General features: G+C 43.2%; 8 protein-coding genes across 20 annotated transcripts in view; 4 read left to right on the forward strand and 4 right to left on the reverse strand.

Moving 5' to 3' along the window:
• plcl1 (phospholipase C like 1) overlaps positions 1 to 5946 on the reverse strand; it is a 77760-nt gene extending 71814 nt beyond the window's left edge. The window contains exon 1 of the mRNA XM_030081020.1: positions 4979 to 5946. Within this exon, the coding sequence (XP_029936880.1) occupies positions 4979 to 5158 (180 nt within the window). The 5' untranslated portion in view covers positions 5159 to 5946. The remainder of the gene's footprint in view (positions 1 to 4978) is intronic.
• Positions 5947 to 15280: 9334 nt separating this feature from the next.
• Positions 15281 to 37795, forward strand: rftn2 (raftlin family member 2). The gene is made up of 10 exons (XM_030081244.1): positions 15281 to 15492; positions 16941 to 17380; positions 28049 to 28229; positions 29202 to 29310; positions 30796 to 30970; positions 31444 to 31662; positions 33657 to 33763; positions 34211 to 34314; positions 34485 to 34566; positions 35778 to 37795. The coding sequence occupies exons 2-10, from the start codon at positions 17242 to 17244 to the stop codon at positions 35979 to 35981; spliced, it is 1320 nt and encodes a 439-aa protein (XP_029937104.1). The 5' UTR covers positions 15281 to 15492; positions 16941 to 17241; the 3' UTR covers positions 35982 to 37795.
• Positions 37796 to 37963: 168 nt separating this feature from the next.
• On the reverse strand, positions 37964 to 50002 carry LOC115379983 (MOB-like protein phocein). 3 transcript variants are annotated; one of them, XM_030080984.1, is made up of 9 exons: positions 49686 to 50002; positions 46585 to 46740; positions 43342 to 43404; positions 42337 to 42437; positions 42171 to 42213; positions 41098 to 41184; positions 40688 to 40767; positions 40490 to 40601; positions 37964 to 39340 (listed from the first exon to the last, which is right to left on the reverse strand). In XM_030080984.1, the coding sequence occupies exons 1-9, from the start codon at positions 49686 to 49688 to the stop codon at positions 39206 to 39208; spliced, it is 780 nt and encodes a 259-aa protein (XP_029936844.1). In that variant the 5' UTR covers positions 49689 to 50002; the 3' UTR covers positions 37964 to 39205. The 3 variants fall into 3 exon arrangements, with proteins under 3 accessions (XP_029936844.1, XP_029936842.1, XP_029936843.1); XM_030080982.1 differs by lacking the exons at positions 46585 to 46740; positions 49686 to 50002 and adding an exon at positions 44161 to 44296; XM_030080983.1 differs by lacking the exons at positions 37964 to 39340; positions 40490 to 40601; positions 40688 to 40767; ... (2 more) ...; positions 42337 to 42437; positions 43342 to 43404 and adding exons at positions 45643 to 45874; positions 45982 to 46071 and having other exon boundaries at positions 49686 to 49972.
• An 804-nt stretch (positions 50003 to 50806) lies between these two features.
• Positions 50807 to 57728, forward strand: hspd1 (heat shock 60 protein 1). Its single transcript, XM_030080858.1, has 11 exons — positions 50807 to 50937; positions 52283 to 52458; positions 52554 to 52889; positions 53039 to 53134; positions 53569 to 53662; positions 53785 to 53953; positions 54242 to 54341; positions 54456 to 54701; positions 55485 to 55659; positions 55829 to 56007; positions 56817 to 57728. Exons 2-11 carry the CDS (start codon positions 52285 to 52287, stop codon positions 56979 to 56981), a joined length of 1734 nt encoding a protein of 577 aa, XP_029936718.1. The 5' UTR covers positions 50807 to 50937; positions 52283 to 52284; the 3' UTR covers positions 56982 to 57728.
• Positions 57729 to 59253: 1525 nt separating this feature from the next.
• Positions 59254 to 66187, reverse strand: coq10b (coenzyme Q10B). Its single transcript, XM_030080608.1, has 5 exons — positions 66038 to 66187; positions 63347 to 63502; positions 62429 to 62621; positions 61462 to 61563; positions 59254 to 61140 (listed from the first exon to the last, which is right to left on the reverse strand). Exons 1-5 carry the CDS (start codon positions 66133 to 66135, stop codon positions 60973 to 60975), a joined length of 717 nt encoding a protein of 238 aa, XP_029936468.1. The 5' UTR covers positions 66136 to 66187; the 3' UTR covers positions 59254 to 60972.
• Positions 66188 to 67366: 1179 nt separating this feature from the next.
• On the forward strand, positions 67367 to 82983 carry sf3b1 (splicing factor 3b, subunit 1). Of its 5 annotated transcripts, XM_030081684.1 has the most exons (24): positions 67410 to 67437; positions 68898 to 69070; positions 69501 to 69602; positions 69881 to 69995; positions 73597 to 73676; positions 73837 to 74028; positions 74284 to 74746; positions 74835 to 74956; positions 75077 to 75274; positions 75409 to 75510; positions 75981 to 76160; positions 76251 to 76337; positions 76654 to 76924; positions 77366 to 77511; positions 77857 to 78003; positions 78414 to 78539; positions 78976 to 79197; positions 79439 to 79621; positions 79717 to 79828; positions 80027 to 80147; positions 80507 to 80638; positions 80756 to 81028; positions 81147 to 81363; positions 82316 to 82983. In XM_030081684.1, exons 1-24 carry the CDS (start codon positions 67410 to 67412, stop codon positions 82472 to 82474), a joined length of 3951 nt encoding a protein of 1316 aa, XP_029937544.1. In that variant the 3' UTR covers positions 82475 to 82983. The 5 variants fall into 5 exon arrangements, 3 of the variants coding, with proteins under 3 accessions (XP_029937546.1, XP_029937544.1, XP_029937545.1); XM_030081685.1 differs by lacking the exons at positions 67410 to 67437; positions 68898 to 69070; positions 69501 to 69602; positions 69881 to 69995 and adding an exon at positions 70084 to 73247 and having other exon boundaries at positions 82316 to 82474; XR_003930316.1 differs by lacking the exons at positions 74284 to 74746; positions 74835 to 74956; positions 75077 to 75274; ... (13 more) ...; positions 81147 to 81363; positions 82316 to 82983 and having other exon boundaries at positions 67367 to 67437; positions 72404 to 73676; positions 73837 to 73906.
• A 3882-nt stretch (positions 82984 to 86865) lies between these two features.
• On the forward strand, positions 86866 to 119052 carry ankrd44 (ankyrin repeat domain 44). 3 transcript variants are annotated; one of them, XM_030081448.1, is made up of 28 exons: positions 86866 to 87443; positions 93426 to 93509; positions 95694 to 95772; positions 96167 to 96237; positions 97227 to 97427; positions 99410 to 99497; positions 99743 to 99885; positions 100192 to 100404; positions 101272 to 101350; positions 101438 to 101552; positions 101651 to 101733; positions 105076 to 105139; positions 105644 to 105712; positions 106341 to 106481; positions 107396 to 107461; positions 108717 to 108828; positions 109840 to 109911; positions 110552 to 110753; positions 111371 to 111458; positions 111549 to 111666; positions 112228 to 112450; positions 112870 to 112957; positions 113147 to 113230; positions 113842 to 113987; positions 114125 to 114207; positions 114298 to 114380; positions 114977 to 115068; positions 116117 to 116367. In XM_030081448.1, exons 1-28 carry the CDS (start codon positions 87417 to 87419, stop codon positions 116365 to 116367), a joined length of 3165 nt encoding a protein of 1054 aa, XP_029937308.1. In that variant the 5' UTR covers positions 86866 to 87416. The 3 variants fall into 3 exon arrangements, with proteins under 3 accessions (XP_029937308.1, XP_029937307.1, XP_029937309.1); XM_030081447.1 differs by having other exon boundaries at positions 86867 to 87443; positions 105031 to 105139; positions 116117 to 119052; XM_030081449.1 differs by having other exon boundaries at positions 86868 to 87443; positions 105031 to 105139; positions 116214 to 116378.
• A 147-nt stretch (positions 119053 to 119199) lies between these two features.
• Positions 119200 to 140000, reverse strand: part of pikfyve (phosphoinositide kinase, FYVE finger containing) — a 26252-nt gene continuing 5451 nt past the window's right edge. For 2 of the 5 annotated variants that reach the window (XM_030081444.1, XM_030081442.1), the window contains exons 4-44: positions 137663 to 137772; positions 137258 to 137429; positions 136464 to 136671; positions 135492 to 135518; positions 135213 to 135302; positions 134943 to 135099; positions 134317 to 134474; positions 133562 to 133673; positions 133185 to 133332; positions 132893 to 133057; positions 132469 to 132531; positions 132262 to 132391; positions 131313 to 131493; positions 131128 to 131202; positions 130059 to 130166; positions 129752 to 129892; positions 129518 to 129644; positions 128486 to 129387; positions 127963 to 128379; positions 127591 to 127677; positions 127397 to 127497; positions 127236 to 127307; positions 126958 to 127129; positions 126596 to 126774; positions 126362 to 126475; positions 125846 to 125954; positions 125606 to 125760; positions 124884 to 124980; positions 124219 to 124279; positions 123986 to 124114; positions 123763 to 123883; positions 123452 to 123547; positions 123260 to 123340; positions 122565 to 122659; positions 122377 to 122436; positions 122104 to 122280; positions 121805 to 121908; positions 121597 to 121725; positions 120882 to 121143; positions 120453 to 120527; positions 119200 to 120257 (exon numbers count right to left, since the gene is read on the reverse strand). In XM_030081444.1, coding sequence (XP_029937304.1) covers positions 120142 to 120257; positions 120453 to 120527; positions 120882 to 121143; positions 121597 to 121725; positions 121805 to 121908; positions 122104 to 122280; positions 122377 to 122436; positions 122565 to 122659; positions 123260 to 123340; positions 123452 to 123547; positions 123763 to 123883; positions 123986 to 124114; positions 124219 to 124279; positions 124884 to 124980; positions 125606 to 125760; positions 125846 to 125954; positions 126362 to 126475; positions 126596 to 126774; positions 126958 to 127129; positions 127236 to 127307; positions 127397 to 127497; positions 127591 to 127677; positions 127963 to 128379; positions 128486 to 129387; positions 129518 to 129644; positions 129752 to 129892; positions 130059 to 130166; positions 131128 to 131202; positions 131313 to 131493; positions 132262 to 132391; positions 132469 to 132531; positions 132893 to 133057; positions 133185 to 133332; positions 133562 to 133673; positions 134317 to 134474; positions 134943 to 135099; positions 135213 to 135302; positions 135492 to 135518; positions 136464 to 136671; positions 137258 to 137429; positions 137663 to 137772 — 6083 coding nt within the window. In that variant the 3' untranslated portion in view covers positions 119200 to 120141. The remainder of the gene's footprint in view (positions 120258 to 120452; positions 120528 to 120881; positions 121144 to 121596; positions 121726 to 121804; positions 121909 to 122103; positions 122281 to 122376; positions 122437 to 122564; positions 122660 to 123259; positions 123341 to 123451; positions 123548 to 123762; positions 123884 to 123985; positions 124115 to 124218; positions 124280 to 124883; positions 124981 to 125605; positions 125761 to 125845; positions 125955 to 126361; positions 126476 to 126595; positions 126775 to 126957; positions 127130 to 127235; positions 127308 to 127396; positions 127498 to 127590; positions 127678 to 127962; positions 128380 to 128485; positions 129388 to 129517; positions 129645 to 129751; positions 129893 to 130058; positions 130167 to 131127; positions 131203 to 131312; positions 131494 to 132261; positions 132392 to 132468; positions 132532 to 132892; positions 133058 to 133184; positions 133333 to 133561; positions 133674 to 134316; positions 134475 to 134942; positions 135100 to 135212; positions 135303 to 135491; positions 135519 to 136463; positions 136672 to 137257; positions 137430 to 137662; positions 137773 to 140000) is intronic. The other 3 variants (XM_030081443.1, XM_030081445.1, XM_030081446.1) reach the window with 3 other exon arrangements.

Below are 140000 nucleotides of genomic sequence, written 5' to 3' on the forward strand. Positions count from 1 at the left end.
TGGAAAAAAGTTTTCAGACACCCTTAAAATTTTACACAATCTCACAATCTCAAATATTGTCATGAAATATTTGTGGACAAATACAAATTGTATTTTTTTGTTTATTGTTTACAAGAAAAACTAACAAAACTAAATTTTTGGCAGTTTAATCTTTATCTTCAGGCGTTAGGTTCCTTGTTTTAGCCATTTTTGTGTCTGAAGAACTTTCAGATGTGCTGGCTTTGTATAGACACCAAGCTTGGCAACAAAAATTGTGTCTTTTAATAAAAAGAACGACCTTCATCACTGGTACCAAAATGACCCAATACTCAGATTTTCTTATGTATTTTTATGGAACCAATCCATTTTAAGTTTTTAATGGCTTTTTTAGGATTTGTTTAGTATTTTGGCTGTGACTGTGCTAAAAGAAATTGCACTTGTTAATGCAATATTTCACAAATGCATGGGGTGTCCGAAAACTTTTTTCCACCACTGTATGTGTGTTTATGAATGTGTGTGGATGCGTCCATCAGCTTGTGTGCGCCGCTTGAGCGTTAATCCCGCACCCATCACTGAGGCCTGGCTGGCACGGCGACCACCCAGCTCTGTGTTTGCCTTCTGGCCTGTTCCACAGTGATGCTATGAGCTAATTGCAGATGGTTTGTTTGATGGTCTGCTATATTCACACAACGGCCCGAGCCTAATGTATTTGACTTGATTGAGATTAACGTCCCTTTAACTCGCACTAATACACAGTAAAGCGGCGTGCTGGCGGCCACTCGAGCTCATCCACACACGGGCGATTATGATCTGAATAACAACGGAGACGTGGACGGAGATGAGACTGAACGTTGGGGAGAGGAATTTAAAAACAGTTTGAACTTTTTAAATTTGATTTTTTTTTTTTTTACGGCGTTCTCAGTGGACAGTTATTAAATCTAAAGATGATGAATGATCGTTTTCATTTTCTGGCTCACACAGGAACACGCGCATTACTCTATGACACACATACCGCAGGTTCACCCCAGTTTCACGACTTACTAATTTGTGTTTGCCATGGAGAAAAGGGAAGCGTTATGATAAGGAGGCTTCTGCATTTTAATGTGCACTTTCTGCTTTGCTCCGCTTATTGTATCGGTTAATGCTTCAACAGCAACAAAGGGCTTGCCTCTGATCCTAAAACCATAGACTTGTTTTCTCAGACGGAGCTCAGTTTGTCTCCTCTTTCCCGTCTCTAACACTTCACATCTGATTTACACACACACACGACAGCACATTGATGCAGCTGCTCCCTTTTTTGTGTGTGCATGTACGCGCCGCGCTCAAACACACCGACCACGTCTGAATCGATTCAACAGTCCCACCGCGAAAAAGTTCAACTCGTCACAAATTCCATTTTCAACAACAAAGTTTTTTTTTTTTTCTTCTCTTGCTGCTATTTCTACACACACACACACACACACACACACATACGTTGTCTTGAGCAATCTGTTCACAAGTGCCAGTGTGTAACGAGTGCAGGCATGCAGGTGTATCTTTGTGGTCGACCGGCGCGTTGCTGCTGCCGATGCTGATAACCATGATGATGATGATGATGATGATGATGATGTTGTGAACAGCTACGACTGAGCTAAACCATTAGCTACACACAAGCTCAAGAGGCAATTACCGCGTACACGCTGCAGTTCAAAGATCACAGAACAAACAAGCGCTGCTGTAATTGCCTGCATGTGAAGCAGTGGAAGAGTGTGTTTCTTTGTGTGTTTGTGTGTGTGTGTGTGTGTGTGTTGGGGGGTGAACACGGTCCGAGCGGGTGGACTGGACACATGCGTGAGTGGCGGGTGTTGCTGTGGTAATGCGAGTTGTGTGGAGCCCCCGTAAGCCGGCCGGCCGCGCCCTTTCCTCCATTTCCACCCATCGGCCTCGCCTAAACAACGAGGCCTGTTGAGAAGTGGGTTTCCTTCTGTTGTTTTAAGCCTGAGGGAGAGGGCGTGTGTGTGAGTGTGAGTGTGTGTTTTAGGGATGGACAGATGTGTGGGCAGACTATCAGAATCAGTCCGATGCCTGAGCTGGGCTTAGACCACCATGAGGTTAGCTTTACCTCACTGATGATGTATTGTTGCAATAGCAGTCTACTGAAATACTACTTTGACTTTTGATTTTTGGCTGGTTGTAAAAGTTTTTATTGGAATGTGTCACTTAAAGGAACTGTGCAGGATTGAGCGCCATCTAATGAGACTGTTTCTCAATCTGAGCCGACGTCGACACATGACAAACTCCTTTAATTTGCCATTTTACTACGTTATTTCATCTGCAAAACGTTTTATCATAACTTACACATAAGATAAGAACATTAGTATTTGTTGCCGCAATGTGACACCCTCACGTATCCTCATATCCATAATTACATCAAACTGTTTTTGAAGCACCTACATGTAAAATTAAACACTTTGGAGCTATTAAACGTTTTTTTTTTCTAACATAAATATGGGAAAAACATTTTTGCAGTAGCTGACATCCATGTAGCAAAAACATTTCAACAACTTTTCATGTCAGCATTTGGCAACACACTATTTCAAAGCATGTGTATGAGTGTCATAATTCCATTTCTGTGTTCAAATCAATTTAAATTATACACACTGCACCTTTAATACAGCCCTGAAATTAGCAAAAGAGTAAAATTAACATGGTCTTTTGTTAATTAAGACAGGCCTGTTTGAAAAGTTAAATTGTTCTGCACCTGCATTTGCATTATGATTCTTACAAAAATGCATATTGGTATTGACCTCTATGAGAGGGGAGATATCAGATATCGGTATTGGCTTAGCAATAAATAAATAAATAAATGTTATCGTTCCATCCCGAGTCCTCAAATTGACTTGGGACAAATTGAACTTTCCTCTCCAGCACGTCCCCCCTTCCCCTCCTCCTCCTCCTCCACAGTGTCACAGCTCACCCTGCCTGTCACTGACATCACTCCTGTCATCCTCTCCTCCTCTCCTCCTCTCCTCTCCTCCATCCTTTCATTTACTTCCTCCCAGCAGCAGTGAGAGGACTCTCTGTTCTGCTGGTTCTTTCACGTGGCTCTCGCTGGTCCGAATGATTAGAGCCTGGCCGGAATCACCGCGTCCCCTGTGACTGGGACTGAGCGACAATGGACAAACTCAAACATCACAATATTTCGGACCAAATACCTCAATATTGTGACGATAATGTGAGGGCTGATAATAGCGGTGCTTTCAAAAGATATTTACACACCAGATATTTTTGATAAACATCATTAGTAACATAGATATGATGTCCATGTCGATAGAAGCAAATAGAAAAACAGCAACAACAGTCAAATAAGTTCAGAAAATGACATCCCTTAACTATAAAGCTGTCTTTAAAAGCAGGAAAATACAACACTTGTGCTACATCACGATATTACAAGATCCAACATCTGAGACAATATCTAGTCTCATACCACAATATCAATATGTCATCCAGCCCTGCCTGTGACTGACAAATAAAATGGAGTGGATTTCAGCCCCAGATGTGAAACAGGCTGACTGTACTTGACTTCCTTTACCTTCACCTGTTCAGAAAACAGGATTTCCATTCGCCTGACGATGACATGAGATACACTAACCCGGGGGGAGAGGGGTTCCTGTACAGAGGACATGTTAGACATGACAGGGAATGATCCCCAAACATGATCCCTGCTCCCCTGCTCCTATACCTGCAACCCGATCACAGGTGACCTTGCAAAAGCATGATGTCAGTAAGATGTAGGTCAGCTACTATAGGCAAAGTCTATCCAGCTTTAGCAATCCACAGCCATTCAACAAGTCTACCCGTCAGGAAGACACAATCTGTGGTGAAGCCAGAATAGCAGGCAGGCAGTACAATGGAAAAGAACTGTTCATATTTGCAAGCAAAAAATCATAATATCATTTCTATTGTGTGTCTGTGAGGTTCAGTAGAGATTCATAGCAACCACATCATAGATTTTAATATTTTTGCCTCCAGTGGTATCACTATAATATCCCTATAAACATGAAGGATGTGCCTGTGGTAGTCCATGCTGAGTGCTGGCTTTGCTGCACTGTAAGGTATTGTTTACCTCCACCAGTATCACTGTAACATTCCTGGGAGATTTTATGTCCTTCCAAAATTTATTCAAGGATTAGTGTGGCTCGTTTTTTGTAAGGGTGAAAGAATGACTTCGCCTGTTCTTAACGTGTTGTTGATCGCAGATTGTTATTCAAATGTGACACTGCCATCACCAAAAGGCTTTCAGTGTCAGGACAGTCCCCGAGTCACTCCGTCACTGCAAAGGCATGGTCGAAAGGTTAGGTAGGCTGCGTGTTTTTGTGTGACGTGAGGGTTTTTCACCTTGCATAACTTATCTTATCATCGCAGAATGCGGTGTGGCTACTTTGAAAAACCGTCAAAAAGCAGAGAGACGGGGCTTACTGAAGCTGACACGCGAAACACGTGAGGCGCCAGGGGAACAGAGGAGCTCTGAGACGAGTTGCTGTCAAACGGGCGTCAAACCCATCTGGCCCTGACGCACAGAGCAAAGTGCATCCTGGTCTTTGCAATATGGTTAAAACTCAAATAATAACCCATCACTCGCCAGTGCTCATTCCTTTTCTTTGAGTTGTGGACAAACATCTTGTTTTTCTTAGAACAAGCGGACATTTCTGGCACTGGAGGGTGAATTTATCCTTCTTATGTGCAAATCAGTTTCCCTTTAGAAACATGACAATAGATAATGAAACAATGCATGATATGTCACATCGCTTCAGTGATGTCGTCTCACTCAGACTGGGATTGTTTTCTGAGGAAACAAATGTTTTAAGACTGAATGTGATGTATTTTGTTTTCAGTGTCTTGTTTATATCTAACCTATTACCTTTAGCAAAATGGGAATTTTGAGAAGTCGTGGATTAAAAATTGAACCCAAACGTCTAGCTGGAGCGAGAACACGGTGCTTTCAGGGTGGGATCTCTACCTTGATGATGCTGCTCCGTCGGGGCGCTGCCTTCACCGATTCCAGGAGGATGGTGTCGGTGTCCTGGCCGCCACCGGGGAGGATGACACCGCTCCGCCGGCCACGGGACACTCTGGGCGGGATGAAGTCCTGCGCGCCGTCGCTGCACAGCCCGTCTCCATATCCATCACGCTCAGACATGTCGGCAAGAAATGGGACGGACTGGAAACTCTGGGTCAGAAAAAAAAATTAACGAAGTCGTCGGATCTGGACTGGATAAAGTTTGACTTGGGTATGCATGGGTGCGCAGAAATGCGTTCGCACTTTCCTAAAGCATGAACTGTCCACTGGCGGTCTTCCCTCAAGCTGCGGGGAACTAATCACTCCAATTTCCTTAATTGTGGTCAGAGTCCATCACAGTGAATCTCATATTCACCGCTCACCGAATCGCTTTGACTTGGGGCTTTTGGGCTGAGCTGATCGTCTCTGATCAGCACTCCCCACTCCAGAGCGATGACTCTCTCCTCTCTGTTGAAACCATCAGACGCGCGCACAGCACCGACCGACTTGGTTGATGCCGGGCTTTAGACCCCACTGCGCCCCCCGGGGACGCGCAACAAGTCTTCACCTTTCCCCGTCTTGTTTGTCTTCGGCGGGATTAGGGTGCAGTTCTGTGCGTCCAAAAGATGCTCGGAGCTCAGCGCATGAACAGAAAAGGCGAAAGTAACGTGGTCTTGGTGAAGAAAATGCTAAGAAAACACTCCGACCCCTCCAGGCTACCCGAAACCTACTCCTTTCTCCCCCCAAAACATCGATGTCAAAGTGCAGAAGGGAGCGAACTTACACAGCGGGTTGCGCGGGTTGAGGAGAAGAGCCGCTCATCTGTCGCCGTTGCGCGCATCGCCTGGACTAAACCCTGCCACTACGGTCGTTTTGGTTGTAGTCTGAGCAACAACAGCCGACTTTTGACGAGAATGAGGAACACAGTTGACAGTCGGTCGCACCGCCTAGCCCTCCACCCCTCCCTTCATCTCTCCACCCTGCTCCTCCCATATGCTTCCAGAAATCATGATTGACGCGTGACGCGGCCAATACGCTCGTCTGATCGGAAACTTGGTGGCCGCGGAGAGGAGTCGGAGCCCCTCGGTGGGCGGAGTGTGGAGTCCAGAGGACCCTGGAAAGCCTCGCCGCTGTGGCCCAGTTCCAGCGGCGAGGCTAGGCATGAGAGCGCGGAGGGGATCAGGCAAGACCCGACGGGTTATTAAAACATGATCGCTGATTTGGTGTTGCGCAATGTAGCCAATACACCTTTGCCAAAGTAAATCCAAATTTGATCTTCTACTTTTTGTCTGTATAATGGTGCGTACAGCGTGAACCCAGTATTGCTAGAGATCAGTCTTTAAGACAAGTAAAGCCAACATCAGGTGGACACTTAGACCAAATTTCCATCTGAGCTATACGTCTTATATTTTCAGATTTATCATGTCATAATAATAATGTACCAGCCATCAGTACTTGCTGCACTCTGCCTCCAGAAGTTTAGCCACTATAATCAAGTTTTTGCAGGAAATTATACTAGATGCAAGGATTTCGGCTTACCTCAGGGCTTAGTGATCTGACTGCCCTGAGGGGAACAGACAGGTCCAGCAGGGCATTAAATGTTTCTTGGACTCTTGGCTTCAAGGCAGCAGAACAAAGTGAGACTCTGGATCAGCAGTAATCAAGCTAATTGGTTCCCTTTGTTTCCCTTTGTTGTGAGACTTACTGTATGTTCCCAGGACCCATGGGAATTTAGATGTCTGAGGTGCAGATCTGACCCCTGACCTCCCACTACTGGCCAGTTGGTGTTGAATCAGAGTCACGGGCAGCCTACCAAAGACAGGCAGGACTTACTTGTGCCCACCTCCGGGGCAGTTAGAGGTCAGGTTCGGCTATGAGCAACAAACCTGGTGCGAGTGTCTCTAACCTTTAGGCTTCCCTGCCACCTCAAAGGAGTTGTAGCTGTGTTGTAAAGCAAAGTTAAAATCATTATTAATGTGGAACCAGCCTGCATCATTGTGCGAAAGAGCTGTATTTGGGAGATGTGTAGGGCTACTGGTGTAAAATGATTCAGCAGGCAGTATTTAACAACCCTGTGAGGGCAATATGTCATTTTTCACCCTGCAAATATAAAGTGAAGTGGTAGAATGAAGCAAAGCCGCTGTTTGATTGACTGAATCGATGTTCTATACGCAGTCCTTCACATGAAATTCCTCTTGCTTGCCTCTACAGTTCACATAAAGCCCTTTTTTCAATGTGGTATAGTGGTATTTGATGAAGTAGGTGTGCTATTAAGTTGAGTGGTAGATCACAAAAGAGGAAGTGGGAATACTTTTCTATATACTGTATTTAAATGGCTTTTTGGCTGATAGGTGGGTGTAAGAGGTGGGTACACTACATATACCCGTGTTTACCCTCCACTGCACCACTGCTTTTCGATTTCCAAGGCTGAACCTGGAACTTTCTTTAACCTGGGACTTGCCATAACCCGTGAAGTTCGGGTTCCTTCCTTTTCTACGACGTGGAGAACCAACCATAAAGTGATGGGGTAGATCCACAAAATCAGGATCCAGGAACCTAACGTGGAACCATTTCACTGGCAGTGGAAGCACTTTCAGAACCTGTGAAATAATCCACACGGTGCAATGTGCCTTGATAAGTTCTTGCAGTCAAAAATGGGCAATATTGCACTGAAAACCACAAAAAAAAAAAAAAAAAAAAACAGAACCGCAGAAACAGCACACATGCACCTTCCTTTACCCATTTTCTTCAAATGAAAGGTCTCTTCAAATGAGACCTTTATACCACAAGGCATAAATGTCCATCACCCAAATGACACCTACACTCCAAATGAATTTTGAGCAATTGATAATAGGCCATTTAATTTGGATGAAGCACTTGTAAGGTAGTTGTGACTTCGCTTAATACCGCACTCACTCAATCTCTGTTGTTTTTTTAAGGTGTTCCTGACAGAGCAGCTATACGGGCTGTGTATGGTGTGTGTGTGTGTGTGTGTGCCGTGTGTGTTGGGACCCCTGAGCCAGCTGTGGAATGTGGTCAGCTGGTGAGGCCTATTAGCGCATGGAGCCCACCGCTCACACCTCGCTGTCGGTATTTTGTGGATTCAGTGCCCGCTCATTCGTGGTAAGGAAGAATTTGTCATGTTTGTCATTTCTCATAATGAGCCAGGATAGAATAGCCAAGAATAGAAAGTGATGGCTGCAGGTCAATGGGCCGTGATAACAGCTTTACAACCTGTTGCACAAAATATGTCGATGTGGACCGCAGTCCTGTTTAAAATGGGCCATAAAGCTGCGGATACAGCCTCAGGATGCAGCGGCATTTTTTAAGAGAATCCTTTCTTTATTATGAGGTTATCACTGATGTAGAAACTCCACTTACCTTGTCTTAGTTGCGAAATTACAAAACGCCTAAGAAAGACTGCGAGTGATTCAAGTCCAGGCAGGAAAATCAGCAAAGGCTGAGGGAGAAGTTCAACAACTGTGCAATTCTGCCTCTGCTGTGATGTGCTGAAACTCATGTCTTCATGCTATGCTTACACAGTGGTGTGAGAAAGAGAGACAGATCCAGTGGTTTGCGTGTGCCTCCTAATGTGTGTGTGTGTGTGTGTGTGTGTATGTGTCAATGTGGTCAGTAGACAGTTACATGTTGTTCCTCATTGGGTTTGTCTGCAAGCCCCCTTAGGACCTTGAAAAAAAAAAAGAAGAAAAAAACAAGTCGATGCCAAGGAACAGGTCATCCTATACAAACACTGCTACAAATTGACTCTTTTTTTCTTTTTTCTTTAGCTCTTACACAACCCCCCCGCCCCTCTCCCCACACACACACACACACACATATAAAGCCTCTATATGGAGAAAAACACTGACCTTCTGCATCATGTAAACATTTTCAAGCAATTTACTTACATTCTCTCTCTACGCTCGGGTTCTCTTTGTCACATTATAATGTGAAGTGTTTTCATGAGGCGGTTTAATTCACATTCCCTTTGTTTACCCCGCAATCACTCTTGTAATGAACATTAAACAGTGGATTTAGGCAAGACAGCCAGCAATAATCCACCTTCTGGGTGGCCAGTCAACTCTCATCCCCGCGTTTCCCATGCATTTACACTAGCTGACTTGGACATTCATTACGTTCACTAGCCATTGCATGGTTATAAATCAGCCTGCATGTCATGGTCACTGACATCTCTGTTACAGCACGATTTTGTTTCGGCAGAGTAAATGCTTGTGCCGGTTTCCATTAAGCTGAGAGCAGATGCTGAACCACATGGCGTATAAACAAACCCAGAGCTCTTTAAAATGATCAAGGACGACGCAAAAAAGTGACAGACTGATAACTCGTGTGGTATTTGGCTTTAAAAACACAGTAGTGAACGACGGTGTTGGTAGCAGCATTTCATATTCTGTAACAATTTGAAACATAAGCATGACAACATGTGTGTATGGAAATATTACAAGTAATCTATTACCTCGATGCTCATGTATTTTACCTAAGACACAGGAGAATGTTGCCTCTTTGATAGCGTACAGTTTTCACCATGGTAACATAAATTCCTTGTGTTTGTGTGTGTGCATGTGTGTGTCGCCAGGTGTGTGGGGGAGTATCTGTCTCAAAGTGTTCTGGATGCTCTGTATCTGCACATAAAGAATAGCAGATGTGGAGACAGAACACCACAGTCTCTTATCGCGGACAAAAGTTCACTTCACAAGACTGCAACGTTTCATTCCGCTTTTCTGTCGTCTCTCTCCTCTTGTCAGTTTTATACGTGTCGATTACTCATCTGCTGCCATGTGATTTCTCTCGCTTTCTCTTTCTCTCTCTCTCACACACACACACACACACACCATGCACACACACACTCTCCCTCTCTCTCTGCGCTGGGTCAGAGTGACAGCAGCATCTCACACCTGCTCTCCAAAGCACTGACTGTTCACTAAACTGGTCTTTCCACAGCGTACAGGATGAAACACAAACCTCTCATTGTTTTGTCCCGCTCTCCTGATAGACAATATTCTGCTTTTATTGTAATGTCAGGCTGACACCCGAGGTTTTACACCATAGATGTGCTCACTGCATTTTCCTCGGGCTTTCTTTGCAGGATTAAATTATAATAACAAACCTTATCAGCGTACAGAGGTTAGATTGCATAATGTCATGCATCAAGGAACTAACGAGCAAACTCATCTATTATGTCAAAGCCTTTGAGACAATATATTAATAAATAAATAACAATGACAGCAACAACAACAACAATAATAACAGTAATAACGATCATAATTGTAACAATAGCTGAGAAAAAGATGCATCCAGTGAATTTGTAATTTATTCTCTGAATCCTGCATTTTCAAACAGTTTGTCTAATATTGAAATGGTACATCTACATTTGTAAGAGTTTCAAAATTTGTGAGACAGCAGACAAAAAACCTACTGAATTGCATTGAAAAAGACTGTTCTCTGTTGAAAAGTTCCCTGATTTTTTTTTTTTTTTTTAATTCCTTCACTGTGTCAACAGTCAACACTAGATGGCGCCATCACCAAAACTTTCATCACGGTTGCTCTGTGCTGGGTTTCCATGCTCTCGCCCAGTGGATTCCTTCACAAGGGGAAATCACTGTCTGGGTTTTACGCTTTGTTTTCTTTTGTTCTCCCCACAGCTTCTGAAACTGACTTTAGTGTTATTTAGTTATCACCACTTTGTGGCTGTGATGGATCTCCACCAAGTCCCGTCATGTCAGTGATTTATGTCATCATAACAGCGATGTGACATTTTATCAGTCACAGTGAGAAAGTTGCATAAACAGCAGAAAAATAATGGAAGAAGTGATTGTGACGTCTCCTTTCTGGCCTAAAAGAAAGAAAGAAAGAAAGAAAGAAAGAAAGAAATGTATTTTTGAAGCAGAGGAGGGTGTAAAGCTCATCTGTGATTGGCTAGCCTTTTCACTTATTTTGCAGTTTTTGTGTTGACAACAAGTAAACTATAGATATTCAGGTTGCTTGGCAGCAGAATGATATAAATAAATACAGATGTGAGTAAAAGATGAAATTGCTACATGATCATAAAAAACTCAAATTAACTAAATTTTGATTACATGTAGCCTGATTAAAAATTCATTTCATAATAGAAATAGGCTATTATTTCTGAAGGGGCTTTCTGCAAAACGTTTTTACCTCATGGTGACACAGTTTTAAGTGGCAATTTTTCTGTGTCTTTTGCGTTTTCATTTCATAACTGTATGACTTCATCGTAACACTTTCCATCTGCTACTCGACACAGCTTGGGCGGGGTCAGCCGAGGTCATTAGGTTGCTCATGTTTTCAAACAGCACAGCAAATATCAGAGTCAGCGGTGTCTGTGTAAAGCCTGGACAGGTAACCAGACGGCTGAGGGGGGAACATCACCGAGCTCTCAGTCACTGCCGAAGATATCGAGGGAGTTTTAGGAGGAGAGACAGAAGAACTGATCCAGATCTGCCAACCAGTGAAAAATGTCTTGACCTTATATTTCTCCTTAAACAACTTAAGTAACTTCTCAAACTGATACACCAGAGAAACAACGCTGCATTCTGGGCAGAAAACTGTTTTTAGAGCCACACTGAAAAAAAATCTTTTGTGATGTGATGACGATGTTGTAAACACAAGCCGAGGGGAAGACATTGCATGCTCTGAGGTCATCATAAGTGTTTAATAAACTGTTGTATATACTGACGGTTCCTTCCCATGTTGCGGTCTGTGTTTAGCGTCGGAGGGCCCCGGGTTTCCTTCCCAGTGTGTCTTGGCCGGGTGGAGCTCCGGAGTGACAGTGGTTTCCTGCCCGAGGCTCGGTCAAGTCTCCAATTTTGTTTTTCTTTCTGGTTTTTTTGGGGCTATTTTTGAAGCATTCCCTCATCTGAAGCACAGAGTGCGAGACAGCACCATGTGTGAGTTATTACAGAGCATGTAAATGGAGCATGGCTGGTGTGTGTCTGCCAGGTTTATTATTTTTTTTGCATAACCAAGTCCTTTTCATGTTGCACAGTGGCTGTCTGGCTAAAGCAAAACTTTAAAATGTTTACTTTAAAATATTTACTCCACTTTGGCAGCACTTTATACTGTCTACACTGTATATTTGTCACTGTATACGACGTAGAGGAGCCCATAAATAATGCATACATTTATTATTATGTGTGGTTATGTTTGTATGATTGTGACTCGTAAAAGTCAGAATAGAACAGAACAGAACAGAGCTGCAGGTGTTTGTCCTGAACAGCTGGCCAGGAGGAAATCTACCTTATGCGACCCCAGACAAAGGAATAAATATACACAGTGATCATTTTTCAAGGATTTCTACTGCTTTCCTCCTTTCCTCTAATGCCCCCCCTCCTTCCCCCCATCCACCCAGCTGCTTCCTTCCTTCCTCTCCTTCCTTTAATTCATTCAGGCTTCAGACAAAATAATAGTTAAGGTGGCTGAAAATGGCCGGTGCACATCACAAAAGGCACGAGCGTGCATTGTGCCGTCCAGTAAGTAAGCGTGACTCAGATCAATCACAGCAGAGTTATTAGGAGGGTGACCGGTCCTTTATTAGCCAGAGCCTTCCGATGTTAACTTCATCATTTTCCACATCTGCGTTAATTAATGTCTCGCACACATAAATAAAATGTCGGCCATGTGCTTTGAAACAGTGAAAGAAACGGTTCAAGACCAATTATCCTCCTAGAGGCCCTTCTCACTGGGCCCAGATGCAGCAATTAGTGGAGAATTGAAACAGATCCAAGTGATGTATGGCAGAGAGACAGGTTATGTGTGTGTATGTGTGTGCTGTGTGCTGTGTGCGTGTGTGTGTGTTTGTGTGTGTGTGTGTGTGTGTGTGTGTGTGTGTGTGCGTGTGCGTGACAGGCAGCACCTGGCAGTGGTTTATGCATAAGGGTATGCAGCTGGCATTACTGGCTCGACCTCAGCTGCCGCTCCAATCGTTCAGTTACACTTCCTACCAAACACTGAGTGTGTAGATGTGTGTGTGTGTGTGTGTGTGTGTGTGTGTGTGTGTGTGTGTGTGTGTGTGCGTGCGTGCGTGTGTGAGTGTGTTTGTCCATTCCAGACACAGATAGTCTGGGAATTCAGTAAACAAGCCGTGGAAAGTCATAGAATTGTTTCAGACTCAATTCAAAAAATATGCATATTGACTATATTAAAAAAAAAGTTTCTTTTGCAACATGCTCACATTTTATTCACCTCCTTTGCTGGAATAAAAATGTCAAGGAAAAAAAGTCATCTTACGTTTATATAGGACATGGAAATTTAACATTTTAGTAATGGAAAAGTCGTAAAAGAAGTCACGGAGTTTCACATTTAGGCACAGAGTGGGAGCCCTGTAACACACACACACGCACACTCACACACTCACACGCACATATTCCCAGCCACTGGTGTGGTATGATGTCATATTTATGAGGCAGTGCAGTTTTATGTGTGTCTGTCCGTTGTTAATGAGGGAGTTGATGGGGAGTGTGTGCACGGCAGCCTGCTGAGCGTGGGTGTCTGGCTCCGTGCTCTTAATGGTCCCAAGCGGAAGTAAACATGGGGCAGAGTGACAGAGGTCAGAGGTCACAGGGGAGTGTGTGTTTGTGTGTGTGGGTTGGTGGGGGGGGTGCACATGTGCTCACACACACCACTTCACCTAGTCTCAAGACACGCAGCACCAACCGAGGCATTAGATAACACAATTAAGAGACAGCAGTCAGGGTTCGGCTTACAAAGGTCACAATTCAACAACCTGCTACAAAGCCATTCGGTCTGATGTAACTATATTGATTAATGGTTATTGATCGGATTACTTGCTGGTAATTATGTTAATGGTGGAGAAAGGAGGCAGATGGTTGGCAGCAATAAAGGGAAAGGAACATGTGTAAAACAAAAGGCGCATTCTGAGATTTCGGTGCATCACGAGTGCAGCCGCGGTGTGTGTTCAGCCCCTCCGGGTGTGTTCCCTGACAGTCGGCGTCCAGGCGACACACACCGAGGCTCGCTCCCCTGCAGTTTCAGGGGCCTGCAGAGCAGCCGCTGGAGTCGTGACTGGCAGGCTGTCGGTGTGGACTGTGGACTCCCAGCACTGACGTTGTGTTGTGTAATGGAACAAATCAGAGGTGATGAATACAACATTAACCTTGAGGGAATGAGTTAGAGAAGAAATGTATTAAAACTTAACCCCCCTCCTCCCTTCTCTTTGAGAAAATGATTACACAGAAACTGGTCTGAACTGCTTATTTGGATTCCGGGGCAAAAAAATTATCCCTCTTGCACATGCATTCAAAATGAAATGAGATTTCACTAACAGCTGGAGCAGTTTAATACTAAAAACCCAGCAGTTAATGAGAAGAATCAGGCTTTGCAAAGACAAACTAATTTGCAAAATATAAGAACCCCTAATTTCAGCTCAAGTTTAGGAGCAACCATAACACAATATCATTCTATTATACCCTTATAGGAAGTTATTGTGTGTTTGTGGCACTGTGGAAATTAGTTTATAGAAAATATATTTATTTATTTTTCCCTCTTCAATCGTGTGGCTGTGTTTAAGGTTTCACACACGCAACCACATCATTACATGTTCAGTTACTTTCATCACAGTTTGTATGGTTTAGAGTTTATTAGCACATTTGCCAATAACTTTTTTTCCCTAGATGAAGCATGCAGATTTAGTTTACATTCTTTTTTTCATATTGCTAGTTAGTTTAAGTTTTATGAAAGCATTTCTCAGTTTCTTTGTATTGATTTATTTTTTGTATTATCTATTTAGTTCTCCCTTGTGTGTGTTTATTGGTATGATCAGCCACTATATATGTCCCCCTTCATGTGTCATTATGATGGTCTGTTACTTCACATCTTATTTTGTTGGCTTTATTTTGTAGCAGTTATGTTTTGCTGACATCATTTAGGAGCTGTTAACTCCATTAATTCAGTTGCAGTTGGTTATTTGTTTTTATTGAACACAGTGTGTAAAGTCTTCCTGTAAAACTGTTGCATTCTGTATTGCATCATTATGAACGCATATAGGGTGTTATAAAAGTTATTTGTATCATATCAGTGAGAAACTCATGTTATGGTTATTTCTTCCCTCTTTCGCCTCAAGATAAAATCCAACATATAAAACCAAGGCACATGGATGTTTTCCCGGGAGACTTGAGCCTCTTCCGCCAGTCCACAGGAATATGGTTGCTGCTCCCCAAACCACCACCACCTCCACCCGGGTTCCTCCCCCTCTGTCCCGCTGCCAGCCACGCCACGCTCCCCGCCTCGTCCTCCCTGTCAGGGCACAGGCCCGCTCGGCATACACACACTCTGCACAAACTGATAAATAAATACACGTAAAGTCAAATATATCGTCGTCAGGCCGTAGCCGATGGATTCCGAGTTGGGTCAAGACGAGACGTGACTGCATCTCTGTTTGCCAGCTTCACTAACTTCATCTTTATTATTCATTTTCCCTGGCGGTAAGTTCGCACTGATTTGTCAATGAACCCCCGGACACCGCGCGCGCTGTTGCAACTTTTTTCCTCCCCATAAAACTTCAGCTGCATCAAGTGACACAGAGTTAGTAGAGATGAGAGCCGGAAGTTCTGCAACACCGACTTCAAAATAAAACCATTGAAATGGGAGGGGGGGGAAAAAACATAAGCTTAAGATTCATGGGCATCAAGGCAAGAGAAGACAAGACACATGATAAGACAGGTCTTTTGCAAGAGGAAATAAAAATAGAATACAAGTAAGAGTTTTTTTAAGGTTATATTAACTTAGATAAATCAATTTTAACGCCAAAGCATGCTCACCGATAGATAGATGTACTTTATTGATCCCAAATTGGGAAATTCTTGCAAGTTCAAGTCAAACAATCCTAAATAAATAGTATGATAATCAAGTGGCTCTAGAGCTTTATTATGTGCAGGAAGATTTTTTTTTTTATTTTTTATTTTTTTAAACTTGAGTAGATTTGAATTCCCTGCGTTTGAGCCAGCACCTGAAGAAAGCAAGGTGCCGTGGAGGAGACAATGCTTTTTGTAATGTTCACTAAAATGAATGCATGAGAAGTTTAAGGACAGACACAGCGTGCAGCATTAAGGAACTGTGCAAAATTAGCGGCAGGAGAAAAAAAATGAATGAAACAGATGCACAGTATCCCAAATATAAAATATGTGCAGCTTGAAATATGGATGAAATGGTAGAAATAATAAAAATCAAGAATGTAAAAACTGAGATATTATTATTATTATTATTAGTAGTAGTAGTAGTAGTAGTAGTAGTAGTAGTAGTGGTTGTAGTAGTAGTAGTAGTGGTAGTAGTAGTATTAGTAGTAGTAGTAGTATTTATTACTGGCTTAGTGGAAAGAAAAGGCCAATCCAAATTTATGAAAAATCTATTTGGTTGTATAACAGGAAAAAAGTCAAACAAAATGATAATACTACATTTAAATAAAAATTTGATGAGCATTATTAATGTTCCCACAAAACTAATATTTTGATGACCTATGTTTCATAACATATCCCATTAAGTAAATATAGTCTAACTTCATTAAGTCTTTTGATTACACGTTATTTATTATCATTTGTTAATATTGATGTTATTGTTGCTTATACTTTCTTTATATTATTCTTATTCCTATTCTTATATTTTAAACATACCGTAGTTTAGTTTATAGGTGTGATGCCTCTGAATTGAGTGCACATTATAGCAAAACGCATCCTCAAAAATAAACAAACAAACAAAATAAACAACCAAAAAACACGGACCCTCTGTAGCATTCTTTAATTGATCTGAACTGATTGAGTCACATTACCTCACTGAAACGTGTCATCAACAATAAGTGTTGTATTTTGAAAACCGTGACCGGAAGTGCAGTGTGTGACTCTTGCTGGCTTGACTTGTGCTGAAAACTTTTCTCCAGGGAGCGCTCCTCCTCCTCTCCACGCTACCTGCAGCCTCTCCGGCGGGAGCGCCGTGCCCAGACATCCGCCCCGTCAGAAAGCTGTCCCGAGCCGCGGCTCCGCTCACTCAGCACGCCGCCCTCCACTTTCCATCACTCGGCTTTAGCGCTGATTATCCGCGAGTGAGCGCTCCGAGGGATTAACAACAACGTGGTCGGCGGAGGATGGAGCGATCCCGCTGAGAGGTGAAAAGCACAAGGGAAGCTGTGTCTGTCGGCGGCACAGCGGCTCCTCCGGTGCTCTGTCCCCGCCTCAGAGGCCATGGGCTGCGGCTTGCGGAAACTGGAAGACCCGGAGGACAGCAGCCCCGGGAAGATTTACTCCACACTGAAGAGACCGCAAGTGGAGACCAAAACGGATACCGTGTACGAGTATGTGCTGCTCGACTTCAGCCTGGAAGGTAAGGCTGATGATGATGATGTTGGTGATGATGAGGATGAGGATCATTGTTGACTATAAGTTCTCCCTAATGAGAAATCACTGCATTATTCCCATACAGGATATTCCTACATTTTCATAAAGACTTAGAGTGTGTTAAGTGTGAGTTTTTTGTGTCCTCATGGCACTTTATGCTATCTTTCACCCTCTGTAATATCACTATTATATTCCTGCACTCTTTTCCTATAGGGACACGACGTTGCTGTGATATTTGTAAAGCAAAATAACATTTACTATGGAAATAACCTGGGTCTTTTTTGTGGGGTCAGTGACATATTTGTGGACCAGACAGGATGCAGTTAGTGTCCAAATCCTCTCTCTCTCTCTCTCTCTCTCTCTCTCTCTCTCTCTCTCTCTCTCTCTCTCTCTCTCTCTTTTCCTCTTTTTTTTTTTTTTTTTTAAAGAACTGAGCTATTTTTCCCCATTCAAAATGTTCCCACACGTGTGCACAGCATGTAGCACTGACTGGACTTCTCCTAGCAACAGGGCTGTTTTGTCAGCCTATCTAGAAATAGGTCAGAATAGCCCTTCTTCCCCTGACAGGCACACACGCACACACAGATACACACACACACACACACACAGACACACAGACACGCACACCCTTGCACTCCCATGAGGTAAGCATATGGAGCAAAACACCTAATGCCCTTCAAGAGTAGAAACACACCTGCTGTGATTGGGAATGTAATTTGAGTAAGTATGATCATCTCGGATGGCCCCGGCTGCCATTTTTTGAAGGATAATCCCTTCATTTGGGCCTCTGACTGGCTGTTTTGACTGTGACCTATTTGGAAGGAAATGGCGATTAAGTTCTGAATGGGAGCCTACCATGTAAACAGCAGGCCGAGATAATGATGCAGGAAAGTGCTGATTTAGAAATTAGAGGGTCAGAGAAGTAAATTGCAGATACTGCCTTCTAATGACTTGTTGGAGTGTGTCCAGCCGGCAGAATAAAGCCTGTCCCGGACAAAATGTCCCGCCATGTGGAATCACCTGAGAACAAGATAATGGATGGTATAAACGGGCTGGTTTGTGCCTCCTAGTTTGCTTGATGGTTAGCTCTCTCTCTGTCACTGCTTTCAGGGTCATTATCGTGTCTAACCTGACATGTCAATCTACGAATTTGGCTGAAATGTAGGAATCCTATGTGTAAGCAGTAAGACATCAAACAAACTTGATTAGAGCTGTGTCTAAATTGAGTGCAGGACAAAAAAAAAAACATCAAATGGGAACGCTTCTTGAAACTTAACAGTAGTCACAGTCTGACTGTCAAGGAAAAGAAAGACTAATGCTCTCGTTTGTTGGTGAAAAAGCATAAAATGCCTTGCCAGTGTATTAAAAGCACTTCATCCGTTTTCCCCAGAAGTTGGGATCCTGTTTTTTTTTTTTTTCCCTTCTTTTTTTGAGTGTTGCGCTCTAAACTGGGTGTGTTTAGTCTGGCTCCCTTGTTAGATACAGCAGGAGTATATGTGTCACCCACCAGTCCGGCAGCAGGCCTGTATGACCTCTGCAGTGAGTGACACTTCTCCGCGGCGGGCAGGAGGGAAGTTTCTGAAGCAGGGAGTCATGGGTTGCGCTCTCAGCCAGCCTCATATCATCACAGTGAATCACAGTCTCCGTCAGAGCCAAAGACAACCACAGCGATGCCCGTCTCTGCTGCAGTCATGTGCAGTCTGCTGATAGATTTGCTTTAGGGCCTTCTCCCAGAGGCATTTCCTTGGTTTAACAAGACCACAGGATGCTTGCGAGTAGACCTAAGTGCATCTTTTCATAGTATCAGTAATGGAACAAGATAAATAAATAAATAAATAAATAATAAAAAAAAATGCAGTGGTTGAGAAATTTTAATTGTAAGACATGTCAACACAGTCTTGTTTCCACTTAGTCTTTAAAGAGTTAAAAAAAAAAAAAAAAAAAAAAAAAAAATTAAAAATAGCTGGTTTTGAAACCTTGGTGGAAGAATGCCACCAAAATATCCAATCAGTTTCATCAACTTTGTGTTTCCATGACGATTTTCTCCTCTGTAGTCAGATTGTTTTCTCACTTCAAACGGCGCACGCCAGGGTTCACTTGGCGGCTTGAGACCGTCTTTCTCAGATGGACCGGGGAGAATATTTGATGTGCACCCAAGTTCCCTGGGGTTTATTCTCAGCTGCCCAAAGCAGCCCGGCCAAGGAGATAAAAGGCCCACAGTTTGATCTGCAGCACTGAGCAAGAGGAGTGTGAAAGTGCTGTGAAATTATTTGTTAATTTTAAAGGAAAAAGGAGCCTAGAACACTTAAATGCTGTTAATAATAGCTTGCGGCAATGTCTGTACGCCTTTCATTGCTGGGTACATTTTGGTTTTGCAATGGTGATTTGCTGGTGGCTTGGAAAAAAAGTGGCTTGCACGACTTAATCACAAAATAATTCTTGGACTGCATCAAGCATCTCAGATTGATGGTATATAGGCTAGTAGTGTAAGAGTATCCAAGGGTGGATTTTTCCTTTAAAACACCCATTAAACAGTGGAAAAGTCCAGATTTTACATGTCAGTCTAGAGACTCTCAAGTACAATTTAATCTGAGCACACCAAGAAAACTGTAGGAGTGGGAAAATTTGAGGCTAATTAATGCATATCCACACGTTAAAGCCCAAATCCTCAGTTGACCCAGTCTATATTCCATATAGTCAATGTAGCTGAGTCTACACGGTTCTCAGTTTCCAATGCAAACCATTTGGGCTCAACTTGTATTGAGGCTACAGAGAACAGGGATGGGAATCGAGAACCAGTTTCAAATTGTCCGATCCTTAGGAATCATTTGCCTCCGAGCTTTTCCGTATTTTCCCTTTCCCTTCCCCCTCATCCTCTCCAGGTGACCAACCAAAAGGGTGCTAGAGCGTAGTGGCCATGGTTTCAAACACCGGGAGAAGGGAGAATACGGAGGCTCTGTCTGGCCTGCATATTTTCCGTTGCATTGATGCTAAAATCCTGTGTAGGCCTATTTATTTCCATACAGAAAATAGATCAAGGATCTATAAGGGAACTGATAAAGAATCAGACTGGATCCATCCAGGATCCAGGATCCATGAGACGTTAACTGAGTAGGGTGTTCCCTGGTGTCCTGGCAAAATTCCCAACTTGGCTGTCTCCATCTGGCCACCTCCTCATCCCCCAGTGGAACTGGCTCAACTGGCTGCCGTGCTTCACCCAGGTGGGAGCTACACATTGGTGGTGGTTGAGGTCGGTTTCCCCCTTCACTGTGAAGTGCTTTGGGTATCAGGATAAAGCACTTTATGAAAGCAAAACATTATTATTATTATTATTATTATTATTATTAGTTGTTGTTGTTGTAGTTGTAGTAGTAGTAGTAGTTGTAGTCGTAGTAGTAATAGCAGTAGTTGTAGTAGTATGAGCAGAATTAATAATGGCATTGGTAACAATAAAATCAAATTAATTCCCAACACTAATAGAAAATCTGGACTATGTCATCTGAGACTCAACCATTTTGTGACTGCTGGGGCAAGGCACAAATTACATTTTGGGGCTTTTTTTTTAACTTTCATAATAATGCACATTTTCCCTTGATTTGATTCATTTTATCCTGCTCAACATACAACAGTCATTATTCGTTGAAACTGAAACTTATTTGTTGAAAAAATGCCCAGCTGCTGTAAACCACCATGGAGCCTCATACTCTACGGGCAAGGAAGAGCGAAGTGTCTGACTGACCCGAATTCGCCTCCTGGTGACTGCAGCGCCTTTGCGATTGCAGTGCGGCTGTATCAGAGACTGTTATTGCTTTTGTTTGCCCAAAGGCCAATTTCAGTTTGGTGAACTTGGGAGAACTTGCTTGTTGATGAAAAGCCAGTTTAAGGAGGAGTGAAGACCCGGTAGTATTTGGCTTCAGGGCATGTATGTTTAACAGTGTTAATTACGGCGTGTGTCAGTACGTTCCATTCCTGAGCAGCAGCTGGCCCACAGGTGTCTGACAGACGAGAACGGTCTATACATCTTCTTCTTGTACAATGTTTTGTACTGTATCTCCACTGGTTTGGATTAGGCGTGTTGCACCATGAATGCTGCATTGCCTTGTGATACACGTCTAGCTTCAGTACCAAGGCCTCAACAAATATTGCTGTACCTCTAAAGTCATCTAGATGTAGGTCACAGTGATGACATGGACCATCTCCAAGAAGCCCGGTGCTTTCAGAGGCAGAAGCTGGCTTTTGCGAGATATTATTGGGACCAAACAGCAATTTGCAAGCAGGTTTGTGGGTCAGTGGCCAAAACTCCATAGGCTTAGTTGATAATGAGGTGAGTTGTGGTGGTGCGAGGTGTTCATGAGGGAGAAGTCTTTCCTGGTTTGCTAATAAGCCACTCAGGTTATCGGAGGTAGGTAGCTTTGAAAGTGAAAAATAATAGCCCTTCTCAACTGTAAGAAGTTAACGAGGTGTGCTGCCCTGTGAAGTTTATTTTGCAGGTTCCTGAATTGTTTCCATTGCTGCGACACGGTTCCAAGATAATGTTCCCTCAGCCTAATTTTGGCTCCACTCTTGGTATGCATAGTAAAATCTGAGCACCAGAAACCGTCAGCAGCAGCATGCAATTCCGTCTATCTTGATTGTTCAAGCATTGACGTGACAGCACTTCTGCAAAAAAACTGCAAAAACAAAGATGTGTATGCCCTTATCAGTATTTGGAGAGACAGAAGTCTTCAGCAGGAGCTTCACTCAGCTCATGGAAATGAAAAAGTGAATAAAAAGTGCATTAATGACACACTTCATACCCTTCACGGTTGACTTAGTTGTTCATACAGCATAAATGGAAGCAAAAGCCATTCCCAGAACTTCACGGGTTCTGAAACATCCTGGATTATGGAAAGTTCTGGGTTACCTTTGGTAGTCGGAAAAGGGCTCAAAGAGAAATTGGTCTGACTTTGGAACGGCTCGGCTAAAATAGCCGGCTAATGCCTTTATTGTTTTCCACTTCCTCCCAATCACCTCCTTGTCGGTGTGAACGGATCTTTCAGGACTGAATTTCTCAACGCTTTGCAGACCCAGCAGCCAGCCGTGCGGCTGGATGGCACCACTGTGACTCAGGATCACGTTGATCACGGATAATACACCAGCAGTGAGTGAATGAGGCTTTGGTATCAGTCGATAATGACTGCTGGGCCTGCCGCGAGGTGATTAGCGCCGGTGTCAGCCCCTGCCTCTCTCCACTCGACTTTGCCCAGTGCCGGCCGCGCTTCTCCTTGAAATGATGAAGCGTTTCTGGGACACACAGTGATCGTCGCACGCTGAGCTCTCAGTGTCATGTCACTCACTCTCTCTCGCTCAGACCAGCCCTCATCTGTCTCCCAGCCCTGTGCCCAGTGGCAGCAGTCCTCCCAGTCCCTCCCTGGACTTCCCAGTCAGCCTGGCCCCATTACTCCTACTGAGACAGGAGACTTGTAGCCAGGGGCAGGCAGCACATCAAAGCACTTAATGGCTAATGCTTCCCCCCCAAGCTGATTACTGCTCGCTGGGCCCATAGCCCACTAGTGAGGTGTGTGTGTGTGTGTGAGAGAGAGAGAGAGAGAGAAAGAGGGAGGGAGTGAAGTCCTGAGACTTACAAGGGGGATTCATCCATTGCCATATCTTTCTGGGTATCATTCTACCCCTTAATACATTTTTTTTTAAAACTTGTTCAGCTGCCAGTAACTATTGTTGCTGTTGGCATTGGCATCTTTACACCTCCCATTCGCTTTTTCCCCAACCCTATTTATTCAGCAGCTGTGGCAGAAGGTTATTCAACTGTGATTTGACAAATATCGATTATTCGGTTTGCACACCAACATTCTCTTAAGAATATAGTACAACCCCGTTTCTTCGTCTGACAAACGACTTGGCGGTGAAGTGTGAATCTAGCCCCGGGCCTGAAGCCACTCTGACAGAAATGGCACTGGCCTGTATTTCAGCAGAAGTGAGCCGGCGCCTCGCGTGGACTCGAGAGACGGCAGGCCAGGAGGAGATGAATGAACGGGAGGATGCGCCGGGATTTGTGGATGGAGCGATGGCTTAACCTGAGGAGAAGTGTATTCATTAGTTGCCGGGTGGATGGCTGAAGGGATGGATGGATCAAATGAAGGATGAGGGGAACGAGGCGCCAATCACAGCCTCGCCCCGACTCCGCCGAGAGAAAGTGACCGATTCTGTGCCAGGGTTGTTGATGATGCCGCCTACCGAGGCCTTTGTGTCTTGTCCTGATTCCAACAAGGCGCCTGTTTGCCTGCCTGTGTTCTACCCATTTTTTTTTTCTTCATTCCAGGGGTGAGTGCTATAATCTCCCGTAATCTCTGTTTAATCTGGGAATCTAGTGGCCCACAGTGGATTATTTCAGATTAAAGTCAGTATTTTTGGGGGTTATTAAACGCAGAGGAGACTGCAAGGACAGCGCGAGGCAACACACACACACACACACACACACGCGCGGCACCTTAACCCGACACACTGTGGATAATCGATTTCCCCCCGACCTGATTCCCTTGTTGCCCGACTTCAAAGGAGTCTTGATTGGCATAATGCGCCTAATGTTGAGCTAATGTAACGTAATGATCTGCTCACAGGGATGGCCACATTAGTGGGTTAAGTGCCCCCTGTAATCATATTAGGATTAGCTTTTCCTCTGTCTGTCTGTTTGTCTTTCTCTCCGCTGTCATCATTTTTTTTTTGCGTAAGTGCACCACATTAAAAACAAGAGCATCGTTTCTTTTCTGCCACCTCGAGCTTCACTCTAGTTGTTTTTTTTCTTCCCTAATGGTGTTACTGTTCTTTCCTTTGCCCCAGTTGCCAGGCAGCTTTCTCCTTTTCACACCCTCACAAGCTCTCCCTTTCACACATGGGCTCTCTGGCTCATAAAATCTATCTTGTAACCCTTCTTACCCCCTTCCCCCCCTTCCTTGGTAACTCATTCCCCTCCCCTCTTCCCTCTCTCCATCCCGTTTTTCGGCTCAGTCGCCCCTCTGTTTGCCCACCGCTGTTGCTCAACTCCGCTCTTCCTCTTGTCCCCCTCCACCGCTGCCACTGCTTCCCACCTTTCGACCCCCCCCCCTTACTTCTCCTTCTCCTTCTCCTCCCTTCTCCTGTGCTCCTTTCTTCCTCTCCTCCTCCTCTCCCTCTTCCTCCTCTCTTTTTTCTCCCAACAGGACTGAACAGAGGCTTCAGTGTGTGGGGTTGATGGGGGCGAGTGGCAGCAGGAGGGGAGGGGTGTGTGTGTGTGTGTGTGTGTGTGTTTTAAAGGGGACTGAAAGCAGGGAAGGAGGAGAGCAAAAAGCTGCAACAAAAGCCCTGGTTAGAGGTTTGTGTGTGTGTGTGTGTGTGTGTGTGTGTGTGAAAATGAATGACATCATGGTCGTCCTGGGAGCCATTAGCTGCCAGTGTAGTTGTCTGTCTCGCCGTCCCGAGGTGTTATGCACCGAAACACACCAAGTTTCCAACACACACTTGACTTTTTTACTTTTTTTTAGGTTTTTTTTCCCTCTTTTTTACAACCCTCTGATTCATCATCCTAAGCTCCTCAATGAAGCAAACCTGAAAACTTCAGCTTTCCGGAAACCCCAAAAGTTTGCATTTCCTTCGTCAGCGTTGGTCATTTCAGTCCACCAGCTGCAGCACGTGGGCTCGGCTTAAATTCAGAAGCACCTCAAGGACCTGAAAGTGTTTTTCTGAGTGGTGTTTGGACCCAAGGAGACAAGATGGCACTGAACTTTTACTTTTTGTTTGCCCAGAGCCTCTGGTTTAGTGGCTTCATTGAGCCTCTGGTGTTCCTGCAGCCAGCCCATTCACAGGCTGCAGTGGTCTCAGCTGTGTGCTGGTCTCACTGGTCTCAGGGGTGTTGGTGTGTGAGAATGTGGGGGTTGCACTGAGGAATGCACTCTCTCTCTCTCTCACTCTCTCTTTCTCTTCTCTCTCTTAAGTCTTGCTCTTTTTAAAAAACCTCTGTTTTTGTCTGTTGAAATCTTGGAATGCATTAAGTATGTTTTATGCCGATTTCTTTTTTTTTCTCCTCCCTCACACTGTGTTTGCATGCATGTGTGTGTGTGTGTGTGTTTGTGTGTGTGTGTGTGTGTGTGGGGCATGCAGCCAGCCACTCTGTGAACAGCCCCTCTTTGTGGACACAGGAAGTACGGTGATGGTCACAGGGATTGCTAGTCGGAGCCGTGAGAAAAGCAACAACACTGAGCAAACAACACACCAGCCTCCGCCAGACACACACAAACAACTCCTCAACGCCGCACACCTCCAAGTGTCGAACAAATGGATAACTAGTAAACAAAAACAAGATCTGTGATACAAAACAATACAAAGAGGACCGAATGATAGAGTCTTGCAGCCTTTCATCAGCTCTTTAATAATGAATAGCCTGTTTTAGATTGATAAAGACACAGCCTATGCCCAGTGCAGCTAAACTGTGTGTGTGTGTGTGTGTGTGTGTGTGTGTGTGTGTGTGTGTGTGTGTGTGTGTGTGTGCGTGCTAGTCTCAGAACCACACCTTTCCCCTGGCACCAAAAACCAGCCCTACCACATCACACACCACAGCTGGAGCAGCAGCACCATAAAAAAAAATATAAATATATATATGCATGAGTGTATATGTGTGTGTGTGTGTGTGTGTGTGTGTGTGTGTGTGCACTGTATATAGTGGCGTTACATAAGCGCGTGGTGATGTGGTGTTCCCTCTGACATGCCTCGGTTAGCGGTTTCAAGATGGGTTTCTGGGAAGCGACAGACCCTCGGATCAGCCTGTGGATCCATCAGAGCCGGCGTCCCGGAGACAGCGACCGTCCCGGGACATTTAATACCTCAGACGGAGCAGAACATGTGTCTGTTTTTAAGTGTTTCACATGAGCAAGGTTTTCGCATTTGAACAATGTGTGTTTGAAGTGGTGCACTACACAAAAAGACATTTAGAGGCGGGGGGACTTGGACTGACAATATAGCACGTGCAAGAATTTGAATTAAAGGCAGACGTATATGGTTGTGTGTGCGTGAAAGATTAGTTCGCGGTGCGTTCCAACTTCAGCTGTGGTGATTATTGCTTCAGCGGATATTTTATTCATTAGCGATAAAGAGGTGGAGAGAGCTGGCAGTCTGTTAGATGTGTTAAAATGCTGTAAAATGCCTCCTGCCGCGGCCCTCCTGCTCTGTGCAGCGATGACATGTTGCTGAGAAGAGCATTTTCCCCGCTGTAATACATCAGCGCTCCATCATCATGTGCATTCCTATCTGACGGATCCTGTGTGTTTTGTGTGTGTGTGTGTGTGTGTGTGTGTGTGTGTGTGTGTGTCCCTTCCTCTCCCTGCTAGCGACAAGATACGGCTGGTAAAGTCATTATGCAGCCGAATCACGTTGTTACATAAACTTCCTCCGCTAGCCTCTGCTCCATCAACAAGTTACCAAATCTAAAAGAGGTTTTTGGCATGTTGTTGAAAATTTTTTTTTTTTTTTTTTTTTTTTGCCATCAGTTGGAGGATCTGGTCTTTCCAGTCTTGTTAAGATCTGCCCGTCTTGACTCTCTGTTATGAAACAACCTTCAGTTTAATTGGGTTTTCATGCAGCCGGAGGGCAACATAACATCTCACCTGTGTGATTGTCTCCCTTTATGTCTCCCTGTAGATCTGCTGTCACTAGTTATTTAAAAAAAAAAATGAAAAGAATTGAATAATAAATCACTAATAGCTTTTTTAGTAGATCCATATTGCACTGCACATCTGAAATGCTTGTAGTAATCTTTATGGCCCTGTTTGATTACTTTCAACTCACATCATTGTCACTGTGTCACTAATAAAATGCCATACATAATGCTGTACAAAATGATCATAAACCACTTAAAAACCACTTAAAGTTACAATTTCAGTTGCGTTAAATGATAAGAAAATGGGATTACCAATATATTTTGTTGTTCTCTATGTCTAGCCTTTTAGTGTAATCACTCAGTAGTCATATTATACACGCATATGTAAACAAAGGATTGATGATAACTCCTTGGTCAGCATTAGAGGACTTGTCTGTTTCCATGGAAGTCAGAGAAAAACTTGTCAGATTATTTGTCAAGCTGCTCACAGCTGCTTATTGTGCGCGAGGTTACTTCACAGTTTGGCAGCTCCAAATGGCGGCAAAAGGTAAATTAACTGAATGCTGAAGCCCTCGTAACCCGCAGTCTGTGAAGCCCTTTGAGACTGTAAGCAGTGATTAAGGCCTATAAATAAACTTGAACTGGAACTAGATCGTGTGATGTGATGTCAGTGAACTGCACCCTCCTCAGATATAAATGTCTTGTACTTTGTGGCCAGCGGGGTCGAGGTGGTGAAGCGGTTCAGCCATCGTGATGAAGGAGTCCAGCTTTCTCTGGAGGGAGACTTCCCCGGCATTAAACTTTGACTTGTCATTTCCTGTATGTGGAGAAGACTTCCTGCCCAGAATTTCCATTTAGGGAAATAAGGCACAAACTACTGCTTCCCTGTGGCCTGGAAGCTTGGATGTGCAATGTGTTTACATGAAAATCGTGCATTGGTGTAGGTTCAAATGCAACTTTCTGACATTTTTTGCACGTCTTTCCATCTTTCACCCCCCCCCTCTCTCTCCCGCTCCTTCGTCCCTGCAGGAAGCCGTCCCACGGTGCAGTATGTGGCCTCTCTGGTCGAGCTGCCCCAGGCCCTGCAGCCCTACTACACCCAGGGCTACACGCTGGCCGCCCTGCACCCCATCATCCTGTCAGTGGGGCGAACCCGCTCCCTGCCCTTCAGCCTGCTGTACCGCGCCATCCTCGCCCGACCCAGACCCAGGTACACACACACACTTTTGTATTTTTGCGCTTAATAATAATTTTAGTCCCAATTTATCCTAGAGTACCCTCACTTTGAACGATTTTCAGCATCTTTCTATCCTTACTAGGACACGTGTGTCAACATACAGTAACACACACACACAGTCTACCCGTTAGTCCCCTGTCTGTCACCCCCCCATACACACATGCCAGGCCACCGTGCACACCCATTCACTCACATACTCACTCTCTAGTAAAGAGATGAAAGATGGATGAAGTCAGCTGCATATTTAATGCAGAGCCCCAGTAGGAGGTCAGACTGGCGTGCCAGGAGAGGGGAGGTGGGACGAGGACGGGGCGTCGTCGTCCTCCTCTAGACGATGTTTTGGCTCGGTCCCCGTGCCAATAGGCAAACACCAGCATTGCCATTGGCTAGGAATTCACCCTGACAACAGCGCTCCCTCAGCAGCCAATGGAATCCAAGTGTCTGTCATGGAATGCTGGATGGGTTTGGGCAGTATAACAATGATGATAATTTTATAAGATGACTGTGGTGATTGTGGTGAATTGACAATGTGAATACTAGGAGTTTTGTTCAATCCATGTGAGGGTGGTGTTTCATTTTGCCAAAATCCACTCGTGCTTTCATACGAGAAATGCAGTGTGATGGATTTGTGTGACCTATTATAGTCCAAATTGTTGTTTGTCCTTTGTTTAATTGCTTAGAAGGTAGCTGGAAGTGGATCTCATGCCGAGCCAATTAATGATTCATGGGTTAGTGTCTGCAACTCCGGCAATTACAAGTGAACTATGAACTCTCCATCTGGACAAGCTCAATAGAGCCGGTGCTACTAATCCAGCAATTCCCCATTGATCTGAATGAACTAGAAACAATAAAAGTCACCGCAAACGACTGGTAATGCTTTAATGAACTTATTGTAGTTATTGGATACATTTTAAATGTTTTTTTGTTTGCGTTTGTGTCTTCCAGTAAGCAGACGGTGTCCATGTGCCACAGTGTGCCGGTGCTGAGGGTGGAGGAGTGGCCGTTACCTGGAGAGTCGCTGACGGGTGACACCGTCAGAGCCCTCATCGACAGGGTCAGTCACACATTTGTCTCTGCAGCTCAGAAAGCCTCAAGTTGGGAATACACGAGGGGCTTCATTCCAAAACGCTGCCTAAATCTGTCAACGGCACGATCATGATAACAGTGGGCCAGATGCAGAAACATTCTTTTACATTTCTCTTATTGTTTTGTTAAGAGAAAAAAAAAAACAAGAGAAGTCAGCTCCAAATGCACCAAACGTTCCTCACCATCCAAAGCTGCTCGTAGCCAGCAGTCCTCCTGAATGATGAATCCCACCTGTTCGTAAACTGGAGGCGTGCGTTTGAGCATTTATTAGCATAATGTGACGCCCGCCAAACACCATGTAAGGGCAGCTGTTGTGCCATGTGCTGTAAAACAAGGCTGTAGCACGAAAAAGAACTTCAGCAGCTGAAATCAGAGTTGATGGTGAAAGTTTCAAAATTTCCTTCTCGGGACAATAAAGGTCTGAATGAACTGCACCGATCAGTACCTCTGTTGCAGGAAAATCAAAAAGCCAATGATGGCAAAAAATCTGTGATGCTGCGAATGTCGTCTCGGCAGAGGGATGTACAGTTGCTGGAATAAAATGAAAATGGTTCAGTGTTAAAATGCAGACACGTTGCCTCCATGGTGACGACGGCAGGAGGACAGGACAGCTTCTGCGGCCGACAGAGATGCAGTTCTTCTGTTTAAACACTCTAAAATTAATTTACGCACATAACTGTTTTAATATCTGTTGTAGTCGAAAGGCTGTTTTGCTGTTATTTTAACAAACTCTCTAATGTCTGCATTCAAATATTCTTATTTTAATAATCTACTCCTTTAATCACTCTAGAACATAAAATAGTCTAAATTTGATTATGCATTGATATTCATGTAGTGCTTTTTTCTGTTCTTCAATTTTAAAATGTTTGTTTCCATGTGTTGAACAACCGATATGTGGACTGTGACCACGACAAACCTTTTTCTTAGTGCTGTTGACCATTTGTAAAATTTTCTCTTATCCAAGAGAGAAGCAAAAATAAGAAAACACCCAGAAATCAATTGGTACTACCATTAACAAAATAAGATCAAATTGTGGATACAAACAAAAATATGGAGAAATTTATTTTTATATTGCTTCCTGCATCTGGCCCAATGCTTTATGAACAGAAAAAGCACATTGTAGGAGTCAGGCCACAGTGTGAAAATTCAATTTTCACAGTGAGAGAACTTTCCCTTCTTTCAGTGAAATGCAGGCATGATTTGTGGAAGACTATTTCCTGCACATACTTGCAAGGGTTGATAGTGTGCAGGTTCAGAGCAGTGAAGCGCCTCTCTCACTGACCTGAATTTGCCTCGTGCCAGTGGAGCTTCATCATATTCAGCGTCAAGCTTGACTTCACCTTCTTATGGGTTTTCCAAGACATAATAAACACGAGCACCGCCGCCCGGCACAGCACTTCTGCATTGCTGTACGTACATGAGGCGCTTACACTGGGTGGCCTCTGTCCTGCAGGTGAACAGCAGCGCCCGGGGGGGTGTTCGATTCGTGGGTTCGGTCCTCCAGCAGGTGAGTGGGATCAGCAACGGCAGGGTGCACAGTCCGAAGAGGGGCTGTCGCTCCCCTCCACGCACCCCTCCTCGCACCCCGCCCGGAGACAAGGAGCTGGAGGAGAACACCTACAGCCCCGGTGAGATAGTCTCTCCTCTTCATCACAGTCAGCATTTCTTTGTTTTTCTTTTCTCCTGTCACCGTCTTTCTTATTTTGAATCATTTTCATCATATCAGTATGCAAGTATGCGACTCCCTTAAAGGTGATACTTGTAGCATTTTAAAATGAATAAATAATAATCACTTAAATTTTTAGACATTATTATAGTTACTGTAAATAAATCAGATGTCACTGAGAGGCCTGGCAGCTATTAGACTGCATTTTGACACCCAATGTGATCAATCCGATCCAATTTTGGGCACACAAATGAAGCTGAAACTGAATCAGAGTACCTCTTGGAAAGGAGAAAAATTAATTTTTGTAGTGCTGGGAGCAATGGTTTTTAATTTGATTTTACTATTGTACACTGTACAAGTGCAGGTTCTCTAGTGTTTGATTCAAATCTCCCCCTCTCTCTTTTATTCTCTCTCCACCTCTCCTCCTCCCTCCAGACCTGAGGCTGCTGGTTTTCTTCCACTCCTGGGCTCCAGGCTGTGCTCCCCTGGACTCGTTGGCCTGTCAGTACCACCAGGGGGCGCTCTCCATGCGCGTGTCCAGGAAGGGCCAGGTGGTCAGCGCCCTGGAGGCTGACTGGCTGGAGCTGACCGCCGCTTACTACCGCAAGGGCTGGTCGCTGGTGGACTCCTTCGTCTACTGGGACACACCTAAAGGTAGTTTTGATGTCTGGTCGACTGGTGCCACATATTTGTTATCACCCTCTCTGAACAGGTTTCTACCCACCAAAATCGCCAGAATACGGCTTGTATTTTTCCACCTGGAGAGCATGCACTGGTTTTTATTAGCAGTATAGACTATAAACACTTGGGGTGAAATAATTTTCCACCAAAACTGAAAGCCAGGATTCTTGCATGTGATGTTTTTAGAGCACAATGTGAAATCGCAGAGAACACGTTGTGTACACACTTTAAAAAAAAAAAAAAAAAAATTAATAATCACATTTGGCCTCGTAAATGACCTTTCCACAAGCTGCATACAAAGGCTGCCTGTTGCCGGGTTGCACAACGGTTCCGTGGCATTTACAAAAGCCTCAATCAGTTTTTGTGTTGAATCCCAAGTGCACGTTCAAATCAAAAAGAAAGGATTTGAAGGCCGCCGCGGTTCCGCTTTTATAAGTCGTGCAAACTGAACTTTGGCCTAGAAACTAACCGTACCGTGCAAGAAGATGAACTGCTGCTGAAACCCTGTGAGAGGATACACAGTGACAGTCCCCTGATGAACAGCTGGATTACTGTTGTTGATCCAATCCAGACTCTGCATCATACAGTACGCCCTATAGAAAGTCTGGCCTCCCCTGCAGGCTCAGAAAGTAATCAGCAGTGTGTGTGTGTGAGTGAGAGACGCAGTGTGAGGAGGTCACGGCTCAGTTTCACAGGGAACTGGTCTCCATCACACAGGCCAAGAGAGAAGAAACATCCCATGCCCCTCACAGAAAAAAAGACAGTGGGGTGGGATTAGAGAAAGAGAAGAGAGAGAGAGAGAGAGAGAGAGAGAGAGATGGGGATTAGGACTAGGAGCCCGCTCTTGACTCATCATATTCACAAATCCACATTTGCCTCCATCGCTTTAGAGCCACTACTGCTGTTTTTTCTCTCTCTCTCTCTCTCACTCTTTGCTTATTCTTCCATGTTTTGTGTCCTCGCACAAAATCTTTCCATCTTGGCTTGGACACCACATACGTACTCATAATCAGTCACTTCCTGTTTTGGCTGTGGCCCCTCCCCCCCCACCCCGTCTCTCCTCCTGCAGCTATATTTAGAGCTGTCTTCCTGACCTCAGTGACCTCACTTCCTGTCCCACCACAGATTGGCAGGCATCCACATCATCTGTAGACATCTGAGGCCTCAAATTATAAGACAGTATATACCACTGCTTCATTTATACACATGATACAACAGTAAACCCCCCCCTCCTGCACGCTGTGTGCTGCTTTTCCTCACTGCTCCTTTCACACATGCACGCGTGAAGGCACGGGAACACACACACACACGCACACAGCCTACCCTACTTCTTCTAACTAGTTCACTACCATCCATCCAATGACATTGCCTTGCCCTTAGCAGAATTTTTCCGCTCCCACTATGAAGACACACAACAGTGTGTGCTGGTCGTTTGCTGCCTGGCAGAATCATGAATTTGGTGAATGTTAGGGGTGTGAATATTAATTAATTGCATCGATGCATCAGTTATGAATTCTGCTCATGAAAATGCATCGCTCTGCTGAAAGAAATTAGAATGAATTGATATGACTTCAGCGTCAATCCATGTGAAATGCGTTTGAATCATTCAGTATCAGCCGATACTTAATGTAAATAAATGTTTAATTCTGTTTGATTTTTCTTATTTCACAAGAAAAAGCGATAATTTTACATTATTGCGCATTTCTTTCTTTCTTTCTTTTTTTTTTTTTTTTTTTTGCCCAAAAGCAGAGAATCAAATTTTTATCTTTCAGTCTTGCCCAAAACAGAAAAAATTCCTCCCTGAACTGAATCGCCAACTTGTAAACTGTGAATTTGCGCTTCACTGTGAAACTGAATGCTGAATAGTTGTTGTGTGTTCTAACAGAATCATCATCATGACCCCATGTTAGTTAGTTTGTAATGTGATATTCTGTGCGTGCTGTAGTGATGCTGTGTGTGTGTTTCAGGTGAGCCGGTGCCCCGCTCACTGGAGGGGCTGTTCGTCTACGAGGAGAGGAGCACCTCGCCTCCCGCTAACGACACTATTGTTGTGGAGCAGTGGACTGTCATCGAGGTCAGTGAGGGGTTCTGTGTTGCGTGCGTGTCTCGTAATGATGGTGCGCGACCCCGTTCGCATGAAAACAACCTGACGTGGGACTGAGGGAGCGCAGAGTTCAGGCAGTGAGATTTATTCAAAGGAGAATGGGTATTCCACTCTCCTTTTTTACTGTTGTATCCCTTCATTTAGACTGCAGGGAGGTAGGAAGGCAGACATGTGGTTCCAGAGGACTTAACCACTCTGTTATGTCAGAGCACAATAAATCCCTAATGGCTTGCAAAACAGGTACTCCGAACTTGTCCTAAAACTGAACCCCACGAGGGACGATTAACCATTCCACTCTACTTCATCAAGATATATAACTGTTGGCCTCTTGCCTTCTTTAGTAGCTGCTTTATCTATCACTGGCCCTAATTGTGTGTATGTGTGTGTGTGTGTATGTGTGTGTGTGCGTGCATCCAGGGCTCCAATGTGAAAACAGACTATGGGCCCCTCCTTCACACTCTGGCCGAGTTTGGATGGCTGCTCACATGCGTGCTCCCCACTCCCATCATTCGACATGACAGGTAACACACACACACACACCTCCACACCAAACACGTTCACACGGACACTCGCTGAAGGTGCCTTTAACATTTGGCAACATTCACCACATTTCATGCACGCACACAGTCTGACGTACTTTCCATTGGCTAACTGTGCGCACGTGTGTGTGTGTGTGTGTGTGTGTGTGTAGTGATGGCAACCTGGCCACCAAGCAGGTGGTGTTCCTGCAGAGGCCGGTGAGAAGCCACGCAGCGGGTCAACAAAGGAGCCAGGTGAGATGAAGATGGATGGTGAAATTTCCGTTTGTTTAGACTCTGTGGCTGGTTTTTGGTCTGAAACCGCTTCATATAAACAACTGTGCAGCTGCTCATCTTGGCCGGGACTCCCTTAAGAAAGAGATCATTAATCTCACTATCCTGGTAAAATAATGGCGAAATAAAATAAAACTAAATTTGAAGAAAGGGTTCAGTGTTGGATCAGCGGCAAACGCTATGAATGTGGCTACACTGCTCCCTGTGGGACAAAGTTGGAATTGCACTTCAGCGTCGTAGACATTGCTCAGACATTAGTTGCTGTTCAGTGGTCAGGTAAACAAATGAGAATGCAAAAGCAAACGGATAACATGTGAACCAGGAAAGCATGTGGACCAGAAGAAAAGAGGATGACGGTGTGCAAATTTAGGAACACATTGCAAACGCAGAAAAAAAGAAAGTAGGATCCTGCACACTGTGTAATGCTCTCAATAAATGCAAATGTTTAGATGTTGCTCAAATAAGAATAAATAGGTGATCAGCTCTTTTTAAGAAAGAGAAATCAAATAGAATGACTCACTCCTGCTGGCAATGGCAAACAAGAGGTCAGCAAGAGAGTATTTCACCATTAGTGACAGACTAGAAAACATACAATCATAGCAAAAATATAACAGCAAAACACATAACGGAGAAATATGACAGGTTTGCAACAAGTATTTTGTATAAAAGCATGCAGCAAATATGTGTTAGAGATTAAACATCACATTCAGTCATTCAGAAGTTATTCATAAAAGAGAGGAGCATCCACAGGAAGCCAAAATCAAACAATATCGCCTACATGCCGTCATCATACAGGCATAATTAAATATTCATCTTCTGTCCACAACGTAAGGCCTTACATGAAGCCTGAATGTTGCACACAGATAAACAGATATTCAAATATTCATGTTCAGTTATAAACAGAAGGGAGGAGCAAAAAAAAAAAAAAAAAAAAAAACAGAACAAAAAACAGCGATAATTATGGCTTTGTGGTTTAAAAAAACTGGTTTAAATCAAATTCCCTGATCAGACCTTTTCCAATGGTTAGTGAACATTTTTGCTCACAGGCAGCATAATATGTTTTCTCATGCATGTGGTCAACAAATATCATTATTACTCTGTCATTCTCATGAAAACTTTGCCATCCCTTGCCTGTTTCTCTGATCTGTCTGTATATCTGTGTTCTCTCCCAGGCCATGTCTGTACACAGTGACGTGTCCAGTCGCTCGGTGAGCCGCGGAGTCACCAGCCCCGTCCCCCCCGAGGAGCTGTCCCCCACCACCGGAGGCATCGGAGGCTTCCCGGTGTTCGGCGGGGGCTACCCCAGTGCCATGTCCCACCTGGAGGAGGGGGGCTTCGAGCAAGAGGAGGGAAAAGCAGAGGTTACCTGCATGTGAGAGGCAGGGAAACGGCTGGACACCTTTCTACCCTACACCTGTCCCCCCTCCACCTTCTCTCTCTCCTACAATTAACTGAACATTAAGGACTTGAACACTGGCAGATTCCCAGAGAGAGTGTCCAAGGAGAAGGATGGGAACTTGCAGTGGTGGGACGGGTGCTGTGGTAACCCCCTTTCCCCTGTTTTTTAATTTTTAAGAAGACAGACTTTCCATTGCCCTACAATTTTCTTAACCCTTTGTTTTAACAGAGACCGTTATGTAGAAAAAAAAAAAGAGAACTCAGCACTTTTTCATGCTTTTTTAATGAAGCCATAATGAGTATGATGTATTATTTAGAGGAGGATCTATATCCAGCCTGTTTTTTTTTTTTTTATATAAATGTATTTGGGGGAGGGAACGAGTCCACAGGAGACACTTTAAATGACACATTTTCACATTCACTTTTCAGGTGATTCTGTTTAATTTGAAGGAAATCATGTCGTAACACTTCAGGATTCTGGTCAGGTGATGATAGAAAGCACATACACTTACAGCAGATGCTAATGTAAAGCATCAGAAAACAGCCATCAGCACAACACACTGCTGACCGGGAGAACGAGGAAACACAACACACTGAGGGAGAAAGGCTTCACTTTTCTTGGGATCCGTCTCACCGATCTTGAAACTTACACTTGAGTTCCCGGTTTGTCTTCATTTGGGAGCTTCCCCTCTCCTCTCTCTCTCTTTGCCCTTTCGTGACCTTTCAAGACGTCCCGACGCCTCTTCATCTTCACCCTGCAACGCGTCCTCTGTGCCAAGGTGCTACCGGCCAGACAGACAGCGCTCCGTCCTCACAGCTCATCTCCTCGCACATAAGCACAGACAGGATGTGAATATTTATCAAGTAGGCATCCGCAAATGTGTGTGTGTGTGTGTTGGTACTGGGAAGGAGTGCGACAAGCAGCCACACTCTAAATGTTAGACCCTCTGGTCTCGGTGAAGGTGTTAGGTGCCTGGAAATGGCTTATTTGTACTGATTTGTCTGTATGGGATTTCACATGCAGTCCTGTGCATTTTGGATCGGTTTTAGGGCCGGCTGAGTTTGAGTCCAGGTCATTCAAAACACTGTAACAGACGCGCTTTTCATTATCAGTTGGAAACATTTTGCATTTCAGTGATTTTGTGAATGGGAACTAAGTTGACCACAAGCATCCTTCCTTCTTGTTTCGTTATTGGATTGGTGCTAATTTATCATTCTGGAGATGTTCATTGGTTTTTCATGCACGTTTGCAAGTATTATTTCGTCAAGGTGTCGGTGCACGTACAGTATTATTTGCCCAAGCATCACTACAAATAGCTGGTTATTGTGTCACAAGTCAACGGTACTGACAGTCCACCTCCTATGTTCTGCTCTGTAATAGTTTTTCAAGGACAAACTTACTGTTTTGAAGAAATGACTAAATATTTTGTAATGCCACAGGAGAAAACGTTGGATTTTATAAAGAGGACACCATGCTGCTGTATATATATCCTTGATGCTAACATTAGTATTAGACATGACAGACCTGGGTTTCAACTATTTGTGGAGTGCTTAAATTTTATTGTTTAAGATTTCACTTGTACAAGTATGTTTCAGATATTCCAGTGATGTGTTCACTGCCCAAGTTTGATTCATAAATCTTTTTGAACAGATGCTTTTGGTTCTGCAGAATCCCCATCAGGGCTCATTAAATGTTAGTATTAATATTTCAGCCTTTCCTTTGTGGGTTGTAGATTTTGCTTCCTTTATCATTTGTGGTTATTGAATTAAAATAGTTACTTCCCTTGATTCATGTGTCGTCCTCTCATTTTCTCTATTCATACTTATGATGTATATCTTTTATTCATTATCCAGTACGAGTCCACCCCTTCCCTTTGCCACGGACAAGTTTCACACTTCATGACTGCAACAGCAGCTGAAATTTAATGTTCTTTAATATGAAACATGCCAACACAACCAGCTGGGTAACAGATTATTTTTTTTTATTAACAGACATCATGAAAATGTCGACAGTAACAAAATTTTTAGTCCATTTAAAAAAATAAAAAGTGGGTCGGATAGACAAGACTCCTCCCACAAAATAACTTAATGAGGGGGAGGGTAAGAGGAAAAAGGAGGTTGTGCTCCAACACTGAAAATGTAGCCTATGTTCCACCCTTCCTTGCAGTATTTTCTTTTCTGAAACACTTTGAACCAGGAAAAACTGGCTTTGAGCAGTGCAGCTTTTGCCAATCAGGTCATGTTACATCAGTTAATATTACATCAAGGAAAAGGGAACATCAGAAACATTTTACATAGTATTAAAATGGGGGCATGTCACAAAGCAGGATCAGAGAGTTAGCCAACAAACCTTCCTAAATATTCTGAAATAACATTTCAGAGGCCATATAGAGAGAGAAATAGCATAACTTACTGCTAGTACACTTACAAAAGCTAGGTTTTAAGTTTCTTTGATCACTACTACACAAGCCACGTCTATGTTATGTGTTTTTTTTTATAGCATTTTGAAGTCAGCAGGCTAATTTAGTGATCCATTCCATGGGATACCCCCAAACCAGCTGGTAAGCAACACAAGCAGATAGAAAACAGAAGCAACAGGGAAGACAGAGAAACAGAAAAAGTGAAGCACCATCAGAAAACATGATAGTGAATTAAAAGACAGGGAGGTGGGGTTATATACAAGAGGGGGGGGCGGCTGTCAGTGTGTGCCTTTTGTCAACAACACAGATCACCATGATTACATAGGTTTGCAAATCCAGCTGCTCAAAAGATTAAAGCAAATATTTCCCTACAGGAGTAGTGTGAGAGCACGGCTGAATCCAGAGACGACTGCATCTGCCCTGTGGCGTAGACACGAGTGTGAATCTCAGTGGACAGAGAAGGCTGCAAAAGTGGAAAATCCCATCTCATCCCTTTGCAGGCATGGCTGGACTCTGAACCCAATAACCTAAAACCTTACGTCCTTTGAGACACACACAGGTGACTAAGGAGGAGGGACATAAACAGCGCTGCTGGACAGGAGCCATAATACACTGTAGTGTGTTTGAGTGTGTGTGCTGTATGTGGAGGTGTTTGAATGCCGGTAACTTGAATGAATCTCCTCTGTAGTGTGTGTAAAATTTCATTTCAATGTGAGTGTGTGCGTGTGCGTGTTGTTTGTGTGTGTGCGTGCACGTGTCTCCCTTATGGCAGCAGTTGTATCTTAGGCCTCGCTCTCCCCAGCCGATGAGGTGTTCTGCACTTCCTCTTCCAGAATGGGGACGATCAGGTTGTCCTTGGACATCAGGTTGTACTTCATTACGAAACGTGTGAACCGGTGACACAGGAACGTTTCATTCTGCACACACACAAACACACAGAGTGAATTAACAAACACTTTATCCTGTACTTTGGACATTCTCTGGTCCATTCTCTGGTCTAAAAGTAGTTTTAAGTAAACAGGGCTCAAACCTTGAATGATGCAAAGCCACTCATGTTCAGCGAGGCAGGTATAATTAGCAGAACTTTTAGTGAGAGACGTGAGCTGACACAAAACGTTGGCTTGATGTCTCCCAGACTTGAACCAAAACCAAACCAAAACTAACTAATGACATAATGCAAAACCAAGACCAAGAGATTGCTACAATTTCGTTGTATTTTGTATGTTATGGCAATAAAGGAATTCTATTCTATTAATGTAATACAGTACATCATCTATGGTTTGGGATATTGTTATACTGTGATATGGCAGAACTGCTCTCTTTTCCTGGTTTTAAAGGCTGTACTACAAGGATGCACTTTCTTCAACTTATTGTACTGTTGTCGCTGTTATTCGCCTCTACCTGCTTGGTCATCATATCCACATTACTTGTGATTGTTTGGTCAATAATCTCTTGTGTGTGTAAGCTTCTTCTGAAACAACGTCATCCTTGCAATATCTTCACAATTATTACCCTAAATGGTAAATGGACTACCTTTATAAAGTGCTTTTCTAGTTCTACCAACCACTCAAAGCACTTTGCAATGTATGACTCACGCCCCCCCTTTCACATACACATTCACAGACTGATGACAGAAGATGCCACCTCCTCATCAGAAGCAGTTACAGGTTCAGTCTTGCTCCATCAGCTAATCATGTAATTAATTGTGCAATGAATGTTGAAATAACTGTTGAAATAATTGCTGACAGCTGTACCTGTTCTTTTAAGATGAAAAATTTTCCAAAATGAGGATATTTTAAGTTTGGCTACTCTAATCTCATCTACTTATCCTGTTTACAAGCCTTCATTCCCATTCCCAAGTAATGTGAGACTACTGCAAGAAAATCATAGTTGACTACAAGCTCTCGTACCCTTGAGATTAAGCTTGGATTTTAGGGAATAATATGCAGATCTCAAGAGAGCTTTCTATTCATCAGTGGCACACCATGGGGGATAAAATAATGTATTTAGGATTTATAAGAACTGTCTTGGGACTTCATTTTAGCTCTCGGGCCAAGGAAACTCACCTCATACTTATCAAATATCTGACGGTGATGGAAGTAAGCGTGAGAGAATATCCTATAGATACGACGGCAGACAGAGCCTAGCTTGGCCACCGACGACTCCTTGATGCTAACCCTGGGGACACAAACAGCAGTTGCATGATCTTGGTTTTCTTCACAACAAGTCCAATTTAATTCCATATTATTCCCACGGTGACTGACCTGCTGGGGAAGTATTTGTTGCTGTTGAGAAGGCAGGCAGCTCCGTCCAGCGTGTGCCTGGTGTAGTCGATGGCAGGGCACTGAGGACATAGCAAGGGGAAAACAAACAAAACAAAACATAAAAAACAAAGACGGCTTACTGTACAAGTAGGAGAAAACATGAATTAGGAGTTGCCTCACATGAAACCAAACCCAAATAAATCATGCTCCAGAGAAGGGTGACATTTATGTTGTTGATAGTAGCCTTTTGAGGTGACAGGCAGTATCCTTAATCTCAAAAATACATAATGCTTGCAGTAAACAGAGTAACTTTAGAGTGAACCACAACCCTCTAACAGAAAACACATGAGAACATGATGATGACCCAGAATGGCCTTTAAGCAGCAGCTGAGCAGAGGGACAGGACTGACCTCTTTGGGCGTCTTGTGGGCAGCACATAGAAAGATCCACTGCTCTGTGGCTGTCATCTGGGTGCAGGTGTCTGGGTGGCACTCACTCTGAGGGCACAGAGGAAGAGAGACATTTTGTTAATCCTACTTTAAAGACATCTTCCTTAAAAACAAAGGAATAAATCCACTCTCATGTAGCTTTACAATCTTATATATCAACCTGTGACATGTATTGTATACCATGAGTTATTTTGTGATTCACTGTTGTGATTTACATTTTTGGTCTACAGTTGTTTTAACTTTGAGGGACTGACACCAAACCCCGACATTTCCCACTGATGTGGGAGATATTACTTTTTCTGCTATCAGATTCCATTGTAACCCCAATGCAATTGCACTGCTATCTGCAGAAACAATGGAAATTGGCCAGGAATGGTATAGGTATACATGGATTTGTTTTTTTTCCCCTTCAACAAATGTGTTACAGGTTCAGAGTATTGTCACCTTCAGCTATGTTGCTGATACAAGTTATCAGTTTTAGGACACTTGCCTGAGTAGAAGTGACAACATACATCAAAATAATTCATGTAGTCTGCCACAAGCACTAAACTACTAACCTCTATCGGCTAAATTTAATTAATCTTCCCTCAGGGCTCAGGGAGTGTGACATATTGCCTATGCACTGTGGAGGAGGCCAGTGAGTGATTACTCCATGGAAATAGCTGCTACACAAACTGTTGCTACAGGGTTTATTTTAAGTTAGTTGTACTGTATGTTTTAACCCATGAATAAATGTGCCGTAGAATATAAACAATAAAACTGAAAATGATACAAAACATTTCATTTTTGGAGTAATCGTCTTACTTTGGACAATAACAGGAGTAAAATACAGAGTTAACAGAGAGCACAGAGCAAACGATGAGCGGCACATGGATTGTTTTAGTTGACTGGTAGTGCTGCCTTCCTTTAAGACCTTAAATTTGAAGTTATCACCCAGTTCCTTACACTTAACACTCATTAAACTTTGAGACAGCAGGACCTAACTGCCCAGTGTCCTAAAATAAGAGACACTCTGGTGGGTGGAGCACACTTACTTGCAATTTAACTGCTAATCCATTGAGCTCCAGGCAGAACTGCCTACAGTTGAGACACACAGAGACAACAAGAGACAGAGCACAGAAAAAAAAGACAATATGAGCGTATGATTTAATAAAATGTGCACATAAGCTATCAAGATAGTAATGATGGTCGTCTCTGTACCTGAGGTGCTCGTACTTCCACACGCCCTCGTCCTGGCCCTCTGGAGGCTCCAGGATCTTGTCGATGTTGGAGCAGTCCGACCGAATGTTCTGCTGAATGTACTGTAACAAGAGACAGAAAGATCAAGACCAAAAAGCATCATCAGTAGGGGTGTAATCATACGTTTAGTTTATGAATTTCTCTGATACACTGTACAGGGCTCACAATATGACACTGTCACAATATTGGAAATTACAACAAAACACACTCGATGATGGATCAGCTCCAGTTCAGACTTCCCTCAAATGAAGTGTGAATCAGCAAAGAAAGATATGTCTCACTACTTAGACATGACACCGGCTACCGGGGGGAACACTGCTAGTTTTTTGCCTCACAATACACTGTCCCATGATATATTGCCACAGGCCTGATAACTACTAGAGGTGGGGGGAAAAAAATCATACAGTATAGTATTGCAATATTTTAAGTGGCAATATCAATACACGGATGCAAACTATCAATATTGTATCATGCTTGAAATGAGATGCACAGAATGAAAACTATATCTTTATTAAGTTTTTCCCTTGGCGACATAATTTGCATTTGAAAAAAAGGTTGATAAATGGCAATATAATCACAACTTGTTATCCCAATACTCAGCACATTGAAAAATGTTTAAAAACACAGTACAGTTATATGGTGACTTAAGTATTGTGATAACATCGTATTGTGGGGCCTCTGGTGAGTCCCACCGCTTATAGTTACCATGTCATATGATGTAGGGATGTGTGTACAGATTTATGGCAAGATATTTCCTTGCTATACAATAATAAATCTATTTCAAATAACCAACACTGAAGGGAAATGTTGCACAAATTTGTTTCAAGATTTTTCTATCATGCCTCTTGGCCCAAGGTAAAAAAAAAAAAAAAAAAGAGTAGAGGGGTGAGGACACACAGGCTGACCCCACCCCCTCTTCTCTGTCACACACACATACACATACACATATATATCATGCAAACACACCTGTTGGACAGCCAGGGTGCTGTCCATCTCCTCAAATGATTCATCCGGCCAGTTGTAGAAATCCTAAGAATGGAGGAAGGGCAAATTTAGTCGACACTCAGCTGACCCGGCCAGCGTAGTGACATGCCTGCCGCTAAATACCAGCTGACGTAAACCAACATTAATGTGAATGAGGCTGAATGTCTCTGTCACCGTGTAATATCTGAAGAAACACACGACTGGAGGAAAATATAAAGATAATTAACTCACGTTTGGAGACGAGCAAAAGCCTCACAATAGCTAGCAGCGTCAGCGAGTGAGTTTTGCTAAATAAGTGAAGTTTTAGTGTTACATGTTCAGCACAAAGCCTAAAGCTGAAGTCAGCAGAGTTTATCTGTTATTAGTTTATCTAGCTAGCTAGGTTGAGTTACATTGCTAACGGCTATAGAGGAGGGGGGAATAGCAAGTTAGCTGGGACGAGACCATTTCCTGTAACGTCAAATGAGACAAGAGGGGCTTCGTTTGGCCGCGGCTGTGTTTGGATACTAAGCATCAACTTTATAGACTAGAGGGCTTTTTAAAAATGATTCTGCAAAGCGGGTTTTATGTCTTAAAAGCGCGGCATAAACAATACACAAGTCAAGCGAGATAGCTGCTACGCTCCTGGAAATAGACGGAGCCCGAGTCAGCTGTCTATCTCCAGGCGAGGCCCTTCCTTTATGCTGTCTGTGAGCCGGGTGTCGATAAAAGACGAGGCGGTAATGAGAGCCAGACAGGTGGATGTGCTCGCCGGGTTGGTTCAGGGTGGTTTTCTGGTGTTTAGGAAGCGAGGGAGCGTACCTTTGCCTTGGTTCCAGGCCGATTCCTCCTGAGAACTGCAGTACCCTCCGCCATGACCATCTCGACAGAATACCCGGATGCTTCTGAGGCGCTGTGTTGTACCGGCGGAGAGCGAGACACGGATGTGATTGGAGCACGAGCACGAGCACGCACGCACTCTCTCTCTCTCTCTCTCTCTCTCTCTCTCTCTCACTCACACACACACACACACACACACACACACACACACACACACACACACACACACACACACACACACACACACAGATTTCACTCTCCTAGACGAACATTATATTCGGCTGCTGTGTTTGTAGTGATGATGCTGATGCTGATGCTGATGATGATGATGAACGCATTTTTTCTTAATTAATAGTTTAATTTTACAAATCCAAATTTACAAATGAAAAAATACTGTGTTCATGAAGGAAATGGACCAATGCATGTCCGCGATTTCTTCCTCAAAAAACAAACAAACAAACAAACAAACAAACAGACAAAAAAACATCAAAACAATTAATGTGGCAAGCAATAGGTTTTTTAAAAAATATATATATTTATTTATTTAGTTATTGTTAGGTATGTTTCTTTTTCTGTATTTTTCTTGGACTTTATCTTCTTTGTTTATGACTTGAAGACGTAAAGATTTACAAAAGTTATTATAATTAACTAAAACTTCACTAAAAGCTAAAACTAGGTGTGAAAAAAACATTTTAGTTAAATGACATAAAAACTAACTGAAAAGATGTTGTGCACTTACAAAATTAAAATAAAATGACCTGTAGGACTTGACAACAGTTCAACAGTGCAATATCCCTGTGCATATATGGTATATGTAAGTATACTTCATCTATATACATTTATATAATGCACATAGTTTTGTTACAAATTTCGAAAGTCACATATTTCTCATATATATATATATATATATTTTTTTTTTTTTTTAAACTTCTTCTCTTGAGAATTTGAATTTTGTAAGTAACCCAATTTCCCCTCAGGGATCAATGAAGTATTTCTGATTCTTATTTTTAAATTAAATTTAAATTTTAAAATAAAAACACACACACACACACATCACATTAACTTAGTACTTATACAAACAAAAAAACGTGATTTCAGCTAAAACGCAGTAAAAACAGAAGCTCCAGCTACAATCATTACCTGGAAAACCAACATAAAAATGAATTCAGAAAATTAAATTTCTTATAAACGCAGGCGGCCACTTTCCTCCAGTGACAGATTTAAATCAAACGAGGCTAAAAGTCTCTTTTCTTACATAACTTGGTATAATACTATCAACTGTTGTAAACTATGAATGTCCTATGATAGATTTATGCAAGGAAAAGATGTGGAGGCCCTCCAAGCCTAAAAAATGAAGGTTAAACTAGGATTATAAGGGTTTACCCTCTACTGTACCCCTGTACTTTATTATCCAACATCTTTCTTGTAATTTCCAGGAGCAGCACTGAATCATGAGGCAACAGGCGGCATTCAACAGTTCACTTTTATTATTGTAACAAAAACATGATTAGAATTATTTACAATTGAATGACATAGAAAAAAGAAAACAGACATGTGTATGAGGCGACCGTATCTCTTCTCTTCAGGGATGGATAGGAACTTTACATGTTCTACAGCAAAAAAAAAAAAAAAAAAAAAAAAAGACTTAATCTACATATTTTCCCAGGATATCTGCATCGCGGAACAGGAAATAGTCCTAGAGAGCAGAAGAGGAGAGGAGAAATTAAACCAAGAACACAACAAGAGTTCTGGGAATGCAAAAAAGTATGAGAGGATAAAAACTAAAAGTCAGCTGTACCGTACCTTGTTGTCCAGGATGACTTTAGTTCCACCGTACTCTGGGAGGAGGACCTTCTCTCCAACCTTAACGCTCATTGGCTGCAAGTTACCTTTCTGGTGAGAGTAAAAAACAAAACAAAACAAAAAAAAAAACAAATTAAAGAAAGTGTCCATTACACTCTTCATCCTTCATCTGACCAGTGGAGTTGGGACGATACACTTATATTTTTCGCAATTTGATACTATCATGATACTTGGGTGCTTTCTGGAGTATCCTCTAGTTTGTGTGTGTAAAGTTTCTTGAGGCTTTGATTATCCTAAAGGTCGCGGTATGTCATTTTATACAGTGACGTCAAGTTTGAAAAAATGGTCTCGCCACAGTGAAGATTTCTTAGTTCGTCTAGTTTCATGTGATACCATATCTTTACTTTAAAATTCATTCAAATCAGTAATCAATTTAAAAGATCATAAAAAAAAAGAATTGCAATATTTAAGTGAATTGATTTTTGCCTATACCAACTGACAAGAACAAATTGAAATATTTACATGTAGCAGGCAGACCAGTCAGACTTGTATTTGCCTAATGTATATGCACGCCTTAGTAACGAGGTGAGAAATAGTCACTACCTGATTGACTGAGCCGGGTCCTACTGCCACCACTGTGGCCTGCAGCACTTTGCCCTGCGACTTCTCTGGCAGCATGATGCCACCCTTCGTCACCGTCTCTGCCGCCAAGCGCTCCACAAGCACCCGGTCGAACATGGGCAGGAATTTTCTAAAGGCCTGTAAGCAATGAGAGAAGGACAGAGAGAGAGAAAGAGAGAGGGGGGATGAGGTTAAAACAGGCTGACTCATCCTGTTTAAGCAGGAACTACATAAAATTAAGAAAGTAAAATTGACTGGACTATTTTGTGGGGTCTTTAAAACAGACCATCAATGACTAAGAAACAATATTTTCTTCTTCATGACACCATTTGAAGAAAAAAAAAATCTGCTCATTTGCTGTAGTAACCAAATACGACCACTAGAGGGCTGTCATGAATCAACAGAGTAAAGCTGAAGCACCTTGTCACTCTTGTGCAACACACAGTCCAAAGTAAAAAGACCCCCATGAAGACAGGGTGGGTTTCGCAACATGCCACCACTCACAAATACCAAGGACCCCCCTCCTTCTCTTTACATATGATTTTTGTTCTTTTTTTTTCTTCTTCTTCTTACAGAGTAATTACAAAGCTAAAACATTTCCACATTCATCCATCTATTAAAAACACGTGACACAATCCGAGCTCAGGTTGTGGTTAATCAGTCATAAAGTATAAAACTTGTTGTTAAAATACAAGCCTGACTACTCAAGAGTTGTGGCTGCTCTGAACGAAGCAGAAAGAAGAAAAAGAAGGAAGAGAGGGAGGCTCGTTTTCAGATTTTAAGTCAGAACAGCATCTGCACAATTAGGGAGCAGCCACTGGACAGAGACAGCCTTTATACAGTCAATTACTGTAATAAACACATTTAAGAGGAACATTCCTTCATTAAGTCTTCATTACGCCATTAACTCTCCTATTATCTTTGGGCTCAAGTTGTAACCATTCAATATTTCTAAACACATGATTAACCCTTTTTTTTTCTTTTTGGCTTCATATTTCATATTAAATTTTCCTAATTTAATGAGGACATGGGTGCATATAAAATTAATGTGTTTTCAATGTCCTGTACACTTTGGTGTTTCTCTGGAGTCTATTTGACGCAAGGCCATTTTAGCAGTGTAAAACATAAGAAATAAATATTTTACACACATTTGTTTCAGCTGAGGAACCCAAGGAACCATAAAATGTCATTTATAATCTTCAAAAAAACATCCCTCTGCTTTAAGGGCCCTAACCAAACACAACCACACCTGTAGTCGCGCCAAAACCACTGAAAGTTAATGTAAGTTATATTTAAAACGGCTATTTAGGTCGTCAGCAAGGCACAAAAACGTTGGAAACAATCAGTATTATAATCATTGTCCAGAGGTTTCAATTGCTGGGGTCAAATTGACTCCAAATGATTTTAAAAAAGTAAATTTGAAGGTTAAATCTCAAAAGTGTGAAGTCTGTAAATACAACAACGAGGAACGGCAAGGGATTTGTAAGAGTAGCCAGCAGTGTGATAGCAGCAGATGTACACTTGACCTTGGATGAAGGTCGCTGGCAGAGAAAAAGTGTGTGTGGGGGTGGGCGGGTGGATGGGGAGAAGGAGGGGTCCCAACTGCAGTTAGTTGACTGGCCAGAGTCAGCAGATATTGAGAGCGGGTGGGTGGGGTTAAGGTCACTGGACTAACCCAGGTGAATGTTTAATCTGTTGACTCTCTAACCACTATCAGGAGCATCTTGGAAGTTTCTGGAAGTTGCCGCAGCGTGCAACTCCGACGAAGTGTCTATGATCTGTACACACTCTCAAAGCAGTATGTTGATAACCTTGCCCGGTGATGAAACATTCAAACGCCTCAAGGTTTCCAGCACGAGGAGATAACGCTCAAGGCTTGTTGATCTAGTTTATCTATGTTCTCATCCCAGGACTCTGCAGGATGTAACGAGGCAGTGATGATTAAACACGCCGGAGGAAAAAATATTCATCACGACGTGAAACTACTTAATAAAAAAAAAAGGGAATTGTCGGTTTACATCTGCAAACCCCATTGGTTATATTATCATTTATATCCTGCTCTACACTATTATTATTAATTTCTTCTAATGCAGCAGTCCAATTCAACTGGAATCATCCATTTTCCATTAAATTAAGTGAAATTAATTTAATTTCAGACAAAGGGAAATTAAGTTAAGAAAATCATTCAAAAGCCCAGCATGTGGTCATGTTTGACCTGACGTCGTGAGGTCAACGTGAACGTAAGCGGAAACCGGAAGTGTCTGAAGCCAGTAGCAAATTTTTTTCCCCCCTAGGATGGCGAAGTCATTCAAGTTTTCATTTTGGTTTACTGATGAAGGTTAGGGTTAGAATTAAAGGTTAAGGCTGAGGTTAGTGATAAATTGGTTATGGCTAGGATTAGGAAAATCAATGCAGGTCAGTTTGGTCATGACTTCGCCATACTAGGGGGGGGGAAAGGCATCGCAGCCAGTGGGCGATTACTTTTCCCCTCCAACGTGCAAGGACATGCACAGTGTAGTAAGTAATCACACCGACAGAAAACCACTGAAATAATACAGTGACTTCACATTGTCGGTATTTAGACAGAGCCATTTCATGAGGCTGCAATCACTCCATTCACTTCCATTCATTCTTCAGACTAGTAAGCTATATGACATCTGGAATGCTAGGTTAGGTATCCCAACACATGAGGCTGAACATTATTAACACGATCTAACCAACTGCATAATAATAACATAATAAAATTAAAGCCTTGGGAAACATTTGGTTAGATAATAAGAGTCGCTACACCTGTAAGTTTAGCATGAGGACACCGTGGAGCGCAGCGCAGGTTTACATAACGCATCATTTATATATACAAAAAAAGACATTTCTTAGTAAAAGCAATTAAATGTCACTTTTGATTCGTTCTCTTGCAGCTTGACCTTGTCGATGGAGCCACATTACCGGCAGACAACACAACATTAGCCTAGCTGCTAGCGCTAACTCAGGCATGACAGCTGGACAGAGCTAATTAGCGGACCGGGTGACTGTTTTAAAGCACACTGGAGTTTCACTTCGTAATTAATGAGAAATTATCTTACCATGTCTGCGTGTGTGTGTGAGAGAGAGAGAGAGGGAGACGGAGGTGTAGGGTCGGCGTGGAGCTGACACACTGAAGGAGAGACTCCCCACGTGAGGAAATATCCAGAACGGCTCCGCGCATGCGCACTGCGTCACCCTGAACTTGGTCGATGACCGTTCACCGCAGATTTTTATCTAGTTTTTGCTCTCACTTTCAGTCATAATAACCACTGAAACCCGTGCACTTGTAACGCGTGAACACGATATGTTTTTATTGGGCGAGATGATCATTTATGGTGATTTTTTTGGGGGGTGTTTTCACGCCATTGCAACTGGCAGCAGTGTTGCACAATGTCAACTTTGACCTCGATGTTTTTTTTCCTCCAATAGCGCTTACGAAAATTCTGGAACAGGCTGCCCCGGAACGAGCAATGACGCATAGTTTATACATTTTTTTTTTTTTTTTTTTTAAAGTGGCTTCACGATTAAACTCAAGGCCCAAACGCCCATATACATTGAGAGGTACGAGTCCCCCCCAATGTTCAGGCACTCCAAAAATGTCCCCCCCAAAAAATATTGCTGGAATATATTAGCAATTCAATGTTCAGGCATTCTCAAAATGTCTGTCCCCCCCAATGCTGAAATGGTGGTTTTGGCCCTGATTAAACTTATTATAATAATCAACAGATTTATTTTTTGTGATTGTGAAACTGTTGAACATGTGTGTGTTGGTTGCTTTCAAAGTACTTACTAACAGAATAATTTTCAAAAAAAAAAAAAAAAAATAGACAAAGACTGAAGACTAACAAGTACTTACAAATTACTCCTATTTTTTTTTTTTTTTTTTTCAAATTTTGCGAACAACTGTAAGAGTATTTTGACATTTCAAAGTTTCCTCCACTTAATTAACAGACCCTGATTTTTTTTTTTCATAGCATACATTCTGTTATTTGTTCATGGTAATTTATTGCTATATAATTTTTGCACTGACATATTTAAAAAAAAATAGAAACATGTATACTTCGTGGACTTGAATTTACTCAAATAAAGGGGAGAAATTAATTTAAAAAAAAAAAAAAAAATCCGTCTTTAATTTTGCTTTTATTCATGGTCCGGGGCGCGCACCGGTAAATTACCCGGATGTGATAGGCCATGTGCCGCCCCGTCTCGAAGAATCAGTCGCTCCACACCGCTGTCCTGTCCTCCACACGTTATATCATTCAGAGCGCCAGACGTGCAAATTGTACCACCTGCTAGCCTTCAAACTCACAAGTAAGTACGGACATTTCCTTTAAAACCACCTACAGCCTCCTGCTTTACTTGGTTTTAAATATCCGAGTCATTATCTACCGCCCGGTGAGGTTTAACGCAACACTTTGAAGGCATGGTAGCTTCGCTTGTTCGTAGCTAGCGGGCTAATTTTCTTATTCCTCAACGACAAGGGCACGTAAGTTATACGAGATAAATGTTGCTGCAGAAACTGTTTAGCCGGCTAGCTCGGTAGCTATCATTTTTATATGCGATTAACATTTAATTGAATTATGGCAGCGGGTTATGGGTGTCATGTCGTGTCTGCACTGAACGGACCTTTAAGTGATTTTCTGCGCAAAAAACTGTCTGTATTGTGTTGTCAACCTGGGTGACAATGGGGAATAGACATTTCAATCGCTTGCAGGTACCAGTGAGAGTACTTTTTAAAAATTATTATCATATTTTATTTATCATGATGCAAGAATAGCTGCCGCTTTCACAGAGCGGGGTTTGTAGAGGCAGTTCCGCACATGCTCTTACAATTTGACCTTGTGACGCACGACCTGGAGAGCACACGTGGGGGGAACCAGGAACCAGTTTGGGGTTACATCAAATAATCTGATAATCCAATAATGATCGAGATCAGATCAGCTGCAAATACCTCTTGATTCTTACTTATTGATCTACTAATTATACTGTCAGTCGATCCCAGGTATAAATACAGCAGTGTTTGAATTGGCACATCTTGGAAGCATAGATGTTTAAGGTTGACAGTTTGTCCTCAGGGCCTTGGGATGACAGCAAATGTCATGTAATACAAATACATAAAATTGACTCTATAATGTACTCCACGTAGATGATTATGCATTTTATTGCAGGTATTGCATGAGGGTTGAAGGTATTTTGCAAGTTTTAAATTAAAAGCGGCATTATTAACACTTTCATGACTGCGGAAGATGGTTTAACTCTTCACTGGAGTTATATCACTTTGTAAGTGTGTCTTGCATTTGGAGATTGCAGGGATGTTTCGCTATTCATAAGAGGATGTTCATTCATTCACTGGTTGAAGGTCCTGCAGTGAGTGCCATTGGTCACCACTAGGGGCAAAGTTAACCATTCTCACATGCTAACTTTGTCCTTGGTAACATCGGGGGGAGGGGAAGAGTGTAACTTGATGAATGGTTGAGTGCACATCAGAATATATCTACAATCACATGCATCTAATTTCAGTGGCTACCCCGATTCTTGACACATTTGTCCAGCCCCTCCTCTAATATGAAGATTTGACTCGCGCTGCCTTGGTTTAGGACGCGTGGCCTCAGACATATCTGATTAAATTTCCCTCTGTCTCTTTTCTTCACCTCAGAGATGTTTCGTTTACCGACAGTCATGAGGCAGGTGAGGCCAGTGTGCAGGGCTCTGGCCCCTCACCTCACACGAGCCTACGCTAAGGATGTAAAGTTTGGAGCTGATGCCCGCGCCCTCATGCTGCAGGGAGTGGATCTGTTGGCTGATGCTGTGGCTGTTACCATGGGCCCAAAGGTAAGGCAGGTGTCACCCACTCACCACCTTGAACCTGCTTTCCTCTCACTTAGCTATTTCTCTCATCCCAACGCCTCTTCTTGCGTCTCCTCCAGGGCCGCACAGTCATTATCGAGCAGAGCTGGGGCAGCCCAAAGGTCACCAAGGACGGTGTGACGGTGGCCAAGAGCATCGACCTGAAGGACAAGTACAAGAACATCGGTGCCAAGCTGGTGCAGGATGTGGCTAACAACACCAATGAGGAGGCTGGTGACGGCACTACCACCGCCACCGTCTTGGCACGTGCCATCGCCAAGGAGGGCTTTGACACCATCAGCAAAGGCGCCAACCCGGTGGAGATCCGCCGCGGTGTCATGTTGGCTGTGGAGACGGTCATCAGTGAGCTGAAGAAGCTCTCCAAGCCAGTCACAACCCCAGAGGAGATTGCACAAGTAAATATCAATAATGCTCCGGCGGATGATGAATTAATCCAATCAAAACTGTTAGAACATTATTATATATATTTAATATTCGGAAAGGGTGATGTATTTAATCCGAATGCAACACTGAAAGTAGAATTTATTATCTTACTGTCTTTCAGGTCGCTACCATCTCAGCCAATGGAGATGAAGAGATTGGCAACATCATTTCCAATGCCATGAAGAAAGTGGGCCGCAAGGGAGTCATCACTGTCAAGGTGAGCGTCAGCATTTCAGTTGCCGTCGAAAATAAGACTCTTACTGTCCAAAGATCACTGAATAGAATAGAATAGTGGAAAGCTGTTATTGTCATCGTACAAGTACAACGAAATTAGGAGTGCTCCCCCTGGTTAGAGCAATTAATAAGACAATTAAAGACAGATAGTAAGCACATATCCAATAAGTATGAAACTAAAATAAATACTATGAAAATATATATATTGTTCTTAAAACATTTTGTATTGCACTAAAATATTGCATTTAAAAATTAAAAGTGTCTCAGCAGACGACAGCATTTCTCTATAGTGTATGTGTTTTGCTGGAGTTAAGAGTTCAATAATTATAAGATCCATTTGAATACAGCTAGAGAACAGAATCTGCTGTCTTTGTTATTATGTGAGTTGATGTAATTAATGCGTGCTTTACATCTCAGGACGGGAAGACGTTGCACGATGAGCTGGAGATCATCGAGGGTCTGAAGTTCGATCGTGGTTACATCTCTCCCTACTTCATCAACACAGCCAAAGGTAAAGGTGCTCATGTTGGCCACCTGCACAACCTGTACTGTACACGCTGGAGAGTGGCTTTGAGATGTATCAGAAAATGTGTCAGGTACCATGTTTAACCTGCTCTTTCTTTGTCCCACCAGGTCAGAAGTGTGAGTTCCAAGATGCCTACCTGCTGCTGAGTGAGAAGAAGATCTCCAGTGTCCAGAGCATCGTACCTGCCCTGGAGATCGCAAACCAGCACCGCAAACCCCTGGTCATTGTGGCCGAGGATGTGGATGGAGAGGCCCTGAGTACCCTGGTTCTCAACAGGTACATTCAGTGTCTGCTTACGGGTCCTACTTAAAGAATTAGTGTTTGTTAGTAACATTTCCTGCTGAATTGATCATTTTAAGATGTACTAGAACACAATTACTTGGTAACAGATTTTAAAAGAGGGCGTAGCACTGCTGAATATGTTTTTGTTTAAAACACAAAACTATAATTGAGATAGTGTGCTGTCCAAAAAGCCCTTTAGGTCTTGTTTAAGGTAAACGCCGTTCATAGAAAGTCTGCATTGTTTGATGTGATGGAAGGCAAAATGAATGTCTTTATTTGCAGGCTGAAGGTTGGGCTCCAGGTGGTGGCAGTCAAGGCTCCAGGCTTTGGAGACAACAGGAAAAACCAGCTGACGGACATGGCCATTGCCACTGGAGGCACTGTAAGTCCACTCTTATCTCCTGACAAACTCGGAATTACCGGGCTATAGTATATAATTTTGATATAACTTAACAGAGCATGTGACAATAAAATCATTGTCCCTGCCTCTCTTCAGGTGTTTGGTGATGAGGCTCTTGGCCTGGCCCTGGAAGACATCCAACCTCATGACTTTGGCAAGGTTGGTGAGGTGCAGGTGACCAAGGATGACACCATGCTGCTTAAGGGAGGGGGCAGCTCGGCCGCCATCGAGAAGCGGGCAGCGGAGATCATTGAGCAGCTGGAGAACACCACCAGTGACTACGAGAAGGAGAAACTCAATGAGAGGCTGGCCAAGCTGTCTGACGGAGTCGCTGTTCTCAAGGTGAGGAGAGCAGGCTGTAAGAAGAAGAGATGGAACTGTTGATCATCAATATCTAGAGATGACAGGATTGCTACATGTCCCTCGGTTCAGTCCAGGGTTATTTTTATAGCACATTTTTATACAACTGAATGCAGTGCACTTCACAACACAAATTTGGAGGGGGATGAATATAGATAGCTACAGGGACCATAAAAGCTAAAAGCAGCCTCACCATAGGCTTTCATTCTGGGAACAAGTAAAAGGAGAGAGTCACAGGACCTTGGGGCTCTGGCACAGATATGTCTGACAGGGGTTGGCAAAACATAGAAGCAAGATGATGCAGAGCTTTAAAAACTCACAAAACAATCTAAAAATTGTTAGGGAAGCGATGAATGGATTTTATAACAGGAGTGGTTAAAACTCCAGTGGCAGCAGTCTGTAACTTATAACTGCCCAAGGTCTTTTTGGGCACTCCAGCAAGGACAGCTTCAATAGTCAGGCCTACTCATAATAAAATGAGTGCATTTTCTCTTTGTCATCTTGCATCTCTCTTTGTCATTGTTCTGACTTAGGAAATGTTTCTCAGGTGAAAAAGGCAGTTTTAGCGCCATTATGGATATGAGGCATAAAGTCCCTGTCAGTGACACCTAACTTATTATCCTGTGAGTTTCACCTGTTTCCTCATAAACTGAGGCAAACAGATCGCAGACATCAAGGAACTGATTTGAAGATGGCACTAATTCACGATCACTATTGTCTTATCGTGGAGGAGCAAAGTTAAGTGACGCCTGTAATCTATTATAGATTGGAGGAACAAGTGATGTGGAGGTGAATGAGAAGAAGGACCGTGTGACAGACGCTCTGAATGCCACGCGGGCGGCTGTAGAAGAGGGCATCGTACCCGGCGGAGGCTGTGCCTTGCTACGTTGCATCCCTGCCCTCGACGCCATCAAACCTGCCAACCAGGACCAGAAGATTGGTGAGTAGACCACCAAACGCATGCAAAAAAAAGTTGCAGAAAAAAACACAAAATCCTACTGATTTGCAGTTTACTCCTTTTTTTCCCCCCCCAACAGAATATATCTCGTACATTTGAGTAGAAGTAGGATTAGTCTGATTTCTTATCGTCTCTTCTTTGTTCCCATCAGGTGTGGAGATCATCAGGAAGGCTCTCCGTATCCCTGCCATGACCATCGCTAAAAATGCAGGTGTGGAGGGCTCATTAGTAGTGGAGAAGATCCTGCAGGGAGGAGCTGAGCTGGGCTACGATGCTCTGCAGGGAGAGTACGTCAACATGGTGGAGAAAGGCATCATTGACCCCACCAAGGTATGTGCAAAGACATTTTGGACACACAGTGAAAGCAACAGCGGACAACAACCAATAGAATTTGTGCAATGAGGAGACTGGTCACATCCTTAAAAATCTTTTTAAAAATCTCTCACTCTTTCTCCATGCTACCAATATCAGTCACCCCACTGCAGAATACACATGAGGTGGCAATATACACTGTGTGGAGCACATGTCAAGTCATCTAATATAAATGTTAAAATTAAACAAAACAATCACACAAAAACGCTAACACAAATAAAAATAATTTAAGAGCTTCATTTATTCAGAAGTATCTGTATGCTGTCTTATTATTCTGACTGTGTCACAATAGCAATGAACTCTGGCTATTCAGAGTGGCTGGCAATCAAACTGTTATGCCATCTTCATGAATTGTATAGATTTAAAATGCTCAAAATTGTTGTATGATAAATCTTTTTGATTATGATTGCTTTATTGCGTTATTAATGTGGTCTAACAAGACTGAAACGCTTGACAGTGCATTTTCTGATTTTCAGAAAGTCTATAAATTAAACAAATGAAACATCAGATCGTCACATTGAACAGGCAAATCTGGTTTGATTTGAAGTTCTGAGTTGGGAACAAGCCCGAACGTTGTAAGAGCGATAACTCGTCCCTACACATCCTGCTGGAAAAAAATAATTTAACACATGGCTTCTGTCTTTCAGGGAAGAATAGTGTTCACTCTCCCCACGTGGATTGCCCAAATTTAGACCTCTGCTGCCCCCCTGTGGTTCATTACAGAATTGTTGTAAAACTCACCCGACCTCTTTTGTCTCCCTCTACAGGTGGTGAGGACAGCACTACTAGATGCTGCAGGAGTCGCCTCCCTGCTTTCCACTGCTGAGGCTGTAGTAACAGAGATCCCCAAGGAGGAGAAGGAGATGCCGGGAGGCATGGGCGGCATGGGCGGGATGGGAGGCATGGGCGGCATGGGTGGCATGGGTTTCTAAGCCAGCCCTCCTGAAGTGCTGTACAGACTAATAGGCAGAGTGGTGCTGGAGGTGGCCGAGTGGCAAACGATCCTCCCCAGACTCCGCCACCCCTCCACCAAAACTCGCCCAAAACTGACTGGCCATGAGTTTGTTGGAGCTGCAAATGATTCATGAAACCCATTACTTCTCATGATTCTGCCTAGTCCCTCTCTCTACTGGTTTCTGGAAGAGCCAGCCTCGCCTGACCCGGCACTTCTCCGTCCCATTCCTCTCCCGGCCCACCCATACATCCAGTCTGCTCAGTTGCTGTGGATGGGAGCCCAGCGATCCCTGTGGCTGCACCAGAACCCTGTTCACACCTCTGCCCTGTCCAACAAACTATCATCATGCACACAATACTCATGTTGTTCAAAATGTAAAATGCTCAACAAAAAGAATAATGCAAATGCTGGTTATAGCATCTTGATATTCTATGGGCTAGTACTTATTAAAAATGGTCTGTGATTTATGGAAATGAGACTTGACAGAAACTAACATAGTGTACTTATTAAAGATGATGTTTATTACTACAAAGAGAGGAGGGGATCAGTGGAGAAAAGAAACCTAGCCAAGCCAGGAATGTGTCACTGTCATTTACTTTTGTTGTAATGTTTTGTTAATTCTCATTGTTTTTTTTATATCTGCATGGTTTTACCCAGTTAATGTTTTGAGTGGGTTAAAACCTAAACCATTCACTGAGTTAATTAAACCAATTTTCTTGCAGACTGTGAGCATTTTCTGTGACTTTCTCTTTGAAGTGACAATGATACTGATTCTGTAGTGTTCATCTGGTGACAGAAAAAGGACCCTTGTCTAGATTATGTCCCACTGCTTCAGCCTCCTATCTTACGGCATGATTTGGGCAAAGAGTGCCTCATTTAGTATTAAGTATTCATTAGGGGCCTGTTGAAAACCAGTGCAAAGTAAAATAATGTTTACGGAGATGTCTTGTGCAGAGCAGTGGGTCTTTTCAAGGAGTATTTTTCAACATTTTGCAGCAGTTGTCCTTTTTCATCTCATTGACTGGACAATCACACTTGCGTTGAATGCCACTGGAAGGAGAGCAGGGTCAGCTGAACAGTGCAAGAGTGGTCGTACATTATCTTGATTGTATGCCTTGTGGGAGGAGGGAGTTAGACTGGGTAGTGTCGTGGAGCTCCAGTTACAAAGCCACAAAATTTTAATGTGATTATCTTTGGTGTCCTGGTGCTGTCAAATATCAACCTTCATTTGTGCAACATTGCTCACACATTTACACATTTAACCCTGTTATGCTCTGCGTTGACCCGGTGTCACAAGTGATCATGCAAACCAGAGAAATGTCACTTCTTCAAACTAAAGTGGTGTTTCCTTTCAGACACATTCTTGTTTGCAAGAGAGCAAAAAGCAGTGATCATTCAACTTTTGTTTTGTACAATGTAGACATTGATTATTGGTGATTTGTTTATTTAATAAAACCAGTTGTTCTGATGTGTGCTGTTCATTTAAGATTGTATTATTTCACTAAGTTTAAGTGATCCCATTGGCTCAGGTAATACGGTGTGGCATCAACAAGCCAGGGATGTGGATTCAGCTCCCACCTACATGAGGCATTTGTGCATTTCTCTGAGAGGCACTTTGGATACAAGTGTACAGCTTGTGGCTTTTTTCACTTTCTTCACTAAAGGCCAAATGGCTTGAGATCATAAAGATCATAAATCATATCGGTTTCTGAGAAGAACACTTCCCCACCCAAAATCTAAATAAGGCTTTACAAGGAAAAGTATGAATCTCATGACCTTGTTTCATCATCTCAGTGACTGATAGTTACTTCTGCCATAGTTTATTCATGGTTTCTGCAGATCTTTGAATAACATTTTGGAAGACCTCTGCCAAACTATGCAAGTGACCATCACTAGTCTTTGTGTGGCATCTGTGTACACTATATAAAGTATAAAATTTCAATCATAAATGATGGTATTTATTTCAAAAGATGCAATTCATGTGCTTTTGTGAACACTAAATTGTGTAAAATAATTCTGGCTTGATTCAAAAGGCACAATACTAAAAAGCTGCACTATTCAAATTTGCCAACTGATATTTTTCACGCTTGTGATCAACTGTGTTCAACAGCAACCATACGTCACACCAGTGGTAGTGCTATTCTTACCACTCACATGATGACCCTATTTCTGTCCAGCTGAGAGGCCACAAAACAGTCAGAAGGAGTGTTGGTAAATAAAACCACGCACAGAAAGAACAACCATGAGCCTTTTTTCTAGAAAAATAGTTTATAAATCATGCAGTCAGTACATCTTTCTTGAGCCATTCAACACAACTTCATTTACACTCAAACACAACAACTAAAAACTTCCCCCATCCCATGAAAAATACAGTCACAAACTTTTGTTTTCTTTTTGTGGTTATAGGTCTTTCTCACTTGATCATAAAGTATATTTACACTTCCTCTTAAACTCAATCTAATAATAAATATGATAAAATGAGTATAATGTTTAAAAATAAAAGATAAATATGCTGCCACTAGGTCAAGAGGCACTTGGTGAGCAGTGTGGGTTGGAAAGTTGGAATTGTAAATGGTTTTAGGATGGCAGATACCTCACTGAATCAGCAATCTGACTGACAGAATGGGCCAAGGTGTGTGACCCTGGCCTCTGCCGAGCCAGTTTGGGCCCTTATGGACAGCGGATATCCTTGCTTGCTTAGCTGCATTTAAAACCAAACACTACTACTGATATTGCACACTTACAAACACACCCACAGATATATCATTGAGGAAAACTTCTGTACAGCATTGCTCATATTCAGAATGACAAGTCAGCGTTATGCTATTAATATTAAAGACACATAAACAGACACTGCCCCATACAGAGACTGTTAAAAAATGCAGCATCTTGTAACAGGTGAGTGTGTGAAGGCCTGGTAGCATACAGTACATCTATCAGTCTTGTTTTTACACATCCTCCTCGTAGATAAGCTCACAGAAGATTGTTTTCACAAGCGTCAGTTTGACATGATTAGCAGGGCAAACACAGGTGTTACTAACATTAATTAAGATTTCATTCCATTTCACCTAAATGGAACACAGCCTTAATTAGTATCACCTGTGTTTGCCCTGCTATTTCATTTCAAATCTGCTGCTGTGAAAAAGATCTCTCACAAAGTGAAATCATTATTCCAGCATAGCCACGAATGTGCCACTGTCCTATTTCCCTATGGTAGATGTGGTAGTTCAGCCCAAGTCCCACATTAACTTTAAAAACTACTGTCACTTATTTTCACCTTGGAACAGATTTACATGATGAACTGCAATGAAGTGTGGGTTTACCTTGCCTTGCTAAACTGATATTACACTGTATGATTTATGAAATTACTGTCATTTGTGCCCGACACATTCAAGTTGTCACAGATAACCACAAAACCATTAAGGTTTTTAATACTAGTTGGGCCCAAGTATTAGTAGGTGACAGTCTCTTTTATCGCTGGTTGGGTTATCACATCCTCTCCACTTGACATACAAAACCCTGCCCTTCCTCAAACCTTGCTCTAACCTCTGACTTTTCCATCCATGCAGTGCCGGCACTAGCAGCAACCTGACCCAACACCAGTTAGATGATTTGGGTCAGCGTCCTTCTAGCACCAAGATCATAATTTGTTGGGTCTAAGTGTTTCAAAACCAGCAGGAAAACCTGACATATAGTGTGCAGTGGTACACTATTTATTGATAAATAATTAATAGAAATTTAGATCCAGCTGTAAAGCATTTGTTGGGAATAAAGTCATTGGTCGTCTTCATGAGAAAGACACTGCAGTTTTTAGTTAGCACAGAGGTAGCGTCTTTCCCCTCTCCCTTTACTCTCCCCTTCCCTCTTTTCTCTCTCTGACATTGGCATTGTGTGTGAATGTGTGTGTGAATGTGTGTGTGTGTGTGTGTGTATGTGTGTGTCTGTGTGTGTGTATGTTCTGACTGGTGCTACGTGTGATGAACCTCGTGGAACATGAGCTCACGGGGGATGTGTGTCTCGGCACCGTGCACCTTGGCAGCACGGCGCTCAAACGCTGACACCATCTGCTTAACCACCTCGTCGAAGAAGACGTGAGCCAGCTGGGAGTGGAGGAGGGAGCGGAACTCAAAGGAGATCTGAGGAGCAGAGCAGGAGGAAGAAAAATGTTAATGTTGTCAAGAGAATTTTCAACTCTGTATGTGCGTCAAGAGTGTGTGTGTGTGAGACCTATGGCCTACAACGACGCAAATGAGAAATACAACACTGGCACGTGCTAGCATGCCAAGCTGAGCCACGTGGAGAAGCCAACACATGTAGACATTAGGACAAATGTGGGAGGGAAGATTAAGTTACAACCCCCCCGCCCCCACCCCCCTCTCTCTCTCTCTCTCTCTCTCTCTCTCTCTCACACACATACACACGTTAGATTGCTAGAAAGACAAAGGCCTACAACTTACAGCAAAATCCACAGTGCAGGTCCGAGGGTAGCCAGGAAGGCCAGGGCTGAAGCGCCACACCGTCTCCAAATGGTTGAACAGTTTACCTTCTGAACAGGATGCCTGCTCAACAAAACACACACACATACAGTAGGTTTGATGAATGTCAGCAGGAATGAATAGTCTCTCATCAGCCTCAAGAATTTCTAATTTGGCTTGGTTGTACTGTATTTTCCAGCTTAGTACTTCATGTTAGATCTAAGCTGCAGATAACAAAAAAAAAAATGGTACAGCCGAGTAAATAGAAGCCTCACAGATCGATCAGGTTGGTCACCATTTGCATGCTGTGCCGTGTTTCTACACAATGTTAATACTTGGGTGGCTTGCCAGGTGCCAGGTACATTAACAACCAGCTCCTCCCAAATTGATGCTGATTTCATTTCTTGCCAACGCAATCAAGGTTTAATGTTGCCAAGTATGACCTTAGTTCACTCTAACGCTGCAGCGTATCTGAGTTCCTGCAGCTTGTGGTGTGTCTGTGCCAAGAGAACTCAAATGGAGAGGCAGGTTGAAACACAGCCTGGATAATCAGATGGAATCAGACTAGTCAGCCAATGTTACAATGCCATTACACTGACACACTTTAGTGAGTGTAAAATGGGAAACTGGCCTCATTAAATGAAAAGTCAATAATAAATGTTCTAAAATGCAAAGTTAATAACAAGTGATAAATAAATGTGTGAATTTGCACATTGGCAATGATTTATATTTTTATATTTGCCTTTTTTTTCTCCTCAAGCATTTCAAATGTATTAAGTCAATCTTTAGTCAATATTCTATATTTAATAGTAATGAAGTTCTTAAATCTATAAAAAATGGTTGTTTTCATTTTTTCTTTTGAGCCATTAGGGCCAAGCAGAGCAAGCAGAAAAACGTTTTTCATGTTTAATCCTTCTTGGTCAGAGATGGCATAGAGGCAGTACTTTACCTTGACCAGATGGGGTCGCACAGTGGTAACCAGCGAGGTGTAATTCTCCACCACAGGTGGGAAGCCGACGGTCAGTTTGGCTTTGGAGAAACCAGATCGCTTGAATATCACCTCGGACTTCTTACACCAGGGAACAAAGAGGCGGTAGTTCTCCACCCCGGCCACCACATCATAAATCTCCTGCATGGAATACCTGCAAGGACAAAGAGGAGAAAGCCATTGAAACACCCAGACATCTAAATATATTCCCGCACAGTATGTGAACAACTAGGTGAAGGCTGTTAATGGAACAACTTGTGACATAACTCTAAACAAGATTGACAAGGCACCAGGCTCATGACCCAGTAACATTTCAGCACAGGTCAGCAGGAACGAGGGGGAGAGAGGGGAAGGGAGTGGTACAGAAAACGAAGAGAGAGAAAAAGAAAAAAGTCAAGATCTAATGAGTGTGAGAGAAAGACAGCGAGGCCATCTCACGTATTAGTGTTACATAACTGCATGGCTGCTGGTCAGGGAAAATAGCTGGTGCTGCCTGTGTCTATTTATACAAACAGATTTAGTGATTATGACCTTTCTTTAGTACACACAGGGACATTCAGTGCGTCACGCACTGGATGCAAATTTAGAGCCTCAGATAGGACTCTAGAGCTTGGAAATTTTAATTCCCAAACTTATCATCTGCATATTAACCAGGAGATGTGATTACAAAGCCACTAAACAAGAAAACACTGATAAGAAAAAAAAAAAAAAAAAAAAAAAAAAAAACACTGACTGGTATGAATGAGCAATAGGCATATGGCAAAATAAAGTCTTTATAACATCCTCAGACAAACCAAATGAAAGCAAAATAGAAATCTAGTTGGAAAACAACTTTTTCCAATATGATTGACGACATGAAACCAGACTGCAATGACTCACCCGATGATGCGTCTCTCTGAGTATTCCCTTCTCTTGGAGAGAGAATCGGCGAGGTTAAAAAAGCTGCGGGCTGGCATCAGCATGGCACGCCCTGGCATGGCTGCATTCAGCAGGGGTGGCACACGTGTCATCAGGATCCCACATGATGACAGGTATCTAAAACAAATATGAAAATGAGGACGATGGAGATAGAAAATCAACATGAGGATTTCAAACTCATGCTCTCACAAAATTCAACCATGCTGGGCCGAGGTAATGAACTACCTTATAGTACAGTAACAGTAGAAGTGGAAATTCTTTAACAATGAAGTTAGAACGTGTTAGAAGTTCTTTGTTCTTTTGCTGACAGGTCTAGAAAAACTTCCACCTTTTTCTTTAAGACCATTCCTTACTGCAAAATACCTAAAATGTTTTCCCAAAAACCATATGGAATGGGAAGGGTGGGAGAGGGCATTTTCTGGTATCTCAATGAGCCTTTCAGTGACTTACTGACCTCAAACCAGGTCATCGTTCTTGAGAACATTACCTTAACTTCTCAGGATCAAGATCTACACAAAGTCTCCTGCTAATGAGCCAACTATACCTGTTAATCAAGGACAATGTGACAGGAAGCCACATAAGCACTTTTAAGCCTAGGGAACAGCAAGGCTTTATATGGAAGCCCTCATTCAACACATGCCAGGCATTCGTAACTCAAATCAAATAGGTCAGAGACAGACTGACTGAGAGAACAGTCAAGCAGAATGAAATCAGGTCAAGGGTACTCACTTTAGTACCTGCATATGTAAAACACTGTGGCCTAACCATCAGGGCTGGAATGTTATGTGGCTGCCTGTTGTACATTTCCATGCATGTACCCTTCTGTTTGGCCTGGGGGAGAGAAGCTGATGAATGAGGTTAATGATTAGACCTCGACTGTAGCGCTACCGCGTAATACAAGAGAAATTCAAGGAATAGCAAAAATTAGCCTTGAGCATCAGCTTACACGCTGCAAGTTCATGTGCTGAGTGTTTTCTCATGGACTCCATTCACCTGATGCCCCAGTGAAAGCGAACACCTCACATTCTCTCTTGCTAAAAACTCACTCCGAAATACTAACTGCATGACTAAAGTCCAAAACAGAGAGGAACAAAAAGAATAAAGCTTTGAACCCACAGGAATCTTTTAATTGGAATTCCAATGTCACTGAGTCACAGGGCTGTTTTCCATCTTAAAGCTGCAAGATACAAATGTCCGGCCAAATCAAAACAGATCTGATCATGAGACAAAATATTTCATTCAAAACATTTTCCCTATGTGTGTTTTTGTCCTCCTTATTCTGGCTTGGTCTCAAGACGAAGTTGCTGAACGGGAGCCAATGTGATCAAAGGGAAAGCCGTCAGCCAGATCCTCTAACTCCATGAATGAGTGGCCTCCATTTAGTCTGGGTGAGGGAAAAATTAGCTGTTGGTGACCTTAATACAGGCAATAAGCACACAATTCACATTATTCTTGCCCGTAGCAATGTGAGAGGTCACCGTCACTGGCCACTGCCAAGGGATCTGTCAGCTCTATTTGCACACTATGCCTGGTGATCCCACGACAGCCTTTTTAACCCTGTGCCACATTGGCCACAATGCCTCTAGCCCTAGACATCTGATAACACACACACACACATAATAGTCAAGACAGATGTTGAGATATAACTAGCCCTTATGTCATCATTAAATGTGATGTGACAATTTCTGTGTCATCATCAACATGTACCCACAGGACCCAGTCTATACTTAGAGACAATCCATTCACAAGTGAAATACGAGTCTGAAACATGGCACTGACCTCAATGTACCCAGTCTGTGTATGTGTATAATATGGGGGAGGAGTGTACTGGGAGATCAAAATCTGTATGGTTGACGAGTAGGACTTCCAAACAATTTGCCACCTTCCAAAACATTGTGCTAGAGGTTAACTTGGATTTCACTTTTATCTCCTCTTGGGAAAGTAATGGCAGTGCTCTTATCTTACACCTGTCAGCTGGTATGTAAAAAGGCCTTTTCCCGACAGGGCAAAGCTGCTGGATTTTAAACCCTAGATAAAAATGGCTATCAAGAGATATTGCATAACACCGTATAGTAGCTGTAGGAGAAATAAAAAAAAAAAAGGGAAAACAAACCAACTTATCTATCTATAATAACTATAGGGTGTTACACATCGAAGGCTGGTTAAGGCTTGATGCACCTGGACTAAAAACAGTCTGTTTGGTTTGCACCATGAACAGGCAACACTGACCCAGATATGTTTGCAGAACAATAGCAGTGTATTTCCCTTGTAAATGAAAACATCAACATTATCTGCAGTCCAGCTGCTTCGAAAGGGTGGGTCACAGTATGTTGCCGGGTAGAGGCCTAGCTAGTTCACTGCCAATAACACAAACACCACACAAAACGTAAAAAAAAAAGTGAGCTAAAGTAATGTTAAGTGGCTCGGTCACTTGTTACTAACCAAGACAATCTACAAAGTGGAAAGTGGAATGTAAAATGATATTAGCGGCTATATTTCTTAGAATAGCTCGAGTTCGTAAATATGAAAAAAAAAAAAAAAAAAAAAGATGGAATAGTTTCGGTTGCGCTAGCCATTAGCAGAGACTATTTAAATTTGTCTTTTCAGTTGCGTCCAGCTAACGTCGGTGATAACGAAATAAAGTATATTTACCTAACGTTGCTCTTCGTCTGTATTTCCCGGCTGGCAGGGGACGGTAACTGTTTCAGACAGTCAGCGACTCTTCGGAGACTTCGACTACCTCTCGCCATCTTCCCTTCTTTGACTGCCTTCCCCTCTGCTGCCCGTTTGACAGCTACACTAACCGACGTTGTTGGCCCCGCCCCTATTGGGACGCACCCCTCTGAACGCCGGCCTACTATTGGACGAGCAACGTTGACGCACGCCTTTCATTGGCCGATTCTCACGTCCATCACACGGAGAGGCCTAATGACGTCTGTTCATCGCGTGCGCGGTCGTGCACACGCATTAATGTCACGGGATGTTGTATTGGGTTGCTGCGTCGACCTGTGTCACCTTACCTTACCGTGTGGAGTTCAGTGTGCTTCAGGGCTGCAAACACACCCCCACTGTATGGGTAACCTCTGACAAACACTGGGCAGCATTTCAACACACAATCTAAAGCTTTGGCCGAACATTGTCTGCTTTTACATATTTTTTAACAATACATCAGTGCAATAAACAATCCACCAGCGCAATATCTTCGTGTATATATGGTGTATATAAGTAGATTTTTATTTATCCATTTTTACGTATACTTAGTTTCTTAGTTTTGTATTTGTGGTTGTAATATTTTATAGGTTAATGCACATATTTGGACTTTATGGATTTTTTAAATATACAAATTTCTGAGGCACGCGTTTTTCTATTTCTTATTCTGTAAAGTATTTCTGATTGTGACTGAGCTAGGCCTATTTACGTTTGTTTGACTGATTGTATTTTGCTGTGGTGTTGACTCTTGTTTTGCTTATTTGACTCAGATTCTTTGTACCAGTTCAACTCTTTTACGGGGCTTCCATTAGAAAAAAAATACAACACAAACAGATGCTACACATTCATTAAATTTATTAAAAAAATAAAAAAATAAAAAAATATATCTTTATAAAAGGCAGCGTTTCCACAGGGCTGACTGGTATGGTACAGTAGTAAAACCAGAATTGGACAGCGGCATCGCAAATAAATTCATACATCAGATTTCTCTGCAGAAGCTGAAATGTATGAGTGTCAGTGATAATTATGCGAAAGGCTGCAGAGGCATGACGGATAAGCTTAATGTTATAGACAATAAATAAAACGGAGTCTTTGTCCACTACACGCTCACATTCGTGCACAGAAATGTATTTATGTCAAAGCCTCTGCGGTGTATTAGTTACATGAACACATAAAATACATACAAAAAAGTGAGCGGGCAAATATAGCTGTTTTTTTTTTTTTTTTTTTTTTTTTTAATACACCAAGCTATATCTACCTCGTAACGGAACACTGGGATTCACACTTCCGGTTCCACTCACGAACCACCACCAAAATGGCGAAGATCGCCAAAACACACGAAGGTAAAATAATTTGCTTTTTATACAGTTAATTATCTTTCCACATCACGTTTGATTGCACAGGGGCGGTTTACAACATTGCATGGTGTTTCTTTGTGTATAAAAATGTGTATTTGTGCAGTGTCCGAGCCGCGACGTCCAAATAGGCCAAGGTACGACACAACGCAACGCGGACGGTTTAGATAATGGCGCTGGTTGCTAGGCTAACTCACCCAACGCTGCTATCTTACCACCGTTCAGCGTGTATTTTTCAACTCATTACCGGGTCACAATGCAAAACTTTGTGCTATAACGACCCCTTAGACTTGTTCATGTATTGTATTATCCCCACCACGCTGTTATACGCAGCTCACAATTGTTTAAATGTGTCATGTCTAACGTTAGCCTTAGTGCTAAAAAAAAAAAAAGGCCCTGGACGTTGTCGAGGTTTCGTGCCATCTTTCTCTGCCTGTTAAAGTTAGCGTTAACAAATATGAGAAACCATTGTTAATCAGTCAGGTTAAATCGGCGACACTTTACAATACGTATATGTATTTAGTTTACTTGGCCACTTTCGCTTTGCAAAATGTTAAAATGACGTTGCTGTATTGTATTGTAGTTAAGCTAGTTGGACCCAAACAAACGTGCATGAACGTAATCAGTTTTGACGTGATTTCGAAGTCAGATGCATATAATTGGGATATACATATAATCTTGGGCTCTGTTATGCTATATGACCATGTTAGATCAAAACGGCGTTGCTGTATATACTAGCTACTTATGTCCGCGATATTTGTTTAATCTCCGGTTGCCTTCATATTTACCAACTTTATTTTTGTAATCGATTGGGGTCGGTTTGAGCGCAGTAATTTAAACCCACAGAAAATGATATTAATACAACTTGTTACTCAAGTGTATATGTCATGTCTCTCGTTGGCTATCTAAAAAAATCCCTTTTAAATAAAACATTACCCCCTCCTCCATACCTCAAAATTCTTGTGAGAATGATGCTTTTCCCTCTGAAATCTTGCATTAACAGTGTTTCCTCACACTACTACAGGCATGGTTATGTTAGATGAGGGCCCTAAAGCAGAGGGAATTTTTCCGAATTAGAAGACCTGGCATGTTACAGTTCCCCAGTGTCATCCAGAATTACTAAAACATTTATGTGTAAAGTGTTAATATTTCCCATATGTTTCGTACATCTAAAAAGAGCCTGGGGTCAAACACAAATGAGTACAAAATGTGTACAGAACAACAATGAGAGCATGAAACACTGAATGGGGTCAAATTGACCACAACAATGATAGGAGGGTAAAATTAATTTGTATTTCATAATCAAATGTCTTTTGCGGGAATATTCATGAAGTTTTGGAGTTGGAGAGACAAGAGTTTGACCATCAGTTAGCTTTCATAATGGTACAATAATTTTTTGACTTTGTGTGCGTGTGTTTGTGTGTGTTCTTTTTTTCTTATGTCTCCAGACATAGAGGCCCAGATCCTGGAGATCCAGGGGATGAAGGCTGCCCTGCTGGAGGAGGGAGAGCAGGGAGTGGGCCTTGATTCCACTGGCTTCTATGACCAGGAGATCTACGGAGGCAACGACAGCCGCTTTGCTGGATATGTCACCTCTATTGCTGCCAATGAACAGGAGGATGTGAGTGTTTTTTGCTTTATTTTGTTGCGATTACATAGATCACATAGTTATACATAATGTGCATACTTTTTTTTTTTTACAACTAGGATTAACGCACAAGTAGGATTAATACACATATATAAATAATACACACCATTTTTTTTATTTCGTATGCACACATATACATATTTTTTTATTATCATTTTGCTTATGCCTATATAATCCTCCAACTGACCCAGTTTCCCCTCAGGGATCAATAAAGTATTTCTGATTCTGATCAGGGATGGGTGATTAGTTACTCTTTCTCTAGCTAGTCATATGACAGAGGAGTGTTTTTTCCAGAATTTTTAAGGGGCTTTACTGCTCCCCGTTGCCTGTTGTACACGAGCTAGGAGAGTCTTGCTATATCGGCGAGACTTGACTAGACTCCTCTTCTCTTTTTCTCTTTTAGGATGATGAAGATGATTCGTCAACTAGTCTGTTGGGACAGAAAAAGCCGGGATACCATGCTCCGGTGGCAATACTCAATGCCATACCCCAGTCAGAAGAGCAAGTGAGTGGTAATTGTGTCATACCATGGCAAACGTATGTGAGTTTTCTCCACAGGCCTCAGAAGCTGTTGTCTTTGGAAGAAGACTATTTTATAACCATACAGTTATAGACAACAGACTCTGATGCCTTTTTAGTCTTTGCTTTGTGGTTGCACAATTTTGTGTAGTCCACTGGTCGTGCAAAATATTCTTAAGGAGAGATAAATGAGAGAGCAACAAAAATGTCATCATGGAAAGCTAACATGTCTGTGTCTGCTTTCTCTTGCTCTCCTTTGTGCAGTATGACCCATTTGCAGAGCATCGTCCCCAGAAGATTGCAGAGCGGGAAGATGAATATAAAGCCCGTCGCAGACAGATGATCATCTCCCCTGAGCGTCTCGACCCCTTTGCAGATGGTAAATTTCGCCATTCCTTTTTGTCGTCATTGCATCCTCCCCATTCCTTCCCCTTTTCATGGTGTTCTTTTGTTTTTGTGATCCCATGAGTACCAAGGGTTTCGTGCCCACCATTTTGCTGTTTAACCCTTCGACCACAAAACAGTGGCTTGCTTCCCAGACAGTATGCCTTCCATGTGGTCAATCCTCTCTGGTCCAAGGGCACTTGTTGCCATTGTAACTTTTCTTTTATGTCTAGTGATTTCCAATTGAATCTTCTTACAGTTCTGCAGCAACCTCTTAATCTCTATGAACAGATTCTATATATAATATATCTTAGAATCTGTAGGCAAGGGACAAGATTTCGGGTGTCAGAAGCATTCTGGTCTACATTTATACGAGTAGTTTTATGCAGGTAAACCGTCCGTGTGGGGAGGAAAATGGCGTTATCGTTTCTGCTTAGAGGTCCAATTCTCCATCGATTCCCATATTGACTCCAGATCAGTAGGCCTGCACAGGTTTTTGGCGTCAGCACAACTGAAAATACGCAGGAGTTTGAAATCCTGTTGACGACACCATCACAAAGCACCCTTTTGTCTGTCACCTGGAGAAGGAAAGATAAATAGGCACTGTCTGCATATTTTTCTGTGCCCTTTTTCCCACCTACCAGGAAAAGGCAAATTAGGCGGGGCATGCCTGCGTATCTCCCCTTCTCCAGTGCTTGGACTTTGGCGGGAAACCTCCGTGTCAGTATTGATAAAAGGAATTGATAAGTTTGGAGGCATACAGTTCTGACTCTCAGAGGTATATGATTCCTGTTCTCAATTCCTTAGCAAAAAACACCGGCTGAAATGTTGTCTGCACCTAAACACCTACAAAAAGTATTGCTGTTTGTGTACTGTGAAGAAACGTTCGACTCGTGAAATAAAAGAAACCGAAGCGAGTAGCCAGCAGCTATACCAGAAGTCCCGAAATATTGGCCGTTGCCCCAGAGGCTGAATCGCCATCAGACGACAGCCAATGGGTTCAGAGATTGACAAACTCTAAAGTGGACATGCATTATTCTCAGTGTTTTTGAATAGGAAATATTGTTGTAAACACTATGTATAGGGAACGTTTTGTGATTAATATGTGTGATGAAATAATGTTAAGCCCAGTGTAGGGTTACCATACATTTTAGTGGGAGGTGGTTAGGAGCTGTGTTCCTAACAAACATGGGTCGCAGATAGGCTGTGTGTGAGTCGAAGGGTTACCAGACCCATGTGACTATTACTGTAAATGAAAGGAAAGAGCAGTTTTCTCCTGTCGTACTGTAGTATATTTTAGCAGCAGGGATGAGAATTGAAGGTTTGAGGGTCAACTTTGGCGTAATTCACCTGCCAGTGCAATCTGCCACACCCTGCTGTGCTCAGTACTTGAGAACAAGCAGTGATCTGTCCATTCATACACACAGAGCTTTATGTCATGAGGCAGGCAGAGGAGAGAAATGTGCTGGGCCACTTTTAACCTTGACTCAACCCATTATTAGGGTCATATTCAGTCAGTGACTTACAAGTATTAAAAGGACATAATGCCCACAAATTGAATTTGACAACAAGGTCTTGTTTGTTTCCCTTTCTTTGTGGTGTAATTTATCAGGCTTGTGGTGACTTACCTCCTCTGTTGGCTTGTCAGCCTTGATAGGTATGCAAGGTCCATTCGGGCTTGGCACAGGACAGTGTGTGACAAGATATAAGCTAGTCTTAATGCGCCGACTATTAAATATACATAGGTGTTGTACAGTTGCCCCAACATTCGAAACCAGCCTGTCTTAGTGTCAGATTTCAAGCCATGTCCTGCATTATAGTTTAAACTTTTCATAGTAAACTTAGGGCTTCTGGGGTGTAGGTGATAGTCGGCTTTTTTATTCTTCCAGTGCTTTTGTAGGAGAACATATACTGCTTATTTGTTAGTGACATACTCTGCTCTCAAATGTGAAAGTCCTACTTCTCAGGCCTATAAAGTTTATTATTATATAGCCTATCATAAATTAACCATTGGTAGACCATTTCTTAGTCCTGTAAGATTTATCTAAACTTTGCTTAGACATAGAGTTACAAGTATAGCAGCATGCAGTCATTTAGGATTTAGTTTTAATACACCACAAACAATAACTTTGAGCCAGCTAGTTTAACTTTGCTTCTTCCATTTTATAACATCTTCACTTCCCCTGAGAACCTGAGCTTTAAGCTGGAGTGAGTGCCACAGATTTAGTCTAGTTAGGTCATTATCTAAAGTCTGCATGTAGAGAGAGCTCTTTTTACAAAGATGTTGTTTAAATATATTTCTATTTTACAACTCTCTCTGTAAAATAGAAATATGTTATCAAGAAAACTGTGTACCACAATACCACAGGCCCATACTAACTGTCCTTAATTTCTCTCCTACAGCAGTACTGCTTTGCCAGTCCTGTACTGCACTCTGTTAAGGGTGCAGCAACTCATCCTGTGTAGGTTATGGTGAACACAGAGAAGTGTGCAATTGTCAGTTTGGTCAGGGTCCACTGGCTGCTTGTCTGTCTGGGGGGCCTGTGAGGGGAATCATATGCAGCCCAGCTCCAACAAACCTAAACCCCCTGAGCCTTTTACCTGTTTTAATTTGGCTTATCATTTTGCAACAACCACAGATTTAATATTCTATGAATTAATAGCAAAATGGAAAATTACTGCCCAAATATTTTAGTGTAGTCTTTTGCCTTTCCTTGTTGCTTTTTACTTTTTGACCTGAAAAGGAAGTCAAGATCTAAATTTAGGAAGATTTAATGGTAATTAATGCTGGAATCTGTCTGAATTTAGAATGTGGCTCTGGTCTGTCTTTGCTCACATTTCTGACCAGCAGTTGTGTACTGACAGTTGGGCTCAATTTTGCCTGCCTCCTCCTTCCTCTTAATATTTGGCTGCAAAGGTAGCATCAGATCTGCTATTTCTCATTGTGCTCTGGTGACATGTCATTCCTAGATTTAGCATCAAAATCTTGACTTCATTTTTATTGCTCATTATGAATAATTGGAAATCTGGACCTCAGTTTATTTTTGTTTATTTTTTAATTTTGAGGCTAAACTTCAAGAGGATACTTTATTTTTGAGTGCCATAAATCAATGCAACACAGGTGGTATACTATTGTGTGTGAGTTCCAACCCTTTTCCAAAGTGTTACTAATGGTAAAGAGAAATTTTCTAGGCTTCTTTTCTGCCGGTTGAAGTCTGACTGCAGAAGGACCCTTGGCACTGAAAGTGTACGTATTCTGGAGAGCACAGCCCAGGACCCCTGCATCAGTGATGGCTATATCTTCTTAATCTCCTTAAAGAAAACACAACAACCTCAGCTCTTCTCTCAATGTATCTGCTTGTTTTTCCTTAAACTGTTATGTCTGTATCTAAGAAGAAGATGATGAATGTATATGTAAATCTCTAGGGCTTTGTTTTGTGATTCAGCTGTAAAACAAATGGAACATGATAAATTAATCAGTTGGTAAAGAGAGGGTTAGCTGGCTGTGTTTGTGCTTGCTATGTTTGTTAAAATTTGGGTCCCTAGAGTGTGTTCTAATGAGAGTTCTGTGTTCTTGTTGGTGCTCTTTCGCGCAGGGGGCAAAACGCCGGACCCCAAGCTGCAGGTCAGGTCATACATGGACGTCATGAGAGAGCAGCACCTGACCAAAGAGGAGGTAAGATCTATTCACTTTCCTCTGGACATTAGACTGAATTATTCCCAGAATTTCAGACACAATCAGACACAAGTGACAGTTGTGAAACCTGAACAGAGGCCTGTGTTTTGTTCTAAGACACAGTTGTGCTTTTTGTCCTGACATTTGTGTGTCTCTGCAGAAAGAGATCCGTCAGCAGCTGGCAGAGAAGGCCAAATCGGGAGACCTGAAGGCTGTGAACGGCTCTGCTGCCTCCCAAGCCACTGCTAAGCGCAAGCGCCGCTGGGACCAGACAGCTGATCAAAACCAAACCCCCTCCAACACAACACCCAAAAAGATGTCCAGCTGGGACCAGGCTGACGCCTCTGCAGAGGTGAGTGGCCTGAGTTTTAATATCCTAATACTGGATGGCCAGTTTTCCGGAGCGTTCTTATGATGGTTGGATTTTCCCTTGTTGTTTACAGTGAACATGGTCTCTTACTGCATATGTCTTTGGACTTAAAAGGGATTCAACATAATAATAGAAGTAACTTGCTAGCTTAAAGGGAACCTGGCAACAATGTCTGACAAGTTGCAGGATTGTGCTCATAATTATCTTATTTCATATATTTCTCTTCTGTCCTCTCAGACCCCAGGGCACACACCTGCACACACACCTTCCAATAGCCGCTGGGATGAAACCCCTGGTCGGCCTAAGGGCAGCGAGACTCCAGGAGCCACCCCCAGCACGCGCATGTGGGACCCCACTCCCAGCCACACACCAGCTGGCGCTGCCACCCCTGGCAGAGACACACCTGGTCACGCTACACCAGGCCATGGAGGAGCCACCGGTAGCGTTCGCAAAAACCGCTGGGACGAAACCCCTAAGACAGAGAGGGAGACCCCCGGACACGGGAGTGGCTGGGCTGAGACCCCGCGCACAGACAGAGGAGATGAGTCGGTGGGAGAGACCCCAACTCCAGGGGCCAGTAAGAGGAAGTCTCGCTGGGATGAAACCCCTGCCAGTCAGATGGGATCGTCCACACCACTGCTTACACCGGGGAAAACCCCCATAGGAACTCCAGCCATGAACATGGCTACCCCAACCCCAGGTAAACAAGTTAGTCATTAAACTCGCTCTAGCATTCTTAAAGGTTCTGCTGTGTTTAAAATTAAACTTTGCTTTTCTGTTGTGTCCAGGTCACCTGATGAGCATGACCCCAGAGCAGCTGCAGGCCTGGAGGTGGGAGAGAGAAATTGATGAAAGGAACCGGCCACTCACAGATGAAGAGCTTGATGCCATGTTTCCTGAGGGATACAAGGTACATGCCCCATTTCAGTCTTATTAGATTTAAAAACTGCCAGTCAGAAAACAAAGTTTTTATTTATTATTTAAAAGATAAATTGTAGTGTTTACAGATGTATGTTTTTCTTTTTTCCAGGTCCTGCCTCCACCAGCAGGCTACGTTCCCATCCGCACACCAGCCCGTAAGCTGTCCGCTACCCCAACTCCTATTGGAGGCATGACAGGCTTCCACATGCAGACAGAAGACCGCTCCATGAAGCAGGTCAACGACCAGCCCTCTGGAAATCTCCCGTTCCTCAAACCTGATGACATCCAGTATTTTGACAAGCTGCTGGTGAGCACTGAATGCACGTTTCTTGACTGTACACTGTATACACAGTTTAAAACACACAACTGGATGTTTGTCCTGTCTGAAGTTCAGTAGGTCTGTGCACTGACACTACGTGTGGCTCTGTGTGTTTGTGTTAGGTGGAGGTGGATGAGTCGACATTGAGCCCTGAGGAGCAGAAAGAGAGGAAGATCATGAAGCTGCTGCTGAAGATTAAAAATGGAACACCACCCATGAGGAAGGTTCGTAACCATAATCACTGCCTTAGTTTGAACCCTCACCATTTGACTCTCAGTATGCTCAATTAAAACACCATTCCTCACCACTGTAAATGAGGCCCCAAAACTCCTATGTGTTTTCTTAAAGCACTTAGTGTGCAGCGGGGTTTCTTGGCAAGTCCATTCCTTCCCACTGCTGTCAGATTAGTTGAGGGAGCGGGTCACTTCTCAAGAGACGGAACATAAAAACAATATCCTGTGCAAGATCAACACCCAGCACTAAGCCTGTGTGTGGCTTCAGTGTGAATCTTTGCTTGCAAAAAAATCTCCTCTTTGAGGAGTTGCTGCTCTCAGTAGAGGTCAGCAGGTTGACCACAGTGCTCCACTGGGAGCAGCAGACAAATATTTATCAGATTTCGTGGACACTGAAGGCCATTCTAAACAATGTTATCTGTGCGCTTAAGTTTGACGCTTTCTCCTCTTTCTCATCCTAGGCGGCTCTGCGTCAGATCACAGATAAGGCTCGTGAGTTTGGAGCAGGTCCCTTGTTCAACCAGATCCTGCCATTGCTCATGTCGCCCACCCTGGAGGATCAGGAGCGCCATCTTCTAGTTAAAGTCATTGATCGCATTCTCTACAAACTGGATGACCTGGTTCGACCATATGTGCACAAGGTAAGCTCAGGATGAGAGGCCTATGCATGTATGACAGAGGACTGTGTTCTATTTGTGTGTCAGGTGCTGATTGTCTGTTTTTGTGTCTAGATCCTGGTGGTGATTGAGCCCCTGCTAATTGATGAGGACTACTATGCCAGAGTGGAAGGCAGAGAGATCATCTCCAACTTGGCCAAGGTGAGGCATTGCTTCATTTTTTTGCAGTATGTCGTCGTCCATGCACCGGGCACAGTGTGGTGCCTGCGAATCATTCTCGCCTGTTCGACTTCGCCATAGTCAGATCAGGGCTAGTAGTTCGCTAGATGGACACCAACATGAGAGCTAGCAGACCGGACACCAATGTCCTTTCTGTTCTCATCCTGCACCCGTTGGTTACAGTTACACAGTCTGCAAACATTTCATTTTCAGTACATATTTAAGTGTATTTAGACATCTATTTTGTTGTTTTCTGGTATTCCTGACTTGACTTTTCTCTGCACTCCTTTTACTTTAGGCTGCAGGTTTGGCTACCATGATCTCCACAATGCGTCCAGATATTGACAACATGGACGAGTACGTCAGAAACACCACAGCCAGAGCCTTCGCGGTGGTGGCCTCTGCCCTGGGCATTCCCTCCCTCCTGCCTTTCCTCAAAGCCGTGTGTAAAAGCAAGAAGTCCTGGCAGGCTCGGCACACAGGCATCAAGATCGTGCAACAAATTGCCATCCTTATGGGCTGTGCCATCCTGCCCCACCTCCGCAGCTTGGTGGAGATTATAGAGCATGGTGAGTCAGCTACCATACTTCAATCTGTGATGTGTGGTAAATACATCGGGTTGTCTGCAGGAATTGTTCAAGTGTATAACGATATTATCAGTGTCTCAAGAGGTCTTATATGCATTTCCTTACAGCTTTTATTAAGGTATTAACAGTTGCCGAGGCCTTGTGATTTCTCAGTGTTTCTCAGTGTACTGTATTTTCCTAGTGAGATCTTAGCTCAGTTTCATAAAACTGATCTCAGCTCAGTCACATAAAACTCATTGACATTGGACATCTTTTGAACTGCTGTTTAAAATTGACTTAAACAAGGTTTACTTTAATTTGCTGAAGCCTACACATTAATGATGTAGGTTTAATTATTATTTTCAGTAAATACTAAAAATAAACATAATTAGATCATAATGTATTTGAGTTCTAAATGTCAGTCTTGGTTATTTATGTCCATAGGTCTGGTGGATGAGCAGCAGAAGGTGAGGACCATCAGTGCCCTGGCTATTGCTGCTCTAGCTGAAGCTGCCACTCCATATGGTATTGAGTCATTTGATTCAGTCCTGAAGCCCCTATGGAAGGGTATCAGACAGCACAGAGGAAAGGTAAGAACACCAGCTCACCCTTGAATGAATGGAGGACGTGTCCCTTCAGTGACCATGAATTAAGAACTGATGAAAACTGTTAACCTATTTTCATTACTTTTATGGGGAGAAGTTCAAAAAGCATCCAGTGCAAGATCAACACCCAGCACTAAGCCTGTGTGTGGCTACAGTGTGAATCTTTGCTTGCTATAGAAGCTCCTATGAGGGGCTGCTGCTCTCAGTAGAGATCGGATGATAGACCACTAATTCTCTGCTGGCAGTAGCAGACAAAACATTTATTAGGCTGAATAAAGGTGTGCCAAGTTTGAAAAATCCACTCATTTGACTGTCCCTCTTTGTTACCAGGGTCTGGCTGCCTTCTTGAAGGCCATTGGCTACCTGATCCCCCTGATGGACGCTGAGTACGCCAACTACTACACCAGAGAAGTTATGCTGATCCTCATCAGAGAGTTCCAGTCCCCTGATGAAGAAATGAAAAAGATTGTGCTCAAGGTACCACATAGAAACAATATTTATGCATGCTTACTCTGTGCATGTAAATGAACTGTTAATGTCATGGTGTTCTGTGTGAAACTTGAGTGAAGCAAGCCCTGATACTTGGTTTTGTAAAGTTATTGCGAATCATTCTCGCCTGTTCAACCTCTCCATGGTAAGATCAGGGCTAGTAATTCGCTAGATAGACACCAACACGAGAGCTAGCAGTGCTGACATCTGTGTCCTCTCTGTTCTCACCCTGCACCCGTTGGTTACAACTACAAAACCTGGGCTAATAAATGTCTTGTCTTTATCTTAACTAAGAAATAAAGGACCAAGCAAAACCTCGAACCTCAAAACCCTCAGTTGCTTTCAGTTACCTGAACATGCAGTTCTGTCTCTGACCTGTGCTCTGCCTTGTCTTTCAGGTGGTGAAGCAGTGCTGTGGCACTGATGGTGTGGAAGCCAACTACATCAAGACAGAGATCCTGCCCCCCTTCTTCAAACACTTCTGGCAGCACAGGATGGCTCTGGACCGACGCAACTACAGACAGGTCAGAATGGAAACTAGCAGGATTGAGAACCATTGGCTTCACCTCAGTATGATATTATGTTTGCCTGAGTACATTTTAAAATAATCAAAAAGTCAAGCTACGTGTACTGTCACATTGCAGTGGTCCAAACTAATAAACCATTAGATGAAGAACTAGAAGTTATAGTAATGTTGTGTCATTAAAATTAATTTGAATATAAGCTAAGTTGTGAAGAACAATGTTCTCGACTAAATATGCATGTGCAAAATAATCACCATGAGTTCATAGTATTAAGCTATTAAAGAATGAAGTGTGTTAGTCTTTCTTACTGGTCTGAAATTGAATGGAGAAGCACAGAAAAAGAAAAAATAATTGGTTTTAAAGGGTGATGAATTGTGAAACTACTGAAGCATCTGCACACTTTCTGTAACTCACTCTGTCTTTCCTCCACCTGCAGCTGGTCGACACCACGGTGGAGCTGGCCAACAAGGTGGGAGCAGCAGAGATCATTTCACGCATTGTGGATGACCTGAAAGACGAGGCTGAGCAGTACAGGAAGATGGTGATGGAGACCATTGAAAAGATTATGGGCAACTTGGGGGCAGCCGACATTGACCACAAGCTGGAAGAGCAGCTTATTGACGGTATTCTGTACGCCTTCCAGGAACAGACAACAGAGGTGAGAGGATTCACAGTCATCAAATAAACAAGAGCAAGTGGGGAATTGTATCGTACACACTATTAGATTTGACTTGAACATGTATTTATTTTGGAACATGCTCACTCCCTGCAAAATCTAACTGGTAACTGGAAACACCAGAGTAATACCATAAGTTCTTTTTTTGTTGTTTTTTGTTTGTTTGTTTGTTTGTTTTTTTAAACAAGCCATTTACATCTGTGTCTCTCCCTCCCCTCTCCAGGACTCGGTGATGCTGAATGGTTTTGGCACTGTGGTGAACGCCCTGGGGAAGCGTGTGAAGCCCTACCTGCCTCAGATTTGTGGTACAGTGCTGTGGCGTCTAAACAACAAGTCTGCCAAAGTTCGACAGCAGGCTGCTGACCTCATCTCCCGCACCGCTGTGGTCATGAAGACCTGCCAGGAGGTACATCTTCGTATGAACACATAGGAACAACTAAACACAGATTAAACTGCATAAATGTAAACTAATGTGTGATTTCTCTGCCTCTGCCATTGCAGGAGAAGCTGATGGGTCACTTGGGTGTGGTGCTGTATGAGTACCTGGGAGAGGAATACCCTGAGGTGCTGGGTAGCATCCTAGGAGCCCTGAAGGCCATTGTTAATGTTATCGGTATGTCACTCTACAAAATACATCAACTTACCAACTACACTGTTATCATGTTTTGCCTGAAACCTTAAAGAGCTTCATCTTCCTTTTCATGACACATGGCTGCATTGGGCATGTTTGGCGTAACACCAATCAGACTTCGACACACACATTAAAGGAAACATCTTGAGAACTGATTGGTCACTTTCTCTTCCATTGCAGGTATGCACAAGATGACTCCCCCAATCAAAGACTTGCTTCCTCGTTTGACACCCATCCTGAAGAACAGACATGAGAAGGTGCAGGAGAATTGTATTGACCTGGTGGGAAGGATCGCTGACAGGTACATATGGGAGAGAAGAATAATATACCATAATAGGCACTTCAAGGATCTTACCAGTGATTTTTGCATGTTTAACATAATATCTTGGCTTAATATACTTTGTTTCTGCTAATCTTTTCCCAATATAAGCATTAGTTTTTTAGAACTCCAATATAATTTTTCTCACCTTTTATTCAGTCATTGATTTACATTCGTTCCGCTATGATATGAAAAGACCTCAAACTTTCTTCACACTAGTATTCACCACCATAATAAAATTGTTGCTTTACACAGCGAATTATGGTTATCTGTCTTTTTAGCCTTTTAAGGTGGAAAACCACAAATCTTTTTTTGCCTCACTGCTATTTGTCTGTGTTTAGGGGAGCAGAGTATGTGTCAGCCAGGGAGTGGATGAGGATTTGTTTTGAGCTGCTGGAGCTGCTCAAAGCTCACAAGAAGGCTATCCGCAGAGCCACCGTCAACACATTTGGCTACATTGCCAAGGCCATTGGGTGAGTACCAATACTACAGCACCTTATCCTGAACAAATCTTTGAGTATTTATTTTGCTACATCATAAATCACAAGAAGTGCTGTCCTAAATTGTTCCTACCCCTCTGCTCCTCCCAGTCCCCACGATGTCTTGGCCACTTTGCTCAACAACCTGAAGGTCCAGGAACGTCAGAACCGTGTCTGCACCACCGTAGCCATTGCCATCGTGGCTGAGACCTGCTCGCCATTCACTGTGCTGCCCGCGCTCATGAATGAATATCGTGTGCCTGAGCTGAACGTGCAGAATGGCGTGCTAAAGTCCCTGTCCTTCCTGTTTGAGTACATCGGAGAGATGGGCAAGGACTACATCTACGCCGTCACACCACTGCTGGAGGATGCACTGATGGACAGGTCAGTTGGAGGACTATGGTTACTGAATCTCTGCCATCTTGTGTTTCCTGAATAAATGTGTCATGGGTTATTATGTACATATTCCAGTGACTTTTGACCCTTTTCTTCTTCTCTGCAGGGACTTGGTCCACAGACAGACGGCAAGCGCGGTCGTACAGCACATGTCCCTGGGCGTCTACGGCTTCGGCTGCGAAGACTCCCTCAATCACTTGCTTAACTACGTGTGGCCCAACGTGTTTGAGACGTCACCTCACGTCATCCAGGCCGTCATGGGTGCCCTGGAGGGGCTGAGGGTCGCCATCGGACCCTGCCGCATGCTGCAGTACTGCCTACAGGTAAGGCCAGCCAGGACCATCTCTTATAAACAAACATTTTTTTCTGCACAGTTGAACCACCTCTTCCCTGTTCATTCTTTTATTATTAGTTTGCAATAAACACTAGGGCAGCATAATGTTATTTAGATAATTATATATTGCAGTTGTCTGTTCTCACATTTAATCATGTAATTTTGCAGTATTGAGATGTCAGTATTATTTTCACTTCCCCTGAAGTTGCTTGTGTGGTGTGTCAAATGTTTCCGCTATGCGTCACCAGACACAACCTTTGAATGTGTAATGTTTACCGTGTGACCAAAACACAAGTTAAGGTGAAGAAACAGACAGAGAATCATAACAGATCATCTTTAAAAACAGTCTTAAGCAGAGTGGAAAACAGTGAATCACTCAAGTCTGAACATGAAATCAGTGTTTTAGGTTTTAGTGGATCATTGTTTGTCGTGTGGAGACACTTTGGTTTTAAACCAGATGGAGACAAACAGTACGGCTTCTGGGCAAAGTTTGCCGTAGTATTGTAGCTGTGATTCTAAAGTAATTAAGTAGTGACTATGTATTTGCATCATGTAAATAAAGGGTATGACAGTAAAAATGAAAACAAGTCTTGGTAGCTACTGCTACTTGGAGAAATGCTGCACTGAAAATGAGAATTTTCATGATGGAAAAGTTATTGCACTTCTTGGAAACCTATGTCATTGTGGTTTAACATCTGGATCCTTGGTTCAAAAAATAATTAGAATTATTATTTTGCCATAGTTGTGCACCCATATTTTGTACATCTGTTAAGTTCCTTAACAGTGCCCAGGAAAAAGAAGAAGTTAACAATAGTTTCAGTCACTGAACTCGTGGTATCTGCCAAAACATGTTTATCAAAAGAATAAAATTGGTTGTGGATGTAAAAACATAGACAGTAAAGTCAACTTGTTGAACCTTGTTGTGTTGCTTGTTTCTCCAGGGCCTGTTCCACCCAGCCAGAAAGGTGAGAGATGTCTACTGGAAGATTTACAACTCCATCTACATTGGCTCCCAAGACGCCCTTATCGCCCACTACCCACAAGTCTACAACGATGAGAAAAACCCTTTCATCCGCTATGAGCTGGAGTACGTCTTGTAAATATAAATGTGTGCGCTCGTTATTCTCCTCGCTCCTTTAACTCTCGGTTTCTCTCAACAATCTCTCCTCTGTTGTTCCATCAATCCTGATGAGGACTGAGTCCGTTTTTTTTATTATTCAGCTTAGCCAGTCTTACAGGTGTCAGACAATCTAACAGTGATACATTTGGTCTCTGTTGGCTGTCACCTTCTGATTTGGTCTATATTGGAGAAAAAGTGAAATTAGGGGAAATATAAAACAGAACAGTGTAGAGTCTGTATGTACTTTTTTGTTTTAATTCTCTGTTTTGTGAGTGTTCCCTGTAAGGAGTGACTGAGGTCAGAGTAGCTTTTCTTGAGGAATGCAAAGCAGTCATCAAAATCTTTTAAAATCTTTAGGTTTTTCTGTGTATTGATAGGCCTCTGTACTGGCTACTTCTCTACATGCTCTCCCATCACTTCACACCTCCTCTGTTCTTATTAGGATATTGCTTTATTTGATCAAATAAAATGTTTGTGTATAAAATTTTATTTCTGTGTAGTGAGTTTATCTTCCTCCATGTGAACTACTTGTCAGTTAAGGACATTGGTCACGGTTTACAAACTTCAGAGACTAGCTGCGAGTCTGTTTCAAATAAGGGGAATAAACATACAAATTGCGACCTCCAACAATGACGTCAATGCTTGTCCTTCAGTACAAAGTCAACAATGCGTACGGGCATACCTGTTACATGCTGGGTGAACATTTTTCTCTGATGTGGGCCAAAGGACAGACTGCCATTGTTTTTCTGCTCTGTAGTGCTTAGAAAAGATGAATGCTTATGTTTATTTGTATATGCACATTATATAACAAAATATATTGAGATGCCTGATTAAACACATTGATGTGCTGTATGTAGTAGCATAGAGCCCCTAAGGGCAGGCAGCACTGTCCAAATGTCTTTCAGCTATCATAATGCCTACATCCATCTCCTTTACACAAGTCTCTATCTTGATCTGAAATGATATACGTATGCTGTGTAGGATGGCAGTGGGATAAAGGGGGGGAAATGTTTAGGCTTATTCCAAATACTGAAAATACAAAAAAAGGTTTTTCCAAATAACTTTTACTAATATTTTCAGCATAGAGATGATACAACTTTATTAAGGGGGGCCGTTGATAAACCCTGTAAGTCAAGCTTTTTTTTTTCATGCCCAAGGGAAATTCTGTTTGCAGCAAAGTGATGAAAACGTAGTCCACAAACATGACATTAAAAAAAAAAAATACAACATAAAAAAAATTGTCTATTCCCTGAATGAATGTATGAGATTAACAGCCAGAGGAATGAATGGGGTTATAAAACACTTTTGGTCCTCTAAGAGGCAAGAAAATCAAATTCTACCTGCAGAGGGTAGCCAAGACAAACCATAGACTGTCCCACCTGGATGAATTTGTTGGCCACTTTCACAAGACTACCAGGTTTTTCCTGTTTTTGAGATTCAACGGACCAACCAAGCCACCTTAAAAAAAAAAAAAAAAAAAATGTTAAATTAGATTCTACAAAAGCCTTATAAAACTGAAGAATGGCAGAATTAACACTGAACTACTTGTATTAGCAGGAGCTAGTGTACCCGCTGTCCAGTGTAGATGTAAATTTAGGCATTTCCCTCAGTGAGCAGGACAGGAAAACAAGCGTGACCCAAGCTTTTGAAAGACTTTGGACCAGAAAACTTTTCCCTCCACAGATGTTCGACCCATTTGCAGCAGCACATCAGTGGCTGCTGTGTGCTGGCTGGGCTTAGGGAGGGATAGACACTGCCATCACCAACCTATTGTCCCTCTTATCAACCACCTCATCCTGCTGAGACACAACAACCAGATAAAGCAAGAAGAGGCAATGGGGGTAGAGCAGCAGCGGCCTTGTTGAGGATCAACCAAAATACGGGTGAAGTAAATCCTGGTGGGCTGGAAACAGTAAAAATGTTAAGGAAATCTATTTCTTGTGGTGCATGGCTGTTAAAAAAAACCTACTCCATTACATAAATACTTTGCAGTCTCATGTCCCTGTAGCCATTTTCTTGAGCTCCGTTTCCTCACAGCTCCTAAATCTTCTGAGAAAGTACACAAGTGTTATGCAATACAACTTAAAGTATTATATAATGACACTATATAAGTATACATTTCTTGTGAAAGTGGGGGCTGGAAACTACTAATCCTCCCCCCAGTCCATCTGCATGTCCCTCACTCTTACCCCTTTGGTCGGGTCATAGTCATACTAATGAATGAATGGGGAATTCAGTTGCACTTAAAGCACAAGGATCAACCTCTACCCTCCTACGCACACATTTGAAACACACACACACACACACACACACACACACACACACACACACACACACACACACACACACACACACACACACACACACAGAGGCATGAACCCTCCCCCACTTTTCCCTTCCATTCACTTCAGCCTCCCCACTGCTCCACAGCGAGGTCCGTACGCTTTGACCCAGATTTCCCTGGCAGGCGCCATCCATGCTTTGGATCTGTTAATCTGAGGAAAAGAATAATATGAAGTCTGTTTTGCATGTGTGTCTGAGAAGTGAGAATGTCAGAGTGTTTGTCTGCAGTGCATTAAACGAGGTTGTCGCTGCAGGACTCCAGCAACGAGACTTCCAATAACGAGAATCTGTGAACAGAAATGGCTCAGATTTATTTCGCATTCGGCTGAGCCAGGCCTGTAGCAGGCCTAGGTCACATGTTCCCCAAGGGCTTATGTCTGCCTACTGTACGGCTGTGGTGTGATTTGCCTGCCAGTATCTTATCCTGAGAGTCACTTGGGTTTCTAATGCAATCAAACAAATGCATGCTCATTGGAAAGTTTTGGTGGAGATTAATGCCTCTGTTACTTCATAATTTGCATGCTCCGAAGAAAAAAATAAATCATACAAATAGTCTAGTAGGAGTATGCACTTACTATTTTCCAGCCAGGAATTATGCTCATCTGTACTTCTTTCAGTTTCCTGCCCTTACAGAGTAATAACCTTTGGAATGCAACTTACAAGCACAGCAAACTATGCAAAAATACACAATAGTCTCTGTCTCTGCTCCCTCTCTCTCTCTCTGTGTGTGTATGTGTGTGTGTGTGGTTGGCTGGTGATAGCTTGTTGAGTCAACACTGAGAGGTAGCCTAGCACGCAACCCCTCCTCACTGTTTACAACCAGCATCAGGGAGAAGACTGTGATTAGAAGTTTCCACAATGAAAGATAGTGTATGATGCAATGACATGAGCTGTGATCTAGTGGTAAATAAAAACTGGAGTGAACCATCATTTCCAGCCATAAGGCAAACAAACTTGATATATACTGTCAGAAAAGCATTTGCATATGCTTTTTTTTATTTTATTTTATTTTTTTATTATTATTATTATTATTTTAAAAGAGCCTAGAGTTATTCTCAGAGGTGAAAGGTGACAAAGTAAATTTACTGAGGTACTGCACTTCAGTGTAATGTTGAGGTACTTTGTGAGATGTTAAATGTTTACTGCACTGCATTTCAGAGGGATTTTTTTTTTTTTTTTTTTAAATAGTTATTACATGCACAGCATAAAATCATGCATCGTGAGAGTGCAAACTACCCAGCAGTATATGGAGCAGATAGAGCCACAACATTAAAACGCTTCTTACAGGTTAATGCATCAATAATTTAGCATACTGAACTGAACCACTCCACATAATAATTAATTTACATTTCATACTATATTTTACTGCTTATTTTTCTATACTTGTACTCAAGTAACATTTTGAATTCAGGACTTTTACTGTTAATGGAGCATTTTTTTTTTCCATTGTGAAATTTGTAGGCTTCCCTCACTTGATCACTTTTTCAAGCACTGTGTTAGATGACAGTATATTGAGGTCGTTTGCATCTTAGCATGGATTAATTGCTCTCATAAGGATTAATGCCTGCCTAAAAGGTGGCTTCACCGTCTGCTGCATTCCCTGAATATGATATGACACCCAGACAAAGACAAAGCCAAGGACAAAGCCATGCCAGATCAGGGATTTCTGATTCTAATAAGAGGCAGCTTGAAATGCAGGGTGATATTTCAAGATATGGAATCAAGCCCAGCCTCAGTCTCCTCTCATGCCAACGCCTTTTTTGGTGGCTTCACTGAGAGGGAACTGGTTGATGTACATTATTTTGAAACCAGCGTAAACAACGGTGCTCAAGCTGAGGTCCAGGGCTGTCCTCTGGTCCCTGACAAGGTTTCATTGGGTCCCCAGCAAAATGAGCAGCAGCCGAAAGTAGGCTACCGTGTTATCCTGCACCTATTCATTTTTCATGCAGCATGTTTTATTACTTGCGGGGTGACCCAGTGTAAGCTACACGCTGGCCCTCTCTATCCAGTGGATGGCAGCAGCGAGGGGCGTTGTTGATGCTGAAGCCTCTCCTCCTCCAGCCCTGCATCTGAGAGGAGGAGAGACAGGCACCAACTTCCTGTGCGAGAAGAGCGCTGCTCCCTGCAATTGAGCTCAGTCCGGAGCTGTCGCAGCACCCAGGGAGGCTTTCAGGCTCTGCAGCAGAGGGAGAGGAGGGAGGCACTGGTGTATGGCTTGGAGAGACGACTGCGACCTCCGTGCGCAGCGGCCATAAATGCGGATTGTTTACACCGGTGGGAAAAGGCTTTCCTGCTCCTTCCCCGCCTCCCTCCGAGTCCGAGCGTCCGCCTCGGCTCGCCGCCGCCGCAGATAGCGTCAGTGGAGCGGGCTATGGCCCTGGTGCTCGCCCCGGCCTTCATCACCCGCCCGGCCGCCTAGGGAGGCGCAAGACACCGAGCCGCAACATCTCGTCGCCCGAGGTCCCGCGGGAACACCGGACCAGGAGAGAAGGGAAGCCGGGGTTTGGACTGCAGCATCGCGCCCTGCATGGTGTCGTGGAGGCGGAGGGAGTGGATGTGCAACCCAAGCTGACCGAGAGATGGCTGTGCTCAAACTGGCCGACCAGGTAGACCTGCTAGCTGCTGCTAGCCTAGCCCGGCCACTACACAAATAGGCAACACGTCAATTTCACCTTTTTATTTACCCATCCGCTCCATTCAGTACCGTTATCATTGTGCCTTTGTGTGCCAAGTTTAGGTCTTGTAACAGACACAAAAACATATCTTTGCTGCCCTCCGGACCGATGCACAGTGCGCATTACGCTGCGTAAAATTCAGCACCGCTGTCCCGCTTTTTGCTGGGTTCGTTTTGACTAAAAAATTTCTGTCTTGTGTTGAAATTAGGACAGCCCACTCTCATACTTCCTGCTCTGTGTTCTCGTAAGCATCTCCGGAGCGGCAGGAGGAAGATGCAAATGACCCCAATATACTGTCATCTGGCTCCTGCGTCCTGCAGCCTGTGTGCTGAAAATTTGGTTCGAGCACTGTCCCACTGAGCCAAATGCAGGTTTTATGTCTAAGATGCTGAAATGTTTTGCCCAGACGTCTTCTGTCTCTGTCTATGTGGGGATTCCCAAACTTTTTTATTTGAAGAGCCTCTAAATAATGATGCACAGTAGCCCCGAAAGCCCCTCTGATGGGATTTTACACCAAGGAACCACACCTGAGTAGTTGGTGTGGAATCATATCATTGCCTCTGCTGTAGTTAGGGCGGTGCATTCAGCCAAACCTTTGACCACAATTGACATCCTGATACATTTTGACACCGTGCCAACCCCTAGTGAGTGATATTATAGCGAAGAGTGAAGTGAACTCTTCCTCCTTTTTGTATGGGGATCCACTGAAACCTTGTCAGGGACCAGAGGACAGCCCTGGACCTCAGCTTGAGCAGCATTGTTTACGCTGGTTTCAAAATAATGTACATCAACCAGTTCCCTCTCAGCGAAGCCACCAAAAAAAGGCGTTGGCATGAGAGGAGACTGAGGCTGGGCTTGATTCCATATCTTGAAATATCACCCTGCATTTCAAGCTGCCTCTTATTAGAAATCAGAAATCCCTGATCTGGCATGGCTTTGTCCTGCTGGAACAGAATTTCAGTGGCCAACCCAGTCACATAAGATACTAGCAGCAATCACAGGGTAAGGAGTGTGGAAAGGATGCTACTCTCTGGTATATATATGTATTTGTAAAGCAGCCCAGAACTGTGGGACTTCCTGTTGTTCTCAGACAACATGGCTGATAACCCTACATGCCTCAGCTTAGCAGACAGTCAAGCTGCTATACATGTCCTCAGCTTGCATAATATCAGAGAAGCGACACATAAGGGCTTTTGTCATGCAGACGAAGAAGAAGACACCGTCCGGCTCAAAGAAAATCTGCCGTCAGCAGACCCACAGCTTTTAAGGCGCAAGCACAAAATCACACCGTTAGATTGGCTTCGTGGCTTCTTGATGTTTCTTGACCATGTAAGGCAGGGCAACACAGGTGCCACTGACTAGGTCAAGAGGTCAAAGTCGGGCTGGGTGTGGGGACAAAGGGGGTTAGCTACATGGTTTTTAGGAGCCCACAGGTCAGAGTTGTATATGGGAGAGGAGTGCCGTTCCACTTGCTTTTCAGCTTCTTGCAGAACTGAATCATTCTTGTAATGCGGCACAAAGTTCAGGGACAAGAAGCAAATGTCAAACTGCTGGGGCTTTTTTTTTTTTTTTTTTTTTTAACCTGCACTTTTTCCGTGCAGTGCCTGGTTCCTTAGTGTGTGTGATTAGCATGGAGTCAGTGTGGACTTGTTGCACAGTTTGCACACAGCCGGTAACACAAGGCTCTTGCAGACAAATGGAAATAGAGGAAGTTGTTGACTTTTGACGTTCCTCAGCTACCGAGTGTGTGTGTGTGGTTGCACAGAGCACTTGTAATGTTTTTTTTTTTTTTCTTCTGCTTTATGGTTGTTTTTAGTGTACATTATGGAGGTTTCGTGTTTTACCTGTGTACATTCATGACTGATGAAGCACGTAGATTGCAACTCCAACAGTCTTTTCTCTCACTGTTTAGACACACACACTCTCTCAATCCGCACACCCTCAACACACTCATCCATGCTGACACAAACATTTTTCTCAGTGGCTTTAAGGCCCAGCTGAGGACATATTTACAGGGAGTCATGTGACAGCAAAGGGTTTTAACGGAGCATTTCAGCGGTATGAGGACATCAGCCGCTCCTCACTGATCCTAAATAAAAGAAAGTCAACCAGTGAGAGCCCCTGTCGCCTCAGGCCACAGCTACAGTATGCACTGCAGGCGTTCTTATAGAGGAAGACACACCCAGCAAGATGTATACGAATGTGTCTGCTGGCCGGTGTTTATGTATTTATGTGTGCTGATGGGTAGCCTGTGTGTGTGTGTTTGTGGCCCGTTGGAGGAATGAAAACAGAGTTTATCTGATGGAGGAAGTTTGTGTAGGATAAGAACGAGAAAGAGGGGAAGATAGAAGGGGAAATGTTTTGCGTGTGTTTGGCCGGAGTTGTATCATCGAGGGCCTGAATTGGTTCCTCAGAGACCGGCGGCGACGGGACGGGATGATTTAGTGCGCCAACCCTGAACTTTGACAAGCACGCTGCCTCGCTCCTATTGGTCCGCCGTGGGACTCGGAGGACTTCAGCTGGGCCTTAAGGCTACTGAGAAAAATGTTTGTGTCAGCATGGATGAGTGTGTTGGTGTGCGCAGATTTGTATGTGTGTTAGAGAGAGAGAGTGAGTGAGTGTGTGTGTGTGTGTGCGGCTACAACAATGAGCTCTGTGTTTGAGATGCTTTTAGATAGCCTGGAAGGGTGGCGGTGTGGGTTCGGGGGGAATGTCCTCATTCAGGATGGCTACTTCCAGGAGCAATCCACCCACAGATATACACACACACACACACCCCATACACACCCTACCCCCTCATCAACACACTCTCTCGCCCTCACACACACACACCCCATAACCTGCCTGTCCTTTTCTATTCCAAATGCTGGTAGCACCGTGTTCCCCAAGTCCCCATGGCAATTACACACACCCGCATTGTGACTAGTGAGTGATGCCAACCGTGTGTTTGTGTGTGTAGGTGTGTGTGTGTGTGTGTGTGTGTGTGCAATTGGAAGAAAGGCATAGCTAAAGAGGCCATATGCTGCCAAGTGTTGGTTGCTTGTTTAAAGGCACAGCCCCTCTCGTTCATTACTTTGTACCCTGAATGTGTCCTTCCTCCTTCCCTCTCTTATCGCTCCGTCGAAGTAAACACACATTAAAGCCGAGTCGCACAGCTGAGCCGCCGAGGCGAGCTTTGAACGTGAATGAAACAGGGGCTCGATCGCGCCTGATCGCCAGGAAAACAGAAGGAGGAAGTCGGGACAATCGCCTCTTAGGATGATATGAATATCTTCTTCTCTGCTTTCACCTCTGTCACTGCTGCCGTATGAGTGACGAGCTTCCTCTCCTTTTTTTGTTGAGGCGAAGTTATTTGTGTCATCACAATATTCTCCTGAAAGACGATAAACGAATGAATGCCTAGCCCTCATCTCATTTGTAATTATTAGGTATCCCAATTAATTTAACAGTAACAGATGTATTAATCACACAATGCACCTTGGATGTTAAAAATAATGCTTATATATTATGGTATATATTAATCTTTATGCAGTGTGATTGTGTAAACCAACAGTTCAAATTAAATCCAATCCAAAGAGCTTGAGATCTAAAGGTTAAGGTGAAAGTTATGATGATTGGCTGGTAGTGAGATGAAGCTGAAAATGGAAAAGATTGTCGGCACTGAGTATGATGATGTGGCCCAATCAAATTGTAGCCTTTAGGGTGTGTGTGTGTGTGTGTGTGTGTGTGTGTGTGTGAGAGTGAGTGCTCACACACGCATGCGGATGTGGTTTATAAGCAGAAGTGAAACGCTGCCGTGAGGTTCCTCTCTCTCTCTCTCTCTCTTGTGCTTCTGAGAAGGGGAGACTGCAACAGGAAGCGAGGCGGGAGAAGGCAGAGGCACACAGGAAGTGAAGCGAGGCCGACTTCAGTCTGATCCGACTGATCAGCACCACATCTAACCTGTCGCCTGGTTTTCCGGAGACCCATCCACTTTGCCCCACCTGCTACTAGTGCCATAGCTTTTTTTTTTTTTTTTTTCTTAATCAGAGTTGTGGATTAGTTTTGTCAATGGGTCCTGAGTCTGTGAAACACTGAATATGAGCATCTTGTCCTTCATGTTTACTGCAGGCCCTTATTTTGCACAAGTTCCTCTGGGTGATAACACTGTCAGATAACACAGAGCAGACTGGTGCTCCTGAGGAGGCTCGGGCCCTTTAACGTGTCCACTCGGCTGCTACAGATGCTCTTCCAGTCTGTAGTGGCCAGTGTTACCTGCTGTACTGTGGTGTACTGGGGAGGCAAACTGGTGAGGAAGGCCAGCTCTGTGGTGGGGATGGGGAGGCAGTGACGGAGCAGAGAGGGAGAGGGACGCTGGAAACCATCACAGAGAAATCCCCCTCGTCTTCTCTGTGTCGAGCCGAGGCTGCTCAGGAGCGCTGGGCCACACACACACACACACACACACACACACACACACACACACTCTTCCAGCCACGTGTCTCAAAGTGCTTACGGGGCTCTTTTGTGCCATCAGACTCCACAACACCGCAGCACCACCTCCACTCTCTGAGACTTACAACCACACACCCAGTGGTACCTTAACTGCGATACAACTCCTGAATGATACCAATTTTATAAAATCTGCATATAAAATCAGTTTTATGACATCTCTGTGTGTAACGTGGTGTTTTTCCTGCATACACAGATTTTGGTACAAGCCTGCTGCATGCTTATTCACTCACAGACACTGGTGAGATTTACTCCTAAGGCCATTCGATACCAAATTCCAGCGCCGTGGCATTTTTTAATACTCAGTAGTATCGAAACAATTTGATCAGTGCCATAAAAGTATCTAATTTTGATACCCAGCCCTACATACACCACAGATATTGCACATGTTTACAAACAGATACTGTATGTGCGGATGGACTGTATGTCCTATATTTTGAGATCCGGCATCACATGAATACACACATTGATTGTCCTGTATCTATCATACCCATTTTATCCTATTTTATTTTAGTTTTTTACTTATTTTTGATGCATAGGTTTTATGCACATTTCTTTCCATATGTTACCTACACTCCATTGTGTTGTTGTGTCAGTTTGAATGCAATAAAGGCGCAGCTTATCTTATATCATGCTACTGTCACTCCCCATGCCTGCTTGACAGAAAGCTGACCTTTATTGCTGTTGGACTGATTGACAGCTGCAGTGTGTGTGTGTGGATGTGTGTATGTGACCTGTATTTACCTCCTGTGTGATCCTAGAGGGAAAATAGGGGCTTTGGAGCCATAACCTCACATATCCTCACTGCCCTTTATTTTTAGTTTCGCTTGCACACAGATCTGTATCGGCAAAGATTTTCAGACAGCAAGAACCAATTTCTTTGCGGCTTCAGTCTCGGTCTCCTCTCGGGACAGTCGGATGACAGCTTATTTACATCTGCGAGCCGTGGCAGCGGAGGGAGCGGGAGTTTTCAGAAATCCAGTTGCTAGTAAAGAAAGTTTCTGGCGCACTGAGTAATGCAGGCTGCAGTCTCGTAGTAGCCCTCTCTTCTCCAGTTTGTGTAAACACAGCAGAGATCGGCTTAGTAAGGCAGCTGCTCTTACACACACACACACACACACACACACACACACACACAGTCAGTATTCCATACCGTGGGAAGGACCACTGGACCCTGTTCACTCTTGTGTAACGTGCCTGATTGAGTGTGACTTCCCTCACATGTCGCTCCCAGCTCGGTTTGATAAATGCGCTGACTGTTTACGTTGATCAGCAATGTTGCACATGCTCCATAGCACAACTTCTGCATTTAGTCGCCCCGTGTCGTGTCTCATCACATGTTTGGTGTCTTTCGGGCCAGGAATAGCTGTACAATGTCTTTCAACTCTTGCTTTTCATTTTTTTCTCTCTCTCTCTCCGCAGCCTCCGCTCATCCAGGCTATCTTTAATGGAGACCCTGAGGAGATCCGGATGCTCATCTATAAGTCGGAGGATATCAATGCTTTGGTGAGGACACAGCCCCTGCGAGACATTTGCAACCGAGAAAAAATACAAGAAAAAAAAACAAGTGCACATTGGGAGTTTTCAGATTTTTCTTTAGTTTGGGGCCTGAAGCTCATAGTCGGGGATGTTGTGCAGGATAAACCCCACAAAAGCCAGTTTCCTCCCCTTATTATTTTGAGAATAGAGTAAACCTGCATTTTTATGGTCATTTAAAAGTGCAAAATTGCCAAGACTTGATTTAAGTGAGGGCCATTTAGACTCAGCTAACGGATAACATAAAATATATCAGTGAGTTTGGCAAATAAGAACCGTGTAAACTGAAAATGCAGATGTGTTTTGCGTATATTTGTTACTGTTATCGGTTTACAGAAAAATCAAGCGAGACAGCTCAGTAGTGAAAGCCCCGTCTTCCTCTCCTCTGTCCTCACCACTCACTTCCTGTGTGGGCCGGCATCCAAGAGTCTGGATTTGGGGCCGACATCACAGGTCGAGGGTCAGCAGGGCCAAAGTTCAGAGCGCTTGTTTATTTTCATCAGCTCATAGATGTACAGTTATTTAAATATGAAGCCTCTCGGGCAGGGTAGGACGTGGGCTGGCCTGTGTTTAGTCTCTTGTTTTGGGCGCTGGCTGCCTGTCCCGGGACAACCATGTCTCTGTCATTGTCCACGTTAGATGTGTTTTTGTTGGAGAGGCGGCGCTCAGCCCAGTCATATGGACATCTGGGGTGGTCATCGGGACGCCGTGTGTGTGTGTGTGTGTGTGTGTGTGTGTGTGTGTGTGTGTGTGTGTGTGCTGAGGAGAACAATGAGTGTGTTGACACTGACAGGCCTGTCACTGATCCTAGCTGCCCTCAGCTGAGCTCATCATCTGTTCTCTGATATCACAGCCTCCTCTGTGTCCCCTCTCAGCTGCTGAGAGTCCTCGTATTTAGATGATTAAAAACCTGCAGCAACCATACAGTGTGTAATAGACGGACGACAAACCGTCTTTTATACAGGCTTAGGTGACATCCCAGCCCAGGGTTCCATATCAAACGTAACACTCCCTTTTACATGACTTTCAGTGACCTATAGAAATGTAACAGGACGATTTTTTTACACAGTATTTTTAAATTATTTTATTTTATTTTGCCTATGATCTATAGAAATCTAACATGACGATTTTTTACACAGTATTTTTTAATTATTTTATTTTATTTGCCTATGATCTATAGAAATGTAACAGGACGATTTTTTTACACAGTATTTTTAAATTATTTTATTTTATTTTGCCTACGACCTATAGAAATCTAACATGCCGATTTTTTACACAGTATTTTTTAATTATTTTATTTTATTTTATTTTGCCTATGATCTATAGAAATGTAACAGGATGATTTTTTACACAGTATTTTTTAATTATTTTATTTAATTTTATTTTGCCTATGACCTATAGAAATGTACCAGGATGATTTTTTACACAGTGTTTTTAAATTCTTTTATTTTATTTTATTTTGCCTATTACCTATAGAAATGTAACATGACAATTTTTTACACAATATTTTTAAATTATTTTATTTTATTTTGCCTATGACCTATAGAAATGTAACATGACGATTTTTTACACAGTATTTTTTAATTATTTTATTTTATTTGCCTATGATCTATAGAAATGTAACAGGACGATTTTTTACACAGTATTTTTTAATTATTTTATATTATTTTATTTTGCCTATGATCTATAGAAATGTAACAAGACGTTTTTTACATAGTATTTTTTTTTTTATATTTTATTTTATTTTTTTTTTTGCATTCTACGGGGGAATGAAAGTACATGTTAACACAGTGAACAATAATTATTAAGCATGGTCAGTAAATGGTTAAGGATTTCTTTTTTTTTTTTCCAAGGTTGACAAAATTCCTTGATATTCCATGACTTTATTTCAAGATCTTTCTTGTCTGGAAAAAGCTTTTTGACAATTCCATGACTGGCCTGGAATAGACTTTTGAAAATTCCATGATTTTTCCAGAAATTTTTCCATGGCCCATACAAACCTCTGCCAACCTCTGTATTCTGGTAAACAGCTGAGGTTTTTCAACGGTGCAGTTGTTGCTTTTTAGGTATTTAGCGGATACTTTTATGACATGGTGACTTGTAATGAGTGCAGCTGTAGATCGAAGCTGAAATCCTAAATTGCTCCTCCCCCAGGATGCAGAGAAGCGCACCCCGCTCCACGCAGCTGCCTTCCTGGGCGACGCGGAGATCACCGAGCTCCTCATCCTGGCTGGTAACACCGTTCGCTCCATGTCACCCCCCTCCGTTTCTTCTCCTCTCCCTCCTCTGCACCTCCTTCTCACCACTCACACCCCGCAGTCCCACTTCCTCCCTCTCTCACACTTTGCTCTTCCTTCCATCTTCCTGTGATTTTTTTTTTCTTTTCTTTTTTTGTAGCTCATGTCTAATAGTCAGTAAAAGCATCATTTCTAAAATTTGATCTTTAGAATGAGTTTTCATCACATGCTTTAAAATTTTCAGGTGGGTGAAGGGTCGTATTTCCTTCTGCGAGGCTAGATCCACATAGCTGAGAGTGACATCACACTGTGGATTTCGTTTCAGTTTCTCTGTTAAAGACACATTTTTCCGTTCCTCCTTCCTCCCCCTCTGCTCCTGTTCCTCTGCAGGGGCTCGGGTCAACGCCAAAGACAACATGTGGCTCACCCCTCTGCATCGTGCCGTTGCATCTCGGAGTGAGGTGGGCACACACACACACACACACACACACACACACACACACATGCACACGCCTACTGAGTCCAATCCTCAGTCCATCATTCCATCACAACATTTCAAACAGCGTGGTGAAACGGGCGCAATAACACACACACACTGTGACACAGGTGTCAGGGAGCTAAGCCGCACTGCGTGCTATTTACCCGTAAGCAAACACACACACACACACACACACACACACCCACGCACACAGTTTCTTAGCCTAACCCAACATTCTTACAAGCCACAGTCACACAGTGCAAGGTGGCTGCATCTGTGTCAGCATCAAAGCGCTGAGTCAGAGCGGTGAATCAGCAGTGTCCAAACAGGTAATTCAACATGGCTGGGATGCCTGGACGCAGGTTTACTGGTATGGTTAAGTGTTTCTATACGTGTGTTGCAGCCCCGGCGCAGAGGGAAGCAGCATAATGGAGTTAACTAGCACTTTGTGGTTGGATTCAAACACTGCCACTTTATGAGGAAGAAGTGAAGGTGGAGGAGGGAGGGGCTCTCTGTCGGGTGGAGCCGGCACACCTGAAACCACGACACAAACACACCACAGCAGAAATACATAACATATGCATAACACTTGTTTTTATGGCCTAATTTGTAATCCAGGGATATTGAAATTATTAGCTTTTGATGTGGGGAAAAAGTCTGTTTCTTCTTACCTTGAATACTGATCACAAATCACCAAAAAGCCTTAAAAATCTCCAAATAAATCCAAATTTAAAGTGTTAAAATGCATTGCATCTGCTTCATTGAACACAACTGAATTCATCTCCCTCATCAGTTAATTTAATTTATTGAATTGTTATTTAAACTGGTTTGAAAGGTTTTAAATTTGGCTCTGTGAAACCTGAAAATACTGCCAGTGCTGTATTACCGTGCCAGTAGTGTATTAAAGAGCGGTGTATTTATGATATTTACACACACACACACCTTGACCCCATGTTCCTCTTTGTTCCCCAGGAGGCGGTGCGAGTGTTGATCCGCCACTCGGCCGACGTGAACGCGCGGGACAAGAACTGGCAGACGCCGCTGCACGTCGCCGCCGCCAATAACGCGCTGCGGTGCGCTGAGGTCATCATCCCGCTGCTGAGCAGTGTGAACGTGTCGGACCGCGGCGGGCGCACCGCCCTGCACCACGCCGCCCTCAACGGACACACTGAGGTACTGCAGACACGACCGGCCTGCTGCCTGGCCACCGCTGTAAATGAGAATTGTTCATAATGACCTGGTTCAATAAAAGCTGACCTCTAGACCCATTTTAGAAGGAGAGGGGCGATTTTCATAAAATTGTTAACCGTCGATGCCAAATGGAAAGGGTATACATCACCTGAAAGCTGGGAACCTGGAGAGGGATTTTAGATCCAGCTCAGCCCTGTATGTGTAGTTACTGTAGTCATAAATTTGTAATAAACACTGGCTTTATTTTTATTTATTTAGAGCGTATAAGGGTTAGAACATTATGATGGCATATGGTGGCTGCTCCCATGCTCAGTTACGTTTCATAAGGTGCTGCAGCAGTTTTAGAGCTGATAACTTCAGTCGACATCAATCGATTCCTTAGGTTGTCTCGTTTCGTACGATACCGGCATCTTGACTCTGGCTTTAACCCTCTGAACCCCAAGCAGTTTTGGGGTGTTTTCTGCTCCCCTCACATTTTGGCTCGCTGTGGGCTTGTTTTTCACTGCAATTACAAGTGCTGCACCTCTATGGAAACAGCACAGCTGTGGCTATCACCTGAAGCCATTCAAAAATGTCTTTCACACAGTATGAAAGAGTTATAGTGCCATAAATAATAAAACAAAATTAAAAAGGCAAAATGATTTTTTTTGATAATTTATTTTACAAAAATCGAGAAACACTGGAATAAATGTACAGAACATTTTTTCAGGTGCCCACAAGTGTCACTGATCCAGGAAAAAAAAGTAGGGCTTCGCATGATTTATTTCCTGAAATATTAACATTTTTCCAACCTGTATAAACTTGCCTTGTGCCCTTCCATATTACTACTGTTGCCTACACACTGAAATTCACTGAATTTTTGTCATGCGACTGTTGGGCTCACCTGAATCAATCAAGATGTCTCAGATCCGCTGAAGACCGCAGAATTTTCTTTTTTTTTTTTTCTGGATTGAGTAAACGACTATTTTTTGGTGAATTGTTGAATGCAACATGTATAATAAAATGATTCGAATGAAAAATCACTTTTTTAGGCTTAGATTTGTCCTTTTTTCTACCACTAAACAGAAGTCGGACATGTTGGATTCAGGGACCGTCGAAAAATTCAAATTCCGACAAAAAGATAGGTTTTTAAAGCTTCCAGCTATGATAAACGATTGAATTTTGGTGATTTTTTAAAAAATACATGTCTTTCTATCCCGCCGGCGGGTTTGGGGTTCAGGGGGTTAAAACTGAGGCGCCTCCGGCCTCTGAAACACAGTAAGTCGGCCGAAGGTTAAGGGGTTCACTAAGTAAAAAAAACAAAATAAAATAAAAACACTGACATTAACTCTGTTCAGCTGCAAGACGAAGCTTTTCAGCAAAATCAAATAATTTTTATCCTTGGTGCATCTCTGTTCCCTTTGCCTCTCTATTTGTATAGTTTACCATGAAACAGGACATGATGTAACTGCCCCTCAGGCTATTTTGGGTGAACAGCTTGAGCAGCTTGGTAGCCTGGTTAGAGGAAAAAGGTGGGTGAGAGCGGCGATGTCACTGAGGTCATCAAGTGGGCTTTTCTCACTCGGCACACTTGCTTTCCTGTTTGTCATAAATAGGCAGAATCTAAAATTACCAGCGACAGAGGCGGCAGATTTCTCAGATCTCCAGGGCCCAACTGAATGGTCAACTTTTATTTCTGAGCGATGGTCCCTCCAGCGTGTTTATGCAACATCTCAGCCAAGTGATGAGACTTATTTACAATTCTGTTACGTAAAGACCGTCGCCCCCACACACAGTCCTGCACTCCCAGACACAAACACGCAGGCCTGCACATGTATATGTGCACATATGGCCTATATATGTGCATGTATATGCAGGGGAGGCGTGCGCTGACACACACACACACACATGCATAACTCATCTCTTGGACGGGTTTTTCACTTTTAGCGTCGCTGATTTCTCTCCCCTCTCTTGCTGTATGTCAGATGGTAAACCTCCTGCTTGCAAAGGGAGCCAACATCAACGCCTTTGATAAGAAGGATAGTCGGGCGTTGCACTGGGCAGCTTTCATGGGTAAGACAAAGTTTGTAAAAGACTTTATCTAATTGCACAATCTGCAATCTGTGTTGACTTTCTCACTCACGCTGATATGATTCACAACTTATATAAACCGACTGCAGGATTCGGTTTGAGGGAGCGCTGCTTTAATGTTGCTTCAGAGTTTGTTCAACAACTCCATCGAACTGACACCTGTCCTTGTCACTCAGAAGGACGTTTGCAACGTGTGTGATTTTTGTGCTCTGATGCGCCCCCTACAGGTCATCTGGATGTGGTGTGTCTGCTGGTGACCCAGGGGGCGGAGATCAGCTGTAAGGACAAGCGAGGATACACTCCGCTCCACACAGCAGCGTCCAGCGGGCAGATCGCTGTGGTCAAACACCTGCTTAACCTGGCTGTGGAGGTCAGGACCACACACACTCACACACACACACACACAGACCACACACACACACTTACTCACTACCTCATGCTCTCTCTTACGCAAGCACAATGACACATACTCACACACTTACTTTCACTCTTAAAGAAGCACAATAGCACACTTTGTGTGTTTGCTGGCCGATGGACGCACACACACTCACTCACAAGCACAGTAACACACACACTCACTCATTCACTGCCAAATAAGCACAATAGCACAGACCCACACACACACATGCACACGCTTTCTTTCCCCTGACCATAATGCACTGCTGTCTGTGTGCAGATAGACGAGTCGAATGCGTTTGGGAACACGGCGCTCCACGTGGCGTGTTTTAACGGCCAGGACAACGTGGTCAGCGAGCTGATCGACTACGGCGCCAACGTCAGCCAGCCCAACAACAAGGGCTTCACTCCGCTGCACTTCGCCGCCGCCTCCACCCACGGAGCGCTCTGTCTGGAATTCCTGGTCAACAACGGGGCGGACGTGAACGTGCAGGTACGGCGTTTGTGTGTCACAGGTGTGCTTTATGTGAGCCGGCTGGGTGCTTCCTCTTACAGGCATTGTAAAAAGCATGATGCCTGGCTGGGGCTGGGCAATAAATCGATTAATTCGGATGCAAAGAAAGAAACGATCAATCATAACATCTTTGACTATGTATGCAGCATAAACATGTTGGATGTTGCTTGTTGATTTTTCCATCAACCTGTCACTCACTCCATCATCTGAAACTGTGAAAGCGATAGCTCCATTTGCACTGAACTAACTGTGCCCTCCTCCTGTTTTGTGCCATGAAGCAATGCAACAGAATTCCTGAATTAAAAAAAGAAACCACTAGAGCCTGTCAGTACTCTTGGTGATTGTCTTGTTTATTTACAGTATTTATACTATTATCCCAAAATGAAATGTGGTAAGGTCTTGAGGTTTGACACTTTTTTAAGATTATTTTTTGGCATTTCTGCCCGTCACAGTGGAGAGAGACAGGAAAAACGGGGCATTGAGAGGGGATAACATGCAGCAAAGGGTCTTGGCCGGATTCAAACCCACAGTACCTTTGAGATGGAGCATTTTTCGCCTGAAATGCGTGATCCGCCTTGCAAGCATTCGCCTTTTTTCCAAAGAACTTGTGGCTGAGGCGGAGCGCAGATGTGGGCTGGCAGTGCAGAGAAGATCCGCTCGAGATAAATTTTCCTCAGCGCCGTGGAAGAAGTCAGGTCTCATTTGAATCTGAGGAAGCATCCCTGCCTGTGTAATTGTTTAGAAGAATGAGCGTCCAGCTGTCCATCTTTTGTGATTTTAACTACGGAGTAACTCTTCACTTGTCGCAAAGTTTTCCCTGACGTTGCTGTGTCTTTCCACGTCCAGAGTCGGGATGGGAAGAGCCCACTTCACATGACGGCGGTGCACGGGCGCTTCACCCGCTCCCAGACTCTGATCCAGAACGGTAGGACCTCTTTGTGTCCTTTTTTTTTTTTTTTTAATCTCTCATCATTGTGGCAGCATCGCTTTATAAAGGGTCGTTTTATTTTAGGAGGGGAGATTGATAGTGTGGACAAGGACGGCAACACCCCTCTCCACATCGCTGCCCGCTACGGTCATGAACTCCTCATCAACACGCTCATCACCAGCGGAGCAGACTGCACAAGGTGTGTGTTTGGGTGTTTGACTTCCCTGTAAATAATTAGCACGACGTTGTGAATGCTACTAAACTCGTCTGTTTTGCTGTGTGTGTCTCTCTCCGAAGGCGAGGGGTCCACGGCATGTTCCCTCTCCACCTGGCTGCCTTGAACGCTCACTCCGACTGCTGCCAGAAGCTGCTGTCGTCAGGTAGTGCACAAAACTACACTACCCACGTGCACTTGAGCAAGGCGTTTGCAGAGAGAGGCGGTTGAGTCACGGACATCCAAGACAGCTGGCACCGCTGGAGAATGAGCGAGGGGTGGCTAAAAATGTTGCAGCAGGGCTGGAAAAAGCAATACCAGAAAAAGGCTGTTGCTGTGTGGGAGTCGCTTCATGCAGTAACGTTATGAGTAACAGTGACGAGGCTCAAGTCTAAAAGTAGATTCTGTTTCCAAGTTTAGCTCCTTCTCACACAGTCACCCGTACCGTCTTTAGCCTCCGCCTCTCACTTTGCTCCAAAACACCGCGGCTGTAGGTTAAGAAGCTCTTAGTCACCTCAGTTAACCCGGATGGTTCAAAAGCCAATTTAGCAAAGTACCTTAATGCCGACGTTGACGAGTAACTGAACCTCAGACTCAAACCTGGGTGAGGCTTGACCTCGAATTAGGGCTGGCTGATTCGGTCAAAAAATAAAATCTCCTTTCATTGTTTTCTTTTTTACAATTTACGATGTTAATCTAGATGTTTCCTGTTTTTCATTTCACACTACTCCTAACTGATGGGAATCTTTGCTGGGACGATCATGTGTCTGGTGATTCGCGTGTGTGTTTCTGGGCATTCAGGTTCATGCAGTGCTGTGTGGCTGCTATAATGTTATAACATACACTACTCACAAAAAGTTAGGGATATTCAGCTTTCGGGTGAAATTTCAGGATGAACCTAAAATGCATTATAACCTTTACAGGTGAACTTAATGTGACCTTCTGTAAACTTTTGAATGCACATGTCCAACTGTTCAATGTTTCAGTACTTTTTGCACAAGTTGCTGTTCTCTAACAAGGAGTTTAACGGCAAAATTCACATCAGGTGTTTGATGCTCCAGCTCATCGAGGTCGTATCATTAGGGAACGGCTGCTGGAGACTGGGGTACCTCAAATGGAGTGGCCTGCACTTTCTCAGACCTGAATCCCATAGAAAACCTATGGGATCAGCTGAGTCGCCGTGTAGAGGCTCGGAGCTCTGTACCCCAGAACCTCAATGTCCTGAGGGCCGCCCTTCAAGAAGAGTGGGATGCCATGCCTCAGCAGACAATAAGTCGAGTTGTGAACAGCATGAGACGTCGTTGTCAAGCTGTAATTGATGCTCAAGGGCACATGACAAGTTATTGACACTGACATTTTTTGTTGTGGTATATCCACCACTGTTGTTGGCTTTTGTTTCAAGAAATTGTTTGAGATGAGGAAATCGCCAGTGTATGCTTCTACTTAAATGCCCTACTTTCATGATATAATATCACTGTAGCGTGAACTTTTTATATTTTCCATAAATTTCACCCAAAAGCCAAATATCCCTAACTTTTTGTTAGTAGTGTATGTCGTCAAAATCAAGATTTTATTTGATGTTTTTTGCATCAATTTAAAACCTAAATTCAACTTATTTGAATGAATAAACATTTTGCAAGACAAAAGACAAAGAGAGAGTGAAAATAGAAACATGTGACGTTACAAATTATTCGCATAGCACGCTAAACTATTCCACTCAGTAATAAAACGCAGCTCTTTTGCTCATCCGTCGTGGCTGTCTGCTCCCTAAACATCACATCCTGACTGAAGGCAAGCTCAGGTTTATTGTCCCTACAAGGAAATTTGCTTCGGACATTGAAGCCACATGAGCGAAGACACAAAGACAGTAAATATGAACAGTAGGACGGACAGATCGTGCATCATCATGCCATGAAAAAAAGAGAATGATCAAAACCCATCATCATCATGAGACAATGACAAGTCATACACAGACTGCAGAAATTTGTAAAAACAAGCCAAAATACATCATGCAATTAGTCACGCATTTCAAGTTTATTTAGAGCCTCACTGTTATCGCTGTTTACAGTCTCAATGGTCCTTTACTAGTCGTATAATTCCCAGTATTTCTCGCAGCGCTTGAAGGCAGCGTTTTGTACGAGGTGCACGCTCTCCCTGCAGGCTGATCCAGGGTCTTTTCTGCCTTCACTGTTCCAGCGCGAGCGTCCGGAGAGGGGGAATAAAAGATTCCCAGATTGCTCCCAAGGGCAGAATCATCCTGCTGTATCGTTTTTTTGTGCCGTAGAGCAGGAAGGTTTGAGCCCTGTTGTTTTTCTCGTTCCCATTGGTGAGTTCCTGCACAAGCACAAGTATTCAGCCCCGGCCAGATTTGAGTCACACTGTTCCAGGGACAGACAAGGCCTTACTGAGGCTGATTACTCATCACCGATGGGATCTGTCTCCTTCTGGATAACAGTGTATTCCCTTACACTCTCCTCGAGGAGCACTGATATCGGCGGTTAATGCCTTGAAAAGTTTCCTTCTTTTTGTTTATGTTTTATTTGGCGCTGCAGATGATCTGTCCCCTGTTCCGTCCCATATCCTCCAATGTATTCTGACATAAGGCCTTGCAGAGCTCGAGAGGAAACACTCTGGCAGATTCAGTGAATGTTAAACAGACATTGGGAAATGACAAGCATCCACTCTGGTTCCAGATCCGTCTCTGTAGTTTAACAAGACCCTGGCTGCTTCCCCAGTTTTGGGACCAGTAGTGGCTCGGGGCTGCATGAAACTGGACTCCCCATGCCGCTCTGCAGCTTTGCTATAATGAACAACAAAGGAGTAATTTACATGTAGCTGAGTCCCGTATGCAGCTGCGGTTTTATTGCTGGTCAGGACCACTTTGGACTGGCGTGGCCTGCAGGGGGATTTTGTATTTGTTGCGGTCATTTCTTCTTAGCTGCCATAAACCCTTATTCCGTGAATTGGTCAAAACCGGTGGACCGAGTCCAGCCAGAGGCCTTCAAGTACTCTGATGACAACAAGACTGAAATTGAAGTCAGTTTCTCTGCACATGCGGCACTTTTTCTCTCCTATCTGAGCCTCTATCAGCCTTCCAGCCTGTGCTATTGTGTTTGTGAGCTTAAACCGTGCCTGCAGGCATCACTGTGTGTGTGTGTGTGTGTGTGTGTGTGTGTGTGTGTGTGTGTGTGTGTGTGTGTGTGTGTGTGTGTGGCTTAAATGTGCACAGGTCTTCATGTGTTTCCCTGTGTGCACCTGCTCATCCTGCACTCTCACCTAACCTTGTAATCTTGTCTCGTTTCTCTTTTGTTTCCCAACCTCACACTAACACCTGTCTTTCTCTCCTCTCTCCTCTCTCCTCTCCTCCCCCTCTCTCCCTCCTCCTCCTGTCTCTCTTCCCGTCTCTGTGGTTGCCGCTGTGTGTTGTCTGGCCTTCCTGCTCGGCCTGCGCTGCCCTCCTCAGGCCGGAGGTTTAGCATAATGTGTAACGAGTCGGTCCTGTCTGCAGGCTTCCAGATAGACACGCCCGACAGCCTCGGGAGGACCTGCCTGCACGCCGCCGCCGCCGGAGGGTGAGAGAGAGAAATGACTGAAAATGTATAAATTGAGCTTAAAACACCACACATACAACATATCGCCTGGGTAAACTAAGAAAGTGTACAGCATATGATAAATCCTGGGACAAACTGACTCAAAATGATTCAAAATTCCTGAAAATGGAGTGCATACATGACATATATCAATACAAGAGGCTTGAGAGTAAATACGGTATTTTTGAAAAATAATATTGCGATACTCAGCCTTATTTTTATTTATTCATTTGTTTTTTGCACAGCTATAATGATACATTGGTTTTCTCTTGTATTAGACTGACATATGCATGGAATTAAAGCACAACTCTGGTTAATTTCAATCAAAGCCTTATTTTCATTGTTTTTTGGCATCACAACAGTCGATTGTATTCGAGATTTCTTCACCATCACTCCAGTGTTTAATTCTATTTTGGGAGGGAATTTCGAGCTTTCCTGCAGGAATCACAACCCTCCAATCATTTTATCCTTCTCCTCTGCGTGCAGAAATGTGGAGTGTGTCAAGCTGCTCCTGAGCGGCGGTGGAGAACACAACAGGAGGGACAATTGTGGCAGGTAAGAACACACACATCTTGCATGCCGGTGGTGTACTCTGCTCCTGGAGGCGGTAGTCACCGGTGACATTCGGGCCCGTGTCGCCCACTCTCTTTGTCACTTCCTACCAATGGAAAATTGCCTCTTGAACAAATGATCCCATAATACAGAAAACATGACACGGTCAGAGATGCATGTACAGATGTGGAGACAGTGAGAAGTATAAATGCTTTGCCCCGTGTCAAGTATAAATTTGGCTTCAGTGGTGGGGGATGAATCTGCACGACAACTAATGAGGAAGTGCAAACAGGAAACCCAGTGGTAGAGCAGAATTCAGTCGAGCATGCTATTTCAGATCTCCAGTTCCTGTGTGTGTGTGTGTGTGTGTGTGTGTGTGTGTGTGGTCAGAGCCATTTCTCCTTAATTCTTTGAGTCAGCCATGCAATGCATCACTGTAGTAACGGTCTTGGTCTGACTCAACTCATTGCTTTGGAGCAGTTTGCCTGTTGGTTTATTTGAACGTTGTTGCATGTGCATACACACATCGCAACATATATATGTGTGTGTGTGTGTGTGTGTTTGTGCATCCTGGGTGGCGTGTGTGTCCGTCTTAATGCCTGACTCTCTCTCTCTCTCTGTCTTCTTGCAGGACTCCCCTTCACTATGCAGCCGCCAGCCGTCACTACCAGTGTCTGGAGACTCTGGTGGCTTGTGGAACTTGCATCAACGCCACTGACCAGTGGGGGCGCTCTGCCCTGCACTACGCCGCCGCCTCTGACCTGGACAGGAGGTGAGGCTCGGGGTGACGCATCCACTGCTTCTCCACTGTCCATTTTTTTTATGTGGCCAAAGCTGAAAAGAGAAACTTTGAGACAGCAGGCGAGGAGAGAAGGTGTAAAACAGCATCACCGGACGACTTCTCGGTGTTTTACTGCGAGACTCGGTTGCCTGTCTGCCATCACTATGTATAGAAACCTTGTGGCTCGCACCTCTCTGTTTCCATGGCAACCGGCGGTTACACTAAGGTAATGCCGGTGGCAGCCGTGATGAGTCTGCCGTCCAGGGTTGGTCGCCCCACCCTTTAAGATGCAGTGCAAAGTCAAGGCTGTGCTGTTTTTTTTTTTTACTTCTTAATAGAAATATGAAACCTGAAACAGAGATTCAGTTTCATTCACAATTCACTAGTTGGCAATTCCTGTGATTTTTTTTTTTTAATGATTACATTTTATTTGAGTTTGCAAACCACAATACAGTTCAGAGGTTGCAGTCAAAACGTTCATCAAATAATCACATGCAATAATGTTAGAGTGTCATTTTTCCTCTGAAATGTGAACAATAAGACAACAGAATTATTTTTTTTTTAAATAAAAAAAAAAAAATGTGGACCCAAAAAATTGCAATTCATAGTGTTCTCTTTGATCTGCAGATTTTTTTTTTTTTTTTTTTTTTTTTTGTGAATCATAAATGATTGGCCTGAACCAATATAATGTGTGTATCCAAAGTCAGAGTGATTTATTCTATTATTTCTTTCAGCAGATCGATGCAGCTGAATGGCCACAATTTATGATGTATCAGCGCAATTCATCGATTAATCATTACACCCCTACTCATTAATATCATTAGATGCCACTCAAAGGAAGAAGTTCTTTGACTGTGAATATCTCCGCTAAGTGTTTTTTTTTTTTCTCTCCCTCCCCTCTGCAGGCGTCGTGTCGCCCTGGAGCCCGACAGTGAAGGAGTTCAGGCGGAGAAGGAGAAGGAGGCAGCGCTGTGAGTCGACATTTCAACCTGCTCTCTCTCCTCTCTGCCTTTATTTTCTTTCCTCTGTCACTTTTCCAACAAACCCTTTTGTCAGCTATCTGCCTTGTTATCCATGCATGTGCAAAAATAAGGAGGCACTCCCACACACACACACACACACACACAGACACACACACACACACAACTTCTCTCTCGTGTTTGAATAACCTTTGCATACATCTGTAGAAATCATCCGACCCACTAGCCTCCTCACGCGCTCTTTCTGCCTGATATTTGGCTCTTCAAATTAAAGGGCCAGTTCACCTAAAACACACCAAGTGCGGTCTGTTCGTCTGAGTTTCCAGCGTCTCTTTCTTCACCTAAATACAATCAGGCTGAATGTGGATTTGTGTGTGCAGCTCGAAACATCAAAAACTAAAAATGTGAAAAACTCAACAGCAACAGCTCTTTCCAGAAACGGTTGACACCAGATACCCGGCATGATCCACCGCCCCCGGGGGCAAAGAGTTTATTGGGAACAATTTCCTGCCCAAGGACAAACTGTATCTATGAGCGAGTTCATGCTCCTTCGGGACAGATAGATGCAGTTTGCCGGTGTCCTTGGGCAGGAAATAGTTCCCAGGGAAACTCTTTTCCCCCCTGAGGGCTGTGGGTTATGTTGGGTATATGTGTCAGTGTCTTTGGAAGGAGCCGTTGAGCCTTTCACATGTCAATTTTTGATGATTTGAGCTCCAGACTGGAAACCTCACCAAATCACACAGAAACTGTCTGGATGGACGGACTGCACTAAGTAGGAAATTATTTTTTATAATTTTTTTCCCGCACATATTGTTAGTGTTGTTGAAGGATAAGCAAGTAACCATTCCCTTCTTTGAAACTGCAAAAAGCATGACCGTTTTAAAAGGGACGTGCGCTCCTGCTCCCCAAAGTTCGCTTGCAGAAAACCTGTGCGAGCAGAGAGACTAAACACGAGCGAGCAGGCATCACACGTTCACGGCTTATATAAATGTTGATTAAATAAGCGAGAGGAATGTGCACGCTCCTCTCAGCGTACATACCAACATCGCCTCAAGAGAATCACATATCAGGAACGGAGAGAGAGAGAGAGCCGGCTGCATGACAGATGTGTAAATGCCCCTCGTGTTTCTGGGCTGTTCTTGTCCAATATACAAGATATAAGTTTGTCAGCTGGATCGCGTTGCGGTGTGTTTGTGACGGTGTTATTTTGCGTTCGGTAAAGAGTGACTTCTGTCTTGTGCTGCAGATGTTTAGAGTTCCTGCTGCAGAGCGGTGCTACAGCGTCTCTGAAAGACAAACAGGGCTACAGTCCCATCCACTACGCCGCTGCCTACGGACACAGGCACTGTCTGGAGCTGGTCAGTTTCACACACACACACACACACACACACACACACACGCACACAGGCACACACACCATATGCAGATGTCTGAGTGCACCTGAGGTCAAATGGAGGATATCGTTTTGTTATTGGCCTGTGGCTCTGGGCGTTTTCTCCATCTGTTGGTAGATCACATTTTCATATTTTCGGGACACTGAGCACCACGCAGCTCCAGCTTTCTCTTGTTTTCTTTTTTTGCAAAGTCGAAGTTGAGTTGTATCGTAACTCTCCGCAGTGAAATAACAAAGTGCCTCGCGGTCAGGGAGGAAATGAGTAAATCCATTATGACCAAGTATTAGTACTGTCACTTTACTGATATTTTACTGCAGTAGAAGTAGAAGTTCTGCTGTAAAAATCTACTGAAGTAAAAGTAAAAAGTAGCTTTCGAACTGTATTCTTTTAAAGGGGCATTACACACAATTGCTGTGGATTGATTGCAGTGAGGACCCTGTAGACTCAACGGACAAATGTGGAATAAGCGCGTAATATGATGGTTGAGTCTACCTGGTCCTCATCGTCAGGCCAACTCACTGATATGTTTTTTTTTTTTTTTTTACCACTTATTTCACTTTTTTTGCTAATTGAGTCTAAATTGGCTCACTGCAGTTTTTCATCAGGCACTTTTTATTGTGAAATTTGGAAATGACAAAAAGTAGAACGAACAAAGTAAAAGCAGGTTCCTCTTCTCATCTTTGCTGGCTGAGCTTTTATTGTGAAAGGTTCCACAGTCTGTCGCTGGTTATTTGTTCTCTGTGATGGATCTGATTTTAAATGCAGTGAAGTCCAATATTCAAGCAGCATACCTAAGGAAAAGTAAAATTACTGACTTCAAAAAAAGTACCAGTACACAAAAAGCTGCTGAGTTACAGTAGTGTGGGTAAATGTAATTAGTTACTTCCACCTCTGCATTGGACTGGGACTCGCTGCTGTGTGAAGCGGCTGCAGGAGGAAGTGGAGGGTAAGGTTGTGTTTTGTTTTGACCTGCAGCTGCTGGACAGAGATGAGAGCCACCAAGACGACCCCGACTCCCTCAACACCCGGAGCCCCCTGCACCTCGCTGTGAGTTGTACACACACACACACACACACATAATCTTCATAAGTTACCATGAGTCTTTGTCATTTTTACCATGTTGACAAACAATTCCACCAGCTCAGTCTGTGTTCTGAATCTTTCTGTTGCCTTATTTTTCTGTGTACAAATTAAATAAATCAACCAATCAATAGCAACTATTTTTTGCAGCACATTTCATAAAAGTAAGTAAAACAACAGTGAATGAAAAGCTGAAAGCAGAAAGAACAAAAAAGCAGAGAGTGGAGAGATAAGACATAAAATATGCTGATATCGTAATAAAACGGTGACAAACGCTTAACACACAAATTAAAGGTACTTACAGTGAACACTTAAAGATCGGTCAAATAAGACTTGGTGAAAGCAAAGCCTAAAAAGTGTGTGTTGAGTTTTTGTCGGGATGATTTTATGTCGGAGTGATTTGTCGTTGACCTAAAGAAGAGAGGACGGCATCACAGTGATCAATAACAGCACACACTCGTCTCCATATCTGCCTCAGAGAGAAATGAGCGCACTTTACCCAGAATCTCTAAGCTGATACCAGGCAGTAAATGAGCTGTATATTCTTGTGAAGTGTGTGTGTGTGTGTGTGTGTGTGTGTCCTGACTGATCCTGCGTCTCCCTGCAGGCGTACCACGGCCATGCTCAGGCCCTGGAGGTGCTGCTGCAGGGCGAGAGGGAGGTGGACCAGGGGGACGAGGCGGGGAGGACGCCCCTGGCCCTGGCCGCCCTGCGGGGACACACCGACTGTGTCCACACCCTCCTCAGCCAGGGGGCGTCACCGCGCACCACCGACACCCACTACGGACGCACCCCCGTCCACCTGGCAGGTACAGACACCGAGACAGGAGCCTGCAGCCTCAGTGTCACTGTCTGTCTCTGAAATGACGTTTTAATGACATCTGGGTTCAAACAAAGCAAACCCGTCCTTTAATTAATTCCACCAGCACCACGACTGCATATGTCTCTATATGATTATGATTAAGGCGGGACATTGAGCAGCTCAAGTGCCTCTTCTTAAGATCTGTCCATTAACACAAGCTATTATATCTCTTTTAATTATCTCTGTATAAGAGCAGGTACATGTTTGGACACTTATCTCTGTTGTTGCTGCTGGCGTCCATACCTGCTAACAATGCACCGTCACACACCCAAACTCTCCTCTATACCATCTGTAATGTATGCACTACATCTGTAGGTGTGTATTTATTCTTACTATGCTGTCTGTTAAGCTGATAATGTAAATTGTTTTACTTAGTGATTGTATTGTCTTTACTATTTTCGATGTTCTGTATTTGTCTTGTTCTGTCTGTTCTTTGATTTTTTTCGCACCTTCCCACAGGCGTCAAGTCTAATCTAATCTCACACTCTGTGGCTTAACGTGTGTGTGTCATGTCATTGACTAAAAATACAGCTTTTCTGTCACCTTCTACCTGCCTCCCCCCAGTGATGAACGGTCATACGACGTGTGTGCGCCTCCTGCTGGATGACTCCGACGGTGCAGATTTGGTGGATGCTGCCGACTCCCAGGGACAGTGAGTTTCCCCTCCTGTTTAGTATCTGTACAAATCTATCTTTACATCTATCCATCCTTTCTCTTTAACTCCCCTCCTCCTCGCCTGCAGGACTCCTCTGATTCTGGCGGTGGCAGGAGGCCACGTCGACGCCGTGTCGCTGCTGCTGGAGAGAGAAGCCAACGTCAACTTGGCCGATAACAACGGCCTCACCGCGCTGCACCTCGGGGTGAGCCTCGCTGTGTGTGCCATGGAAATGCGCGTTGCAAATGAGTTACGGTCGGCGGGTGAAGCTTATCTGTGTCCGGTTCACGGCGATAACTCTCCCGTGACTCTTCTCTCCTCCTCCTCATTTTCCTCTGTCTCTCCATTCTCACTCCCTCACTTCTGTCTGTCTGTCTGTCTTATCTCTGGATATGCGATAATCTGTTGGTAATGTGAATGTCCTGCATTCATTGCCGATTTGCACATACTGACACATTTTCTATGTCAGCTCTGCCAGCTGCATACATGACTGAAACCTTAGCCATGCATACTTTTATGCTTTCTGAAAATCTGATAATGTGGCGAGCCAACAAATTTGCACACCCTTCATCAGTGGTATTTACTGTAAATCTGTAAAACATAAGTATCTGCAAACCTCTATATCTAACAGTTATGTCGGATTATATCATCAATAATGCTTTAATTATAATTATTAGTGTTAATTCTAAAATATTCTATACTAAAAGCTCCTTCGTATGTATGTGTGCATCTTTTTTCTCCTCTGCTCCCCGCTCCTCCTCTGCAGCTGCTGTGCGGTCAGGAGGAGTGTGTCCAGTGTCTCCTGGAGCAGGAGGCCTCCGTTCTGCTCGGCGACTCCCGAGGCCGCACGCCCATCCACCTGGCCGCGGCGAGAGGCCACGCCTCCTGGCTGAGCGAGCTGCTGAGCATCGCCTGCTCCGAGCCGCCGTCCCTGCCGCCGCTGAGGGACAACTGCGGATACACACCGCTGCACTGGGCCTGCTACTACGGTGAGTGTGTTTGTGTGTGTGTGGATGTTTCCATGTTGCCATCCAGCAGACAGCAGAAGACACTCGGAGGAACACGTCGGTGCACTTTGTTGTCTTTGTGTTAAAGCTGATATTGGTGTGTATTCGTGTGTAACTCTGAACCTCCGTCAGAGCGGGTTGTTCCTCAGGTTTAGGTTATCTTCTTCTGTTGTTTAAATTGTTCATATTTCTATTTTTTTCTATATTCCTTGTTTATAATGTTTATATTGCTTTTTGCTATTTATTATCTGTTTATACTGTTTATAATGTAAATTATGCTTCATATTTTGCTATTCACTTTGCTGCTGTAACGTGTGAAATTTCCCCACCGTGGGACTAATAAAGGAATATCTTATCTTATCTCTTATCTTATGTGTGTGTGTGTGTGTGTGTGTGTCCAGGTCATGAGGGGTGTGTAGAGGTGCTGCTGGAGCAGAAGGGCTGCCGCTGCATAGATGGGAACCCCTTCACTCCCCTGCACTGTGCCGTGTAAGTCACACTGAAGCATCACACATTTGAGCGAGGAAGGAAGTTTTTTTTTGTTTTTTTTGTTTTTTTTGTCTGCGAGCAACAATATCTTATGTATTCCAAAATTTACTATCCGTCTTCAGTATTTTACCTGCCAGCAAGATTAGATTAGACACTGGTCAGATTATTCTCATGTGTTTAATCCATCAGAGTGAATGATCATGAGCCTTGTGCTTCTCTGCTGTTGGAGGCCATGGGATCAGACATCGTCAGCTGCAAGGATGCCAAGGACAGGTAACACCTGTGTACTGGTGTGTGTGTGTGTGTGTGTGTGTGTGTGTGTGTGTGTGTGTGTGTGTGTGTGTGTGTGTGTGTGTGTGTGTGTGTGTGTGTGTGTGTGTGTGTGTGTGTGTGGCAAGTGATATAACTTAAAATTCCCAGATAGTGGATTAATTTCTACAGCTATAATAAAAATATGTGTCTAAATGGCTCAAAATGTAACAAAACCTGTTGATGCAATAAAATACTTCACATTATTAGATTATTACTACTTCAAAGCAACATATGTTTGAGTGATATTACAATAATAATACTGTTGATTTATAATGTAACAACTCCTATTATTACTTCCATCTTACTCTACAGGTTATTATATCATTCATCAATATTTTTAAATCATCAGAGAGTAATTGGTTACACCACTTATGAAGTAATAATGTGATGTTATTACATTCTCCAGCAATTTATTACATTAAAGGGTATTATTACATTTCTGAGCAGTTTGTTACATTTTAACGAGCTGTTATCTGGTAGTATTTATATTATTACATACTACAGTTTGTGTTGTAGTTTTGCTGCTCCTCTGCTGTGCCGTCACTGCTCCCTCCCTCCCCTCTCTCCTCCAGGACGCCTCTCCATGCAGCAGCGTTCTCGGGCCACGTCGACTGCGTCCAGTTGCTCCTTTCCCATGATGCACCTGTCGATGCAGCGGACCAGTCGGGCCGCACTGCTCTCATGATGGCGGCGGCGAAAGGTGGAGTCGGAGCCCTCGGTACGTAGTGCACTCCTTACTCTTGGTCTATAGCCTCAGATGTATCTTTCTGTATAGTTGATGTTGTGTGTGTGTGTGTGTGTGTGTGTGTGTGTGTGTGTGTGCTGACATGACTCTGACTCTGTCCTGTCCTCCAGAGGTGCTGTTGACCGGCGCCAACGCCAACCTCAGTCTGACTGACAAAGACGGCAACACTGCCCTGCACCTTTCCTGTAGTAACGTAAGTGTCCACAGGGGGGCTCCACCCTCTGCCTGCTGCACTGTTTCTCCTGGTGAGGCTGCAGCCTGACTAACACTCGTCTGCCTGCAGGGAAAGGAGGACTGTGTCCTGTTGATCCTGGAGAAGCTGTCTGACCCTGCCCTCATAAACGCCACGAACGCAGCGCTGCAGACGTGAGTGTCCAGAAGTGCCCTGGAGAGTTTAGAAAGACGCGTTTCAATTCACATTTAAAGGAGCAGTTCACCCAGAATACAAAATGATGTTTTCCCACTGTTTCTGTGTGATTTGGCGAGGCTTCCCTCCTGCCACAATCTGTCTCGCGTCACCTGGAGAGCACCGACCCCTGCATATTTCATATTCATTCATGTATATTTTTAGTTTTTTAGTTTTTAGTTTTTTTAGTTTTTAGTTTTTAGTCTTTATAGTCTTTATTGTATATATTTAGCCTTTATTCTATTTTATTTAACTTTATTATATGTTTCTACTGTTGCTGCTGGAACACCAGAATTTCCCTGGTTGGGATCAATAAAGTATATCTATCTATCTATCTATATGAGTTTGAGCTATGAGCAGGCGTTCTTCGGCAGGAAGTAGTTCCCAACAAAACTCTTGAGCTGATGCTCTTATCCAGAGTGACTTAAAATGAGTGCAATAGTGGAATAAACTTTCTAGATTGCTGTGGTTAGATACAAGGAGATATAATGTAATATTTTGACAATATTGCATCACCCGTTTGTAACTGAATATTGAATACCTCTGTCTCTGCTAGTCCCCTTCACTTAGCGGCTCGCAGCGGTCTGAAGCAGGCAGTGCAGGAGCTGCTGTCCCGAGGAGCCAGCGTCCAGACGGTGGATGAGAACGGTAGGTCTGTCCCGGTCTGCTGTGATCCGGTTCGGTCCAACCCGGCCTCCCACGGGGATCAACACGGGCCATAGGCGCATGCTGCAAGCCCAGCCCAGCCCAGCCCAGCCTGGCCCAGCCTGCCTGTCGCTGGCCGGCATGAATGTTTTTCCTCCGTCAGAACAGCTGGGCCCCGTTCCATCATGAACTTCACCTGTTGAATGAATTGCCTCTGAAGGGGTTTCCCTCATCCATCGCAATTACAATTCCTTTAAAACAGGGTTCTCACTGGTCCTAACATGGAGTCAGGGAATTTGATGTACTTTTCTGCAAATGTCAGGCAATATCAGGCAGTTTTACAAATCTACAAGAATATATCAGAATGCGTTTAACAACTTGTTTCATTTCATTGCATTAGCTAGTATTTTCATCTTTTTTCTCCATTGTAACCCCAAATTGTAGTGTAAACCAGATTGGTAATCCCTTTTTAACTTGGCAAAAAAAAAAAATATCATTAACAATCCTGGGGGGAATAAAATGAACTCATGGACGCAGTGAGAACGCTGATTTAAACTGAGAAGGTGATGGAACTGATGTCACCTGCTGGTGCTCTGACGGTGCAAGCTGTACATGTGCAGCTTATTGTTCTGCAGCATTCCTGTCCTGGTCCTAGTCACTTGTCCCTTTATGTCACTGTAGATTTTAGTTTTTTTTTTTTTTTTTTTTTTTTTTTTTTTAATTCTACTGAATGGGTTTGTATGACAGTGAGAGGTCAGGTGTGGTCTAGGTGTTGCTCTGTGTCCCCCCCTCCTCCATGTCTCTGTGGTGCAATGTGCTGGCTGGCTGAAGACTAATGGAATGCTGCTTCGTCCTCCTCTGTCTCCCCTCCTCTTGTCCTCTGCTCCTCCCTTTTCCTGCTTTCGCCTCCCCTGCTTCCTCCATGTCCACGTCTCGTCCCACCCCCCCATCTCCTCCACACATTCCCTCCCTCCTTCCCACCCTCCTGTCCTCTTCCTGTTGTCTCCCTCTCTCCGTTTGTCTTGTCTCTGTCTCTGTCTCTCTCCCTCAGGTTTGACCCCCGCTCTGGCTTGTGCTCCCAGCAGGGAGGTGGCTGACTGTCTGGCTCTCATTCTGGCTACCATGATGCCTTTCTGCTCCCCTTGCAGCTCCGGGGCTCCCTCCCCAGGCTCCCTGTTGAGACAGCTGCCCCACCAGGGGGGCAAGGGCCCGGGCTCCGGCCCTCGGGGGCCGCGCAGCCCCAGGAACCCTTCCAGCGAGGGAACCACCGAGAACGACTCTGAAGACTCGGAAACCTTCTGACCCTCCCTGACGGACTCTCTGCCCTCCTACCTCGAAGTGTGCACCTCAGTTCTTTATGTTTTGCCTCCCGGGGTGTGAGCAGCGCTGAAGGCACAGTGCAGGGCTGCAGTCTGTGTTCGTTCATATCATTCCAGTGTTTCAAGAGCAACACACAAGTGCACACTTCAGGGAGAAGGGTGGAGACGTGGTCGCAGCACAGTCTGTTTCTGTATCCTCTGCCCGCTCTAGCTCCTCCCTCCCCAGAGCTCCCATCACCTCATGGGCAGCGTGTACAGAACCGCCCCCCCCCCCCCTCGACACCACGAGGAGGCCTACAGCTCTCTCTGTCTTAGTGCCCTTGTTCACAAATAAGGAACGGAGCAGCTGCACTGCCCTGGACTGGTTAATGCAGCCCTACTCGTTGCTCCCTGGAACTGTGGTTGAAAATGTAAGAAGAACTCGATCTGGGCCAGCGCAGCACAACTATGGTCCGGGTCTGCATGCATGTGTTGAACTCACAGCACGGTTCTCTCCACTCACGGGTGCTTAAATCCAAACCAACCTCGGTACTCAGTCTCTGCATGGCATAGAAACAAGCCGCTGAGACTCGTCTGTCTTAAAAAAAAAAAAAAAAAAAAAAAAAAAAAAAAGCCATTTTTAACTGTTTGTACAAAATGAAGTGGACCATTAAGAAAGCTAAGTATAATCTTAACCTTTTTATGATTTTTTTTTTGGCTAGTTGATGTACCAAATATTTGATTTCCATGCATAAGTACCTAATGTACTGAAGGGTCATTGTAGTGGCAGGGTATTTTCATAGAGGTACGTAGCACTTGCAGTGACTGCCCACAACTTAAGCACAAATTTGGATTTCACTTTTTTGGCCCCATGTGGCTCCAATGTGAAGCTGTAAACAAGTAATTTATCCTCAGTGTTACAATCTTATTTTTTTTTTTTTTCTTAAAACAAGGCAAGAAATCTGCCAGTGAGAGGAGATGATCCGCTTTGTTTCCCCCTCATTCCAACTTGTTTCAACATATTTATACATAACAAAAAAAAAAAAGGAAAAAAAAAACTGCATTGGAAACAATAGGGGATATCTCATTCCGCTTGCAGATTTTTTCACTTCTTTTAAAAAAAATTTGTAGTAAATATGAGGCTAAATGACTTGTTTTAGTGGATAATTTCTTGCAGTGTAATCATCATGACTTCTGGAACAGTGGAAATACAGACCAGGACGTTTTCTAGGAAACAGGGTAGGACACGGATGGAAACAGGGTTTGCGCCGATTAGATTGGCTTGAGATCACTTGACGCTGGAATTTAAAGAAGACAAGAAAACTCTCCAATCTACCAGGAATCTAGAAATGTCTTACTGATTGGACTCTGCTTTGTGGACTGGCCTCCTGTACTGGTCTGCCACCACATCCATCCTTACATACAGTACATGGGGGTGCACTTTGTAGCCAATGGTGACTTGTTTAAATGTTTTTAATGTAAAATTGACACTTTTTTTTTTTTTTTTTTTTTTTTTGCCAACTGAGCAATATTTTCTAGTTTTTAAATCATGCAAGCCCAAGGTTTCTATACAAAGAAAATTCAAATGACCAAATTTCTGTAATTTCGCAGGGCTGCCACTCAAGTGAAAGGATTAGAAAAGCTGTTTTTAGGTCAAAAGGTGGTCTCCCCACCACTTCAGCACCATATTGATTAACATGACATGATGGTACAAAATACTGCCAGCACTTAAATGTAAAATAGCACAGGGCCTTGACCACTTTTCTCTCCTCTCCTACTCTTCGGCTGTCCCTTCCCATCATCCCTTCTTTCCCATCTACTGCTGTCTGTCAACCTACCAGCTATGTGCCAGTGTCTCCAACTTGTCCAGTGCCTTGTTAGACGTCTACTAAACTTTGATTTGATTTCTTTTACAACATATCCTGATAGCGGATGCTAATATTCTTATAATTTTGTTGTGTGTTTAGGTTGAGCATAATGTGAGAGGTTTTGTTATAGCGAATGGAAAAAGTGTGTGAAGAGTTTGCTCCAAAATGACGGACCATTCTGTAGACGTGTTGACGAATGGACCTAAAATCCTGCAAAAACAGTATCTCACACCAGTGTTTGTGCTCCTGAAGGCAGGGTGTGCTTGCGTGCATGTGTGTGTGAGTGTGTGTGTGAGACCTTCGGTACAAGTATGAAGTTGAACTGCTTTTGTATATAGTGTTATTGTAAAGCACAGCCTTGTATGTAAAAAAAATCTCCATTACAGAGGACTTTGTCACAGACAGGGACGCTCCATTCCAAACCAGTCAAAACAAAAAGGCAAGCATGTATTTCTTTAGTTTAGGTTTCAGAATGGAGAAAAGGTGTATATTATTGATTTTTATTTGAAATTGTGAACTCATTTCGGTTGGAATGGAGATGAGCCTAATGCGTGACAAGCACACACACACACATACCTTTGTTGAGAAGCACAGTGTTAGTCTGCCTCTACTGTCCCTGAGCTGAAGGTCTGCTGAGAGACTGGACGGCTGCCAGTATTACTCTACCAGAGAATGAGCTTCACCAGTCCTGACAATCGCTATCGTCGTGTGTCTGATGATTTTCATACCAGTTCCTGATGCAGTATGAACCGCTGAGGGCTGTTTGTCAGCTACCTTTTGTTTTTTATGAACTGTACAATTATAAAAATCTGTTTTAAGTTACTGCTGTGCTGTACCTTTATTTTCTGGACCCCCCCCTCCTCTCTAAAAAAATGCTTCCCAACTGGTTACAAATACACTGAATATTCATTTCCTTCTTCAAAGTATAATTTTCCTTGTGTTGCAATGAAACAAGTACTTTGTATGTGTATGTCTTCTTTATGGGGATTTCTTTGCTTTATCCTCACCAGTCAATTCACATATTCTTGCCACAGAGCTTAATGAGTGGGGCACAGTCTCAATACAGACATTTCATGTTTTACTCACAGGCACACCAAGTTTGGCTAATTTTAGTGTCAAAAATTCCAGTAGAGGGGAATGTTTTACAAAATTAATTTTCATCAAAGGCAGGGAAAGTTATTTATTTGGGGTACTTAGGAAGGGAGATAGACTGCCCCAGAAAAATTCATAAAAATACTATAAATGCTTGTGAATAACAATTATTTAACATTTCTAATACATTTCTCCTTGTTGACAGTTTTCAGGTTTAATTCATTTTTCTTTGCCTTATTTACTCAGGGGAAAAATGAGAGTCAAAAGCTTTGACAAAGCAGTGTTAATATTTTTTTTAGTTACATAATCTCTGTATATTTACAAACTTTAAATTACATTAATGAGTTCATCCACCAAACTAACAGTAAGATTCTTTGCTCTTCTCAGTGCTTTCTCACTGCAGGTCTCCTTGAAAAAGCTGGACTCATGGCACGAATAAAACAACAAACCCTCTGTTAAAACACGTCATGATTCCAGAGGGGGATAAATAAACTCATAACACTGAAACAGATCCCTAGTCATAAAAACAGATACTCAACAGTAATCCTGCGACGGCAGAGTGGCACTGTACTACGGAATGATACTGACCTGTACACTGGCAATACTTTAGTTTGCATATTATTCAAATGTTTACACAGTCCAGTGTGTGCTTGCGGGTCCCAAATGGGTGTGGAAATTCCTTGTGTCCAGGAAATGGGTTTTCGTGTGCAGGAAGACACAGATGGTGCCTCCGTGTTTGTGTTCCAGAAAGTGTGTGTGCATTTATGTTTTATATTAGCGAGCTTCGACATGCACGCACTGCAGCGGCTCGGAGCATCTCAGCAGTTGATGCCCAGGCCGGTCCAGTGGTCTGGCACCATGAGGAAGTATTTGTCCATGGCCTCACAGAAACGAGCTCTGTACAGCTCCGGAGAAACCACTGTGGGCATCTTCCCTGGTGACACAAACAAAGAAAAACACAATTATTTCCTGTGTCCTGAATTTTGAATGTTTCTACAGCTAAATTTTCACAAGTGGATGCCTACAGATATCAGACAAAGATGTGATAAATCAGTGCCATGAATCATACCTATATATTTAAATACAAATGAGGCAGCTTTAACTCAAGCAACTTTAACTTAAGAGTTACCTTGTCCCCCCAGGATCCCAGTAGATTTGACAACCATCTCCAGTTTCTTGTCCCAGGTAAATGTCCTGATATAATCTGTTAGTAGGAGGAAAGCAAGGAAAAAGCCTCATGAATCCATTTTCAGCAAATGGAAGAGGTTAGTCTGATAGTTTTCAATGAATTTACGAGTCAGAAAACAAAAAGGTTAAATGGCCTACTAATGTAGGTTTACATCCTCTACATAGAGTACATCACTGCTGCTGGATGAAAATAGTCTCATCAGCAAACATCAGCTTAAAAACTACCTCATTTTAGACCAACAAGTAGTTTGGAAATTTCACTGAGGATTCTGAAAGGGTCATAATCTCATCTAATCCTATGTTTAAAAACAGGACAGTCACTGTGGAATTGTGTTTTCCACCTATATCAGCGATCAATGCATCGTCTCACCTATAATCCCAACCACGAGCTGATCAGTAGCATCATCCCGCCCCACCAGCAGTGAGTAGTCGATGATGAGGTGGCTGGAGAGGAAGTAGGCATCACTGTGTATGGCGGCTCGGAGGATGGCCTTGCAGTGGGCCCGGATATACAGCGGGTTGTCGTGGATCAGCTTCAGAAGGTTCTCGTCCAGCAGAACCAAGTCGCAGCTCTCCTTCCCTGAGTCCGTCTTTACGTTGCGGTTTCTCAAAGAACCTTTCAGGTCGAACACCTGGACAGAGGAGAGGCCAAATTGTGAAGAACACCACTGAGCCTCTGCAAATTTCATCTTCAAGACCTTTAAACGGGATTTTAATGCCAGTAAGAAATACGACCGATTTTGCAACTGAAACATGACATGAAAATGCAAACACTTAACAAAACATACAGTCAGTCTGTGGTTGGGCTGATTTCTCACTATAGAAAAAACATCAACCAGAAGACATTCGTAAGTTTTAAAATTCAGTTCAATGCAGTTAATATGAATCAAGATATCATTAAAGATTTCTTCAGCACTTGCAGACAACCTGATTACCAGAATTATTCCAGCCAGATATCAAGTATTGTGCTCCCCAAGGTTTTACCTCTTACTCACAAAGGTGTTTTCCAACTTCCACTTTCTAGATGAATTAACCTACGCAGACAGTAAAGTGACAGTGTTGACACTCCAGCTGCTGGATCTAACCTGAGCCATCTTGCGTCCATAGAAAAGATTCTCCATCACAAGCAGGTCCAGTTTCTTCTCTGTGTTGTTCTGGGAGTTCTTGTAGCCGATCCGGTAAACACCCAGGATCTTTGCCAGCGCAGTTGGCCGCTGTTAGAGAAACATGTCAGTTTTAACTTGGGCTTATGCAGTAAAAAAGCCAGTAGTAAAATGTAAATCAAAACCTTACCTTCTGTTGCACAGCTCCAGTGATGTAGGTGAAGTAGTGAGGAGCAAAGTCGAGGAAAGACTGGACCTCCAGTCGGGGCATCTGCTTCAGGATGAACCGATCATCTGGCAGGGCAGACAGAGAAGGTCCCCATCATCAAGACCAGGCATCAGTTACACTTGTGCCTCTTCATACAAGACACTTTTATCAAACCAGCTTGAGGTAAAGCAAAAAAGTCCTAGTGACATTTTTATACCCACAGTTTAGTAATAATAAAAAAATGAGTGCACTCATGTTAATCCATTAGCCACAGACACAACCTTCTGTTGCGTAGAAAACAGCTCCAGATTTGCCACCGCGAGCCTGCCAGTTGACACAGTGGGACAGTGAGCGGACAAAGTCATCCTCTGTGCTTTCCATGATCTCCTCTCGCATCTTGTGAAACTCCTCGGCATAGTAGATCCGGCAGTAGAACTTGGCATTAGCATCAGAGAATTCTACGCATCCAAAAATGAAATGGTTAAAGGTTAAGATGTTTAGCAAGGCTCTCACAAATCTGCTTCAAGGGGACTGTGAGAGTCAAGAACACTTACGTAGTTCAATATGAGGATTTGCAGTTTGTTTCTTCTGCTTGTCCACCAAGTCAGACTCTTCTGCACAAAACAAAAACAAATTATTATAGCATGAGAAAAGTCAAGCATTTCATTTTAATGTAAACATTTTAAAGTCTTGTTTATGTACTGAATAAGGTGTTATGTGACCACTGGGCCAGGACACCTACTGAGGGGATCGGCCTCCATGCTGCTGCGGCCCAACTGGGATGAGGCAGACTCGTTGGGCTTGGCAGGGCTGCTCTTAGCCCGACTCTCCCCGGCACTATGAAGCAAATGGATTGAGACCAACGTGTAACAAGAATAGTTTTTATACACACACACACACACACACACACACACACACACACACACACACACACACACACACACACACACACACACATATATATATTTATTTATATGTGTATATACATATACATACATACATGTATGTGTGTGTGTGTGTGTGTGTTAATATATGTGCTTTGCATGCATTTCAATTGACTAGTGAAAGCGTAATCCAATATAGAACTTATTTTCAAGAAGGGATAGAGATTTTACACATAGTATGTACTGTGACCCTGTTGTAAAATCCTGTGATCTCTCTACAGTTACGATGGCATGTTTGCATGAAATACAAATTTCATCCTTCCTGGTTTATTAATGTTGTTTGTCAGTTCAGAAAAGTTCTGATGGGGTAAACATGGTGTGTAGAGCTGGGTTTGCTGGGGAAAAGCTGAAATCAACCATCCGCTGCAATGAATGTGTGAAACAAGTTTAATCCCTGACTTCCTCAGATATTTATCAAAATTTCCTGACTCTTCCCTAACTGGAATAAACCTCTCTGGATTACATATTATTCCAGAAATTCAATCCTGTTAACCTGATGGTCTGTGGTGTCTCATCTCCTCCTGCCTTTGCTGCCTTGGACAGGTCTTCCAGGGCCGTCTTATACTCCTTACAGCTAGAGGGTGAAGAACAACAATAACATTATGTTTTAGAAATTAGACATGGACAGTTATAAGGCTAAATTATACAACCAGTGCTGAGTTGAGACAGGTTAGAGGGAGGTTACCTGAGTGCGAAGGCGATGATGGAACTTGGCTCTTTCTCACACACCGCGATGGGAACCCGCTCATGTTCATACATCAGATAGTGTTTGTCTGGGTCACTGGCAACACAGATCACATCAAAGATGGTCATAATACACCATACATTCTCTATTTAACCAAAGAGGTCAACTGTTTGGTGCTGCCCCATCACTTATCACTGCAGCTGGTGTGATGCATTTCTGGGGTCTTGCTTTTTGAAAACAGACCTGAAGACAATAAATCAAGAGCATTGCGTACAGGAAAAATAAAGGTCCAGAATGAGTCTAGTACTTACAACGGGAGGGGGATGGGGTTGTAGCTGTTGCCAGGCAGGAAGTTGGCAAGGATGGCCTTCATGGTGGACTTCTCCTTCACCTGGTTGTCACTGGAGCCCAGCAGATGACCGTCAAATACATCTGACAACAGGGGAGGACAGAAATTAAAGAACAGAGTTTGTGTGACCATTTAAATTTTGCGTGCGTGTGTGTGAGTGTGTGTGTGTGTGTGTGTGTATATACCCTCTGGGATGCTGACAGAGTCCTGGTCAGGGAAGGAGGGGCCAGAGGTGACTGGTTCAGCACTCGGTTCCCCTGGCGATGGCAGCACAGAGGAGGGGCCTGACAGGAGGGTGCTGAGGTGACGGTCCTCTGTCAGTCAAAGCACAGAAACACACCAATCACAATGAAGGTCTCAATCACTTTCATTCATACAGTAAATCAGACCCAGTTTACGTTTGTGCCAGCTAACTCACCTTTCTCACCGTTCAGCACAACAGGGGAGGGGTTACGAGGAGAGGAATCCAAGGCGCTTGTCTGTCAAGCAATGAAAAAAGTCTACATATTATCAACACATACAATGAGATGAAACTTTAATGATGCCCATGGAAAAACTGGGCAGTTGTGGCAACAGTTTATGACAAATGAAACTAGACTATAAATAAGAATAGAAAGAAAGCTTTGTGAAGATAATTATCTATTTTTATTTCTAATGTATGAATGAGAATGAAAAAGTAAAAGATTACAGCATTTTTAAAGTAAACTACCGCAAAATGGCAGTGGAACTTATTTAGACAAAAAAGAATATAAAGTATGTACAGTATGAAATATATGAACTTCAACAAATGTGAGGAATATAACAATAAGAAGAAAAACAATGTTGGAAAAGGAAAGTATGCATATAGGATGTGCAGGAAAACAGGACCAAATGTTTACATTATCAGGTCAAGAGATGTAGATAACATGTCCAGAAGGTGCAGATTTGGGTATGTGCATAAACGTACACGTGAATTGCATGGCAGAGATCATTCTCTTTACACATACATAAATCTGTAGACATTTTACACACAATAGAGTAGAAGAAAAGGCTGAATGGATCAATCAAATGAAGACAAATGAAAAGAGAGATGATGCTACTCACCTTGCTGTCTTCAGTGGCCGTCTGTCTGTGCCTGCCTGGGCTGGGAGGGACAGACAGACGCTTCCTGCCTTTCTCCTGCTGGAACAAGTCCTGCAGTCTGAGAGTTGACAGACATACAGACAGACAGAGAAGTTTTATTCATACTATTCAAACGTCATCAACCAGATGCAAGCCGACCACAGTCACTTTTCATCTCCCTCCACAGAGGTTAAAATATTGACTTTTGAACTTCACTCTGCCTCTAGTTTAGGGGATGTTATTTTTTTGGCCAGCAGGTGGAGCAGCCACAATGACAATGACAGTATGTGTCAAGTGTGGCTTTGCTGCCTGGTTGGTTGTTTGGTTTGCTTATAGACTTCTACCAACTAAAAATAAACACAAAAGGCAGAGCAGAACTATTTACTTAACCTCTAGTAAAAGTCTCTTACGGTGAGCTTTGCCTTATTAACACAGTAACCTCATTTTATTTTATTACTTGGGGTGGTAGAATAAGTTGTGTGCACTTAAAAATGTCCAACAACTGCTAACTTATCTAATATATGGTTGGCATGTCATTAGGGCATATGTTATATCTTTATTAACATAAAACCTACTCAAAACACTGCCCATTCACAACAGAACTAAAACCACGCAGCCAACATGATGTGACAGGATATGAGCTGATGCAAGTTAAGAGGCATAGACAGAGTTTGAATACATTTAAAGTAAATCCACTGTCTGACCTGCTATTCCAGGACTGCAGAGTCTCACACAGGCTCTGTTTCTTCATCACCACCGACTCCAGAACAGCCTGCAGCTGCTGAGGAGAGTCCAGACCACAGGACTGCAGTCGAGCCTGTAACTTTTCGATCCAGCTTCGCAGCTCTGCCTCTTCCATCTTGAGTACACACAGAAGCACAATTAAAAGCCTTTTACCACTGTACACGAGATGCAAGAAATAGTGAAACAGTGAGAGAACCTACATCTTTTTGGGCGAACAGGTCTTCCATCTTCTCCTCTCGAGTCTTGCTGAAAGTGTCTGTCTTCAGGGAAGTGAGGCGATCGTCTATGGCCAGGTACACCTGAGTCACTCTGAGAGAGAGCAGGACAAAGTCAAGGAGTGAGTTCCCCCAGGACATATGCCAAGAACCCAAAATCATTCTTTAGCTGGTAAATTTGGCTTATTAAATATATTCATTAAAGCTGCACTCAGCACTTTCTGACCATTAGAGGGTGTTCAGAGCAAAACTCTGTAAACTCACAAGATCAATTGTGCCTCCAGGTGTATATATAATTGTTTCTGACATTTTATCAGTGCTTTGTTTATCTTTTATTGGGTTTTTCTTTATTGTTTCAGTGCTTATAACCCAATGGGACTCTACTCTGAAAAGTGTTGCACAAGTACAATTCAATAAAAGGTGCTGAGGTTTCCCTGATATCGTTCAAACATGGACAATCATGTGTGAATGAATGAATCTGTGACCACTGTAGTTATTTACTTCTGGGAGAAGTCCTTGAGGTCCTGCTGCATGTTGGCTTTAGAAGGCCCCAGGTTCCTTATAAAGATCTTGGGTGGAGGAAGGCAAATCTCCAGCAGCCTCACAGAGATGTAGCTGAGTGGGAGAGAAACAGGAAAACACTGAGTCAGGATTAATTCACACGGGTGCCATGAACAGAATCTACAGGACTGCTACAGTATTTGGATGGACAGACAGGTGGTTTATTTGACCAACCTGAAGGAAGCCACCATCTGGTTGTAGGAAAAGTATTGGTGGTAGTCTTTGTGGATGGAGTGTCCACAGGGCTCAGCGTTGGCCCTCCTTGTGTACTGGTGGCCATAGAAGCGCAGCTCCAGGTATTTGGCAAATGACATGGACCACGAGTCATTGGACAGGGGCACCACTGGTGTCACCTATAAGAAAGGGCAGAGACTGAGTAGAGAGCCTAAAACACAGGTGTCAAAGTAAAATTTCAGTACACAAAATCTTTTACTAGGAGTCAGGGCCAACAAAAAAAGAAAGTTACAAAAAAAATAAGTGACACTAGAGAACAATGTTATTATTACAGAGAGTTACAGAATGTTATTATTCTTCACCTGTTTGCAAATGCGGCACCATGAATAGTTGAGAATCGTGTGTTGATATCCAGGCACAGGAGAGTCCAGCTCCTTCAACACTATCTGCACGCAGCCACTACCGTGCACAAACCGCCGAATATGGTGCACCATGGGAGTCTCACAGAACATACTGGGGCACTGGTAAGATGGCCTGAAAAACATAAGAACAAATACAAAGTAGAGGAACACATTTACTCTCATCAAATGTATTTCACGGTCTCATTTAGTTACTGAGTCATACTGAATCATTGTCTCACCTAAAACAGTATCTTTCCAAAAATACACCAAGAGAGAGGTCATTCTTGCCATAAAACTCCATTGTGACAATCCTGTTAACAAAAAAAAGTAATTGAGTGAAAATTCATGTAGAGCCAGTGATGAGAAATTGATATTAACGCTCTTGTTGTGATCAGTTTACCAAGGACTGACACACGGATTGGGGGCGTTGTTGGACTGCGCTGACGAACTGCTGAAGAGCACACACAGTCTCTGGTGGTTAACAGGGTTCAGACAGTCCAGCTACAGACAGCACCAAAAAAACACATCAACAGGTCAAAAAAAAAGCCAGCAAGAACCACAACAATCCATGAGTGCACACACCATGCCACTCACAGTGTCCCTCACAGATCTCAGATCAGGAATGTGGTGGAGGGCTCCGCCTGTCACCAACAGATCACACTGGTCTGAGACCAATGTTGGCTGAATGAGACAATGGACAGAGGTCAGATGGGTTGCTCTTGTTGTTTAAGTGGAATTAATCTAAGCTATTTCTTCCTACTTGAAACACAGAGTGACCTCTACTACCTGTAAGAATTACAGTAAGCCACAGGACTGAGGATGTTTTAAAAAAAATGAGAATGCTCCACTTTCCCTTTAAAAGCATACTATTCACTGTCCTGCTATGCACAATATAAAATAATGGTTAGAGCAGAATTTAAGGTTTGTTTGCGGTTGCACCTTAATACACATCAGATCCCATGTTACCTTGGTGGCCCAGCCCATATCATTTTGTCCAGCTGGCTTCTCCTCTTCACTGTCAGCCTTCACCGGTGGCCTGACCAGCACTTCTTGCTCCCGTTCTGCCATCCTTGTCTGACCAGTAGAAGTGACCCAAGAGCCAGCAGAACTGTAGGGATCGGTGGTCTCCCTTTGTCGAATGCGGCCTCCTTTGGCTCTGTAGTCTGCCAGCATCTTGGCCAGATCATGGCTGCTGTTCAGCTGCTCTACAATGCGGGTGCCAGTCAGGCGATGACAGGGCATGACATCGAATGGCCGCGGTGGGGGGCTGCCATTGGCCTGGCCACCAGTCAGGGAGGAAGGGGTTGAGTCTTTGAGCAGCTGCCGCTTCCTGCGTCCATCCAGCTCCTTCAAGTCCTTGTTAAGGAGTGGGGACAGGTAGACCTACAGGGGAGGGAAGACATACATTAGCCCATCAGGAAACAATGATTTAAAGCAAGGAAATACTGACTGGTGTAAAATGAATACCATAAATAAAAAATCTAGATACCTGTTCAGGGAAATAGTCCCTGCTGGGGCAATGCAGGCCAGCAGGGGTAAGGAGGAACGGTTCTCTGAATGTGATGAAAGGAGAGATGCACAGGATGATGTCCTTAAGTTCCTGCTTGAAGACAGCAGAGATAGACTTAAGGCGGTCATCAGATGATGCCACCTGCTCTGCCACAAACAGCCCTGTGTCATCCTGCAGGGGGTCGCGGAACAACCTTGGAGGAGGCATTGCCGAACCCTCCCCTTCCTCCATACCCAGTGATTCCCCCTTCCCTGTGCTGCCCTCTTCCCCTACATCCCCCTCTGGTAATCTAACATGAGCGTCTGACCCCATCTCCTGGCCTTCTTCCATGAGAAAAGGAGGAGAGACAGAGTGAGAAGGTGCAGGGGGGGTGGAAACTGGTGTGGAGGTCATGGCCTCTGTGTCTCCGGCCTCCTCCCCTTGGACTGGGAGGGAAGACAACTTTGGGTTCACTTGGACTTGGGTACTGTCTGTCTCTTCATTCTTGGATGAAGACTCTGAGTAAGGCCTGTCTTCCTCTTCTCGCTCTACTGTCACCTCTCCTCCCAGAGCAGAATCCTCCACACCAGGCTCAGGAACAATAGTTTTCTCTTGGTTCTCTCCATCTCTCTCTTTCCCTTTCCACTCTCCATTTGCCTCCTCCTCAACAACAGTGCCCTCCAGCAGGCAGGGGAAGGACGTGCTCTGGGCCAGGCTGGGGGGCATGGCAAACTCGTCCATGAGGAAAGAGATCTCCAGTTGGGAGTGGTAGGCCACACACACCATCAGCATAATGATCTCCTTCACCCTGGCCAGCTCATACTCCGATGCACCACGCAGCTTGATGGTGCAGCCCAGCTGAGGGGGACATCCCTCGAAGAACATCAGAGTCTTTGTCTCATCTAGAAGGACAGACAAAATAATCCAGGATGGCTCAAAGCTGGAGAGGGACACTATGCACAGCTTTCTCTCCAGTCCACATGGCAGTAATTATTGAGAAAATATTTTCAAGAGCAGAGGTGTGCTACTCACTACAGGCCAGCGTGAAGGGCTGCAGGTAGAACTTGTGGCAGGTTCCCAATCGAGGCTTCGTAAGGAGCTGGTCCATAGACATCACCAGGTCACCCTGGGTCATACGACTCACCCTGTCCAGAACTTGCTACACATATCAACATGGAAGAAAAAGTTAGAGGTCATTAACAGACTGACAAAAAAAATTAGAGGCAACTAATTACAGAGAGCGTATAGCGCAGATATTGCACTAACAGGTTTGACATTGATGACCAGTGTGATGCCGTGCTCTAGCAGCATGTCCTGAGCAATACGAGACACCGTCTTCTCCACTAGGACCAGGTTGGGCCGGACATCAACTATACGCTGCACATAGTTCTTCAAAAACTCTCGTTCCTAAAGGTGAGACAAAAAAAATCCAAATAAGGTTTTGCCTTTTTTTAGTTAAACAAAAATGTAGTTTGGAAAAACACAAACCAGATGAAAAATGCTGTTTTTGTCATGTGTTGTTAACTGTACAAATAATGCATTCAAACTGTCTTTTCCAGGGCAGCGCACTGACCTGTAGCACAATTGGGTCAATGCAGGTAAACTTGGTCTCTTCCCTGTAAAGATACTCAATGGAGCACTTCAGTAGGAGGATCTTGGGGTTCTTAATGTAGGAATTCATCTGTTTGAAGAAAGGAATTGATTATAGCTGAAATAAGACGAAATACAAAATTACTGGGGGAAACATTTTCTCTTCCAATATTAGCCATACTGGGAATGCACAGTCAGTTACAACCATTCCTAATAATGCTGATTACTGGTTATTGCAAAAAGAAATTATTTTAATATTTACCTACAGATACAGAAAAATATTGCATTCATAATATAATATTATTAATAGATCCACAATTACTAAATGAAGGCAAAGTGTAGAGCTAAATCTAAACCATTTTAAGTCAGGAGGGGATGTTTTTCATGAAAATAATAATAAATTAATAATAAATATTAAAATATATAAAACAGATGAACAGAGATGATTTTTAGGGGTTTAATCAATGGCTGGAGGAGGACTTTAACATTCACAGTTATACTCTTCCATTAGCTAGAAACAGAAGAGCAAGAATGCTCACTTCACTCCAGTTTAGAAAACATCAAGCACAAATGCATAAATGCATAAATGAGAATATCCATAGACACCAAGCACAAATGAGAAAGATATCCTGTGAAACCAACAAGATATACAGGATAAGTGACTAACAAACACAGACACTTAAAAGACTGCACACACTGGATAATATGGGATTTAACTTCACCTACTTGCACAACTACTTATCTAGAGCAGATAAATGAATTCTGTGAAGCATCGCATAATTGTCTGCAACTGCTCAAACCCATGATCAGCTGGTCCACAAACCTAATCTGCCAGTGCTTTTCAATGGAGCTTTTCATATCACATCTTGAACTAAGTGGTTTCTTGCTAGGAGACAGAGAGGTATGTGTTCACACAACCTGACTACACTGGGCAGAGAGATAAAATGCATGATGTTGATGATAAGATGAATCAATGTCCATACAGGATAGCACTCCCATATCATGAAAGAGGAGAGAAATGATTTTTACGAGACAGATGAACCAGACTCTACCTTCTTGTGGGCGATGTTCTTGGTGCATACAAAACCGTTCACAACAGTAGAATCAAACTTTTTTCCTCCTGGAATCTAAAGCACACATGGAGATTCAGTTACACATCTGATATCAGGTAAAGGCTGGGACGCAGCCTGGGAGATATGAATGAAATTTGATGGATCTGATGCAAATGCTGATTAACCTTCTTAATGTGGACTAGCTGACGGATGTCCATGTCATCATCGCAGCTGCGAACATCAGGCCGCACTGTTTGAACGACTTGGCGTACCACAGGAACAATGATGTCCCGCCACGACAGTGACAGAGACTCACTGTAGAGCAGCTGCTGCAGAAGCGCCATCATGTGGCTGTGGTTGGCAGAGCTGAACAAAGGGAGGCAGACGGCAAAATAAATTAGATGAGGAAAAATGCATAAGGAATAAACATTATGAAAACATTTAGCTACCTTCATGATGGAATTTAGTTGGATGTATATGTAAAGCTAATTTCAAATGCATGAAACAGGCAGACATTCAAAGTTCTAATATAAAGCATTCTGGCTGCATCAGCTATGTTACAAGGATACAAGGATACAAGGAAGTTTATTGGTCATTATACAACAGGTTGCATAATGAAATTAAAATGTGGTTCCCTCTTGACTTTAATAAAATCAAAGCTAAATGCTTTTTAATGTCATTTTAATGTTATTTTATCCAGCAAGCAGAGAACAGTTTCTTTTATGCTTTTCAAGTACTAATTTATTTTTTATTTGACTGTCCTGTTTCCTCTTTATGTTATGCTGCAGTGATAAATGAATTTTCCCCTTGGGGATGAATAAAAGTCTACCTTACCTACCTTTCCAGCCAGTTGCTCTGTATAGATAACATGTTATCCAAAAAGCAAGTTCTAAAGCAACTGTTGTGCAGCCGTCATGTACCCTGCATGTATAGATATATTTCCAGAAGCCATAAATTCAATGAAGACCGCAGAAATTTAAATTGCTGGAGGCCTTTGGCTCCATCATGCCTCCACTCACCACTACAAAAATGACATCAGCTGCCCCACGATGTGCTGTTAATTTCATTCTCTTGTGGTCTGCTAGCCGCACATTATTAATAATCATACTGGACAATGTTATCATGTCCACTCACAGCAGCCTCTCCATGGCCGCCTTCTCTCCGTTCTCCTCTCGCAGCTGGTCCAGAGAACTGTGGTGCCAACCCAAAGGAGTAAAGAGCATCTCTTTTGCCTTCTCCTCCACACGACGATTAAACAAAGACTCTACAGGAAGAAACACCAACATAATAAGACAGAGATTTGCTTAGTCACCAGTTTATTGTGCTCTAGAGAGTACCTACCCTTAATGAAGGCATCACTGATAGAGATGCTCTGCCCTCCATCCTCAGACACATGAAATTCAGCTGACAAAGAGACAGAGAATGGATGTTAGATAAACGTTGCAGAGACTTGCTTTATCAAAACTCTTGTTTAAGATAAGATAAGATAAGATAAGATAAGATATTCCTTTATTAGTCCCATGGTGGGGAAATTTCATGCATTACAGCAGCAAAGTGGATGGCAAAATATGAAGCATAATTTACATTATAAATAGATAATAAATAGCAAAAAGCAATATAAACATTATAAACAAGGAATATAGCGAAAAATAGAAATATGAATAATTTAAACAACAGAAGAAGATAACCTAAACCTGAGGAACAACTATGACATAAAGTCATCTTCCTGTAGTTCTGCCAAGAGTGTGTGTATGGTCATTTGTACCTTTCTGCTCAGCAGGAGGAGGTACATGTGGATACTTTGACTGTTTCTTGATGTGGAAGTTGACGTTGTCTTGCTCCATGTTGAGGTTGATGGAGGCAGCTGAGTCGCTGTCCACTGCTGACTGGAAACTGCTGACTGATGTCCTCTTGCTGGGACTGGCTGAGTCTGGATGCAGGACAAGAGATATCACACTGAGACAAAGCCAACCAGCTGCTGCTTGGAGGTCATGCTGCAGAACTCAAGCCAGCAAACTATGGCTACAAGTTAGTACAACATAAAGAACACAACATACTAGGCATGGTGTAATCATTCTCATCTGCAAGCTGTTCTGTGTCACTGTCGTCAAACTTGATGTCCTTGAACCAGGAGGGCTCTGAGTGTCCCTCCAGAGAGTTGACACTGTCACTGTCTGGAGACGGCGTCTCTGAGAACTCTGTGCTCTGTAGGACAGACAGGGAGACAACATCATCAGCACATTTGGCTTCACTGAAAATATTAATCTTTGAAGCTGCTGATGATACTCATCTTACATTATACACAATACACAGAAGCAATTGTAAACCAACATGTAATGCATGCATCCTTAAAATTATTTGTGGATTTTGATCAAGTTAGAGTTTTAAAAGTTTCTTTCAATGTGCTAATTCTTTTATTGATCAAGACTGTCACCTGTAGGGGGCGATAGAGAGCGTATTCATCTCTGAAAAGCTGGTCGTGGTGGGTGACACAGTCAAGCCAGCGACCATCCACTAGCGCCTGGCCAATGGCAATAGCCTGGGCCCTGCAATACAGGAGAGGATGAGGGAGGAGTGGAGGGAAGAAAACAAGTGTTAAACTCATTAAACAAAGGTTTCATCTTATATATAAAGCAGGTCTAAAACCCAACCATGACAAACCTTGTGCACTGTGCCTAAACACAGACACAAGGCAGTGAATATAAAAAATATTATGCAACCTGAAATCATCTTTTCTAGTCACCAGTTGCAGATTGTTTCACATTTGTGGAATATACTTAAATTTAGATCAAAAAAAGAAAAAGAATAATATTTATAATTCAGGTCTAGAAACTTGGACACAAACAAGATGAGTTTCCATCCTTGTCCATCAAAAGCTGTAATCTGATGCAGGTTACAAGATTAGCTGCCAACTGGGTCAAATATCAATTAATTCAATGTGGTAAACAATTTAAGGAAATGTTGCCACCAAAGGTAGCGCTGCTCCTAAGGTGGTACCCACCGCTGTCTGCATAGGAAAACAATAGCTCAGGTAACACACAGTAATATAATATAATATAATTATAACATCAAATACTTCCCCGACCACAACAACGATTCCCAAGAGGGGCCCAATTTCACTGTATTCAATCCATAGATCAGCAACAACACAAAGTATATAAGTGAACACACATCACAGTGAGATGTTACCTTGTAGAAATAGTGCCATTCCTCAACAGCCAGTTGACCAGCTCCTTTCCCACAATGCAGTTGGGGTAGGTCCTAAGCCAGTACCTGTGGTCCTGGAACTCCATCCCTGTGCTGTTGTGGCAGATCTTTTTCCACAGGTCCTTCAGCTGGGACGAGTCCTGTGTGTCATACATTATAAACAACAAAGTAAACAGTAAGTGTTATTGTACTGTTTTGTTTTCGGGAGCCTAATTTACATGCATTTGAAATTCCTGAATGCCACCACACTTGTTTGGACTTGCTCTTGTTAGCGAATGTTATAGCTGAAAATATATTTGCCATGCTTCCTATAGCAGTTGCATAATCTGATACTACTGATAACCTCTAATTACCTCTAATAATCTCTAACTATGAAATGAAATACTATTTAGGTTGAAAATTATTTAGGCTGTAAATTAGGACATCTTAATTCTGTACACACTTGGACCACAATAGCCACTAGATGAAGTTTCATAAAATTGTACAGGATGTCTTTATACTGGGATTACACATGCACAGTGCCAAAAGGTCATTGAGGCTCCAGGAGTGAAAACAATAGAATCAGAATTTTAACAGAAGCTACACAAAGAGCTGAAACTCATCATCACCAGTAGGATCTTCCTCTCCTCCTCACTGTGGTCCTGCTTGGTTCCAGGCTTGGTGCCCGACATGGCTCGGCTGGTTTGTGGGCTGACTGAGCTGTCATACGAAGGCACCATGGAGGATCCAGACCGGTCTAGGGACATGTTGGTCACACTAGCAGACCTTCAGGAGAGATAAACCGGCGCAGGTCACGCTGCTGGCTGCTGGACACAAACTGTGCTGAATCAAGCTGGAATTTGCGCTACTATGCTAGCAAAGCCAGAGCAGTAACTGACCTCTTCCTAGCAGGTGATTTGCCTACGTCTTCTTGCAGTGTTGTCAGTCTGGAACTGAGGCCACTGTTCTGAGAATCCTGGTGAATCAAACTAATGCACATACACAGAGACTTAAGTTTATGCTTTGCTCTGTGCCCCTCCACTTCCCCTGATTCGATATTAAGCCCAGCGTTAATTATGACCAGTGAACATGTGCATGCAGAAGACAAATTTTTTATAGAGCTAGAATGAAAGCTGAAACAGATGTGAAAAATGAATGAAACAAACAGCAAGACTCACTTCTTTCTCATCCCAATGGGAGTTTTTCTATGCCAGGAGAGAGAGGAAAGAGATTTTCTTTGAGACAGGTCAATAGAGAAATAAGCAGAAGTTGCACACTGATTGAAAGGCAGTAACATTGCTTGGACAATGACACAAACACGGGCTACCAAAATGCATGCATTGTTGGATGATCCCTCAGACAAGGGATGACTTTGAAAAACACATTAACTTACTATATGTGTATGTATGCAGGCCATTTACTGCATGATGACATGCAGTAAATGGTCTGAGGTCAGATTCTAAACCCAGGACGCTGTGATCAGGACTCAGCCGTAGCAAATGGTACGTGCTCTTAGCCGGTGAGCTACAGCACGCCACAATTACACTTCTATGAAAAATATACGGCATATTGATATGCCATCATCACCTGCATCCATTTCCTGTGTTTTGACCAAGCAGAGCATACACACCCAGCACACAAGTAGTCAAAAGTAGAAAATCAAGTAGGGAAAGGAAAAGACTAAGTATGGTTTAAAGAAGTAGGTGAGAAAAAAATGTGAAAGTATCTTTCTATTCTGAACAGATCTAACACAACAAAGACAGATACTGATATGAGATGATAAAAGATTTGTACAGCAGCTAACTTGAATATGACAGTGAAAAGTCAATATTTTAATTGTGGGAAACAGGATTGCTTTAGCAAGCAGCATTCACAGGTGGTAAACCTGATGTGTGAGGGTACAGGAGGAGGAGCGAGGCATGGATTCAGAGATGACAATGATGCATCATGCAGCATGCCTCTTCTTGGATGCTACAACCAGACATGGACATGGACAAAACCAAATCGGAAATCTTTTCATGCACTAACAGTCTGCAGTCAGATGTGATTTGGAGTGCCTGATTCAATCTATATAATGCACCTGATAGTTTTTCAATCAAGATTTTCCGACTTGATTTGGGCCATGTCTGTGTGCATTTACGTGTATTTACCTCTGCCAGGTCAGGTCTTCCTCGAGGAAGATGTTTCTGCTGGCCTTGCGCCCACCAACGGGTGTGCGTGGCTCGCTGGGCTCCAACACACACACAGAGCAGGGAGAGTCCGACAGGGCACTCAGGTCCTCGCCGATGGAACCCGAGTCAGCAGAGTGAGCATAACTTAACGCTATCTTACGACAGTAGGTACAGGCCCGCAAGTCTCCTGCACACACACACACACGGAAGAGAGAGAGAGAGAGAGAGAGAGAGAGAGAGGGGAAGAAAAGGGTGTGAGAGTGTGACAAGAAGAAAATAACGAAGGGGAAGAGAAAGAGTGCTGTTAACTGGGTATCCATATCAATCACACTGTGCAGACTCATGCCTAACAAAATCTTTTGTAGAGTATTTTAACAGAAAGAGCAGTGACTCACTATGATTCTAGTGGAGTTTACTGAACATCAGCCAAAAACAACAACCAAATAAATGTAAAATGGTATTTTATTAAAAGCACCAGCTGTCATTCTATATCTGTGAACATTTTCCTGGGAAAATGACTTCTCTTAATTACAAGTCAGATGAAATATATCATTCCACAGGATAAACAGGACTATAATTACAACATCATCAGCTTGTAGTTACTGGCAAAACTGATCTAATTTATGGAAAAATATGCAGAAATGCACACAGTAAAACCCCTTTTACACACAGCAAAGCTTTCACTTTCACCAATACACCTCAGTCATACATCCCTCTGTAGATAACATATAACTCTATCATACTCCCCTCTAAACCTCCATAGCGGAACTCACCCGTGTAGCCCATGAACTTCCCAGGAATTTCCTGGTTGCAGCAGCGGCTGCAGAAGATCTGGCCACATAAACGGCAGTGGTGCCGACGACGGAAGGTGGTGAACTTCTCATTGCAGTCGTAGCACTCCTTACACTGGCTGTCTGGCATCCAGTACTGTTTCAGATCGCTGTCCTAAAGGGGGATAATGACCACAAAGCACAGCTTTTGTCCACAAATATCAAAGTTGTATGGTATCTTTTAACTTCTCTCAACAAAAGCCAGTTTAATCAAAAGGAGTGCATGAAAGATGTACCAATCCAGATTACATGTCTGGAGGACAAATCACATATACTTTTTTTTGTTTTTATTTCAAAAAGGTTTGGAACATAGAGGTGATATTAGAGTGGGAGTGTTTGATTTGATACCTGGCTCTTGCCCTCCATGATCTCCTTCAGCCTCTTCAGGGCAGTACGGAGCTGTACAGCTGTGCGAGGGTCATGACTGCCCAGAGGCGTCTCTGATTTCCTTCGGCCCTCTAACACAGAAGAACAGAGTGCATGAGTAAACACAGTAACTGAAAACAGAGCATGCCCTCTTCAAAATCCATGCTGCCACATGGACAAATATCAAGTTAAATTGCAAACTGAGAAGGAAAGTATTTTTTGCTTTAGTAAGTTCTGCCCATTTAGGCCTGACTAAGTTACAATAGCTATAATGCAAGGCAGTAATATTAATACAGCAGAAAACGCTTCTAATAATCATCACCAACCCCTTAAATGGATCAAAAAACGTGGGACAAAATTATTCCTATGTGAATGCTGTTTAAATAATTTGCTTTTCACATTTAAAAACCAAGGTATTTTTTTCTGAGAAATGCACTTAGCCTGCAGTCACACACTTCCAGATTTAGGGTCTTGTGTGTGTAATAAAGTGATATAAATACAGAGGAGAACCAGAGAAGGCTAAACTCGAAAAGTTTTGGGATATATTTTATTTACTGTAATGTATTATATTTGCATAATAGAGTAATTTAATTTGTAATATGAAAAGCGTTTCAAACAGCTGCACTGTATTTTGAGACAGTCAATAAAATTCTGTCAATGTCAAAACTGTTTATTTTATTAAATATACAGCTGTTAATGAGATGGTCATCTGCTAGAGAAATGTATTTTTTTTAAATCGATTATAATAATCATTTGCTTAAAGTGATCAATATTTGCCTGAATGGACGTGATCACTATAAGCGGTTTCCACTGTATTTGACAATGCAACACCAATGGAAAAACACTCTTCAGAGTTGTGAGAGTGGGAAAAATAACGCATGACAAGGTCAATAAAAAGTGCAATTGGGCAATTTAGGTGTTAGCTCTAAAATCATTTATCACAAATATTTCTCAAGAACATTATTAGTGCCAGGGTCGAAAACATCTGGGCAAAACAAAGACTAACAGAAAGCACCTCATGGTAAATGCCAATTTCAAAGAAACTTAGCACACACACACACACACACACACACACACACACACACACACACACACACACACACACACACACGCATGCACCAACATGTTTGCATTAGGCCATTCTTTCAGACTGAGCTGTTAGAGTCAAGCACAAAGCAATCTCTAGTAAACCACAAAGTGCAGACAACCCCTCACCTGGCCAATCCACTGTAATCAGAAAAGACATGAAAATGGATGTTACAGCCTGTCTCAGGGCATCCATTCACTTTTCTGCTCTTTATTTCAAAACTCAAACATTTTCAAACCCAAACATCTCCTTTTCTTTGAGTCTTTCTCACAATTCTTCTAATTTTGCAGACACAACTGACACACTACATTCCTTTGTATTTTATGGTATTTCCTTCTCCTCAAATGAATGTAGGTTTCCATAAACGATGTAAAAATAAAAGAAAGTCCTTTTCAAGAGAGACTATTTATATCATATATGTATTCAACTGTCTCTGATGATACTGAAATAGTTTTGTTCCAAAATGAGATTTCTATCATGTTAAAAAGTCTCGGCTACTCTATCACAAAATACTGCACCCAACGATACCACAGCAGTTATATTTTACAAGACCAGCAGATAATTTAAGTGCCTGGTTAACAAAATGATGGTACAGGCTGTCGGGTTCCCACACAGTTTCATTTTCAATTCTTCATTTCTTCATTTCAATTGAGGATTATGTTATATAAGATTTATATTTATTTATTATTTATATTTATATGTATTTATTTTCACCATCAAGAATATCCTTCACAGAGACAAATGTCTGAAGGAGCTAAAATTAGGGAATGTCTATATCAGGACAGTAGAACAAGATTTTTCCTACTTTTCAAGATATTTGTGGTGCTATTTCCAAACTTATCAAGGAAATTGCCACGTTCTTTTTCCATACATTTCCAGACTTTCTAGACCTAAGCAGGAATCCTGACACTGGATCCTCTATTTTTTCATATACTTGATGAACTTTGACAAATTATATATTTCCAAAATGGATATTTTGCACTTAACAGATCACTTCACTTGTTTCCTACCTTGCAGAATGTATTTCATGAAGATGTAAAACTCAGAGCGTCAGGAGTGCATCTGGAAGGAACCGGCCTTTATTTACAGTCAGTTATGGACTAAAGCTGGCTTTGGTCTACTTGCTCACAGTGTTATCACTGAGCTCTGATTAGTTTATTCATGCCAAGAAAGGCTTCAAAATCAACAATGGCCCACTCAGTTTCAAGTTACACATAATGCAATCAGCAAATG

Source organism: Myripristis murdjan, chromosome 21, assembly GCF_902150065.1.
Source record: "Myripristis murdjan chromosome 21, fMyrMur1.1, whole genome shotgun sequence".
NCBI classification, from domain to species: domain Eukaryota; kingdom Metazoa; phylum Chordata; class Actinopteri; order Holocentriformes; family Holocentridae; genus Myripristis; species Myripristis murdjan.

Excerpts from the sequence above, each read along its gene's own strand:
- rftn2 (XM_030081244.1), top strand. The coding sequence starts at position 17,242 with ATGGGCTGCGGCTTGCGGAAACTGGAAGACCCGGAGGACAGCAGCCCC. Across the intron at positions 29,311-30,795 it reads TCAGAGCCCTCATCGACAGG|GTGAACAGCAGCGCCCGGGG; the intron begins GTCAGTCACACA and ends TCTGTCCTGCAG. Across the intron at positions 34,315-34,484 it reads CCCATCATTCGACATGACAG|TGATGGCAACCTGGCCACCA; the intron begins GTAACACACACA and ends GTGTGTGTGTAG.
- LOC115379983 (XM_030080984.1), bottom strand. Across the intron at positions 43,405-46,584 it reads GACCCGGCTCAGTCAATCAG|GATTTCTACAACTGGCCGGA; the intron begins GTAGTGACTATT and ends CTCCATTCTTAG. Across the intron at positions 40,602-40,687 it reads AACAAATACTTCCCCAGCAG|GGTTAGCATCAAGGAGTCGT; the intron begins GTCAGTCACCGT and ends TTGTGTCCCCAG.
- hspd1 (XM_030080858.1), top strand. The coding sequence starts at position 52,285 with ATGTTTCGTTTACCGACAGTCATGAGGCAGGTGAGGCCAGTGTGCAGG. Across the intron at positions 53,663-53,784 it reads CTTCATCAACACAGCCAAAG|GTCAGAAGTGTGAGTTCCAA; the intron begins GTAAAGGTGCTC and ends TTGTCCCACCAG. Across the intron at positions 53,954-54,241 it reads AGTACCCTGGTTCTCAACAG|GCTGAAGGTTGGGCTCCAGG; the intron begins GTACATTCAGTG and ends CTTTATTTGCAG.
- coq10b (XM_030080608.1), bottom strand. The coding sequence starts at position 66,135 with ATGGCGAGAGGTAGTCGAAGTCTCCGAAGAGTCGCTGACTGTCTGAAA. Across the intron at positions 61,564-62,428 it reads TGCGACCCCATCTGGTCAAG|GCATCCTGTTCAGAAGGTAA; the intron begins GTAAAGTACTGC and ends TTTGTTGAGCAG. Across the intron at positions 61,141-61,461 it reads CCTGCACTGTGGATTTTGCT|ATCTCCTTTGAGTTCCGCTC; the intron begins GTAAGTTGTAGG and ends TCTGCTCCTCAG.
- sf3b1 (XM_030081684.1), top strand. The coding sequence starts at position 67,410 with ATGGCGAAGATCGCCAAAACACACGAAG. Across the intron at positions 74,747-74,834 it reads CATGGCTACCCCAACCCCAG|GTCACCTGATGAGCATGACC; the intron begins GTAAACAAGTTA and ends TGTTGTGTCCAG. Across the intron at positions 79,198-79,438 it reads TCCAGGAACAGACAACAGAG|GACTCGGTGATGCTGAATGG; the intron begins GTGAGAGGATTC and ends TCCCCTCTCCAG.
- ankrd44 (XM_030081447.1), top strand. The coding sequence starts at position 87,417 with ATGGCTGTGCTCAAACTGGCCGACCAG. Across the intron at positions 96,238-97,226 it reads CCGTTGCATCTCGGAGTGAG|GAGGCGGTGCGAGTGTTGAT; the intron begins GTGGGCACACAC and ends TTTGTTCCCCAG. Across the intron at positions 105,713-106,340 it reads AGGAGGGACAATTGTGGCAG|GACTCCCCTTCACTATGCAG; the intron begins GTAAGAACACAC and ends GTCTTCTTGCAG.